The 135,427-nt window shown below is 38.0% G+C and overlaps 21 protein-coding genes, 6 long non-coding RNA genes and 1 other non-coding gene across 53 annotated transcripts; 15 read left to right on the plus strand and 13 right to left on the minus strand.

The window, feature by feature from the left end:
* Nucleotides 1-14,464: 14,464 nt before the first annotated feature.
* Nucleotides 14,465-14,877, minus strand: LOC124193714. Its single transcript, XR_006874410.1, has 3 exons — nt 14,810-14,877; nt 14,600-14,728; nt 14,465-14,540 (listed from the first exon to the last, which is right to left on the minus strand). It is a non-coding gene; the product is annotated as an uncharacterized LOC124193714 (long non-coding RNA).
* Nucleotides 14,878-16,120: 1,243 nt separating this feature from the next.
* On the plus strand, nt 16,121-17,950 carry LOC124193722 (ribokinase-like). The gene is made up of 6 exons (XM_046587689.1): nt 16,121-16,359; nt 16,416-16,548; nt 16,609-16,900; nt 16,967-17,058; nt 17,157-17,351; nt 17,444-17,950. The coding sequence occupies exons 1-6, from the start codon at nt 16,301-16,303 to the stop codon at nt 17,618-17,620; spliced, it is 948 nt and encodes a 315-aa protein (XP_046443645.1). The 5' UTR covers nt 16,121-16,300; the 3' UTR covers nt 17,621-17,950.
* Nucleotides 17,951-20,167: 2,217 nt separating this feature from the next.
* Nucleotides 20,168-21,367, plus strand: LOC124193605. The gene is made up of 4 exons (XM_046587510.1): nt 20,168-20,406; nt 20,521-20,655; nt 20,740-20,986; nt 21,067-21,367. Exons 1-4 carry the CDS (start codon nt 20,212-20,214, stop codon nt 21,162-21,164), a joined length of 675 nt encoding a protein of 224 aa, XP_046443466.1. The 5' UTR covers nt 20,168-20,211; the 3' UTR covers nt 21,165-21,367.
* LOC124193606 lies at nt 21,285-23,176 on the minus strand. Its single transcript, XM_046587511.1, has 4 exons — nt 22,243-23,176; nt 22,040-22,174; nt 21,666-21,915; nt 21,285-21,547 (listed from the first exon to the last, which is right to left on the minus strand). The coding sequence occupies exons 1-4, from the start codon at nt 22,411-22,413 to the stop codon at nt 21,453-21,455; spliced, it is 651 nt and encodes a 216-aa protein (XP_046443467.1). The 5' UTR covers nt 22,414-23,176; the 3' UTR covers nt 21,285-21,452.
* A 121-nt stretch (nt 23,177-23,297) lies between these two features.
* On the minus strand, nt 23,298-25,944 carry LOC124193608 (PR domain zinc finger protein 4-like). Of its 6 annotated transcripts, XM_046587513.1 has the most exons (10): nt 25,802-25,944; nt 25,406-25,512; nt 24,773-24,952; nt 24,663-24,704; nt 24,482-24,562; nt 24,313-24,402; nt 24,187-24,243; nt 24,044-24,127; nt 23,854-23,964; nt 23,298-23,786 (listed from the first exon to the last, which is right to left on the minus strand). In XM_046587513.1, exons 3-10 carry the CDS (start codon nt 24,782-24,784, stop codon nt 23,640-23,642), a joined length of 624 nt encoding a protein of 207 aa, XP_046443469.1. In that variant the 5' UTR covers nt 24,785-24,952; nt 25,406-25,512; nt 25,802-25,944; the 3' UTR covers nt 23,298-23,639. The 6 variants fall into 6 exon arrangements, with proteins under 6 accessions (XP_046443469.1, XP_046443470.1, XP_046443468.1 ...); XM_046587514.1 differs by lacking the exon at nt 25,406-25,512; XM_046587512.1 differs by having other exon boundaries at nt 24,773-25,512; nt 25,802-25,939.
* Nucleotides 25,945-26,098: 154 nt separating this feature from the next.
* On the plus strand, nt 26,099-26,182 carry Trnay-gua. The gene is given in 2 exon segments: nt 26,099-26,135; nt 26,147-26,182. It is a non-coding gene; the product is annotated as a tRNA-Tyr (tRNA).
* A 1,858-nt stretch (nt 26,183-28,040) lies between these two features.
* Nucleotides 28,041-33,207, plus strand: LOC124193401 (xanthine dehydrogenase/oxidase-like). Its single transcript, XM_046587188.1, has 10 exons — nt 28,041-28,236; nt 28,321-28,378; nt 28,450-28,546; nt 28,618-28,889; nt 29,054-31,959; nt 32,027-32,154; nt 32,233-32,408; nt 32,477-32,673; nt 32,742-32,909; nt 33,007-33,207. The coding sequence occupies exons 1-10, from the start codon at nt 28,189-28,191 to the stop codon at nt 33,055-33,057; spliced, it is 4,101 nt and encodes a 1,366-aa protein (XP_046443144.1). The 5' UTR covers nt 28,041-28,188; the 3' UTR covers nt 33,058-33,207.
* Nucleotides 33,208-34,055: 848 nt separating this feature from the next.
* Nucleotides 34,056-35,816, plus strand: LOC124193960. The gene is made up of 5 exons (XM_046587932.1): nt 34,056-34,229; nt 34,296-34,377; nt 34,484-34,545; nt 34,650-35,136; nt 35,207-35,816. The coding sequence occupies exons 1-5, from the start codon at nt 34,227-34,229 to the stop codon at nt 35,470-35,472; spliced, it is 900 nt and encodes a 299-aa protein (XP_046443888.1). The 5' UTR covers nt 34,056-34,226; the 3' UTR covers nt 35,473-35,816.
* A 3,094-nt stretch (nt 35,817-38,910) lies between these two features.
* LOC124193961 lies at nt 38,911-40,658 on the plus strand. Its single transcript, XM_046587933.1, has 5 exons — nt 38,911-39,081; nt 39,144-39,225; nt 39,346-39,377; nt 39,482-39,974; nt 40,049-40,658. Exons 1-5 carry the CDS (start codon nt 39,079-39,081, stop codon nt 40,312-40,314), a joined length of 876 nt encoding a protein of 291 aa, XP_046443889.1. The 5' UTR covers nt 38,911-39,078; the 3' UTR covers nt 40,315-40,658.
* A 180-nt stretch (nt 40,659-40,838) lies between these two features.
* Nucleotides 40,839-45,041, plus strand: LOC124193964 (WD repeat and HMG-box DNA-binding protein 1-like). Its single transcript, XM_046587950.1, has 12 exons — nt 40,839-41,081; nt 41,171-41,282; nt 41,351-41,502; nt 41,567-41,684; nt 41,746-41,991; nt 42,059-42,455; nt 42,525-43,121; nt 43,186-43,724; nt 43,801-44,048; nt 44,124-44,164; nt 44,228-44,733; nt 44,796-45,041. The coding sequence occupies exons 1-12, from the start codon at nt 41,017-41,019 to the stop codon at nt 44,901-44,903; spliced, it is 3,129 nt and encodes a 1,042-aa protein (XP_046443906.1). The 5' UTR covers nt 40,839-41,016; the 3' UTR covers nt 44,904-45,041.
* On the minus strand, nt 44,944-47,477 carry LOC124193968 (lysosomal cobalamin transporter ABCD4-like). The gene is made up of 9 exons (XM_046587955.1): nt 47,324-47,477; nt 46,997-47,264; nt 46,812-46,928; nt 46,625-46,750; nt 46,229-46,564; nt 46,055-46,147; nt 45,653-45,989; nt 45,438-45,577; nt 44,944-45,376 (listed from the first exon to the last, which is right to left on the minus strand). The coding sequence occupies exons 1-9, from the start codon at nt 47,475-47,477 to the stop codon at nt 45,097-45,099; spliced, it is 1,851 nt and encodes a 616-aa protein (XP_046443911.1). The 3' UTR covers nt 44,944-45,096.
* A 789-nt stretch (nt 47,478-48,266) lies between these two features.
* LOC124193965 (synaptotagmin-16-like) lies at nt 48,267-53,596 on the plus strand. Of its 3 annotated transcripts, none has more exons than XM_046587952.1 (7): nt 48,267-48,402; nt 48,951-49,224; nt 49,320-49,598; nt 50,741-51,230; nt 51,382-51,510; nt 51,594-52,091; nt 52,185-53,596. In XM_046587952.1, the coding sequence occupies exons 2-7, from the start codon at nt 48,959-48,961 to the stop codon at nt 52,728-52,730; spliced, it is 2,208 nt and encodes a 735-aa protein (XP_046443908.1). In that variant the 5' UTR covers nt 48,267-48,402; nt 48,951-48,958; the 3' UTR covers nt 52,731-53,596. The 3 variants fall into 3 exon arrangements, with proteins under 3 accessions (XP_046443908.1, XP_046443907.1, XP_046443909.1); XM_046587951.1 differs by lacking the exon at nt 48,267-48,402 and adding an exon at nt 48,462-48,840; XM_046587953.1 differs by lacking the exons at nt 48,267-48,402; nt 51,382-51,510 and adding an exon at nt 48,465-48,840 and having other exon boundaries at nt 50,741-51,092.
* Nucleotides 53,597-53,620: 24 nt separating this feature from the next.
* Nucleotides 53,621-54,836, plus strand: LOC124193971 (copper chaperone for superoxide dismutase-like). Its single transcript, XM_046587959.1, has 4 exons — nt 53,621-53,766; nt 53,826-54,284; nt 54,342-54,523; nt 54,602-54,836. The coding sequence occupies exons 1-4, from the start codon at nt 53,653-53,655 to the stop codon at nt 54,753-54,755; spliced, it is 909 nt and encodes a 302-aa protein (XP_046443915.1). The 5' UTR covers nt 53,621-53,652; the 3' UTR covers nt 54,756-54,836.
* LOC124193966 (WD repeat-containing and planar cell polarity effector protein fritz-like) lies at nt 54,305-57,366 on the minus strand. The gene is made up of 8 exons (XM_046587954.1): nt 57,226-57,366; nt 57,004-57,145; nt 56,757-56,940; nt 56,488-56,687; nt 56,211-56,414; nt 55,944-56,147; nt 54,849-55,878; nt 54,305-54,777 (listed from the first exon to the last, which is right to left on the minus strand). Exons 1-8 carry the CDS (start codon nt 57,306-57,308, stop codon nt 54,728-54,730), a joined length of 2,097 nt encoding a protein of 698 aa, XP_046443910.1. The 5' UTR covers nt 57,309-57,366; the 3' UTR covers nt 54,305-54,727.
* Nucleotides 57,367-57,383: 17 nt separating this feature from the next.
* Nucleotides 57,384-64,163, plus strand: LOC124193962 (ribosome-binding protein 1-like). Of its 15 annotated transcripts, none has more exons than XM_046587935.1 (10): nt 57,384-57,521; nt 58,565-58,659; nt 58,725-59,009; nt 59,071-59,691; nt 59,773-61,728; nt 61,792-61,935; nt 62,028-62,177; nt 62,580-62,657; nt 62,834-62,893; nt 63,332-64,163. In XM_046587935.1, the coding sequence occupies exons 2-10, from the start codon at nt 58,573-58,575 to the stop codon at nt 63,353-63,355; spliced, it is 3,405 nt and encodes a 1,134-aa protein (XP_046443891.1). In that variant the 5' UTR covers nt 57,384-57,521; nt 58,565-58,572; the 3' UTR covers nt 63,356-64,163. The 15 variants fall into 15 exon arrangements, with proteins under 15 accessions (XP_046443891.1, XP_046443895.1, XP_046443900.1 ...); XM_046587934.1 differs by lacking the exon at nt 57,384-57,521 and adding an exon at nt 57,917-58,040; XM_046587936.1 differs by lacking the exon at nt 57,384-57,521 and adding an exon at nt 58,034-58,257.
* Nucleotides 64,164-64,386: 223 nt separating this feature from the next.
* On the plus strand, nt 64,387-67,050 carry LOC124193969. The gene is made up of 5 exons (XM_046587956.1): nt 64,387-64,882; nt 64,974-65,255; nt 65,381-66,094; nt 66,158-66,264; nt 66,336-67,050. The coding sequence occupies exons 3-5, from the start codon at nt 65,381-65,383 to the stop codon at nt 66,925-66,927; spliced, it is 1,413 nt and encodes a 470-aa protein (XP_046443912.1). The 5' UTR covers nt 64,387-64,882; nt 64,974-65,255; the 3' UTR covers nt 66,928-67,050.
* Nucleotides 67,051-67,216: 166 nt separating this feature from the next.
* LOC124193970 (KICSTOR complex protein kaptin-like) lies at nt 67,217-69,039 on the plus strand. Its single transcript, XM_046587957.1, has 6 exons — nt 67,217-67,550; nt 67,620-67,699; nt 67,760-67,909; nt 67,980-68,338; nt 68,414-68,705; nt 68,770-69,039. Exons 1-6 carry the CDS (start codon nt 67,322-67,324, stop codon nt 68,836-68,838), a joined length of 1,179 nt encoding a protein of 392 aa, XP_046443913.1. The 5' UTR covers nt 67,217-67,321; the 3' UTR covers nt 68,839-69,039.
* On the minus strand, nt 68,814-69,283 carry LOC124193972. The gene is made up of 2 exons (XR_006874550.1): nt 69,188-69,283; nt 68,814-69,102 (listed from the first exon to the last, which is right to left on the minus strand). It is a non-coding gene; the product is annotated as an uncharacterized LOC124193972 (long non-coding RNA).
* Nucleotides 69,284-70,951: 1,668 nt separating this feature from the next.
* Nucleotides 70,952-72,595, plus strand: LOC124193335. The gene is made up of 2 exons (XR_006874186.1): nt 70,952-71,729; nt 71,799-72,595. It is a non-coding gene; the product is annotated as an uncharacterized LOC124193335 (long non-coding RNA).
* A 17,235-nt stretch (nt 72,596-89,830) lies between these two features.
* Nucleotides 89,831-90,759, minus strand: LOC124193670. Its single transcript, XR_006874390.1, has 3 exons — nt 90,723-90,759; nt 90,547-90,613; nt 89,831-90,229 (listed from the first exon to the last, which is right to left on the minus strand). It is a non-coding gene; the product is annotated as an uncharacterized LOC124193670 (long non-coding RNA).
* Nucleotides 90,760-91,746: 987 nt separating this feature from the next.
* On the plus strand, nt 91,747-98,233 carry LOC124193572 (cysteine--tRNA ligase, cytoplasmic-like). 2 transcript variants are annotated; one of them, XR_006874312.1, is made up of 9 exons: nt 91,747-91,871; nt 92,692-92,924; nt 94,194-94,282; nt 94,360-94,843; nt 94,915-95,142; nt 95,213-95,403; nt 95,469-96,431; nt 96,543-97,224; nt 97,281-98,233. XR_006874312.1 is itself a non-coding variant. In XM_046587466.1 (8 exons), exons 2-7 carry the CDS (start codon nt 92,756-92,758, stop codon nt 96,381-96,383), a joined length of 2,076 nt encoding a protein of 691 aa, XP_046443422.1. In that variant the 5' UTR covers nt 91,747-91,871; nt 92,692-92,755; the 3' UTR covers nt 96,384-96,431; nt 96,543-97,296. The 2 variants fall into 2 exon arrangements, 1 of the variants encoding a protein (XP_046443422.1); XM_046587466.1 differs by having other exon boundaries at nt 96,543-97,296.
* Nucleotides 93,187-94,189, minus strand: LOC124193574. The gene is made up of 2 exons (XM_046587468.1): nt 93,455-94,189; nt 93,187-93,385 (listed from the first exon to the last, which is right to left on the minus strand). The coding sequence occupies exons 1-2, from the start codon at nt 93,764-93,766 to the stop codon at nt 93,314-93,316; spliced, it is 384 nt and encodes a 127-aa protein (XP_046443424.1). The 5' UTR covers nt 93,767-94,189; the 3' UTR covers nt 93,187-93,313.
* LOC124193573 (trypsin-1-like) lies at nt 97,240-99,255 on the minus strand. The gene is made up of 8 exons (XM_046587467.1): nt 99,155-99,255; nt 98,971-99,072; nt 98,623-98,866; nt 98,346-98,493; nt 98,163-98,288; nt 97,917-98,070; nt 97,707-97,826; nt 97,240-97,494 (listed from the first exon to the last, which is right to left on the minus strand). Exons 2-8 carry the CDS (start codon nt 99,017-99,019, stop codon nt 97,340-97,342), a joined length of 996 nt encoding a protein of 331 aa, XP_046443423.1. The 5' UTR covers nt 99,020-99,072; nt 99,155-99,255; the 3' UTR covers nt 97,240-97,339.
* Nucleotides 99,256-100,114: 859 nt separating this feature from the next.
* On the plus strand, nt 100,115-105,698 carry LOC124193305 (TGF-beta receptor type-1-like). Of its 4 annotated transcripts, XM_046587062.1 has the most exons (10): nt 100,280-100,794; nt 100,865-100,985; nt 102,284-102,438; nt 102,647-102,694; nt 103,465-103,662; nt 103,734-103,882; nt 103,955-104,105; nt 104,179-104,346; nt 104,417-104,589; nt 104,670-105,698. In XM_046587062.1, the coding sequence occupies exons 1-10, from the start codon at nt 100,731-100,733 to the stop codon at nt 105,033-105,035; spliced, it is 1,593 nt and encodes a 530-aa protein (XP_046443018.1). In that variant the 5' UTR covers nt 100,280-100,730; the 3' UTR covers nt 105,036-105,698. The 4 variants fall into 4 exon arrangements, with proteins under 4 accessions (XP_046443021.1, XP_046443018.1, XP_046443020.1 ...); XM_046587065.1 differs by lacking the exon at nt 102,647-102,694 and having other exon boundaries at nt 100,115-100,794; XM_046587064.1 differs by lacking the exons at nt 102,284-102,438; nt 102,647-102,694 and adding an exon at nt 101,363-101,520 and having other exon boundaries at nt 100,286-100,794.
* A 120-nt stretch (nt 105,699-105,818) lies between these two features.
* Nucleotides 105,819-117,884, minus strand: LOC124193304 (sodium-dependent neutral amino acid transporter B(0)AT3-like). The gene is made up of 11 exons (XM_046587061.1): nt 117,121-117,884; nt 110,704-110,936; nt 110,397-110,621; nt 110,003-110,113; nt 109,312-109,553; nt 109,086-109,233; nt 108,278-108,479; nt 108,049-108,208; nt 107,368-107,530; nt 107,012-107,212; nt 105,819-106,950 (listed from the first exon to the last, which is right to left on the minus strand). Exons 1-11 carry the CDS (start codon nt 117,530-117,532, stop codon nt 106,837-106,839), a joined length of 2,211 nt encoding a protein of 736 aa, XP_046443017.1. The 5' UTR covers nt 117,533-117,884; the 3' UTR covers nt 105,819-106,836.
* A 1,004-nt stretch (nt 117,885-118,888) lies between these two features.
* Nucleotides 118,889-119,809, minus strand: LOC124193767. Its single transcript, XM_046587728.1, has 4 exons — nt 119,651-119,809; nt 119,437-119,574; nt 119,308-119,362; nt 118,889-119,199 (listed from the first exon to the last, which is right to left on the minus strand). Exons 1-4 carry the CDS (start codon nt 119,702-119,704, stop codon nt 119,090-119,092), a joined length of 357 nt encoding a protein of 118 aa, XP_046443684.1. The 5' UTR covers nt 119,705-119,809; the 3' UTR covers nt 118,889-119,089.
* A 2,072-nt stretch (nt 119,810-121,881) lies between these two features.
* LOC124193428 lies at nt 121,882-123,374 on the minus strand. The gene is made up of 4 exons (XR_006874257.1): nt 123,234-123,374; nt 123,080-123,156; nt 122,376-122,996; nt 121,882-122,306 (listed from the first exon to the last, which is right to left on the minus strand). It is a non-coding gene; the product is annotated as an uncharacterized LOC124193428 (long non-coding RNA).
* A 728-nt stretch (nt 123,375-124,102) lies between these two features.
* On the minus strand, nt 124,103-124,859 carry LOC124195093. Its single transcript, XR_006875131.1, has 2 exons — nt 124,619-124,859; nt 124,103-124,520 (listed from the first exon to the last, which is right to left on the minus strand). It is a non-coding gene; the product is annotated as an uncharacterized LOC124195093 (long non-coding RNA).
* Nucleotides 124,860-135,427: the final 10,568 nt, after the last annotated feature.

A 135,427-nucleotide genomic window follows, 5' to 3' on the forward strand; every position in this document is an offset into this window, starting at 1 on the left:
TAAGACATCCATGATGAAAAAGAAATAGAAATAAGAATTGATAGAAAATCTTCCAGGAACTGAAAATCACAACTTCAATTAATTTAAAATGACGATTCTGATTGTTTTAGAAATTTCAAGGGTTTCCCTGTAACAGGATATGTTAATCGATGTCCAATACACTATTTAAAGTCTTTAAAATCAATGAATCTTTTAAGACATCCATGATGGAAAAGAAATAGAAATAAGAGTTGATAGAAAATCTTCCAGGAACTGAAAACACAACTTCAATGAATTTGAAATGACGATATAAATTGTTTTACAAGTTTAAAAAAATTTCTTGTTAGATGATATGTTAATTCGATGTCCAATACACTATTTAAAGTCTTTAAAATCAATGAATCTATTAAGACATCCACGATGAAAAAGAATAGAAATAAGAGTTGATAGAAAATCTTTCAGGAACTGAAAATCACAACTTCAATTAATTTAAAATGACGATTCTGATTGTTTTACAAATTTCAAGGGTTTCCCTGTAATAGGATATGTTAATCGATGTCCAATACACTATTTAAAGTCTTTAAAATCAATGAATCTTTTAAGACATCCATGATGGAAAAGAAATAGAAATAAGAGTTGATAGAAAATCTTCCAGGAACTGAAAACACAACTTCAATGAATTTGAAATGACGATGTAATTTGTTTTACAAGTTTAAACAAATTTCTTGTTAGATGATATGTTAATTCGATGTCCAATACACTATTTAAAGTCTTTAAAATCAATAAATCTATTAAGACATCCATGATGGAAAAGAAATAGAAATAAGAGTTGATAGAAAATCTTCCAGGAACTGAAAACACAACTTCAATGAATTTGAAATGACGATGTAATTTGTTTTACAAGTTTAAACAAATTTCTTGTTAGATGATATGTAATTCGATGTCCAATACACTATTTAAAGTCTTTAAAATCAATGAATCTTTTAAGACATCCATGATGGAAAAGAAATAGAAATAAGAGTTGATAGAAAATCTTCCAGGAACTGAAAACACAACTTCAATGAATTTGAAATGACGATATAAATTGTTTTACAAGTTTAACAAATTTCTTGTTAGATGATATGTTAATTCGATGTCCAATACACTATTTAAAGTCTTTAAAATCAATAAATCTATTAAGACATCCATGATGGAAAAGAAATAGAAATAAGAGTTGATATCAAATCTTCCAGGAACTGAAAACACAACTTCAATGAATTTGAAATGACGATGTAATTTGTTTTACAAGTTTAAACAAATTTCTTGTTAGATGATATGTTAATTCGATGTCCAATACACTATTTAAAGTCTTTAAAATCAATGAATCTTTTAAGACATCCATGATGGAAAAGAAATAGAAATAAGAGTTGATAGAAAATCTTCCAGGAACTGAAAACACAACTTCAATGAATTTGAAATGACGATGTAATTTGTTTTACAAGTTTAAACAAATTTCTTGTTAGATGATATGTTAATTCGATGTCCAATACACTATTTAAAGTCTTTAAAATCAATGAATCTATTAAGACATCCATGATGAAAAAGAAATAGAAATAAGAGTTGATAGAAAATCTTCCAGGAACTGAAAATCACAACTTCAATTAATTTAAAATGACGATTCTGATTGTTTTACAAATTTCAAGGGTTTCCCTGTAATAGGATATGTTAATCGATGTCCAATACACTATTTAAAGTCTTTAAAATCAATGAATCTTTTAAGACATCCATGATGGAAAAGAAATAGAAATAAGAGTTGATAGAAAATCTTCCAGGAACTGAAAACACAACTTCAATGAATTTGAAATGACGATGTAATTTGTTTTACAAGTTTAAACAAATTTCTTGTTAGATGATATGTTAATTCGATGTCCAATACACTATTTAAAGTCTTTAAAATCAAAGAATCTTTTAAGACATCCATGATGGAAAAGAAATAGAAATAAGAGTTGATAGAAAATCTTCCAGGAACTGAAAACACAACTTCAATGAATTTGAAATGACGATGTAATTTGTTTTACAAGTTTAAACAAATTTCTTGTTAGATGATATGTTAATTCGATGTCCAATACACTATTTAAAGTCTTTAAAATCAATGAATCTATTAAGACATCCATGATGAAAAAGAAATAGAAATAAGAGTTGATAGAAAATCTTCCAGGAACTGAAAATCACAACTTCAATTAATTTAAAATGACGATTCTGATTGTTTTACAAATTTCAAGGGTTTCCCTGTAATAGGATATGTTAATCGATGTCCAATACACTATTTAAAGTCTTTAAAATCAATGAATCTTTTAAGACATCCATGATGGAAAAGAAATAGAAATAAGAGTTGATAGAAAATCTTCCAGGAACTGAAAACACAACTTCAATGAATTTGAAATGACAATGTAATTTGTTTTACAAGTTTAAACAAATTTCTTGTTAGATGATATGTTAATTCGATGTCCAATACACTATTTAAAGTCTTTAAAATCAATAAATCTATTAAGAATGAATATCCATGATGAAAAAGAAATAGAAATAAGAATTGATAGAAAATCTTCCAGGAACTGAAAATCACAACTTCAATTAATTTAAAATGACGATTCTGATTGTTTTAGAAATTTCAAGGGTTTCCCTGTAACAGGATATGTTAATCGATGTCCAATACACTATTTAAAGTCTTTAAAATCAATGAATCTTTTAAGACATCCATGATGGAAAAGAAATAGAAATAAGAGTTGATAGAAAATCTTCCAGGAACTGAAAACACAACTTCAATGAATTTGAAATGACGATATAAATTGTTTTACAAGTTTAAACAAATTTCTTGTTAGATGATATGTTAATTCGATGTCCAATACACTATTTAAAGTCTTTAAAATCAATAAATCTATTAAGACATCCATGATGGAAAAGAAATAGAAATAAGAGTTGATAGAAAATCTTCCAGGAACTGAAAACACAACTTCAATGAATTTGAAATGACAATGTAATTTGTTTTACAAGTTTAAACAAATTTCTTGTTAGATGATATGTTAATCGATGTCCAATACACTATTTAAAGTCTTTAAAATCAATGAATCTTTTAAGACATCCATGATGGAAAAGAAATAGAAATAAGAGTTGATAGAAAATCTTCCAGGAACTGAAAACACAACTTCAATGAATTTGAAATGACGATATAAATTGTTTTACAAGTTTAACAAATTTCTTGTTAGATGATATGTTAATTCGATGTCCAATACACTATTTAAAGTCTTTAAAATCAATAAATCTATTAAGACATCCATGATGGAAAAGAAATAGAAATAAGAGTTGATAGAAAATCTTCCAGGAACTGAAAACACAACTTCAATGAATTTGAAATGACAATGTAATTTGTTTTACAAGTTTAAACAAATTTCTTGTTAGATGATATGTTAATTCGATGTCCAATACACTATTTAAAGTCTTTAAAATCAATGAATCTATTAAGAATGAATATCCATGATGAAAAAGAAATAGAAATAAGAATTGATAGAAAATCTTCCAGGAACTGAAAATCACAACTTCAATTAATTTAAAATGACGATTCTGATTGTTTTAGAAATTTCAAGGGTTTCCCTGTAACAGGATATGTTAATCGATGTCCAATACACTATTTAAAGTCTTTAAAATCAATGAATCTTTTAAGACATCCATGATGGAAAAGAAATAGAAATAAGAGTTGATAGAAAATCTTCCAGGAACTGAAAACACAACTTCAATGAATTTGAAATGACAATGTAATTTGTTTTACAAGTTTAAACAAATTTCTTGTTAGATGATATGTTAATTCGATGTCCAATACACTATTTAAAGTCTTTAAAATCAATGAATCTATTAAGAATGAATATCCATGATGAAAAAGAAATAGAAATAAGAATTGATAGAAAATCTTCCAGGAACTGAAAATCACAACTTCAATTAATTTAAAATGACGATTCTGATTGTTTTAGAAATTTCAAGGGTTTCCCTGTAACAGGATATGTTAATCGATGTCCAATACACTATTTAAAGTCTTTAAAATCAATGAATCTTTTAAGACATCCATGATGGAAAAGAAATAGAAATAAGAGTTGATAGAAAATCTTCCAGGAACTGAAAACACAACTTCAATGAATTTGAAATGACAATGTAATTTGTTTTACAAGTTTAAACAAATTTCTTGTTAGATGATATGTTAATTCGATGTCCAATACACTATTTAAAGTCTTTAAAATCAATGAATCTATTAAGAATGAATATCCATGATGAAAAAGAAATAGAAATAAGAATTGATAGAAAATCTTCCAGGAACTGAAAATCACAACTTCAATTAATTTAAAATGACGATTCTGATTGTTTTAGAAATTTCAAGGGTTTCCCTGTAACAGGATATGTTAATCGATGTCCAATACACTATTTAAAGTCTTTAAAATCAATGAATCTTTTAAGACATCCATGATGGAAAAGAAATAGAAATAAGAGTTGATAGAAAATCTTCCAGGAACTGAAAACACAACTTCAATGAATTTGAAATGACGATATAAATTGTTTTACAAGTTTAAACAAATTTCTTGTTAGATGATATGTTAATTCGATGTCCAATACACTATTTAAAGTCTTTAAAATCAATAAATCTATTAAGACATCCATGATGGAAAAGAAATAGAAATAAGAGTTGATAGAAAATCTTCCAGGAACTGAAAACACAACTTCAATGAATTTGAAATGACAATGTAATTTGTTTTACAAGTTTAAACAAATTTCTTGTTAGATGATATGTTAATCGATGTCCAATACACTATTTAAAGTCTTTAAAATCAATGAATCTTTTAAGACATCCATGATGGAAAAGAAATAGAAATAAGAGTTGATAGAAAATCTTCCAGGAACTGAAAACACAACTTCAATGAATTTGAAATGACGATATAAATTGTTTTACAAGTTTAACAAATTTCTTGTTAGATGATATGTTAATTCGATGTCCAATACACTATTTAAAGTCTTTAAAATCAATAAATCTATTAAGACATCCATGATGGAAAAGAAATAGAAATAAGAGTTGATAGAAAATCTTCCAGGAACTGAAAACACAACTTCAATGAATTTGAAATGACAATGTAATTTGTTTTACAAGTTTAAACAAATTTCTTGTTAGATGATATGTTAATTCGATGTCCAATACACTATTTAAAGTCTTTAAAATCAATGAATCTATTAAGAATGAATATCCATGATGAAAAAGAAATAGAAATAAGAATTGATAGAAAATCTTCCAGGAACTGAAAATCACAACTTCAATTAATTTAAAATGACGATTCTGATTGTTTTAGAAATTTCAAGGGTTTCCCTGTAACAGGATATGTTAATCGATGTCCAATACACTATTTAAAGTCTTTAAAATCAATGAATCTTTTAAGACATCCATGATGGAAAAGAAATAGAAATAAGAGTTGATAGAAAATCTTCCAGGAACTGAAAACACAACTTCAATGAATTTGAAATGACAATGTAATTTGTTTTACAAGTTTAAACAAATTTCTTGTTAGATGATATGTTAATTCGATGTCCAATACACTATTTAAAGTCTTTAAAATCAATGAATCTATTAAGAATGAATATCCATGATGAAAAAGAAATAGAAATAAGAATTGATAGAAAATCTTCCAGGAACTGAAAATCACAACTTCAATTAATTTAAAATGACGATTCTGATTGTTTTAGAAATTTCAAGGGTTTCCCTGTAACAGGATATGTTAATCGATGTCCAATACACTATTTAAAGTCTTTAAAATCAATGAATCTTTTAAGACATCCATGATGGAAAAGAAATAGAAATAAGAGTTGATAGAAAATCTTCCAGGAACTGAAAACACAACTTCAATGAATTTGAAATGACGATATAAATTGTTTTACAAGTTTAAACAAATTTCTTGTTAGATGATATGTTAATTCGATGTCCAATACACTATTTAAAGTCTTTAAAATCAATAAATCTATTAAGACATCCATGATGGAAAAGAAATAGAAATAAGAGTTGATAGAAAATCTTCCAGGAACTGAAAACACAACTTCAATGAATTTGAAATGACAATGTAATTTGTTTTACAAGTTTAAACAAATTTCTTGTTAGATGATATGTTAATTCGATGTCCAATACACTATTTAAAGTCTTTAAAATCAATGAATCTTTTAAGACATCCATGATGGAAAAGAAATAGAAATAAGAGTTGATAGAAAATCTTCCAGGAACTGAAAACACAACTTCAATGAATTTGAAATGACGATATAAATTGTTTTACAAGTTTAAACAAATTTCTTGTTAGATGATATGTTAATTCGATGTCCAATACACTATTTAAAGTCTTTAAAATCAATGAATCTATTAAGACATCCACGATGAAAAAGAATAGAAATAAGAGTTGATAGAAAATATTTCAGGAACTGAAAATCACAACTTCAATTAATTTAAAATGACGATTCTGATTGTTTTACAAGTTTAAACAAATTTCTTGTTAGATGATATGTTAATTCGATGTCCAATACACTATTTAAAGTCTTTAAAATCAATGAATCTTTTAAGACATCCATGATGGAAAAGAAATAGAAATAAGAGTTGATAGAAAATCTTCCAGGAACTGAAAACACAACTTCAATGAATTTGAAATGACGATATAAATTGTTTTACAAGTTTAAACAAATTTCTTGTTAGATGATATGTTAATTCGATGTCCAATACACTATTTAAAGTCTTTAAAATCAATGAATCTTTTAAGACATCCATGATGGAAAAGAAATAGAAATAAGAGTTGATAGAAAATCTTCCAGGAACTGAAAACACAACTTCAATGAATTTGAAATGACGATATAAATTGTTTTACAAGTTTAAACAAATTTCTTGTTAGATGATATGTTAATTCGATGTCCAATACACTATTTAAAGTCTTTAAAATCAATAAATCTATTAAGACATCCATGATGGAAAAGAAATAGAAATAAGAGTTGATAGAAAATCTTCCAGGAACTGAAAACACAACTTCAATGAATTTGAAATGACAATGTAATTTGTTTTACAAGTTTAAACAAATTTCTTGTTAGATGATATGTTAATTCGATGTCCAATACACTATTTAAAGTCTTTAAAATCAATGAATCTTTTAAGACATCCATGATGGAAAAGAAATAGAAATAAGAGTTGATAGAAAATCTTCCAGGAACTGAAAACACAACTTCAATGAATTTGAAATGACGATATAAATTGTTTTACAAGTTTAAACAAATTTCTTGTTAGATGATATGTTAATTCGATGTCCAATACACTATTTAAAGTCTTTAAAATCAATGAATCTATTAAGAATGAATATCCATGATGAAAAAGAAATAGAAATAAGAATTGATAGAAAATCTTCCAGGAACTGAAAATCACAACTTCAATTAATTTAAAATGACGATTCTGATTGTTTTAGAAATTTCAAGGGTTTCCCTGTAACAGGATATGTTAATCGATGTCCAATACACTATTTAAAGTCTTTAAAATCAATGAATCTTTTAAGACATCCATGATGGAAAAGAAATAGAAATAAGAGTTGATAGAAAATCTTCCAGGAACTGAAAACACAACTTCAATGAATTTGAAATGACAATGTAATTTGTTTTACAAGTTTAAACAAATTTCTTGTTAGATGATATGTTAATTCGATGTCCAATACACTATTTAAAGTCTTTAAAATCAATGAATCTATTAAGAATGAATATCCATGATGAAAAAGAAATAGAAATAAGAATTGATAGAAAATCTTCCAGGAACTGAAAATCACAACTTCAATTAATTTAAAATGACGATTCTGATTGTTTTAGAAATTTCAAGGGTTTCCCTGTAACAGGATATGTTAATCGATGTCCAATACACTATTTAAAGTCTTTAAAATCAATGAATCTTTTAAGACATCCATGATGGAAAAGAAATAGAAATAAGAGTTGATAGAAAATCTTCCAGGAACTGAAAACACAACTTCAATGAATTTGAAATGACAATGTAATTTGTTTTACAAGTTTAAACAAATTTCTTGTTAGATGATATGTTAATTCGATGTCCAATACACTATTTAAAGTCTTTAAAATCAATGAATCTATTAAGAATGAATATCCATGATGAAAAAGAAATAGAAATAAGAATTGATAGAAAATCTTCCAGGAACTGAAAATCACAACTTCAATTAATTTAAAATGACGATTCTGATTGTTTTAGAAATTTCAAGGGTTTCCCTGTAACAGGATATGTTAATCGATGTCCAATACACTATTTAAAGTCTTTAAAATCAATGAATCTTTTAAGACATCCATGATGGAAAAGAAATAGAAATAAGAGTTGATAGAAAATCTTCCAGGAACTGAAAACACAACTTCAATGAATTTGAAATGACGATATAAATTGTTTTACAAGTTTAAACAAATTTCTTGTTAGATGATATGTTAATTCGATGTCCAATACACTATTTAAAGTCTTTAAAATCAATAAATCTATTAAGACATCCATGATGGAAAAGAAATAGAAATAAGAGTTGATAGAAAATCTTCCAGGAACTGAAAACACAACTTCAATGAATTTGAAATGACAATGTAATTTGTTTTACAAGTTTAAACAAATTTCTTGTTAGATGATATGTTAATTCGATGTCCAATACACTATTTAAAGTCTTTAAAATCAATGAATCTTTTAAGACATCCATGATGGAAAAGAAATAGAAATAAGAGTTGATAGAAAATCTTCCAGGAACTGAAAACACAACTTCAATGAATTTGAAATGACGATATAAATTGTTTTACAAGTTTAAACAAATTTCTTGTTAGATGATATGTTAATTCGATGTCCAATACACTATTTAAAGTCTTTAAAATCAATGAATCTATTAAGACATCCACGATGAAAAAGAATAGAAATAAGAGTTGATAGAAAATATTTCAGGAACTGAAAATCACAACTTCAATTAATTTAAAATGACGATTCTGATTGTTTTACAAATTTCAAGGGTTTCCCTGTAATAGGATATGTTAATCGATGTCCAATACACTATTTAAAGTCTTTAAAATCAATGAATCTTTTAAGACATCCATGATGGAAAAGAAATAGAAATAAGAGTTGATAGAAAATCTTCCAGGAACTGAAAACACAACTTCAATGAATTTGAAATGACGATATAAATTGTTTTACAAGTTTAAACAAATTTCTTGTTAGATGATATGTTAATTCGATGTCCAATACACTATTTAAAGTCTTTAAAATCAATAAATCTATTAAGACATCCATGATGGAAAAGAAATAGAAATAAGAGTTGATAGAAAATCTTCCAGGAACTGAAAACACAACTTCAATGAATTTGAAATGACAATGTAATTTGTTTTACAAGTTTAAACAAATTTCTTGTTAGATGATATGTTAATTCGATGTCCAATACACTATTTAAAGTCTTTAAAATCAATGAATCTTTTAAGACATCCATGATGGAAAAGAAATAGAAATAAGAGTTGATAGAAAATCTTCCAGGAACTGAAAACACAACTTCAATGAATTTGAAATGACAATGTAATTTGTTTTACAAGTTTAAACAAATTTCTTGTTAGATGATATGTTAATTCGATGTCCAATACACTATTTAAAGTCTTTAAAATCAATGAATCTTTTAAGACATCCATGATGGAAAAGAAATAGAAATAAGAGTTGATAGAAAATCTTCCAGGAACTGAAAACACAACTTCAATGAATTTGAAATGACGATATAAATTGTTTTACAAGTTTAACAAATTTCTTGTTAGATGATATGTTAATTCGATGTCCAATACACTATTTAAAGTCTTTAAAATCCATAAATCTATTAAGACATCCATGATGGAAAAGAAATAGAAATAAGAGTTGATAGAAAATCTTTCAGGAACTGAAAATCACAACTTCAATGAATTTAAAATGACGATTCTGATTGTTTTAGAAATTTCAAGGGTTTCCCTGTAACAGGATATGTTAATCGATGTCCAATACACTATTTAAAGTCTTTAAAATCAATGAATCTTTTAAGACATCCATGATGGAAAAGAAATAGAAATAAGAGTTGATAGAAAATCTTCCAGGAACTGAAAACACAACTTCAATGAATTTGAAATGACAATGTAATTTGTTTTACAAGTTTAAACAAATTTCTTGTTAGATGATATGTTAATTCGATGTCCAATACACTATTTAAAGTCTTTAAAATCAATGAATCTATTAAGACATCCACGATGAAAAAGAATAGAAATAAGAGTTGATAGAAAATCTTTCAGGAACTGAAAATCACAACTTCAATTAATTTAAAATGACGATTCTGATTGTTTTACAAATTTCAAGGGTTTCCCTGTAATAGGATATGTTAATCGATGTCCAATACACTATTTAAAGTCTTTAAAATCAATGAATCTTTTAAGACATCCATGATGGAAAAGAAATAGAAATAAGAGTTGATAGAAAATCTTCCAGGAACTGAAAACACAACTTCAATGAATTTGAAATGACGATGTAATTTGTTTTACAAGTTTAAACAAATTTCTTGTTAGATGATATGTTAATTCGATGTCCAATACACTATTTAAAGTCTTTAAAATCAATAAATCTATTAAGACATCCATGATGGAAAAGAAATAGAAATAAGAGTTGATAGAAAATCTTCCAGGAACTGAAAACACAACTTCAATGAATTTGAAATGACGATGTAATTTGTTTTACAAGTTTAAACAAATTTCTTGTTAGATGATATGTTAATTCGATGTCCAATACACTATTTAAAGTCTTTAAAATCAATAAATCTATTAAGACATCCATGATGGAAAAGAAATAGAAATAAGAGTTGATAGAAAATCTTCCAGGAACTGAAAACACAACTTCAATGAATTTGAAATGACGATGTAATTTGTTTTACAAGTTTAAACAAATTTCTTGTTAGATGATATGTAATTCGATGTCCAATACACTATTTAAAGTCTTTAAAATCAATGAATCTATTAAGACATCCATGATGAAAAAGAAATAGAAATAAGAATTGATAGAAAATCTTCCAGGAACTGAAAATCACAACTTCAATTAATTTAAAATGACGATTCTGATTGTTTTAGAAATTTCAAGGGTTTCCCTGTAACAGGATATGTTAATCGATGTCCAATACACTATTTAAAGTCTTTAAAATCAATGAATCTTTTAAGACATCCATGATGGAAAAGAAATAGAAATAAGAGTTGATAGAAAATCTTCCAGGAACTGAAAACACAACTTCAATGAATTTGAAATGACGATATAAATTGTTTTACAAGTTTAACAAATTTCTTGTTAGATGATATGTTAATTCGATGTCCAATACACTATTTAAAGTCTTTAAAATCCATAAATCTATTAAGACATCCATGATGGAAAAGAAATAGAAATAAGAGTTGATAGAAAATCTTTCAGGAACTGAAAATCACAACTTCAATGAATTTAAAATGACGATTCTGATTGTTTTACAAATTTCAAGGGTTTCCCTGTAATAGGATATGTTAATCGATGTCCAATACACTATTTCAAGTCTTTAAAATCAATGAATCTATTAAGACATCCACGATGGAAAAGAAATAGAAATAAGAGTTGATAGAAAATCTTCCAGGAACTGAAAACACAACTTCAATGAATTTGAAATGACGATGTAATTTGTTTTACAAGTTTAAACAAATTTCTTGTTAGATGATATGTTAATCGATGTCCAATACACTATTTAAAGTCTTTAAAATCAATGAATCTTTTAAGACATCCATGATGAAAAAGAAATAGAAATAAGAGTTGATAGAAAATCTTCCAGGAACTGAAAACACAACTTCAATGAATTTGAAATGACGATTCTGATTGTTTTACAAATTCAAAGGTTTTTCTTGTTACAGGATATGTTCAAGGGTGTCCAGTACACTATTTCAAGTCTTTAAAATCAATGAATCTATTAAGACATCCATGATGAAAAAGAAATAGAAATAAGAATTGATAGAAAATCTTCCAGGAACTGAAAATCACAACTTCAATTAATTTAAAATGACGATTCTGATTGTTTTAGAAATTTCAAGGGTTTCCCTGTAACAGGATATGTTAATCGATGTCCAATACACTATTTAAAGTCTTTAAAATCAATGAATCTTTTAAGACATCCATGATGGAAAAGAAATAGAAACAAGAGTTTATAGAAAATCTTCCAGGAACTGAAAACACAACTTCAATGAATTTGAAATGACGATGTAATTTGTTTTACAAGTTTAAACAAATTTCTTGTTAGATGATATGTTAATCGATGTCCAATACACTATTTAAAGTCTTTAAAATCAATGAATCTTTTAAGACATCCATGATGAAAAAGAAATAGAAATAAGAGTTGATAGAAAATCTTCCAGGAACTGAAAACACAACTTCAATGAATTTGAAATGACGATTCTGATTGTTTTACAAATTCAAAGGTTTTTCTTGTTACAGGATATGTTCAAGGGTGTCCAGTACACTATTTCAAGTCTTTAAAATCAATGAATCTTTTAAGAGATGCATGAAGGATAAGAAATAGAAATAAGGGTTGATAGAAAATCTTCCAGGAACTGAAAATCACCACTTCAATGAACAGGAAATGTTAATGGATATCCAATACACTATTTCAAGTCTTTAAAATCAATGAATCTATTAAGACATACATGAAGGAAAAGAAATAGAAATAAGGGTTGATAGAAAATCTTCCAGGAATTGAATATCACCACTTCAATAAATTTGAAATGACGATTCTGATTGTTTTACAAATTCAAAGAGTTTTCTTGTTACAGGATATGTTCATGGATGTCCAATACACTATTTCAAGTCTTTAAAATCAATAAATCTATTAAGACATGCATGAAGGAAAAGAAATAGAAATAAGGGTTGATAGAAAATCTTCCAGGAACTGAAAATCACCACTTCCATGAATTTGAAATGACGATTCTGATTTTTTTACAAATTCAAAAGGTTTCCTTGTTACAGGATATGTTAATTGATGTCCAATACATTATTATAAGTCTTAAAAATCAATGAATCTATTAAGACATACATGAAAGAAAAGAAATAGAAATAAGGGTTGATTGAAAATCTTCCAGGAACTGAAAATCACCACTTCAATGAATTTGAAATGACGATTCTGATTGTTTTAAAAATTCAAAGGGTTTCCTTGTTACAGGATATGTTAATGGATGTCCAATACACTATTTCAAGTCTTTAAAATCAATTAATCTATTAAGACATGCATGAAGGAAAAGAAATAGAAATAAGGGTTGCCTGTGCCTGTGCCTGAGCTTGAGCCTGAGCCTGAGCCTAAGCCTGTGCCTGAGCCTGATTCTGATCCTGAGCCAGATCCTGAGCCTGAGCCTGATCCTGATCCTGAGCCTGAGCCTGAACCTGAGCCTGAGCCTGAGCTTGAGCCTGAGCCTGAGCCTGAGCCTGAGCCTGAGCCTGAGCCTGAGCCTGAGCCTGAGCCTGAGCCTGAGCCTGAGCCTGAGCCTGAGCCTGAGCCTGAGCCTGAGCCTGAGCCTGAGCATTAGGCTTATCTTGAGCCTGAGCCTGAGCCTGAGCCTGAGCCTGATGTTGCTAAAATATTTGTTTCACTTGTTAGAACCATTTCTTTATTACAGGATATGTAAATCGATGTCCAATACACCATTTTGAGTCTTTTGAATAAATTTATTCATAAAACAATTCACGAAGAAATAGTTTTAGAAAAATGTTCATAGAAAATCTTCTAGGAACTTCGAAAAAACACTTTTATGAGATTGAAGTTGCTATAATATTTATTTCACTTGTTAAAACCATTTCTTAAACACAGGATGTGTAAATTGATGTCTAATACACCATTTCAAGTCTATTGAATCAATAAATTCATAGAGCAATTGATAAAGAAAAAAGTTTTAAGAAAAATGCAAAACTTAGCTAAGCATACCTGGCCTAAGCTCAGCCTGAGCCTGAGCCTGAGCCTGAGCCTGAGCCTGAGCCTGAGCTTGATGTTGCTAAAATATTTGTTTCACTTGTTAGAACTTGTGACAAGAATTTTGGCACTCAAAATTTATTTTCTTTTCTTCCTTTATAAACATTAAATTATTTATGAACATATTTGAAATAAATCCTTATTAAAGAGTTATTTCATCAAATATTTTTCACTTCCTACTTCACTCGAGCACTGGCATTGACATAGGTAGAGGGGAGCCTAAGCCAAGTGTTCAAGGCTAAGACGTTGAAGGGGTGGGGGGAGACGCGTTCAAGGCTGAGCCGCTGAAGGGGGGATCGAGTTAGGAGGGAAAATTGGCGAAGAAAACACGGAAATTTGTAAATTTTTTTTATTAACGGCATTTGTGAAGCGAAAATGATATTTGTAACAAATGCACTTTATAGTTAAGACCAAGGGGAATATGTCTACGAAATAATATGGGGAAAGCTTGATTAGAGACATGCTGCCCATCACTGTCATCCAACTGTACAGATTCACCATCTAAATTACAATAAAATATCCTTAGTCAATTATCGATAGAAATTCTGTAGATGGCTTACTTCCTCATCAATGGCAATTTGTACACAGCAAAAGTGAGTCGTACAAACTCTGTCCTGTGTTAACAATGGGGAAAGCTTGATTAGAGACATGCTGCCCATCACTGTCATCCAACTGTACAGATTCACCATCTAAATTACAATAAACTATCATTAGTCAACTATATTTAACAATAATTCGTTAAGTTTCTAAAAAAAATAGTTTAAACACACGAGACAAAGTCGGTTCAGTGCTTTTATGCTGCAGGACTTGACACATTTTCTCTAGATCATTTCTCTTACGTATCTCTTTCTTCAACATGGTTTAGCAAGACAATGTCATAAGACCTATTAATTGAACAATTGATTAATTCAACAAACGCACTTTTTGTAGACTTGCAAAAATGTATTACTACCATAACGTAGATTAACCGCCATTCGAACACGAACAACTCGGAACTTTGTTTCTGGAAGAACGCTCACTAATTCAGCGTTGCCGTTGATTTACTTTTTGTGTTTTGTAATGTTAACCATGTATTTTTGGGGCTTACAACTACCAAAATTTTGGGGTTTTGGTGAGAACAGCGGACTTCGTGCCAATAACCACGAAAATTTAGGCTACATACGAAAATTTCGGGGGCGTTCCGTTTTTTTCGTGGTTGGCAACCCCGAAAATTTAGTAACCGTTTTAACAGTGTGTCCGGCCCGCCTTGAGATTTGGTGGCCTCTTCTCTTGGCAAACGCCAATGTCTCCCAATGTCCCAATGGTGAATGGTACCATGGGACGGGTGCCCCGCGTTTTCTCATTTTGTATTCGTCTTCTCAACCATTCAATTGAACGATTGAATTAGTTATTGCGACTAAAAATAATCACCTTACATTTCTTTCTTCTGTTATCGATACAAACTATGAAGTAAAACGGTGCAGTGGGGAACCGCCCCAAATGCTCATGTTGCATTCGTCGCAACATTTCAATTCGGTTAGTATGATTAAAAATAAAAAAAATTATCAATACTTCATGTGTAACCCACAGCCAAAGCTAAATTCCTAAATTTTCAAAGACTGTGTCATCACACAATGTGTCAACCCCCAATTTAAATTAAACGCGCCGCTAGATGTCAGTAAGCGAAGGACTTATGTTGTACAGGCTAGTTTTCACGATCCGCTGAACGGATTGTGATTATTTTAGTATCAACTAGTCCGTCTCATAAAGCCTAACTTCACCTACCCACCACAGACAAGATTCAAGAAAGAATTTGCACGAAACCCGCAAAAAGACCAAAAACCCGCCCTAATAACACCCCCCAGGACCCTCTTGGAAGCCAAGAGGGAATAAAGGAGTACTTCTTATTCCTACTTCATGCCTTTCCTATCCCTAACACAGGCGCATCTGCTTCAGCACGCAGTGTTGCCAGATAAAACGGCTCAATAAAAAAGACCCTGAAGAGCCCTATAGAAACATTTATTATTAACCTTGAACAGAGCTATAGGGCTCTTCGGGATCTGTTTTATTTAGCCGATTTATCTGGCAACGCAGCATGGTTCGAGACTTTTTTGAGGGAAGAACGGGGAGAAGAGGGAGAATGGGACGAATGGGGGAGAAGAGGAAACGTGGGTCCCCTTTTTTTTTCGTACGCCCTCCTCCCTCCCACTCGTCCCATTAAAGGTCCCAGGTAAAGTGAAGCTGAAAAGTGCGACAAACTAATTTTAGACCTTTCAAAAGAAATGGAAAAACATTCAACCCAGGTTGTTGTTGTGGGCTCCTTCATGTCTGATGTTGTCACGTAACTTGAATTTTGTAAGTTGTGCTTGTTGAATTTGAATCCATTTTTTTTTACAGGTATGTAAACCGTTTGCCAAATGGAGGAGAAACAATTATTGGAAGCCAACTAGTTTTGTGCTGTGGTGGTAAAGGAGCAAATCAGTGTGTCACTGCTGCTCGTTTAGGTGCTAAAACATCTATGGTTGGAAAGGTATTGTGGACTGTTCCCAATGAAAAAAAGACATGGCTGATTATATTTTTATTTGAACAGTTAGGAAAAGATTCTTTTGGAGAAGAGCACTTGAAAACCATGACAACTGAGAGGGTAGACACAACTCACATAACTTTCACAGATGAAGCATTGACAGGTGTAGGTCAGCTGACTGTTTTACCCGATGGAAAAAATAGAGTGATCACCGTAAGCGGAGCTAATGCATACCTGACCGTCGACGATATTATATCCGCAAAGACGATGATTTCTACTGCCCAAGTGATGTTGTGTGAAAATCAAATTGAAAAGGAGACAGCGCTAGCTGCTCTTCAGATGGCGAATGATTTGGGAGGTATATTACTCTACATGTTTGCAAGGTGTATCGTTCAACATTAAAACGGTTGTGTTTTATTTGTAGTTCTAACAATACTGAATGCTGCACCTGCCTGTTCTGATTTGGATGCAAAGTTTTTTAAGCTCAGTGACATATTTTGTGTCAATGAAACTGAGGTAAAAGGAATGTTGAAGTTGATTATAATTTTCTCGCTTTTGAAATCGCGGCGACTTGTTTTTCTTGCTGTATGCTAAATGTAATTTTGATCCGACAGGCTGAAGTAACGAGTGGACTTCCAGTTCGATCTTTAGACGAAGCTGCTGCTTCAGCAAGGTGTTTGTTGGAGAAAGGTTGTAAGAATCACGTACTGATTACACTGGGAGATCAAGGCGCTGTTTTGCTGTCTAGACAAGATGCGAATAAACCTGTTCATATAAAGACGCCTAACGTGTCTGCGATTGACACCACTGTAATTACTATATTTTTAGTTGAATGCTATTTAATTAATAAGTCATAAAAAGTTTGATACAAATTATAGTTCATCTAACTTGTCTTGTGTAGGGAGCTGGAGACTGTTTTCTAGGAGCATTGGCGTTTTTCCTTGCAACGCGCCCGGAACTTTCTCTCGTTAAAGCAATAGAATATGCCTGTGTTGTATCTTCAGTGAGCGTACAACGTAATGGGACTCAACCTAGCTTCCCCAAATGGAATGAATTGTCTGAATTATTTCCTCTTTAATTATGGCGGGCATGGCATCTTTTTCAAAAATTATTTTGTGTTAATAAAAATGAAATAATTAATTAAGGAAAACGTTATTTGTTTTGTAGTTAACCCAGTAAACAATTATATACATCTAAAAATGTAACCGTAAATACAAAAATAAAAATATAAAAATGTTCCGGTTGCGATTTAAATTGTTTAAGTGTATTTCTTTGCATGGCTTAAATTGTACACATGGTTACCTTTTTTTATTTTAAGAAGAATCTTTAATCTTTTAATCTCAATTATAATGTTATTATAAATTCTTGTGAAATGTGTGAATGAATGGAATAAATGAATAAAGTTGAAGTTCCTTGTAGAAACATTTATTATTAAACTTGAATAACAATGAAAATATCCAAAAAATAAAAAAAACATATAGCAAACTTTGATCTTTTATTTGTGTTAATAAAGTGTAAAAGTAGCATTATGAGAGCGAAAAAAATTATCCTCCCCGACGGGGAATTGAACCCCGGTCTCCCGCGTGACAGGCGGGGATACTGACCACTATACTATCGAGGACTTGGCGAGTCCGAAAAGTTACTTCAAAACATTTTTCAAAATAAGGAAACTCTCCTTTGAATGGGCAGGAAAGAAAAATTTCGGGTGCCAGGACAACGAAGAGAAACCAACCGCTAGCACTCAGAACTCGACAGAATAATAAGAAACGATAAATATGGTATATGTCTAATGGAAGAAGATCTAAATCTTAAAAAACTCAAAAAGTAATCCTCCCCGACGGGGAATTGAACCCCGGTCTCCCGCGTGACAGGCGGGGATACTCACCACTATACTATCGAGGACTTGTCAAGTCCTAAATGTTACTTGAAAACATTTCTTCAACCTTTGACAGGGCAGGAAAGAAAAATATCGGGTGCCAGGACGACGAAGAGAAACCAACCACTAGCAATGAGAACTCGATAGAATAATAAGAGACGATTAACAGTGTATATGTCTATTAATAGCGGAATGCATATTGTATAAAAGTTCAAAAAAATATCCTCCCCGACGGGGAATTGAACCCCGGTCTCCCGCGTGACAGGCGGGGATACTCACCACTATACTATCGAGGATATTTATCTCAAAGAAAAATAAACAAAACATTTTTGAGTACAGTAGGAAGTTGAGATTATTAAAAATTCCAAGTCGTTTTAAATCGCTTCAAACAAAACAAATGATTTTTGTATTTTCCAATATTTTTCTATCGATCACATTTTTACTACATAAATGATTCTGCTAAAAAGAGCCAGTTGTCCGGTTACAGCCGGTTCCAAACCCTTATACTGCCTGGTTACAGCTAGGTCTTACAGTATCTAAAAAGCGTACTTGTGAAAGACGAATGCAAGGGCATAGTTGTATTATTACAAGCTGCAAGTCGTTCGCGCCACATTTCAGGAAAAATGTAAAGGTAATAGTAACGCCGGTTGTTGCCTTGTTGGATCGGATGGTGAGATGGGAGGAGGGGAATATGGAATACTAGTAAATTCCTTTGTTTCTCCCCGAAAAAAAAAACAGCGATGAAAATTGAGGCAATTTTCACTCATTTATGAAATCTCACTTTCTTATCAAACCATCAACGCGTGCTATCGGTTAATTAACTTATGTCTAGAGCACACCGAGGAGCACACGCGGTTAAATTTGCCGTTGATACTAAAAACCAGTTATGTTATTTCTTTATCTGATTAACCACCATAGCCTCATGCCACATAATCGTCGTTTCCATCACTTCGCGTCTGATGCAAACTTATAAGATCTTAGGTGTTATGATCTCGTATGAGGAAATGACGTGTGATCTGCTTTTATTGTCTAGATTTTACTTGGATTTTACGATATTTTATAGCTATGAACTTTAGGGCGCTTTAGGGCAACATGCGGTGATCAACAAGTGATCAATCAGCCAGAAAATGGCTGTTTATTGTTAATAAGCTGGTTATTACTTACTACTGACTCTTTTTGTTAAACTTTTTAATACTAGAAAATGTAGTCAGCATTAGCCACAATTATTGTGTTGTTTGCTATAATTTGATAAACATGGATTAAAAATATGTATTGCATGCGTCGATTGCATGTGAGACAAGGTTTTGTAAAATCCAGTAAAAAGTCAAGAATTTTCCACCGACACAGACTAAATACGAGAAAATCTAGTAAGTATTAATCTTCATGGAATATAATACCAGTTATCGAGATAAAGCACGGCGGATATTATTTACGGGATTATTTAATGTTTTTTAAATATATTTCAATAGAATTTAATTGTGTACCTGTACCCGTATAACGTCATTTGTGGAAAAAGTAATCCTATTTTTTCACCTTTAACATATATTTTCTAAATGCTTTAATCAACTAAGTAACACCACCGAAATTTGTTACAGCCATGCCGATGAACCCTATGCCGCAATGACATTCAATTAATGCGGCCATTAAAATTGAGATAAGCGGACACATATTGCACAAGATGTCTTATATGATTGCTCATTGCTGGGCCTACCTATATAAAGTGCCACTCTTTAAATCAACGAATATATTGTAGATGAAAAATTTTCTCGTGAAAATCAAGTTACAGCTTGAAAATGGAACAGAAAGCTTTAGTATTTCGAGTATTTCCATCAGTTTTGGTCGTTTTGCTGGTGGTAGTGATTGCTCCAACACTCGTAGTCGGTCATGGGATGATGCTGAGTCCACCGCAACGATCATCGATGTTTAGGCTTGGCTTTAAAGTACCTCCTAACTACAACGACAACGGTCTAAATTGCGGAGGATTCGGGGTAATCAATTATTTAACTGGTTTAATTGTTTCCATTTTTTAAAATGTTTTTAAAATTAGTATAATCGACCGAATGTGGATTTTAAGGTTTTTACCTTCATATGTTTTAATATAGGTTCAATATAATGACATTAATAAAGGGCGATGCGGGGAATGCGGAGACGAATGGAGTTTACCCCGTCCAAGACCCAACGACGAAGGAGGTCAATACGGCACAGGAATTAAAGGGAAAACTTATTACCAAGGATCAGTAAACGAAATTTCCGTTATTATTTCTATCGATTTCTATTTCCATTTAATTTTGAACATGATTTGAATGATTTGCTGTGTGCAGATTATTGACATTACAGTTAACATATCGTCGAATCACAAGGGATATTTCGAGTTTCGATTATGCCCAAAGAGTTCGGCCAGCGAATTAGTTACGCAAGAGTGTCTAAACGCCAACTTGCTGAAAATGACCGATGACACGACAAGGTTTTACCTTCCATCTCAAGAGTCGAAACCTTACTTTCCCAGAGTTAAACTGCCTGCTGGGTTGATTTGCGAAAATTGTGTGCTACAATGGCTGTATAATACAGGTACCATACAGGTTAATTCGTACAATATAACTATTGAAATAATAAAATTTTCATGTTTGCAACAAACAATTGTTCACCAGGAAATTCGTGGGGCGTATGCGCAAATGGGACTGGTGCACTTGGATGTGGCAATCAGGAGACGTTTGTCAACTGCGCTGATATAAGCATATTACCCTAGAGAAAATGTCTTCTCAATTCAGACTGGATATCAGGGAGCATCATATTACATCATGGAATTTCAGATTTTCCTTGACGACGCTTACAGACTGTATCACCAAGAAACAATACTAAACATAGCACCCCTTAAAATTCATGTATTTTTATCATGCATGTGTACCCTAATTCATGAATATATTACACGAGATATAGACCGCAAATTTCCAAAATAATTTTTGTAACGCTACAATTGCGTAATTTTAATCCAAGAATTTAATTAAATGGAAAATAAAATTCTCGAATTGAGGTTTTATCGAATTGCAATATCTGCGCAGTTGACGTAAGTTTCTTGGTCACCGCACCCGTAATCTGTTGTACCATCTCCGCAATCTCCAACTCTCCCACCTTTATGATGTCACAGAATAATAATTTTAAAAAAAGAATCCGTGAAATTATAATTCACTTGACAAGGAGAAAAAACAGCACCAAAATTTCTCAAATGGATATTATGTAAAATAGTCACCTCCTCTGTAGTACCACTGAAGGACACAATTTTCGCAGGAAATAGCAGCCGGTAGTTGGACTTGCACTATGAACAGAACTTCGACAATATTCTGATCGACAGTAAATCTGGTCGTTCCGTCAATGAGTGTTAGCAAGTTTTGATCTAAACAATCTTGAGTGACCAATTCCTCAGCCGAGCTCTTGGGACACAAGCGGAATTCAAAATACCCAAGGTGGCTGATGTTCAAGTTAATCGTGACGTCAATGACCTAAAAGATAAGGCGAAGAAGAACAGTATAATAAGGATTAGACGAACTAGAAAATGCGGACAAATGTCTTCATCTAATTTAAAAATTCAAATAACGGGAGAGAGTTAAAAATGATATCTCTTACACTTCCTTGTTCGTACACTCGACCAATCGTCCCGGTACCGTAGAGCCCACCTTCGTCATTTTGACGAGGGCGAGGATCGCTCCAAATGTCGCCACATTCACCACAGCGCCCTTGATTAACATCATCGTATTGAATCTGTGAATTAAAGTTATAAATAATACATTAATTAATTGCTATTGTGGTGCAGAATTTCTGATATTTACCCCAACGTATCCACAGCTGAGGAAGTTGTCCATTGTATTGACGGGCGTTTCATAACCAAATCTCCACATGGACGATCGCTGCGGCGGGTCGAACATCATACCATGACCAACTACATCATTTGTTGAAAACGAAAGGACCAGCAGCAAGACTGAGAAAATAATAACTCGCATGTTGATGCTTGTTGTCCAGAGCAGTAGTTAGAGTAAACTATAAGCTAGGGTATTGATCGAGCAGAGGTGTTAACATAACCAATTTCTTATCAATCACAAATTTATATAACATTATTATTTATTTATTTTTCATTTTTGCTTTTATCTCTACTTAAAATGGGACTGGAAATGGGATACATATGGCGTAACGGCATTCATACAGATTTGGAGAAAATGTTACGTAAACACATTTTATTTAAAAATTATGTAAAACAGTATTACTACGGTACTAATAATTTAAATCAAATTGATAAAGATAGAAATAGAATATTGAAGGAGACGTAGGGGATTCACTGCCATTATATATCAAATAATAATGGTTGAATACATAATCATTTAATTTCAAAAACAAAAACAAAAAAACACACGGATCACAGAAGAGTTTGAACCAGATTAGATCAATTTTGACCTTTGTGTGGTGTCAGTGTTCACCCAGATACCATACTGTCCATGCAAAGTCATTGTTTAAATAGTTATCGACATATGTAGTAAACAAACTGAAAATAGTAGTACTTAAGCTTTACCGTATTCCCCTTCCCAATAACGTTTCGCGCAAACCGAGTTTAATGTAACATCCTATGATACAAAAAATTGAGCAGAGATTTTCACTATATGAGAACTTCCTGTTTACAATATCCCGCTCTTCCTGATTTCTTCTGACATTTTTCGCTGTGCTGTATAGTCCCATCCGCCACAAGCGTTAAGTAGAGGAATTGTTTTTAGAAATTTGTTTAAAAAAAAACTGCGCAAACTCTGAAATTAAAAAAGAAACGATGACTACAATTCGCCGAACCTTTCATATATGTGAATCTCTGAAATCAAATAAAATTAAAAAACCTAAATAATAATTTTTAAAAAATCAATGTTCAAACTTCCAACACAAATTACGGTTACAATAAGACGTACGTAGCTGGATAGACATAATAAAATTGTGTTCTTCACAAACATGTCGCATCACGCATGACATACTTTACAAAAAGACTTGTACCCTAGTTACTATCAGTATCAATTGGAGGATAGAATGGATAAAACCGTCAACGGGTATTGTTATAGCGTTTAAAGCATAGTCAAAAATACTTGAACCAAAGAAATTAATAAAAGCAATATATGTTTCAATTACTGAAGATTCGTTCTTTCTAAGCTAAGCTTGATTGTAAAAAGTACGGCTTCTTGCCTTCTTCCAAGGGTTAACAAACACACTTGGACATGGCGTCAGTCAACTCTCGTGACAAAATAACCCTCGGCCACAGGTTAACATTTTTCATAGAATCTGGTACTCCAACTTTGAGCTGAAAATCCTTTCCATTAAACTCGACTGGCGTCACAATGGGCTTCTACGTAAATAAAATAAGCGGGATGTTAAAAATGCTACAGCAACGAGCAGTCTGCTCTTTCCCTTACCTTTGATGAGTTCTGACGATCAAACATTTCCTTTACTGTTATGGAATTGTTGTTTGTCTTCGGGTGGGCGGTTTTCAAATGCTCCCAAATGTAATAAGGGTCTTTAAATTCCTGTATTCAAATTCATTTTTCAATTTTTTAATAAGGCATGCTATATGGAATTGTAAAACAAACAAAAAAATGTTAGTACTTTTAAACAGAGATGGCAGGTGTAGCGCCGTTTGTCGGAGTGTCTAAGCACATGGGTCGTCATTAGCGATGGAGACTTGAATTTCTACACAAACCAATATTTTATTAATATGGAATCATTTTCTCACCCGATAATAACCTTACTTTCGGGCAATATTTGCACCTCGACTGCAATTTTTTTGAACCAGAATCCACAGTCACCTAAATTTCAAGAAAGTTTGCAAACCAATTAATTCTAGTGTAAATGAATAAGTTTGTAAAATAACTTGCGTCACTGTTATCCAGCGATTCATCTGAATTTAAGGTCGTTTTTGAGTGAACTAGTTGGTGAGCCTGAAAGCTTTCCCAGTTAGAGAAAACCTATAATAAATACTTTATTTTCACACCACTCAAAGTTGTACTTGCTGGAAAAAAACATTAATTAAATTTTGTTACTAACCTTTTCGCAACACTGACATTGCCATTCTTTAATTCTAAAATGCATGTCGATATGAGATTTCTTATTCCCTTTGCTCACGAACTGAGTTCAGCAAACATAAGCAACAAAGCATAAACAATTACCATCACAGTATAAATTTATAACAGTTAATCACTATAGATAAGAAATGTATCATCTGTACCTCAGAACAGATTGGGCATTTCTGACTTCTTTGTAGATACACCTGAAGAAAAATTCTTTAGTCTTAATTCTTTAAAGAAACAGAATGATTGTTTACAATAAGAATATTACCTTATTTGCCATTGATAAGCTAATACAACTCTGCTGGAAGGAAGGGCCGAAGAAGGGGTTGAACTTTAGGATCAAAACGTTAATGAAGTTTTTGAGCAAGTTTCAGTTTCTATTCAGATCTTCAGTAAGTGAACCATATCTAGGTTTTTCTATCTTGTTAGCAAACTTTATCCTGCAAGACTACAACACAGCAGCGAGGAAAATTACTTGGTAGCATAATGACATAAACCATTCAAATTTTATATTCAGAAACTTCAGTCAACAGAATTTTCTACTTGTTTCTTTGTTGACATAGAGTAATTTTCGAAACAGTAGCACACGAGAAAATGTTATCTTTAAAAATATGAAAAGCGATGAAAGAAAGGAGAGAAAACAGACACAGACACGTTCAAAAAGTCAACTACAATACTGCACCAAAATCCGCAGTGGTTCTACTACGAAAAATTCTTTACCTGCAATCGCTAGCGCCACCAGTGGCAGAGTCATGAAACTCATGGCCAAGAAAGAAGAAACGCAAAATTCGTTATCCGATCGATATTCCCTCTCTTATTTCAGTAATTTTACCTCTCTTATTTCAGTTTTTTTTTTACCTTGAACAAGTTATAAATATTTGTTTTCATGAACTTTACTTACTACTGCGAAGTGCGAACTCCCTTACAAAATTAATTCCGTCATCTACATTTTTAAGTGAAGAATCAAGAACTTCAGTTTAGAGCCGGCGCCCGGCGGGCTGAAAAAGGCTGTAAAGAAAATGTGTATATATTTATTTTTCAAATTGTAATTTAAAGCTTAACAGAGAATGTTTAAATTTAAAATATACGCCTACCAAATTTCGTTTGTATTAATTCAATATAGAAAAAATTTAAAAATCTAGCGTGTGGCGAAAATTTGATTAAGATTTAAGACCTTAACATCGCACTTTTGGAAAACCCAATTCTTTCAAAATAATTGATTCTCGTTCAAAAGGTAGGAAAATGAAAGGAAAACCATGAAAAATTAGAAAGAGGAATCATATAAAAATTTCTTTACCCCAGTATTACACGCTTGTACAAAAAGCCAAAAACGTCCTACACTATCACCGTTGATAGAGCCATTAGACAATAGCACAGAGCCACTAGGCCTCAACAGCGGTGTATAAAGAGACAAAACTTTCACAGTACACACGACACATGACACACTGTCGATAGCTCGAATGGTAGAGCGGACTAAAAAGCGGCATTTACTATTACCGTTGGTAGAGCCAGGCGAGCCCTGAGCATGCCCTGAGAGAGTACCAAGGCACCAAAAAGCGGAGTATAAATATATTAAATTGTCGCATTATTATCACCGTCGATAGCTCAGATGGTAGAGCGGAGGACTGTAGCGGCAATCGAAATCCTTAGGTCACTGGTTCAATTCCGGTTCGACGGAATCCTTTTTTCTTCCTCGCACTTTTGTCAGACTTTTGTAGTGTATTCGCATTGTGAAGAAAAATATTTAGTGTAGCCAAGATAATTTTTTAGCCTCAAATAAATTGCAAGAATGGATTTTTTTTCCCCATAACTTTGTTTATAAATGATAAGAATGAAGAATCACTGTTAGAAAATTATTAAGCTATGTCTATATCTTACATCGTATCGCTAAATATGGCTGTTTTTTTTACTAACCAAACAATCATAATCCGTTCACGGAATCCGGAGGAACGAGACCGATGGTGTTGCCGTAGCGGCCGAAAATCAATGATATTTATTTCGTCTTTTTAAATTATTATTTTGAGTACAGAGATATTATTTATTTTAATATGTCAGTGAGATGTTCCTTTTCGTGCACATAAATTAAGATAAATTTTATTGTTGAACCGTTTTTTTTTAATGTTTATAATCATTAGAAATTTGAAAATAAGTTTACGCGCCAGAACTCCGAAGTCCGAACGGCTGCTGCTGGATCGCTGAAGTCGTAGAAGACGAAATCGCGCGATTTCGTTAGCAACGAGCCAACGACACGATGGGAAATTCGAAAAGTTTGTTTTGTTCTTTCCTTCTGTCATGCTTCTGTAGATGTGGAGTAGAATTGATGGGCGATTTTTAGCATTATTCCATGGACTGAAAGAAGCTATCTCGATTTCATATTATTAAAGAGAAATTGGAATCCTGCTCTCGTCTCCATCAGCTTGAAAAAATGAACTAGCCAAGGAAACGCCGACATCACAAACATGATATGCAAGTCTTGATGAACGAGTGTAATTCTATATGTTTATTCTGGAAAATTAATTAGCCTAAATTTCCTAAAATTTAGGTACCCTAAACATACAGAATGGAGGATAATGGAGGGAAACGTGAATTCTAATAGTTTGATGATGTTTCTTTCACCAGCTTTTACATGGCCACTGTACTCTGTCTCTTTGAGAATAATTTTTACGTGACACAACATGAATGTTTTTGACCACCTTTACTTACTCTGAAAGCTACCGTAGGTATAAAACCAATTCACTAACAGTATAGTCAATTTTGTTTATGTGTGCATCTTTGTTTTTCAGATTAACTTGAACTTGCAAGTTCAGCATTCAAAAGAGTTTCCGTATTCCAGCCTTTGGAAAGCAAACAATTTCTCATGATGAGTTTCAACAAAAAAAAAGCCAATGGAGCATTGCCCTGTGTGCATCAACAATTCACACATTGTGTGGCCTTCAGTACGACTGGAAATATTTTCTCCTACAAGGTATAGGTGAGTGACATAATCTTATATCAAATAACTGTAACTGTGTAATTGTTAACATATCATATTTACTGATATTTACACGTGTTTATCGTCCATTGGAAATAATAGTGGCTACGGGAAACCGCCCGTTTCAAATTTCAAAGCCTTCCGAAGAAAGTGCGAGATATAAAAATGATAAAAATAGTGACCTAATCATTAATAATGCTTCATTTGTTGCATTGTCTAAATTCTTCGTGAAATGCGAGTCCAGTATGGTAAATTTTACTCGTATTCTTTATAATTTTTGTTTTCTTTGTAATAACGTGCCAAAATTGATAACCAAATCTCAGGTTTTGTATTCCACCGGCTCTGTGGCTGATAAAAATCAACCGCTTACGTTCGAATGGTGTGTGTATCGGATTAACTTTCGATATCGCTTTTGTTTTCAATAACTTGGCGCTTTAAAAAAAAAGAAAATAAAAAAGAAACTAGTTTTGTATTAGCCCCCGAGGCATCCCGCCCATCTCTTTCTCTTGCGCTCTTATCGAAATTCCCATCAAAAACCGAAAACGCTGACGGGCATGCTCATGGCTGTGCATTTATCGAAAGCAGACTTAAGAATAGCAGACACTGTAGTAGACTACAGTGTAACATTTGGTTTCGTGCTATTCATATGCTTGGACGTCCCAACAATTCCTTCAGTTTTCTATCAAAACTTTACAAAGTGAACGACGGAGAAAATGGATGAATCCGTGTCGAGTTTAGTGTTTTACGTGAACGGTGCCAAGGTAAATAACAACAACATTGCAGTTTAATTTCATAACTCTTGACCAAATCAACAGCCACGTAATGTGATGTCTATTACGTAAAAGGTGGTGGAGGAATCGGCGCAACCTGAATGGACACTTCTCTTTTATCTTCGCACTAAATGTAATTATTATTTTTAAAAGAATTAACTTTGTTATTCTCATTCGATATTATACCTTGACTTTTCTATTTAGTGCGACTGACTGGTACGAAACTGGGTTGTGGAGAAGGAGGATGCGGAGCCTGTACCGTTATGATTTCTCGTTACGACCGAACGGCCCAAACTATCCTGTAGGATTCCAACAATTCCAAAGAAATTTCATCCGCCATTAATTGACATTTTATTTTAAATTATTTACCAGTCACTACGCCGTCAACGCTTGCCTGACCCCAATATGCGCAGTGCACGGTCTGGCCGTCACCACGGTGGAAGGTATCGGCCAGCCAGGTGATGTCGAAGGCCAACGACAACAACACAAGAGGCGACTCCACGCCGTCCAGGAGCGTCTGGCCAAAGCCCACGGCTCTCAATGCGGATTCTGCACCCCGGGCTTCGTCATGTCCATGTACACCTTGCTGAGGAGCAACAAGAAAGAGTTGCCATCAATGGCCCAAGTGGAGGAAGGCTTTCAAGGTGAAATAAATTCATTCCGCCATCAAACAACATTTTTATGGATGTTTGGAAATAGCCCCAGGGTTGTCCATTTATTATAAAAGAATGCTACTCCTGCTGGTCATTGCAAACAGGAATACCTTGAACATTCTTTTTAATTTATGCGTTTAACTTGTTATGTCCAGGTAACCTTTGTCGCTGCACTGGATACCGACCCATATTGGAAGGATGTCGAACGCTAACTCGCGACGGTTGTTGCGGCGGCCAGGCCAACGGCAATGGCTGCTGCATGGACGGCCAGAACGGCCAGTCTCAGAGGAACGGCGACGACGATTTGAACGGAAACCGGGACACGATCCAGCGATCCATTTGCACGACTCTGACCAACGAGTCGGATTTCCAAGAGTCTTACCTGGACAGTCAGGAGCCCATCTTCCCGCCGTTGCTGCAGCTTAGCGAAGAGCTGGACCAGCAATATCTCATCGTCAGGGGAGAGCGGGTCACCTGGTACAGGCCGACCCGACTGGACCAGCTCCTCCAGCTCAAATCCCAATTCCCGCACGCCAAAATTGTGGTCGGCAACACGGAAGTCGCCCTGGAAATGAAGTTCAAACATTGCGACTATCCAGTCCTCATCAGCCCGGCAATGATCGCCGAAACGCTGGCCATCGAACGGACGGAAGAGGGGCTGATCCTGGGCGGCGCCGTGACTTTGTCGATGTTCAAGGAAGAGCTGGAACGACAAGTCCAGCAGGGACCCAAAGAGTCGACCCGATTCTTTTCGGCCTTGAATCAAATGCTGCACTGGTTCGCCGGAAAACAAATCCGAAACGTGGCGGCCATCGCCGGAAACATCATGACGGGCAGTCCCATCTCGGATTTGAATCCGCTTTTCATGGCGGCCGGATGCGTCCTGACGTTGCAGAGTCACTCGAAAGGCATCCGCTCGGTTACGATGGACAACCATTTCTTCACTGGATATCGACGCAACATTGTCCAGCCGGAAGAGATCCTGTTGAACATTTCCATCCCGCGCACCAAAGCGGATGAATACGTGAATGGATACAAACAGTCACGTCGCAGGGAGGACGACATTGCCATCGTCAATGGTGCCTTCCGGGTCCTCTTCCATCCCGGATCCAGCAAGATCCAGGAAATGTCCATGGCCTTCGGCGGCATGGCGCCCACGACAGTCATGGCCGTTGGGACGATGGATAAGCTGGTCGGCCGTTGCTGGGACGACGATTCTTTAGTGGAGGATGTTTGCCGCTGGATGCTGGAAGACCTGCCGCTTCCGCCTTCCGTTCCGGGCGGAATGAGTTCATATCGCCAGTCACTTTGTCTCAGTTTCTTCTTCAAATTTCACCTCCAAGTCCTGAGGGATTTGGTCGCCCGTCGGATCGTGACCAGCTCCATTCCGGACAACCTGTCGGGGGCTGAATTGGATATCGAGCGCGGGAAATTCAAATCCGCCCAGCTGTTTGAACTCGTATCGAAAGATCAGCTGGATTTGGATCCAGTCGGCCGGCCGTTGGCTCACGTGGCCGGCGAGAAACACGTGACGGGCGAGGCCATTTACTGCGACGACTTACCACCCGTGGCCGGTGAACTCCACATGGCTCTCGTCTTGAGCAATCAAGCCCACGCCGAAATCGTCTCCATCGATCCATCGGCAGCTCTGGAGCTGGAAGGCGTCCGAGGCTTCTTCTCGGCCAAAGATATCGCATCCGGCCGGAACGTTTTCGGACCCATCATCCACGACGAGGAAGTCTTCGCTTCGATACGGGTCACCTGCTGCGGCCAGGTGATCGCCTGCGTGGTGGCCGACAATCTGGTGCTGGCACAGCGGGCCAGTCGGCTCGTCCGAGTGACTTACAGTCCGTCTGATGGTCCAGCCATCTTCACCATTCAAGACGCCATCAAGAACAATTCCTTCTACCATGGCCACAGCCGTGAAATCATCCAGGGAGACGTCGAGGCCGGATTCCGGAATGCCCAGCACGTCCTGGAAGGAACTTTCGAGATGGGCGGTCAGGAGCATTTCTACTTGGAGACGCAATCGGTTTTGGTCGTGCCAAAAGGTGAGGACGGAGAGATGGACATCACCAGTTCCACTCAGAATCCATCGGAGGTCCAGCAAGTCGTCGCCGAAGTCTTGGGCCTGCCGGCCAATCGGGTCGTCTGCCGGGTCAAGCGAATGGGCGGCGGGTTCGGCGGTAAAGAGACTCGATCGGCCGTGCTGGCTGCTCCGGCCGCCGTGGCCTCCTACCGGCTTCAACGGCCCGTCCGTTGCATGCTGGACCGTGACGAGGACATGATGAGCACAGGAATCCGCCATCCGTTTCTGGCCAAATACAAAGTCGGATTCGATTCGACCGGCCGGCTGACGGCCCTCGACGTCCAACTCTTTTCCAATGGCGGCAACACCATGGACCTTTCCCGCGGCATCATGGAGAGGGCCGTCTTCCACATCGACAACGCCTACCGCATTGAGAATCTCCGCTGTCACGGTATCGTCTGCCGGACCAACTTGCCGTCCAACACGGCCTTCCGCGGTTTCGGCGGCCCTCAAGGCATGGCCGTCGTCGAAAACGTCATGGTAGACGTGGCCTCTTACCTGGGCCTGGATCCCACGGCCGTCCGATCGCTCAACCTGTACCGAGAGGGCGACAGCACCCACTACAACCAACGGCTGGACTACTGCACGCTGGATCGCTGCTGGAACGAGTGCCAAGCTCTGGCTGGCCTGAAAGACCGCCGGAAGGAAATTGAAAGTTTCAATCGACTCCACCGATTCAAGAAGCGCGGACTGGCCATCATTCCCACCAAGTTCGGCATCGCTTTCACGGCCCTGTTTCTCAACCAAGCCGGAGCTCTGGTGCACGTCTACAAAGACGGATCGGTGTTGTTGACCCACGGAGGGACTGAAATGGGCCAGGGATTGCACACGAAAATGCTCCAAGTGGCCAGCCGAGCGCTCAACATTCCCGTCGATCTGATTTTCATCTCGGAGACGTCGACGGACAAAGTGCCCAACACGTCGCCCACGGCAGCCAGCGCCGGATCTGACCTCAACGGCATGGCTGTTCTTGTACGTTGTGATGAGATTATTATTGGCCGTTATAATGATATTTCATTCATTCCTTTTTTATTCGTAGAATGCTTGTCAAATTCTGGTGGATCGACTAGCGCCCATCCGCAAAGCCCATCCGGACGGAAGTTGGCAAGAGTGGGTCATGCAAGCTTATTTCCAGCGCATCAGTCTCTCAACAACTGGCTTCTACAAGTAAAGACATTTTTAGTTGTTTTTTTTTTTTAATTTTTAAATTGATAGTTAACTATTCATTTGATTTGAATTGTCAAGGACTCCTGGCATTGGCTACGATTTCGCCACCAACAGCGGGTCTCCTTTCCGGTATTTTAGTTTCGGCGCAGCTTGTTCTGTCGTTGAAGTCGATTGTCTGACGGGCAACCACAGGGTATTGAGGACGGATATAGTCATGGATCTTGGTGAAAGTTTGAATCCGGCCATCGATATCGGTATGAATAAATGATTTAATTCGATTTAATTCGACGTCATAAAAGTAAATATGATTGACTACGTCCAGGCCAAGTCGAGGGAGGATTCGTTCAAGGACTGGGTTTGTTCACTCTAGAAGAACCGCTCTTCTCGCCGGCCAACGGCCAAGTCATCACGCGTGGGCCGTCTAATTACAAAATTCCTTCCGCTGATGACATTCCGGAAGAGTTTAACGTCTCTCTTCTTCGAGGCTGTCCCAATCCGCATGCTGTTTACTCTTCTAAAGTATAAGATTCAATTTCTTTGATTCATTTACGATGGATTATATACATCATAATCTTTGGTTTTGACAGGCCGTTGGAGAGCCACCTTTATTCTTAGCATCCAGCGTGTTTTTCGCTATCAAAGACGCCATCCATTCGGCCAGAACTGAATCCGGATTAACCGGAAACTTCACAATCAATTCGCCCGCCACGGCCGAACGCATTCGAATGGCCTGCGAAGACCACCTGATTCAGAAGGTTTTTATAAAAATTAACAATTTCTTTTTGGATTCTGTTTTGTTTGGCTATGGCAGATTTGCTTAATTTCTAAATTTTTTGTTTTACAATTTTATAGGTTTCAAAGCCTGAACCGGGTACATTTTTGCCGTGGGCAGCATCGGTCTAGTTTGCTTTTTATAGATAAAAAAGCTATAGAATATTCGTTGCATGTTTGATCGGAAAATTTTGTTCGTGCAACTATCACAATTTTTTTAAAACTACATAGGCCTACTCGTTGAAAATTTATGAAATTAATATACGGAAATAACTTGGAAAATGTTTATTGAACTTTATTGATTCAGTACTACTTTTAAACGATAGCACTTCCATTAATAAGGGGTTGACTTCGTAAATTCAATAAAGATTAATTCCGTATTCATTCGTGTAGCTGAATTATTCAGCTTCAAAATACGAAAAAAAAAAAACGAAAATAATTTGGTCGTGCAGGTGACACGAACACGCCCAACTGTGTTAGACGTCGGTTCCCGATGGAAGGGGTTGGCACTCCGGCACAACCGTTCAGCTATCTACTAAATGAGCTACGGGACCTTATGTTAATGATGGTTTTTTAAAAGTATTTTTATTATCTGATAACTCTTTTCTTTACAAAAGAGGAAAACGCTCTAGCTGATTGATTTTGAAATTGAACAGCCGATTCAATTTCAATTAAAAATATCATGCGATGCCTCCTATGTATGTGAAATGAACTAATGACCCCTACTTTACAAGACTAGTGCTTTTCTTGCACTGAGCTTAGGAAGCTACATTTACTTCAATCTTAGAAAATAATTAAATAAATAAGGCCCAAAGTTCTCTGAATTTAAATACTTCTTCTTCAACACCCCAAAATCATTAAGTTCTTATTCCACAGTATCACATATATTGTTAGCAGGGTATTCAGTTGAAGTCGTCATCAAGTATTACTGACGGTGACGGGTCGCCTTGCGGGTCGCATTATAATACCAACTTGATCCAATTCCGTGACATTTCAGGTTTTATCTGGAAATTCGATTATACTGTAGTCTGTAAAAAAAATATTTTTGTAGCTAAATTGAGACAAGAAACTCCATTTCTTTGCTGTGGCGTCTTATACGAACGTGATGTAATTCGATAAATGGAACTATTAGAAACCACGAAGTTTCTTTAGGATACTCGTTGGTTGTTCATTGGCTGAAACTGAATAGCGAAAAAGTTTCTGTTGGATTCTAACAATAATTAAAGTCATAACTATTTTCAACTTACAACCTCTCGGCTGGATTTTTCTTCTCTCTCTACATTTTACAATTTACATTCGCAATGGTAACATTATATTTAAATATAAATCAAAATTTTTGTTTTAATTCATTTCAAATTCATTGCCAACAGACAAAGATTTATTTCGGTTTGATTGCTTCTTTTCTTATGGCGGGAGTGATTGGTCAGGTAGATAATACTGATCCTTTAACAGGTGCACTTTTCTTTACATTTCATAAAAAAACAATAATTTATTTTTTATTTACAAATTCGCCCAGTCTTTTAATAATTTAAGTTAAACAACAATTTGTCCGTTACAGATACATCACTTCAAGTTGCTGCTTTAACAACTGGTGAACAACTAACTTACACTTTAGACAATGTGAGTATCTTTTATGATTTTTTAGCTTAAATTAAAGATAAAATAATTTTGATTGTAAATTACATGTGTTGCAATAATGACGAACGCTCAACAATGAACAACAGAATCCCCAATATAAGAATAGTATCGACAAACTAGAAAACCTTAAGAAACAGATGGGAAACTTGAATAACACCTTGAACTCTGAATTTGAAATAATTACTGAGAAGCTACCTAATATTGAAAAAGATTTTGATAATCATATGAAAATTAAAACGGGTTCGGATATAAAACTAGCTGAATTAAAAGCAATGCTAACAACTTTTAATGCAAGACAAGTAATTATTGAACATAGAATGAACAATTCAATGGCAATTCAAGATAAATTGGAATCAAACAAAAACCTCCTTCCTGAGGGCACTCATAACAAATCTGTTGGTCAAGCAGCAGATTCGAGAGTTGCATTTTTGGTGCAACGTACTACTGGCTTCAATTCACAGGGTTCCATTATCACTTACCAAAAAAATGCGCTAAACTTGGGCAAGGCTTTTGATATGCCCACGGGATTATTTCACGCTCCAGTGGCGGGTGTCTACCACTTTTACTTCGCAGGTATTAATATTGTTTATTGATATTTTTTTGATAAAATCTATTTTAATTTTCCCATTTCGTTGCAATTCAGCACTGAAAATGAAAAAAGAAATCTCCGGAACCAGTTCCCTTACGGTTCAGTTGAAGAGAGTTGACACGGAAACTGTGTTGGCAGAAAGCCATGTCAATTCTAATGATTGGTACGGTTGGTTTCCAGTACACATGCAAGCAACCGTTTATTTGGAAAAACACAACGTTATTGGAGTAAAGTTAGCGGAAGGTTCAATTTATCAAAGCAGTGATGAGACTCACCCTCTTACCAGTTTTGGAGGATTCCTTGTTAGTCGAGGCAATTAATTGCTTGACTTAGATAATAATAAATAGATAATAGGTAAGTGATAAATGTAATTGGTAAGCAATAAATGTCAATATTTTATTGACATTTAATTATTACTTTCCTTTTACATTTATTACTTTACCTATTAAATTTATTACTTTTATCTTTTAACTACTACATTTATCTTTTTTAACTACTATATTATCACTTTAAACTACTACATTTTTCTTTTTTAACTACTACATTTATCCTTTTTAACTACTTCTTTTATCACTTTTTTACATTTATTGCTAGACTAGAAAGTTGAAACCCATTTTGTATTGGTTGATCAATGAAATAAATCTGATTATACAGCAAAAAAAAATTTTCTGGTCCTCGTGTTATTATATTAATAAACCAATTGAATTGCGTTGAACTGATACTGACTTCTGTCGAATCAACCATCTATCGATCTATTCGATCATTCAATCTGACGCTATTCAAATTTCCCTCCTTTTTTTGGATGATTTGTGTTGAGTAGGGCAATGCTGTTTGTCTGATTGGCGGGAATACAGACATCGGCTGCTGCCAAAGAAAAAATGCCTTGCGGACGAGCATGTCGATTTTGCCGTCGCCGTCGTCGTCCATGATCGCGTTCATATATTAGGCACACCTTGGAAAGAAAAGAGCGAAAAACAGAAATGTTTATGCTGACAACTTCTGATTTACTTAATTGGATTTTTAACGGCCTGCAAATCGAAGTTGATCACATGTTATTGGCAGCTCAACTGAAGTTTTGTCTGTAATGGACAAAAAATTAAACAGACAATACAATGTCAGTTGTGCTGCCAACTTCTAGTGTACCTATTAAAGGTTCAGCATTTTCTATAGAATTTGTTGCTTCTTTTCTCTTGTAGCAAGGGTTTGGAGAGGTAAAAAGTAGTATTTTTCAGAACATTTTTACCTCTCCAAACCCATTACTTGCGACAAGAGGAAATTCTCTTGTCGCAAGTTTTTGGCCTGGACAAGCAACAAATCCAAAATAAAACCGGAATAAAACTTTGCTTGGCAATAAATTTGAAATGAATTAAAACTAAAATTTTGATTTTTAAATATAATTATAAGGCGAAGATTCCTAGATTGTAAGAGAATCCTTAATTGTACAGGCGATTAAAAAAGTATTTCGACGGTGTCAGTGAATTCAAAATAAGTTGTAGAAAACCTACCCGAAATATAGAAACAAAATGCTGATCGACATATGCTGGCGGCGACGACGGCCGCCAGGTGGATCGCAGCTGATAAAAAGAGCGTGCGACTGAGATAGACTTGAACCCCAGGATCGCACAGGATGTTGAAAATAAAATAATGAACAATAACAATTATTACCGGATAAAGCAAGTCTATTTTACTAGTGTTCTCTTGTACATGACAAATGATTATTATTCTAGTGTTAGTTAAAATAAAGCGCCGAATTGTTGTTGCTAATATATTAGGCCAATGTATGTCTACGATTTGTCATCGTTAATATTTCCAATAAAAGGGATAATTATTCTTGTCTTCATTGTCTTGTGTGACACAGACTAAGTGAACTTGAAAATCACGGGGGGCGGTGAAGTCGATTGTTTCTTTGGTATCGTCCATCCAATTGGTGACGACGCACTGGGTCTTGTTCCTATAAAAATAGTCGACGGCCGAGTGGGTGACGAATTGATTGTCGGCGTACCACACGACGCAGGTCCGCACATCACACGGTGTCAGATCGGCTGCTGGCATATAATTTCCATAGACCCTTGAGCAAATAATAAATAATGTACCTAGGTACAAGATAATTGAATATACAGACCTTATTAGTATCCAAAGGTATGGGTCAAGCCGACCCCCTAGCGGCGCGTTGCAGTGTGAAGGGGTGCCGTCAACAGCCGCTTTTTATTTGGCTCGCCCGATGTGGTTGCAAGCTAGGAGTGCATAACAAATATGATTTCGATTGGTCGAAGTGAATGCACTCCGCATCGTCCGCATACTGACCCCTGCTGGGACTCCTGAGCCTATTGGGCTTTAAGAATAGATTTAAAAAATAAATAAAAATAAATAAATTTGAAAACCAAAGGTTGACATGAAAATTCCTATAATTGGAAAACCAAATTTTAAACCCTTTTTAACAGTGTTTTGTAAAACCCAAAAAGAACAAACAGCATTTTATTAGCAGTGGGATTCTTACCTTTCAAGACCGAAGCCATCAGAATACTTTTAACTAATAATAATGCGAGTTGTAGCCCAATTCGATTCGATTCATGTACATATTGCGTCATTGCAATTGCACAGGTGTGGGGTACTGGAGTCAAAAGATCAGGTACATAGTATAGTTCTTTATTATAACGTGTTGCTCTTTTATTGGCTTAAAAAATTTATAAACCGTTTCTATTGGGAAAACAATAATAGCATGGGCTATGTGCGGCTATGTGGGGGGTAGGGTTGTGGCCCGGGTCATGGAAACCAGGGCCACAGCCCGGGCTGAAGAAAAAAAAATCAACCCAACTCGACCCACCGAGGCATATTTTGTACGGGCCGGGCGATATAGTTGCGTTGCAAATTTGCAAGCGTGCGATGATATCATGGTTTCCACAGAATATCCATGCCATGCGATCCTTTTCAGAAATTGCAACTCCTCAAATAACAGCAATCACCTTCCTAAATATAATCTTCGTTTCTTTTTCAGATCACGTCGTAATAACAAACAGAATTTGGCACCTCTTCTAAATATGGCTATATTGCGCGTTAAAAAAATTAAAAATTAAAGTCTTATAAAAAAAATTTGCTTTGCGCGTTCTATTTATACGTCTCGAATTTCTGGCAGAAATCTTTATGCGTAATATTTTTTTTAAAGAATTTATTGGTCGAATAATCAACCAAGTCATAGTTGACAGCAGGCATTTAATAGCTTTTTAACTAATTATTAATTTTTCTCAATTTAATGAAAACAAGATTTTCGTTATTGTCAACCTAGGAGTGGGATAAATTATATTGCGAAAAAAAAATGAAATTGAAGCGCTTCAAAAATGACCATCTATCCTCTTTTTATTCCGTTTATAAATTAAATATAAAGAAAAAAAGAATATAAAAGAAATTCCTTAATTGTAAAGGCGATTGAAAAAGTATTTCGACGGTGGCGGTCAATTAAAAGTCAGTTGAAGAAATCCCCCCCCCCCTACCCCAGAAACCTAAAGTTCTTATTCCACGGTATCACATATTCAGTTGAAGTCGTCATCAAGTATTACTGACGGTGACGGGTCGCCTTGCGGGTCGCATTATAATACCAACTTGATCCAATTCCGTGACATTTCAGGTTTTATCTGGAAATTCGATTATACTGTAGTCTGTAAAAAAAATATTTTTGTAGCTAAATTGAGACAAGAAACTCCATTTCTTTGCTGTGGCGTCTTATACGAACGTGATGTAATTCGATAAATGGAACTATTAGAAACCACGAAGTTTCTTTAGGATACTCGTTGGTTGTTCATTGGCTGAAACTGAATAGCGAAAAAGTTTCTGTTGGATTCTAACAATAATTAAAGTCATAACTATTTTCAACTTACAACCTCTCGGCTGGATTTTTCTTCTCTCTCTACATTTTACATTTTACATTCGCAATGGTAACATTATATTTAAAAATCAAAATTTTTGTTTTAATTCATTTCAAATTCATTGCCAACAGACAAAGATTTATTTCGGATTGATTGCTTCTTTTGTTATGGCGGGAATGTTTGGTCAGGTAGATAATACTGATCCTTTAACAGGTGCTCTTTTCTTTACATTTCATATAAAACAATAATTTATTCTTCATTTACAAATTTGCCCAGTCTTTTATTAATTTAAGTTAAACAATTATTTTTCCGTTACATATGCATCACTTTCAGTTGCTGCGTTACAAACTTCTGATCTAAACGATGTGAGTATCTTTTATGGTTTTTTAGCTGAAATCAAAGATAACATAATTTTGATTGTAAATTACATGTGTTGCAATAATGATGAACGCTCAACAATGAACAACAGAATACCAAGTTTAAGGCATGCAACGTCCAACTAAAAAACCTTGAGGAACAGATGGGAAACTTGAATATCAGCTTGAAATCTGAAATTGCAATAATTAATAAGAAGCTACCTAATATTCAAGATTTGATTAGTAATCATACAGCAATTAAAACGAGTTTGAAAGCAAAACTACTAGAATTAGAAACAGCGATAAAAAAAAAACAACAAAGACAGGAAAAAATTGAACAAGGACTGAACAATTCAATGGCAATTCAAAAAAAATTGGAAACAAACGAAAAACTCCTTCCTGAGGGCACTCACAACCAATCTGTTGGTCAAGCAGCAGTCCATCATCCGAGAATTGCATTTTTGGCGCAACGTACTACTGGCTTCAATTCAAAGGGTTCCATTATCACTTACCAAAAAAATGCGCTAAACTTGGGCGAGGCTTTTGATATAGCCACGGGCTTATTTAACGTTCCAGTAGCGGGTGTCTACCACTTTTACTTCGCAGGTACCTATTAATATTGTTCATTGATATTTTTTGATAAAATCTATTTTAATTTTCCCATTAACGTTGCAATTCAGCACTCAAAATGAAAAGAGAAGTTTCCGGAACCAGTTCCCTTACGGTTCAGTTGAAGAGAGTTGACAAGGAAACTATGTTGGCAGAAAGCCATGTCAATTCTAATGATTGGTACGGTTGGTTTCCAGTACAGTTGCAAGTAACCGTTTATTTGGAAAAACACGCCGTTATTGGAGTAAAGTTAGCGGAAGGTTCAATTTATCAAAGCAGTGATGCGACTCACCCTCTTACCAGTTTTGGAGGATTCCTTGTTAGTCGAGGCAATTAATTGCTTGACTTAGATAATAATAAATAGATAATAGGTAAGTGATAAATGTAATAGGTGAGCAATAAATGTCAATATTTTATTGACATTTAATTATTACTTACCTATAACATGTATTACTATACCTATTAAATTTATTACTTTTATCTTTTAACTACTACATTTATCTTTTTTAACTACTATATTATCATTTTTAACTACTACATTTTTCTTTTTTAACTACTACATTTATCATTTTTAACTACTTCTTTTATCACTTTTTTACATTTATTGCTAGACTAGAAAGTTGAAACCCATTTTGTATTGGTTGATCAATGAAATAAATCTGATTATACAGCAAAAAAAAATTTTCTGGTCCTCGTGTTATTATATTAATAAACCAATTGAATTGCGTTGAACTGATACTGACTTCTGTCGAATCAACCATCTATCGATCTATTCGATCATTCAATCTGACGCTATTCAAATTTCCCTCCTTTTTTTGGATGATTTGTGTTGAGTAGGGCAATGCTGTTAGTCTGATTGGCGGGAATACAGACATCGGCTGCTGCCAAAGAAAAAAAGACGGTTTGCTGAGAGTTTTCAGTTTTGTGCTGGATGAATGTGTCAAAAGTGTTTCTGTTTTGAATCAAACAAAGTATCTCTACCTTCTTTGGAGTGAAATTATTTTTACGTTTGACTTCCGTCAAAGCTAAACTTCCCATAATGAAGCGGATGAAGTTTGCACACGTCGAAGGTCACACTGATCTAACTTATTCAGAAGATGGAGCGTAATTATTTTAATTTTCTTAGTTGACTATTTTTTTGGCCCATTAAATTTCAGTTAAACTTATCGCCTTATTCGTTTTTTTTTTGTTAGAAACATTATAACATGTGGTGCTGATGGAGATTATCGTGTTTGGAAAGGCTACGAGGATGATGATCCTGAATGTATTCGTGTTGGTGATGAAGCCACTGCCATCGCATTTAAAGTATTTCTAAAAGTTTTTTTTCAAAATTTAATGTGAAGAAATCTTCCGCTAATGATTGTCATTTGCAGAACAAAAAAGTATTTGTAGGAACCGACATGCATGTTCTGCAAATTTTTTCACATCCAGAAAACCAGACTGATGGTATTGTTACACGGTTCACTTCTACAATCACCCACATATCTGTTAATAAAGATGGATCAAAAGTTGCAGCTGGTTCAGGGTTTGCTGATTAGATTTAATTATAAACTTGAATATTTGATGTAACAACCAGTTTGATTTTACAGCGATATGACAATCAAGGTGAAAGATATTTATTCGAGCAGCAAGGCCAAAGAAATTGTTCTCACTGGGCACACTGCACCCATTCTCAGTGTCAGCCTGGATCCTAAATCAGAGTTCTTGGTAAGTTTGCATCTCAAAATTCCTCATTATCTGGCTCAAACTGTTTTTGTTTGTTTTGCAGGCTTCGAGTAGCTGTGATGGAACTGTCCGTGTCTGGTGTCTGACTACCAGCAAAGAACTTCAGTCTTGGCGATGGGGTCCTGCGAGTAACGATTTTGGAAATTCGCCATCTCTCTGCCGCATTAATTTTGAGCCTACGACTGGTCGCTACTTGGCCGTCCCATTTTTCCAGTCATCGACGGTCAAGATTCTGGAAAGAAGTTCTTGGAAAGAAGTTGCCGAACTCGTTGACGATCGTCTTAAAGACGTGAGTATTTCGAAGCAAATTTTTTCAAATCTTTTGTACAGTATGTAAAGTTTATTTCTTGTTGTAGATTTCCATTTGTTGCTGGTCTACTTGTGGCAAGTTTCTAGCTACCGCTTCCAAGGCTGGTGATATCCTCGTTTGGGATATGCAGACTAAAACTGTTGTCAACTCGTTTCAACACGAGAAAAAGACGCAAATCTGCAATATGGCATGGAACCCATCCATGACCACTCAAAAGGAGATTGCATTTTGCGACTGCAAGGGTTACCTTGGCTTGTTGGAAAATGTTACGGCTCAAGCGGAGGGCAAGGCGAAGCCAAGTGCAAAAGTGGCCAACTCATTGACGGATATTGGAGATGACGACGCAGAAATATCCATCAGCCAGATAAAGAAAGATACTGGATTCACCACCAACGCAGAAGACGGCCAAGATGTTTTCACAGGAGTTCAGTCGTATTCTATGGGTAGCTCATCATTTGTCTTATTATTATTTTTAATAGTATCTTTAAAATATGCAAATATTTTGTTCTCAGATTTTGATATCTTGGACGACGGAGCCTCTAAGATTAACAGCAGACCTTCAAGTCCTTTGGCTGGCCATTCCAGGCGCCCTTATCAATCCTCCAGTAAAAAACGAGAGCCATTTCAACCAGGGTCATCACCAGTCCATCTGCATCACCGGTATATGGTCTGGAACAATGTCGGAATCGTGAAATGTTTCGGAGAGGAAGGTGACCAAAGTGCCAGCAGCATCGAAGTCGAGTTCCACGACTCGTCCATCCACCATGGACTGCACATACCCAACACACTGGGCCACACTATGGCCTCACTTTCCAGCCAGGCTCTGCTGTTGGCCTGTCCGGCACAGGAAGATAGCCCCAGTCGGATTGTCTGTGTCAACTTTGCTGCCTGGGATGGACACAAAGAGTGGGCGACCACCTTGCCACTCGGGGAAGGTGCTCTAGCCTTGGCCGCCGGCGATGCCTGGGTGGCAGTGGCCACCTCCAGGAATTTGCTTCGACTCTTTTCAAATTCTGGGCTCCAGCGTGCCATGATTTCTCTCCCTGGACCTATACTCTGCCTGGCCGGCCACGGCTCCAAACTCTTTATGGCTTATCATTCTTCACTGGGTTAGTGCCATTGTGGCTTGATTTTAAAAAGATAATTAATTTAATCCACAATTGAATCTCACAGGAATGTTTAGCGAACAATCTATCGGCTATGCACTGGTGGGCATCGACAGGAAATCTCCGATTGGTTACGAATGGCTGGCCAATCCGCAAACTCTTCCCCTCGGCCCGGAGTGTGACTTATCGTGGGCCGGATTCAGTGACGAAGGAACGCTGGCCACGATGGACAGCAGCGGTCTCCTGCAAGTGCAACTTCGATCCGGCATGTGGATGCCTCTGCTGGACACGAGGCAGAACGTCAAGGGTAAATCCGACCACTACTTTCTGATCGGATTGAGCGAGCTGGAGAAATGCGTCCGTTGCGTGCTGTGCAAGGGCGCCCGCTACCCTCCCACCTTGCCACGCCCCAACATGTCCTTGCTGGACGTCAGACTGCCGCTGTGTGACGGCGCCAATGAGAAAACTCAGCTGGAAGAAGCCCTGATTCAGTCGACGCTGCAAATCCAGCTGACTGGCACCTTGGACCAGACGGGATTTGACGTGGATGACCCCAGGGATAAGGCCGACCGCTTGTCCAAGGAATCGTTGATGAAGATGTTCGCCGTCAGTCACCCGCCCATGTTCGTGTTGTTGTTGTTCAAGCCAATGCTGATGATCTATTCTTCTACCTTTTTTGCAGCTGGCCTGTCAGGCCGAGAGGGAGGTCCGAGCGGTGGAAGTGGCCGAATGGATGCCCAGCGAGCAATTGCTCCAGCTGGCCGTCAAGTACGCAACGCGAGCTAGGAAACGCCAGCTGGCCAACCGACTGACGGAGATGGCCGAGCAACTAGTCAGGGATCGTGAAGCCGAAGAAACTTTGTATATGGAACCGACACGAAGTTCATATCTCTCATCAAATGCTTCTAATAATACGATAGACGATGACAGGTATTTAATTAAAAACAAAATCTATTACTTGATGGGATTCGTTGGTAATTTTTTCTAATACTGGTTTTTTATCAGGGATATGTTTATTTCTACTCCACCTGTTCTCGAGATCGAAGGTAAACGAAATGAAATGACTTAAATCATTGATCATTTGATTTAATTGGTTCTTTTTCCTTTAGACAATCCGATCCTACAAGCCAGGCAGAGGAAAACTTCTGCTTTTGGAGCCCCAGCGGCGGTCGCTGTTATAGAAGCTGGCAAATCCATCCGGCCGTTGAGTCAGAGCAGGAAAAATCCTTTCGCCAAAAAGACCTCGGACGATTCGTCTTCAGCAACGCCTTCCCCTCGTGGTCTGGCCGCTTTTGATCAGCCCAAAGTCACCCAAACGAAACCGACAACAACTGGGCCGTCGAAGGAAAACGTCAAAGCCAAAGCGACGAAACAGCCGACGCTCTTCGGCATGAAGAAGGCCGCGAAAGACAGTAGTCCAGCACCCGCCCAAGAAATGTCTTCAGAATCCCAAGATCCTCTGCCCAGCCCTGCTCAGCCTCCCAAAACGGGCTTTCTGCTTTGGTTTGATCAAAACAGATCTCAGTTTATGTCAGACAATCCAGAATGTAACGAGGCCGAACTGGTTCGGCTAGGAGCCCAGAAATTTAAATCTCTTTCAGAAGAAGAACGCCAGGTGGGTTATTCATCAAAGTTTACTTATTTAATGACTATAATATGGGTTTTTTCCGCATACAGAAATACAACCGGAAACGGAAGTCGTCGGGAGATGCCGAACAGTCGGAAGAAACTGTCAAAAAGACGAGACCAACCCTTGCCGAAAGACTTTCTACTTTCGAAGCCTAAACTACAATTTCTTATTTTTTTAGAAATCATTTCTTTAGTATAAAGCCTTTTTTTTTTTTAATGATGGGCCGTCTATATTATTTCCCAACGTCAAGTTACAAGTGTGTTTGAAAAATAAAAACTAATCTTATAAAATAGTCTAATCTGCCATGGAGCTGGTCCGCTGTGTTGCATTTGTCGGGTCGGAAGATTTTCAACTGGAACGATCGTCGTTGTGGTTTGAAATCGATTCCAGTGTCCAGCTGCCGTCTCCTTTGAGGTGGAGGACCTTTTTGTGGAAGGCACGAAGTGAGGCGCGATGGCCGACGCTGACTAGAGTGATGCCCTTGTCGACGGCTGCACTGTACAGCAATTGTTCCATTTCCATGTCCAGGGCGGATGTGGCTTCGTCTAGGAACGCCATGGCCGGCCGGTGGTACAGCAAACGAATAAAGGACAACCGCTGCATTTCACCAGGTGAAAGAACATCGTACCTAAGTCATAAAAACATTATATAAAACCAATTTTTCAATTTAATAAATTACTTTTTCATACCAATTCCATTCAACCGGACGATCCAGGCCACCAATGCGGCTCATCAAGCCATCCAATTTCATTTTCTGCAAGTAGTTGAGCAATTCTTCCGTTTCGTCGTTGGTAATCAGCTCTAAATCGACGCTTAACGGGAACGTAATCTAATCCAAAACGAACGTAAACTGTATACTGGAAACGGACCCACAAAGTAATATAGGTAGGTTAATTATATATACCTGTTCCCGTAGCGTGCCGTCCGTCAGATATGGTTTCTGCGGTAGAAAGAGAACACCGCACGGCCCGGGGGTGTAGTGGGCCGTCAAGTTTCCTCGGCTAAGTCTCCAGAGGCCGCGCAGTAGTCGCAGTAAACTTGTTTTACCTGCCGAGCTGCTGCCGGTAATGAGCAGGCTCTCGCCCGGTTTCAAGTGCAGGCAAAGATCCTTGACCAGCTCGTCGGTTCTTCCGGGAGCTTTGAACGCCACGCCCTCCATGATGTATCCGTCGTCCTCCGTGTTCACCTCGTCAAACATTCCAGTCGTATTTTTCGTGCTAATACTGACTACTTTCAGATCACTTTAACAAATGAATAAAAATATTACATTATCGTTATTGATTTAAAGATAACAAAAATGTAGTACTTGTTTCCTAATGTTTCCGAACAATTCCGGTCGTGTAGTTGCTGCAAACGTTCGATAAGTTCGGAGACTCGGTGAGTCACGCCTGCGAGTTGACTAAATTATTGACGAGAGCGCAAAATCCATATTATAGACGCTAATTATTTAGAGCCAGTCGCTATTGTACAATTGACTTACGTCACGCTGGAAGACAAATCAACTAAAGTGCTGAAGGTGGATATGAGGTAGATGCAAACAAAGGCGTTTTGACTGATAAGGGCACTGAGTTCAGCGGGGGAAATGTCGTCATAGCGGCCGGAGAAAATGGGGACGGCCAACGCCAAATAACTGATGATGCTGCCCAGGTAATCAAACATGTTGACAGCCAAATTGAGGAAGAACTGACGGCCGTACAGGCTGTGCTGAGTTTTGAGCAGGACGTCTAATTTGTTGTTGGTTTTCGATTCTTCCAGCCTGGCGCCAGTCAGGAAAGCCAATGATTCTGCATTACTCCTAATTTGCATATGTTTGTACCTGAATTTAAAATAATAATATTAAAACTATTTGATCAGTGTGAATTTGAAATATCCTCACCTAAAGTCACCCTCTCGACGTTCGTTTTTCACCACCCAAGCCACAATGGGTGACATGAGCAATTTGTTTACCACAGTTCCAACAATGAAAAATAAGAAACACGATGTAGGGCCAACCCATCCTGTCCTGTTGAATCAGCTAGAATTAGAAACATTCAACTCAAAATATGTTAAGTTAATATGAATACCCAACATAGGCTTTGTAGCTGTAGTAGGATATTGTAAATGGAGAAACTACAACTTTTATGGCAACACTGCTGAACACAAGGCACAAAATGTTGATGTCTGCAGTTATCCTCTGATCACTTGAGAAATTAAAAAATTAAAATATATAGTATAAAAATCAAGGAAATGGAATGAAAAATCAGCTTACGGGTTGTCTACAAATTTATCAAGAACATTGAGCTGGTAGTAGTTGATCCCAGTAAAGTACAGACGATGAACAGCTCTGGTGAGGAGCTGCCTCCAGGTCAAATTGAGGATCTGTGAAATGTATGTTTTGACAGCCTTGTTGACTGCAACAGCCAGAATGATTCCCACACTTTTGAGAGTTTGATTTATGAACCCGGGGAGATCCTTTTCACCCAGGACCTGGTAGAATCCGCTGGGTATCAAGCCAACTCCATAAATGATGAACTCGTCTACAAAATCCAGACATGAAGGAATTCGAAAAAGCAAATCAACAACCAAACTGTATTACCCAAAAGAGCCACCAACAGGAGCAGTGCAAATAGACCCAGTGGCAGAGAGAAGATGCCGGGGAAAAGAAGATGCTGGAGCCTCCAGAAACGACGGAAAAAGCTGACGTTGAATCCGTGATCCCTGGCATCATCTTCCTCCTCTTTAGTCGTCATGTCGATCGACTGACGTCCGCTTCGACTGCTGCCAGCCGGTGATCGATTTCAAGGTCCAATATCCTGTCTCTCAATATCTGGACAGTGTTATCGCGTCATTGTGATATAATGCCTAAAGGAATTTGACTATTGGGTTCAAATCTGGAATACCATGTACATGTGTGGTGGCCCCTCCAGTAATAATAATATTGCTTGTTTACATGTCTGCTATCTTACATTTGCAGCGATGCCTTTCATCATCTAATTCAACTCAATTTCTTTAAAATGTTTCATATTTCCAGGCTGCCACTAGAAATAACTGCGAAAAAAAACTGACATCTCTCTCCATAATGCAGCCATCACATTTGATTAGGAGCGAAAAAGTGTTGAAAATGGCGCCGTTTGACAGGAGCGAAAAAGGAGCAACAGCTCGAAAGCCGAATAAAAAGAAGAAAAGAAAAATGTGCGCCGAAAAGAAATGCCGGGTCGAGCAGAAAGGATTCCCCGGTGGATTCCCCCCTCCGGTTATCGATTGAACTGTGAGAAAGAGATGTTGATATCTATTTGACGACGAGTTGGTTTGACTGCAAGGCGTATTGTTACGGCGACGGCGTAAAGACGTTCGAAGCGGAGGGCGCATGAGCCGAATGGCCCCGATCCTTCGACCCTCCTGCGAGCGATTGTTTGGCGGAGGGGATTTGAGAGTTTGCCAGGGCCGTCGACGGGGGCCGGACTCGTCTGTCTCTCTCCTATTTCCCGCTCGATATGAAGCCACACATTTCCCGCTCTGTCCTCTGATTGTCGAACAAAACCAAAGTGTGACACACGTTGACCAAAAAGGATAATTTAGTCCCCCCTACCAAACGACGAGCAGCAGCAGACAAGACGTCCAAACAGTGAAAATGTCCGTCAGTTGTCGGTGTCCGTCGTCCAACAGCTGAAGAAGGTAAGAACCACATACATACATCATCATCTCTTGTCTAACAACTGAAAGAAAACCCTCCCAACAGCTTTTGGTTTGCTGCTGCAGCCGCCATTCTTGTCTAGAGTTTTCAGAGACCTGGCATGTCGTCCTATCTAGAATTGTGTGTGTACATTGGTAGTGGTTGAAACAACTTTTTTTTTTCGTCGCTCAGTCAATATTTATTAATGAGCGCACAGCTGTGTTGCGCACCTGCCAGCTCTCCCCCTCTCTCTCGATATTTTCACGAGACAAAATTTCCCATTTCGCCATTAAGGCCTTGTTGACGCCGGAGCACATGCACTACTACACTAGAGATAGATGTTAGAGACTTTGTTGTTAGTAGAAAACGGCCATTTCTCTTTTCAATCATGTACACGACGACCGCTAATAACGACACTATCCCGACAACCCAAAATCCTGGTCAGTTTGATTTCATTTTCATTTTAATTTTGGCGGTTCATTTTTTGGTTTTGTTCACGATGAATTTTTTAATTGAGAATAAGAAATGATCGGTTGGCATTATTGAAAAGGTTCTTGGATGGAGGAGACGGAACCGTGGTGGCCCGGTTTGTTGGTGGCCGTCGTGAGCAGTTTGATCCTGCTGTTGTTTCTCGTCACCTTATTGGTGCATCACCTGCCTCCGCTACAGAAATGGCTCCTGCCCGTCCTCACTCGCATCGCCCCACCTACCAACAACAAAACGGCCCAAACCGCCAATCCCACCCAGCAGCAGACGGACGGATATGACCAGGTCGACGCCGGATCGTCCTCACATGAACAGCCTCATCATCCGCTCTATCCCAGGTGAGTCGTCCAGTTAGAAAAAGGCCGTTGGGTACGTCTACAATAAATGTGTGACCCATGTGGCTTATATTGTTAACTCGGGGGTGGGGATCCAGGAGCCGGCCATCCCGTCCCAGTTCACTGCCATGCTTGCCGGAAGAGAAATTGGCCTATTATCCGTCACCGACGTCGGTGGTGGCCGTGGCGGCGGCGGCGGCTGCCCAGGCAGCCCAGGCGGCCGCCATGCCCCACCGGCCACATTCGTTTTATCCGCCGGACGAGGAGGATGAACCGGAGGACGACGACGACGATTGCACCACTCCGCAACAACAGCCGCCGTATCCGCCGCAGCAGCGAGGCCGCGTCCATCACAAGCTCAATCTGGCCCTGCACAGGTATACCAACAACAACAACCTGGAACAACTTGTTAGTCATTTTTTCCAGTTGCGGTTGGGTGTAGTAGAGATAGTAAATCCCACGGCGTCCTATCTAATCTCTCCTTCCGCAGGATCGATGTCGTTTTCATCGATCACCATGTAACCAACAGCTGCGATAATGTGGCCCAGGGAGCGAGAGGCTGTGTGTGAATGAACCTCCTATGTAGTAGCTCCTTCCCAGGAAGGAAAGGGAGGGAGGGAGGTAACCTTCATAGTGCGTCATGGACTGCAGATGAGATTTATCGATTGGCTTTTCTTATACCTACGATATTCCAGGCCACTGCGATCCCGATTGTTTTTTTTTTCTTTCCTTCATATGTTGTTGTTGTTGTTGTTAGTCAGCCGGATTGGATATAATCATAACAAGACAAGAACAAAAAAGATGTATAAGATCTGATCTACTACCCCCTACACCCCCATTGATCGTCCAGGGACATCACGGACGATTTGTCGGGCGTCCATCCTTTTATTCCCCCCCCCCCCCCCATCCACCTTATTTGTTTTTTTCTTCCACCCCAGGGAGGATGGGAAAAAGATTTTCTGAAAATTGCATCCGGCCGACTATTTTTTGGCGCATTCAAATCTGCCATGGCGAATTTTGTTTCTTCGCCCAGGGAGGGTGGGGGTCACGCAGAGTTGATATAACCGTTCGATATTATTATGATTATTATATGGACGGTCGCATTGGTTGGCTGAGAATCTAAGCGCCCAGCACACCCATCATGCCGTGTGTGTGTGTACAGAGTACACACACAAACACACACACAACTCACAATGGATCGAGAGAGAGAGAGAGAGTACAAGGAGAAAGTACACCGTTAGAACCTTGAAACTATTGATTTCTCCCTGCCAACAGACACAGCAGACCCCCCCACCAACCACCAAAACTCTCCGACACAAATGTGCATGTAATAAAATAGCGACTCTATGCAAACTTCCCCCCTTCCATCGCTGGATATATAGTCTAATAGCCGGCGGCTAATTGCGTCCAGCTCAAAACAATTCCGGCGGATCGTGTTATGAATTAATCCAACATCAATTTTTTGGTGGGGTTTATTTATGTGTGATGGTCTATTCACCTCATCCGTCTTAAAAAAAAGTGATGGATCGGAGGCGAGTAATTCATCATCATCGGCCAGCGCCATCAACGATCATCCGGACCATCCTCCTCCGTCTTCTCACCACCACCACCAGCACCACCAGCATCAGCACCATCACTCAAAGGAGAGCGAGCAGAGGCGCCAGCAGCATCGATCATCGGCCGAGGCCGTTTTGAGGCAGCGGGCCGCCAATCGCTCCCAAGATTTGGCTCATCATCAGCAGCAGCAGCAGCAGCAGAGGCTGCTCCTCGATCACGAGGATATCCAGCGGCTCGACGAGTGGACGGCCCATCACCAGCCGTCGGCAGCCAATAGTCTGCGCCAATCCAGCCTGGCCGAAACCGACTGCGACGTAAGTAACCAACTGCAGCAACGCTGTCCAGTAGCAATTGAATCGCATGACCCCGACGTCAATAGTCCAATCCGACCCGTCGGTCCCGATGTGCCCAGCCTTCACCCGACGACGGACGACGTCGTCCTAGATATGCCGGTAAGTCCAGTTGACTGCACAGGGGAGAGATAATGATGGCGATGCATGTTGTTCAAGTTGTTACATTTATGGATTGACTGTAGACATGACAATCTGTCGTTTGCATGGCTTGTTGTTTGATTCTGTCTTGTATATTGTCGGCCATATATAGTCCGCTCGCTGCACGTTGAATAAGCCCAGTAGTAGAACTCTAAGCCGCAGTCTGGCCGTCCTGACGGCAACCGGCATGGACCGCATTCGCTCGATGATCCACCTGGACACGGGAAGTAGAACAAGATCCGTATGTCAAATTAACTTTCTATGAATTGAATTGAATCAACTGTTTTAATTGATTTGACATAAGATTTTGGTTGGTTATTCCAGGAGAGCATGATTGACATGACGGACATGTCCAGCACTTTTGGCGAATCGGAATCGGTGACTGGATCGGTGATCCTGCCGGGTCCCAACCGGATTGCCAACAAGGCCGTCATCGAGATGGGCTTCTCCTACAATTCCGTGTCGGGCAAGCTCGTCGTCCGGCTGGTGGAGCTGCGCCAGCTCACCTCCGCCAGCCGCAACACCTCCGTCCAGTTGCGATTGCTCCTGCTGCCGGACCGGAAGCAGCGCTGCAAGAGCAAATTGCGCTACACCAACGAAGATGGCAGCACCGTCAGTTTGATGGAAACGTTCGTCTTCAGCCGGATCGAGCCCGGCGAATTGAGCAGCACCGGCATCCGTCTGCGGCTCTACTGCTCGGAACGACTCCGGCGTGAGAGGCTCCTAGGGGAAGCTTTCGTCGGTCTCGCCTCCATGACCCTGGATCACCAACGAGAGCAGTCACTTCTCGTCGCCCTGGAGACCAAATCCGGACCGTTCAAAGTGAGTTTAGACACAACTGCCCATCCATCCGTCCGTCCGTCCACAAGTCACGGACGAAAGAATTGGTCAAATTTCTGTTTAATTCGATTTTAGAAGTCGCTGGCCGCCCTGGGGCGGAGCACAAGCAGCAGTAGCAGCCGGGGCGACATTAGTCCGACCTCAATCGGTCCGTCGGAGCAGTGGCCACCGGAAATGATTCCGCCGAGAAACGGCATCCCGGAATTGCTTCTGGGATTGGCCTACAATGGGACGACCGGCCGTTTGTCGGTGGAAATCCTGCGGGCGGCCTCGCTAAGGAGTTGGACGTCCAATCGGTCGCCGGACGCCTGTGTCAAAGTCCTCCTCCTGACCCAAACCGGACAGGAGCTCGGCCGGGCCAAAACGGCTCCCAAGAGAAACTCGGACGGCGGACCCACCTGGATGGAGACGTTCGCCTTCCAGGTGACGCTCTTCCAGCTGGCCGAAGTGACGCTGCTCATCTCAGTTGTCAATAAGCGAAGTCTCAAGCGCCGGGAACTGCTCGGCTGGATCTCGTTGGGTTTCGACAGTTCGGTCGATCAGCAAACGGAACATTGGCAGGAAATGAGGGAAGCAACCGGAGAACAAATCTGCCACTGGCACGCTCTTCTACCACCTTAACCACGATTCAATCTTCTAGATAGCCTGCGGGGGGAAATAGAAAAAAAAAGTTAAATCAATTATGATATATAATATATACAGTCTAAATTATGATGTGTATAAATTTCAAACCTCTTCTTTCTCTCCATTGTGATTCAAAAATTTCATTTTTTCAAAACTTACACAACAACAAAAGTTAAAAAAGTAAAAAAAGAAAAAAAAAATTAACCAAATCTCTATTTGATCGGTGGTGGTTTTTCAAATTCTCTCTCAAATGATAAAAATGTTCTTTTTACGAATTTATTTCATATAAGAAAAAACAACAAAAAACGTCACGTTTCAATACGTCCAGTCAAAGTTTTTTTATCCTCGTCTCGCCATTTATAAATTCTTCATCTTTGATCAACCCAAATGTCTTTGTTTGTTTCCCGTTTGTTCCTCTTCATCGACATCCAGTCTCATATGTGCACTTTTTGATATCTCTTCGTTCAATTTATACTTATCACGCGGTCTCACACATGTGAAAACTCCACAAAAACCATTCGTCTATAGCCTTACATTGAAAAACAGAAGAAAGAAATATCTGCCGAGCATTCCTCTTAATTTGTTGTCCAACTCTGTCGCCGGTTTTTTTACAAACGATGATGCAAAACCATATTGAAAAATCAGTTGCGGAAGACAAGCGTTTTTATTATCATCATATTTGGCATCAAGAAAAGTGGGCTGGGGGACGGTTCGCCAATCCGTTTTCGAAATAACACTCACTTTTTTCGTATATATATATTTAATCGATCATATTACTATAATAATATTCTGTAGCACGAATATTGCTCCACTTTTTTTATCGATCGAAAACAATACAAAAAAACAAAACATTCCAAATTAAATAATCTGTCAACGTCTCGGCTGTCATTATTATTGGACAACAGACGACAAACAGTCGATGAGATTACAAACGTTTTTATTCGGTCGTTGCTTAGCGAACAAAGTGGAGTTGAACGATTATTCAATTTCATTCCATTACAAGTCCATTACAAGCGACATGACGATCACCAAGGTAACACGCAACTTATCTAAATTTAAACCAATTTCATCAGAATTGTTGTCATTGTGCAGATCGAGTTCGCCGTTCCCATGGTTTGCCAGTCGTGTGTTGACACTGTCAGCAAAGTTTTAAGTGGAGCAGAGGGGGTCAAGCATTTTGAAGTTGACTTGAGCCAGGAACGTGTGGTGGTTGAGAGCAGCTTACCTATTCATCAGTTGCACTCCCTGTTGGAAACGTCTGGCAAGCGTGTCATTGTAACAGGAGTTGGTTCAAAGAAGCTAGCCTCTGCTGTTGCCGTCTTTGGCTACCCTGTTGGCTTCTCAAAGGGGCATGTTCAGGGTGTGGTGAGATTCACAGAAGTGGAGGAAGATTGCATCATTGATGGAACCGTTGACGGGCTGAAACCAGGACTTCACGGTTTCCACATCTATTCCAGCGGTGACCTTAGCCAAGGCTGTGACAGCATTGGGGATCACTACAACCCTTACAATGCACCACACGGTGGACCAGATGACAACATCAAAAACAGAGTAATCAAGTATAAAGCATATTAACATCAGTATAATTTATTCAACTGTAATTAGTAGCACTTGGGAGATTTGGGCAACATTACGTCAGACGAAAGCGGAAGAGCCGCGTTTAGAATCATCGACAAATACATCAAAGTACACGATATAATCGGACGCTCACTGGCTGTGACGGCCCAAGCAGATGATCTTGGCCGAGGATCCAACGCCGAGTCGAAAGTGGACGGAAACGCCGGCGAAAGGTAAAATAAACTATCATTGCCTAGAGGTAGCACAGCAACAATGAACAAAGCACGATTGGAATTTACATCTCACAACAGAATCGGATGCGGAATAATCGCCCGCTCGGCCGGCATCCTGGAGAACACCAAGAGAATCTGCTTGTGTACAGGCCGTACGTTATGGGATGAAAATGGCTTAACGGCACAGGCATCTACTGGCTCCGCTCAAACTACTCCGAAACTTATGACATGAACTTGATCTTCGTTATTATCGTCTATGAAATAATGTTGCAAAATTTGTTAAATAAGGAATTAATACGAGTCACGTTCTATATGTTGTACACACCCAAATTAAGGTTCGATAATTGAACTGATTGATCGTTGTTGGCTGAATGGCTTTCGTCGCAGGTGGAACACGATTCCGACGTGTCGCTACTGCTGCTCGAAGTGTAGGATGAGGATCGAGATGATCTGGAAGACGACGAACTGGTGGAAGTGAATCCGTCCCGGACGCAATCCAAAATGGTTGTCGCTTGGGAAACCAGAGCCTCGTCGCCGGCTTTACGGGCGTGGATAACTAACTCGACCAGCAAATCAGGATCCTGAACCCTAAGAGCGTAGACGGCGGCCAACTGGAGGCGGCCGCGACGGAACATGGCCCGGCAACATCTCCTGGCCGTGTCGAAAACGGGTTCGGCAAGGGCGTCGTCTCCTCTCACGGCGGTTAGCAAGTTGGTGATGACTCGTTCCAGGAGGTTGTCTGCCGCAGGATTGGGTTGATGCAACAGACCATTGACTACTTTAACCAGACAGCTCAGCAGAACGTCCTCCTCGTAAAAGCTCCTCACGTTGGTCCACTTGAGTGACAAAAGGTGCTGGGCGGCCGCTTCCAATTGCTGCCATACAAGATATTCACTGCAGATGGAGAGCGAGTCCAGGGAACAGCTACCGGGCCAGCAGCTGGTCAGGAATTGGAGACACACGATAGGACCTCGTTCGAAGCAGACCAGTAAATATTGAGCCGCCGTTCTACTCGTGTGGCTGCGACACTGGGCCGCATCTCGAACGCCGGGAGAACGCGATTTCTTGCGAATGCTCCGCATAGACTTGAGTCTGATTTGCGGTACCGCGGTATTATGCACAGCAGAGTCTCGAAGATTGCTGAGGTGATGGGGCAAAGCGGCCCATTTCAAGGCGAGAACCGAAGGTTGGTGGCGAAGATATTGCTGCAAATGCAAAACGGGCGACCCGTCTGTTCCGCGCTGAAGTCGGAGCAAAAGCGGATTCAGTGCTCGGTCCCAACACTGCAGCTGTCCTCGCTCCCCGCATACCGTGAAAAAGGCACTTTCCCCATGCCAGGACAAGTGAAATGGTATCTGTGTTGAAACACACACGACATGATTAGTCGATACTTGATGGAATTGGAGGTGAAAATACTCACAAACGAAGACTTGATTGTGGTTATGGTATCTTTGGTTACATCCCACGTGATGATGGAGGCATCGACGCAGCCTAGCAACATGATTTGTTCGTCTGGACTGTGGGCGTGACACCTGGGAAGAGCGGGAATCCTCAAAAGTCTCCGTTGAATTGGCTTGAAAGGCTGTTGCACATTGAAGACGGTATAATGAACACTCAACCGGCCCTGTAGACAGCAGCGAAATTTTTAATATAATTTTACTTGTTGCTTTAAACTAAATCAAAATACCTTAGCTGAAGAGAGTAGCTCCACCACTCTCAGTTGGGCACTGTCTTTGTTGAATTCCACCGAGAACGGGTTGTGCTCGGTATAGTGGCAAGCAATTAATTCGGACGTGGTGGAATAGATGAGTATATTGGCTCGATCTTCAGCCCGGACAACAGGTGCCCAGGCGAACAATTCTCCGCCTTCTCTCTCCCACCAGACGCAGATCTAATTAGCAAAAACAATTAAGATTGATTTCTGTGTGTGTGTGTGTCCCTGATGAATTCACAATTAGACTTACACTACTGTGGTTGGGAGCAAACGTGATTTTTCTCTCTTGACGCCGAGTTCCCGGACCAGGAAGCTGGACGCTATTGACCGTCACGTTGCATTGATTCAAGAGGGACGGGCAAACAGTATTAAAAACGGGCTGGTTGGCAGAGATGATGGTCAGATGGGGAATTCCATGAGCAATTACAAGCAATTCTGGTGAACTACATACTGTGGCAACATAATTTCTTTTAATTATTTGGAGTTCATTGAACAATAATACTTTTTTTATTCACTTACCAGCAACAATATCAGCTAAAAGTTTTCCTTCTAAACTCTTGTCAATAACAATTTCAATAACATCAGTCTGGTGGAGATCCACTGTGAGATGGACAATAAATCCATTGCTAAACACAATCAGCCCCAGTCCAAAGTCCAGCACAGTCCATCCCACATGAGCAATTACATGGTGTGCTAGCAGATCCTAGATTGAGGAAAAGTTAAATGTCAGTAGTTGATATGAGGTAAAAAATGATTTCAGTCAAACCTCAAATTCTATTAGACTATCCCTCAGACGTGCAGGGCGCTTGTTACTGGGTGTTGACACTTTATCACGGCTTTGGCAAAGATTCCTCTTGAGCTGGCCGTAGGGCCCTGACAACAGATCTCCATCTTTATTCGGCTGGTATCTTTAGACAAGAAACATGAGAGCTCATAATCACTCTAGTTATTTATGGGATCATAAACATTCCCGAGCTTGATAACGTACTTGAAGGCTCCAAGGTCGCAGTCCGGGATGATAACATCGTCCCTTAACGTCCAGAAGTGAGCCGACAGCTGCTGAGTGGCCATGTCACCACTATCATCTCGCTCCTTGCAGTTGATTCAATAATAACAAGTTCACAGAAGAACAGCCTATTCAAACTTGAGTTAAAAACCGAAAATTCCAAAAGAAGTTTTAGTAGGACTGGACAAGAATCAATCACACAACAATAGCTATCTTACTCAGCCGTAAATAGTAGCCTTCCCTTGCACTCACTGTAGCAGTAGCTAAACAAGAAAAAGGTATACACATTTTTTGGAAACGTGGTTTGGTTGATAGCGCTATGGCGGCCGGATTTGTTACCATAATTAAATCCACAATCGTTAACCGGGAGCTTAAGCTTACCCAATTTTCCCTTGCGATCCAGATTTTTTAGTAGTTTAATCTAATTATTTATTACATTTACAGTTGATGCTTGTTTGATAACAATCATAACATGACTCATGTTACATGAGTGAAGTAACAACGTCTCTAACCGATAGGTAGAAATGACCTATATTTGTGAACAAAGAAACTATTATTAAATATTTTTCATTTTCTAAAAACCGTTCTAGTTGTATTATTTATAACCATGTAGCTATTATTAACTATTAGGATAATTTGGGATTACGATATTTACTGAAAAATCCAAGGATAGATGGCGTTAGCCAAGTGACGGGACCAGTTGAGTATTTTCGGCCCGTCGTCTGCTTGATTCGGTTTACGTTGCATGGTTGTCTAGTTTCCCGGTGAATGTCGCCAATTATCGTCCTCTTTCTTCGGTAAGGTTTTCTGTGGTCCGGTTTTTCTCTTTTAGACCTCTTGCTCACGCAGTCAAACCGGCATATTGAGTAAACTCTCGAATGGCTCCCACCATAGACGTGGCATTGATGAACTGTTGAATTCATCTTTTATCCTCGCTACCCAATTTATCTTTACTCGTTTGATTTTCCCTTTTTGAGTTAACTTTGCCTACACGTTACGGATTTCAATCACCGAGTAAGTTGATCATGGAGGAAGCGTGATTTCATGGCCATAGGGTCGGTTCAATGCGGAAGCAAATCAAGTTCGATGTCTTGACGTCTGTTCTCACGATATTCGAGCCTTTGTGTCCTTTTATTTTATAATGGCGTGGTCGTGTTGTTATCAGTCGGTTTTGAGAGTGCTGTAGGGAGTGGTGGGCCACATTTACTGGTGACAGTTCTTAGTCAGCCATTTTATTTTCATGTTCAACAACTGTTGCTACATAATTTTTGTTCCAACTTTTGCTACCGTCATTTCATTCATGTTCTTTTTACTTTGTTAGACATAAAAATGGATCTTGCCTCAGTGCTGATTGGACTCACCATCTGTGCCGTCACAGCCGTTGTACTCTACTTCATTTCAGTGAAGAGTTTCCAGGTATACTTGTTATATAATCTTGACATTTTTATGATGTGTTAAACTTTCTTTTTATTACTGTGCAGGAGAAGTCGTTTGAAGAAGTGCTGGCCGAGCAACAGCAGTTTGAGGATAGCTTGCTGAAAGGTGAAAAGTCCAACAAAGATAAAGAGAAAAAACCCAAGAAGCATGCTGTCAAAAAGAATAAAGAAAAGGAGAAAGGAAAGAACCATGGAAATGCTCCTTCTGCTGCCCAATCCGTTCCCTTTGAAGAAAAACTGCATGTGGAATTTGAACCTGACGCTGAAGTCATCCCTGAGGAGCCCATTGCAGTGAATGTGGAAAAGAAAAAGAGTGACAAAAAAGAGAAAGTAACCTTGATCTCAAGTATGTCCTTGAAGTGATATTAAAATAATTCCGGTTTATTTACAGGTTAAGCCAATTTTGCGGAATCGTGATCAGGTTACAACCGAAACATTTGATCCAGATGTAGATTCTATAAATCATTTTATGGAACATCCACCCAAAGACGACGTGGAACTCAAAGTAAAAGATAAAGAAAAGACGAACAAAAAAGCCAAAGTTGCCATTGAAGAAAAGGTTGTTGCATCCGAAGCGCCGATTGTCGAAGCCGCCCCTGTTAAAGAAGTGGCATTTAACGTCGCACGCGGTAATAACAATCCGAGCAGTGCCTCGGCTCCAGTCGCCCCGCAGTCGCAACAACAACCCGGAACACCCAAGAAGCAACGCAAGAGGAATGCCAAAACTGATTCGCTCGATACGGCTGATGGTGGCGAAGAACTTCTTTTGCAGTTGGGAGGAACCGAAAAACTTCTGTCTGCCCTCCGTCAATTGCCGCTGACATCCTCTGAATTGCAAACTATGATCGAAGTACTTCTCAACCGACAGCAAGAGGCTTCAGGCACCGTTGAATCGGAATGGATGGAGCGTGGCGGCCGCCTGGATCCGATCGGAGCACTTAGGAAGCAGCTAGCCGACAAAGAGAAAGCGTTACAAGAGGAATTGGAAGAGAAGCAAGCGTATCAGAACAAGGTAAAATTGAATTGTACTATTGCCGTGTTCAATTATTAAAAAAAAAAAAAACCGTGGGTAAATTTTCGTTTTGATTTTCAGTTGCGTACACTGGGAACCGAAATGACCACCGAGCGGACACGGGCTGCAGCGGCACGGAAGCAACTCGAAGAATCTTTGGCTAGGCAAACGGCAGAGATGCAGATGTTATCCGTTCGACTCCAACAAACAACTGAGCAACACGTGGCGGAGGTTAATGCTCTACGAGTTGCGGTCCAACAAGCCCAGAAGGCGTCTCAAACGTCGGAAGAACACCTCCGTCAGCTGCAGCGTTTGCAGGACGAAAAGAACCAATTTGACGCTAGATTCGCCACTGCCCAGCAAATGCAACAAGAAATGGGTGCTCGCGTTCAACAGCTGGAGGATTTCTTGATGCACAAGGAACAGCAATTGATGGAACAAGCCAATCAAATGGCAATCATTGCCGGCAAGTTGCAAGAATCGGAACAAGCACGAAATGGACAAAGTCACGAAGTGCAGCGCGAGGTTGCTCAGTTGCGAGAAGCGCTTCAAGCTGCTGAAGCCCAGTCATTGCACACGGCTCATGACGCCCGTGTCCGTCTGGAAGAGATGGAACGGACAAAGGAGCTATTGGAAAATCGCATTACTAAAGTCGATCGCGACCTAGCGATGGAACGAAGCCTGGCCGCCCAAAATGAAGAACGCATCCGACAGGAAGTATCTCGCCTTTGTTTGGAAAATCAGGCTCTTAATCTCCAGTTGACCAACGCGACCCAGAATCGACAGGAAGATGACTCTAAATGGGCGGCTGTCCAGGAACAGATGCAAGTTGAACGTAATCAAATGGCTGCGAAAGAGTCTGAAGTACAGAAAGAGCTGGAAAATTTGCGTAGTGAAATCAACTCTCTCAATCAACAATTGTCAAACACATCCCAAAGCCGACAGAATGATGATGTCAAATTGGCAGCTATTCAGGAGCAGATGCAAGTTGAACGTAACCAAATGGCCGCCAAAGAAGCAGAAGCACAGAAAGATCTGGAACACCTAAAGAGTGAAATTAATTCTCTTAATCTACAGTTATCCAGCTCATCCCAAAACCGACAAGATGATGATGTTAAATTGGCAGCTATTCAGGAGCAGATGCAGGTTGAACGTAACCAAATGGCCACCAAAGAGGCAGAAACGCAGAAAGAATTGGAACAGTTGAAGAGTGAAATACATTCTCTCAATCAGCAATTGTCAAATTCATCCCAAAACCGACAAGACGATGATGTTAAATTGGCAGCTATTCAGGAGCAGATGCAAGTGGAACGTAACCAATTGGCCGCCAAAGAGTCCGAAGCACAGAAAGAATTGGAACAGTTGAGGAGTGAAACTCAGTCCCTCACTCAGCAGCTGAATGAAACAAAACAGAACGAGCAGGATCGCCAGAATAAACTTGATGTAGAGCTGAAGAGTAAGGACGAAGAATTGGAAACCCAAAAGCGGAAAAACAATGAACTTCGTGACAAAAATTACAAAGCCATGGATGCCCTTGCTGCTGCTGAAAAGGCTCTTGTTGAATTGAAAAAATCCAGCAGCAGTGCGAAGAATGTCCCCAGTCCAGTTGAAATTAATCAGGCCATTGGTGCCGGCCTGCAACGAGTCTTTCCCGAGTTGTCCTTTGACGCATCCGCATCACCAGCCGCGTTTACAGAATCTCTCTCCAGTCAAATGACACGATCGCTTGAACGACTCCAGAGTGAGGAACAGTCGAAAGCTCAGGCTCAAGTACTCCATTACAAGACGGTCCTCTCACAGACGGAAGAGTTACTCAACCGACTCCAGAGTCGCGTAGAAGCTGAAGAGACGTCTTGGAAAGTGAAGCTGACTCAAATCGAATCTGATTTGCTGACCGTGAAACAAGAGAAAGAGTTTTGGATGGATCAATGCCAGAAGCAGGAAGCCCATCAACAACAACAAACATCTGAAGTGGATGTCCAACCACTCAATGCCCAAATTGAATCTCTTCAAAAAGAAAAAGATCATCTATTACAAGTTTGTTGAATTTAACTGTTGGTTTATAAATAAGTGCTAAATATTATTTGATTGATGAAATAGGAGATTGAAAAAGAACGCCAAGCAGCAGCAGAACTGGCATCTCAGTCTGGAAGTCATCGAGACCAATTGCAAGCTGTAGAATCACAGCTGGCCGAAGAGAGAAAATCAGTTCAGCAGTTGCGGGACCAGCTGGACCAAGCCAAGGTAACATAGAGTTAGTGTGTTTCTTCTTCTTTCTCGAGTGTTGATTTCTCTCAAACAAAACAAAAAAAAAACTACTTGGCCGGGGAGCGCAGGCTCAGTTGTCGGCCACAAAGGTAGGTTCCATCGGCTTCATGGTGGGCTGGGCAAAGAGCTCAGCGGCTACAGTGGCCGCAGCCACGGCTAGGAAAAACAGCCTTAACTCAGAGAATGTTTCTTCAGAGGCCAACCCGCCATCGCCACAGGTTAGCCACACAAACTCACTGCCCCGTTTGCCTCCTTTCTGTCGTTTTTCTCTTGTTCTTCTTTGCAGTGGCTTTTTTTCTTTTTCCACACTTTCGACTAACAACCTCCTTTTCATTCCTCAATTTGTTTTCTCTTTCCGTTATTTTTCCGTCAGACTCCTCGTCCATCCCTTTGCGTGGCACCTGGGTACTGGGAGGTCTAGATCAACCTTATCTAGTACACCAGACGGGCTTTGTATTTGAATCAAAGGTGTTGCGTCTTTCCCTAACGTTGTGCCGCGCGGCATTAACCTCGTTATATTTTTCTCTATAAAAATTAGACGCACAATGTCTTTCACACTTGACACCCGGAAATATTGGTGGACTACATTTTATTTTTATTTTTGTTTATTTTCATAACAGAAGGATGAAGCAGCGACCAAATCTGCAGCAGCGACCACCAATGGTAACGGAACCAAGGCTGAATCACCAGTGGAAGAGGTAAAGACTCTATAATTTTTTTTTTCACACATTTCATTGGGTGTATTGTTGAATGTGCATTGGACTTGTCTCATTCACGACTAACTCATGTGCCGTGCTTTTTTTATTCTCTCAATCACCTTCTTGTCCTGTGGGGATTGTCTATAAAATTAACATAAATAATGACACAAAAAAAGCCGATTACAACAGTGAAGATGGGCAGCAACGGTCAGAAAAGCAAAAATCGGAAGAAAAAGGTACCGTGTAGCTTTAACGAAAAGGCTGAAAAAGTATCAGACTTGTAGTATTAGCTGTAGATAGACATTTTCTTTCTTACTATCGTGCTTCATGATTTCTCCGTTTCTTTTCTCTGGTTTCTTCTTGTAATTTTGTATTTTCTCCTTCGTTGGTATTATGCCCCCCATAACATTCAATTAAAACAAGCACTCTACTACTACTTCTTCTTCCACCAATCTACTTGATCACAAAGTTGGCGACTTTAATTTGGCTGATCCCGCTAAAAAACACTCCGTAGGTAAATTAGTTGTAGTAGTGTGCATATTGGGATTTCGGTTTGGTTTTGCTTCAATCATTTCCCCTGTATTTATTGTGTTTTTGTTTTGTTTTGTTTTTTAAATTCCTATCGTGTTGACCAGTTTAATAATTGAATTTGCATTTTTAAAATTTATTCGCAGGCTGCTTCTCATTTCGAAAGCTGAAACCACGAGCTTAGTGTGAAATAACGCGTCCCTGGGAAACGGACCCTGGATGGAGGAGAGCACCAGATCGAGCTTGATTATTCATTTCTTGGTTTTATTTTCTTGTCTCCCTCCCTTCTACGTTAAAAAAAAAACCTATCCCCCATTCCTCTTGAGTGAAGAAGTCTGTATTTTCAAAGAGAACAAGTAATCCTGCTTCCACTAACACTTTTTTCTTGGATTCGTCGGACTCCTCGTGTTACTTTTTCCCCCCCCCCCTTTTCAGTCGTCATCCACCAACATATTTTCGAAATCGCCCGTTTCTCAACAGGTGGTTTTGTAAACAGTAAATGAATTCCTTCGGGTCAGAACTCTTCATCTAAATCGTTAGTCAATGAAAACAAATTGAAAAACTAACACCCTCTTCTCCACCGTTTAGAGCGATGACATTTATTCGCCCCCTTTATTTCCCTGTGTACTGTGGGGCCTAATGAGATGATTGTCTCTTTCTGTTGAGTTAATTGAACAAAACAAGAATACCAATCCCAGAGTCAAATACTGTTTGTGTCTGGCTGTAATTTCCAATGACCGGTTTTCGTTGATCCCGTTTCACACACCCCCTCTGTACTCGCCAGCCTAGCTCTCTTTTCTTCTTTATTCTCTTGTTTTGGGTTTTGATATTTCGTTGATGTTTAAGAAGTTTTTTTCCACCACCCTCTGCTCCCTGGCCTCCCCCTATTATATCGCATCCTCCTATGATGCCCAAAGCCATGTATACAACAACTCTGTTACATCGGACTGAAATACATCAGCATTCCTAACCTCTAAATTAGGTCCCTGGTTATTAGTCGAAGACACTCACCGCAAACCTTTTTGTAGAATTTAATGGATCGCGAAGTAAGTAAGATGTAAATATTTTATTTCATAATTACGCATAATTATAACCTACATGGCTACTGTTTGCATTTATTTAGGAATAACTATTTTTAACGGTCTACACTGTCGAGGAAATATCGTGAATGGGAATCCTATCAAATTTCGACTAACTGTTCGACCAACTACGTCCGAATAACAGGATTCCCAGTTTTGGCCTGAGACTAGTTTCCTCTTAGTCTCTTGCATTTGGATATGATTCAACATTTCCTTGTTTTTAGTCATAACATTTTTTTATCGAATACTGCCACTGCGCATAAATCACTAGCACATGCATCTATGGCATCTATAGTTTACTAGACATCTTGGGGTTATGTTTATTTTTTCTTTCTCATATCTTATCGTGAATCTTGTAAACCTCAAAAAGCGTATAGTCTAAATAAGCTTTACTTTAAGATTTTGTTAGGTGAAATTTGACGACTCTTACTTGAGCATTGACAAAATTTAAAGTTAAGTTTAATAGTTATTTTTTACTCCCTAAGACAAGAGGTCAGACAATCCAAACCTAGGTAGTTGAACTTAAAATCTCAAACAGTTGTTAACCAAAAATATGAGGAACCCAAATCTTTTTATCTGTCCACGGGAACAAGGAAACCTCTCAGTCTACGCATCACGGTACCTATTTGTCTTTTTTCTACCTGACAAACTCATGACCTTTCTCAATCTACAAGTTGTTGACCTCTTTTCACCTGTCTTATTTTTAAAGGCCTCAACACAAAACCTGCGAGTCGCCATCGGGTCATCTCAGGTCATTGCCTTGACCAACCAGAAGAAAGAGAAGAAAGCAAACGAGGAAGTAAAAAAAGGTGGATCTCAATTGTTTTTATCTGAGATATTTTCCAGCTCCCATCCGCAGTTGGAGTTGAGCCGCGGATCAACGACGTCCGCATTTATTTCGCACCCAACTCAACTTCATCATCGGTCAAGATTCGGACATAATTATTTTCAATATTGTTGACGCTCTCATTGCCATATCGACAGCCTTAAGGTAATCCCTACTTTTGTTTAATTGAAATTTACTTTCCTTTAGATTGTGCATATTTGAGTAGAAAATAATTATATTGCGAATGTGTGTGAGTAAATGTTTAGCTACATGTATTTTAAAATTGACAGATGAAGCCGAAATCCATCTTAGCGACGTCATGGATGCTTGCGTTCCACCTGTGTGCCTTCCAAACATTCGTCTCCGTAGCCCTTAGTGAAGATACCGATGTGAAGCGATATACCTACGGCGCGGGAATTCCCAAACAGGAGGCAGCGATTAATGAAACGGACGTGAATGCAGTTGAAAATCCGGACCCAAACTCTTCTACAGATCCAAATTCTGCTACAGATCCCGGAACAGACTCGGTTATTACCAATCCAGACCCAAATTCGGTTAACAATCCAGAGACAACTTCGGGTACAAATCCTGAGACGAATAACTCTCCGCCAATAGACATCGGCAACAACATCTTGACGGGTATCTCCATCACATCTGCTGTCCTAACAATCCTGGAAGGAATTGACCGACGAATCTTGCCTCAGCCGACGACAGCGTTGGACATTTTAGACAGCGTGAGACGTTTGGAAGATCTCATTCGTCCCAGCGACGAAGGCCAATACAAGAAGGCAGAAGATACTATTTCAAGAGCTCTATACGACATGGGTGTCATGATGGCCGGAGTTGGGCGGCAAGGCACCATCGAGTCCTCAGCGTTCCAGGAACTGTTGTGGCTGGAACGGGCGCGTCTCATTGATGGCAACATTATTTTACTCATGGAAGGCTTACTTGGCCAACCGGTGGCCGGAGCTGATATAATGGAAAATATTCAAAACGACTTGAAGGTAAATAGAATTTTTCTTTCTGAAGCATAGGAATTTATACTTGACAATCATTTTTATTTTCAGTGTGACGCCATGGATGTTTCGGAAAAGGTGAGCAGATATAACGATCTCATCGAAAGTGGATCGATTGCCTTTAACCATTTCGCTAAGCTAGGACAAATGTCGGAACTGTAAGATAATTCCCTTAAAATAATGAATACAGAGTAGGCATGTTTATTAATTCTAAATTTGATTTGATCAGGGAAACGGGTCGGAGAAGAGCTGCCTTCAGGCAACGGAATCTGAGGGTTCAGGCTCGTAACGTAAAGGTGGTAGAAGAATGTTTCCAGCGGCAATTAAATAAAGTCCCAAGCGAATCCTCAACGTCCGAAGAAGTTGCCCTAAATGTTGGCCAAGCCATGTCTGAACTTTATCCATTGCCGACACGGTGGATCGTCGCTGCGTACGCGGACGATGACGGAATGTCTCGTGGCGCTGTCAAACCGATGAAATCTAAACTTTCTGCCGATTTCAACGTCGTCATCAACGGCTTTCGAGTGGCATTGTTCCCGTTCCTGGATGGGAAAATGCCTAAAATGATTGACGGTCGCCGTGTGGATCGGTTCTGCAACCTACCCGTCCAAGGCGCTGGACAAATGCCAATTTGTGACGTCGGCAGCACCGACGGAGAATATGTCTTCGATGAAATAAGACGACTCGGCATCGTTCCTGATCCTTTTGATTTGATTGTTGTCCCTTCCGGTGGCCAACTGAGCGTCACGACTGTTCCGTACGGTAGTTTACCGCCATTTTTCGCTAAACAGTATCCCGATTTCGACATTGTGGTGTTTTAATTTAAACATTTGATTGAATCCTGAAATGTGTTGTTTAGCTAACTTATTTTTTTGAATTGTAATCAACCTTCTGTCTTGTGATGTATTTTACCTATAAATTGCCAATACAAATCTTGTATTTGATAAAACTAACAAATTAAATTAACTAGCACTAACTAGCACTAACTAGCAGTTCAATGAAAACTAAAGAAATACTTTGTAAAAAAAATTTGAATTTCCTACTAGCGGTGGCGATTGAAAGCTCGTAACTACTACCGTCGTCTGACCCGTGGTGAGAAAAGACTTCCAACTTTCAATTTATGTTTATCAACAAGTCATCAGACAGCTGATTCTTTTTCCCTGTTTTTCTCTTTTCAGTCATTCATTAATTCATTTCTTGCACTCAAAGCTTGAAATGGACGATTCTATTACACCCAACAAGTTTCATGACTGTCACATATTTAGTCTGTCGTCACAGGGCAGTATTTATACGTTGTGTCGACTACCCAATCCAAATCCTTACGGTCGTATTCGATTACTAGCAGCATCTTTACGTAGACCAGTCTTCTTGCTAGAATTCAATCACGGCTACAAGGAGTCTTTAGTTCCCTATTCCAGAGAGCTCAGTTTTACATACCTTCCAGGTAAAGGCTTATTTGTAGCTTTCCGTCAATGTGTGGTTTTTTCTAGCTTCAATTTTTTTTTGTTCACAGGAAATGCCGAAATTGTGTCTATCACATCATTTTCCAAGCCTGGATCAAGCAACACTGTTATTGGAGTTGCCTACATCAAAGTATTTTCTTTAACACTACAAGAAGTAATATAAATAATGAAACTTGTGCTTTGAATGCAGGTTGGCAATACAGAAACTGGCCAATGTCTCAACATTTTCACTGTAAAGGAAAGTGGATCAGATTTGAATGCTGATGGTCTTGCCTTTTCCTGTTCATTTGAGATCAACTTTATTCCATATCACCTCACTCATTGCCTTTGTTCCAACGAAGTATTATTTCAATCAGAAACAGAATAAGCCTTCATATTTTTAAGATATTTTTATTATAATGATTTTGTAGGTTACCATTGTACTCAGCGGTAGCGATAACCGAGTTCATCTTTTTACCGAAGATTCCAACACTCACATTGCTCAAGAAAAAATTGCTAGTGATGAATTTCCAGAATTCGGAAATGAATTTCCTAGTGTTGTTCTTTGGATCGAGTTTCACATCTTGAAAGAAAAATCTCTCCGTTTGACTGCTGTGGGATGTGAATGTGGAGGTTTTTTCTTGTACGTCGTCGATACCGAATCTAATTCCATAAAATCTTATGCCAATGTGAATCACGGAACGTCCGTCACGTCATCTAAATTTTTCGATTCTTCCGACTCGATTCATCTGTTGGTAACCAGCTCGCTTTTACCAGCCACGGTTTATCGGTAATATTCAGCGGTCCTTGTTGATAGTAAATTACTTATAAGTTAATTTTATCATTTTTTAAATTGGGTTAATAGGAATGTTTTGGAGAACCAGCTGAACGATTCGGTGATATTAGTCGGCAGCGATAAACATGATGTCCTCACATGCAGCATAGTCTGCGACATTCACATGGACCAGCAGCCCACCATTCTGCTAGGTACCTACGGTCAAGAGCTCCTGGCCTATCGGCCCGAAAATCTCGAATGGTCTTTGGCTTGGCAAAGGAGTTTCAGTCATCCAATACTGGCTCTCGACTACTGTGATGTAACGGGCGACGGAGTCCGTGAACTCGTCGCTTTAACCACTAGGGGGGTCCAGATTCTTCAGGTAACTTATCGCAAATACGTTTCACAATAATGTTAAAGGTTAAAATAATTTTCTTACTTTTCAGCACGATCTGGAGGAAGTTGTAGCCCTCTTTTTGAAACGCCATTGTTTATCAAATCTGCAAAAAGAGTAGTAAAATAAATTCTTACTTTATTCTTTTCGAGCCTTACGCTCCATTTCGCATTTCCTCGTTTGTAAATGTAACTTTGACTATTTACATTTGGTGTTTTATGCTGCCATCCACTTAAGACTTAACCTTATATGTAAAATAGAAAACACATCATCCTCATTGTAAATAAATTGTAGCCAAATTGTCAGCTACCTGTATTAGCAAGGTAGGCTGTTTGTGACTGTTGTGTTACATGATGAATCTCCAAAGTAGAGCCAGAAGATACATCTATTACGGCCGCACCAACATCGAACGGAACTTATTCGGAATAAGTTATTCCCATTACATGTCCAAGACGTTCAAGTTAACTTACCTCGTATCTAGCTGCTTGGTCTAAGATAAACGGAAACATTTCAAATTTCACGAGGGTCATAGATCTATGGTCAAATTTGTTGTCAGTTAAGGGCATTTCATTGAGAAACGGTATAATTATGGCAAAACAACTGCAAATTTCGGCACTAGATGGCGGTCCATATTGTTTTTTTCGTGACGAAACAAATGCATGACAAACTGTAGGCAGCACCCTGGTGGTGATAATGGACGCCAGTCCAATGCTAGCGACCCCCGCGCCACCGCGCGGCTGCGTCCATAGCAACACCTATTATTAAAAAAAAAAAAAAAAAAAAAAAACTGTAGGCAGCGTACTCGTACGCAGCAAGGTACAGTACCCGAAAAGGGAATGTTAAGGGTATAGACAAGTTCGGGATGCTGAGTTGCACAACCGCTAAATTAGGATCGTGCGCCAACGGGTCCTTTTAACGTTGTGGGGATAGTAGAAAGCGGGTTTTTTATTATTTAAGCATAGAATTACTTATCTAATCTTAGAAATGTTCAGGATTATCGTTGTTTAGAACATTCTGCTTTTTATAGAGTAATTTGAAATGTATAATTCAGCTTAGTTTACCCATTAAAATTAAAGAAAGTCCAAGCCTGGGATGCTGTTTAGTCTTTTCTTGTGTTTTTTGACAGATCTGCTGACAAGTGACAAGCCATGGACTACTTAAGCTAGAGGACGGGACACTTCGTCAATTCCTATGTCGGCTACCATTTTTTTTTTGTTACAGTAATCAATAGAGCTTTAGAAATGAGCTATAGTTTATTAAATTATCCCTATGCGGCAAATATTTAATTTCGATGATATTCTAATTAGAAATTGACGGAGGTGCTCGTTAGTTGTCGCCGCCTAGCGGTGATTGTTGGTTTACCACTCTATGATTCTCTGGTTTTGTTTTGGTTTGGTTTGATTAGGTGCGTCTGCTATCTGTGATTCTCTGGTGATTCTCTGGATTCTGTTTGTTTCTAAAAACCATAGTTTAGAATTCTTAGCGCTAGGTGGAGACAACCAACGAGCACCTCTCCCGTTCCCCTCAAAATTTAAGCGCAAATATCTTTTTTTTTAATATCTTCACAAGAAAGGTGCTTTGGAGACTTAGAATAGCTTTTTAAATCTCTATCGATTGACCCTTCTTTAAAAAAATTGATTAAAAATCCACCCGACAAGCTATAACACGGCGGGATAGGACGAGTGTCCCGTCCTCTAGCTTAAGTAGTCCATGGACAAGCTCAAACACACAAGAAAAGACTAAACAGCATCCCAGGCTTGGACTTTCTTTAATTTTAATGGGTAAACTAAGCTTAATTATACATTTCAAATTACTCTATAAAAAGCAGAATGTTCTAAACAACGATAATCCTGAACATTTCTAAGATTAGATAAGTAATTCTATGCTTAAATAATAAAAAACCCGCTTTCTACTATCCCCACAACGTTAAAAGGACCCGTTGGCGCACGATCCTAATTTAGCGGTTGTGCAACTCAGCATCCCGAACTTGTCTAGACTATATTGGTATAGTAGTTTTATAAAGGCAGAATAGTTATAGAATAATATTAATATTCTGTTATTAAGGTATTAATAATTAATTATTTAATAAAATAAATATAATTATTTAACATGCAATCCACCACTCAAGGCTCAAGCGCACCAAATCCATGGACCCGGAGGACCCCCCTTTTTTTCCCTTCCCGCTATGGGACCTAAAAATCTGTAATTTAAAAAAAAATAGTCAGCTGATCAAATCTGGTCTTTCGGATCGAATCCAAATTTGTACCAGTTATAGGTGTGATTGTGAAGAACACACAGTTAAAGAATGATACTTGTTCTGCAATCCGTTCAAGAGTTATGAATTTTTTAATTTCGTTTTGTTCCTATGCCTTTAGTACGCGCGCACCATCCCTCCTCACCATCCCTCCCTCCCTCCGCCGGGAAAGGGAGAGCGTGCATCAAAGGCACAGGGAATAAAAACGAAATTTAAAAATTCATAACTCTTAAACAAATTGCGGAACAAGTTTTATTCTTCGGCCAGATGTTGTTCATACTACCACCTATAACTGGTACAAATTTGGGTTCGATCCGAAAAACCAGATTTGATCAGCTGACTATTTAAAAAACAAATCTTTGAAGAGATTGCTCCATAAAGACAAAATCTGTTTTCCGTTACAAATACTGAAATACATCATTAGAAAGAGAAAACAAATCTCTTTTTTATCGTTGTGTAATGACTCGCCCCATCTCCCATATGTTCTTTCTAAGTCTAAGCAACCGTGAGGTTGCTTGACTCTTCTTCACGCTTCCCCAAATAGGAAAGCTGGTGAATGTCCCCCAACACCTCGTTGGTGTTGGCCGTGACGAACCAGTGGACCGAACATCCCTCCTTTGTTATTCTCTAGTGGACCATAACTATTGTTTGTATTGCATATGTTTCCCTGAGTTTCTCTTTGTCTTCCCCAGTATAAAAGCCCGACGCCTGCCTAATCCCGGCAGATCGTCACAGGCAGCTGTATCTGCAACACCAAGGTAAATACAAAAGTTACAAGTCTCTAAGTGTCCTTATTGTGTATCATCACAAATTTGTGAACGTGCCAGGGACGACAAGACCGTTTCACCTCTTTGCTTTCTCCATCTCCACCTGGGTATGTCCCCTCAACATTTTTTCAAAATATGTATGCCACCTCCCATTCGCCTACGTAACGAGGAGGAGTATCGCCGCCATCGCCGCGAACTAATTGGGCAGTACAACCGCGATGTCATGGACTTGTACTATAAGTATGAGTTCCATGCCCAGGAGCTTAAGAGAGCAAGACGCCACTACAATAATAATAAAACTATTCAATCATTTCAAAATGTAAGCAATTAGTATGTTAACTGTACCTGTACTCTACTTACCTGTACCCGTACCGTAACGATAAAAGGAGATGGTTTTCTTATACTTTATGTTTACCCCTACAAAAATATACAACCACTTAGATTAGCAGCATTTAAAAAACTGATTTGAAAAATGTGCTTACTTCTATATCCTTCCCCTCCCCCCAACTACAGAAATTCACCGGGAAGGGGAGTGTAATGACTCGCCCCATCTCCCATATATTCTTTCTAAGTCTAAGCAACCGTGAGGTCGCTTGACTCTTCTTCACGCTTCCCCAAATAGGAAAGCTGTTGAATGTCCCCCAACACCTCGTTGGTGTTGGCCTGACGAACCAGTGGACCGAACATCCCTCCTTTGTTATTCTCTAGTGGACCATAACTATTGTTTGTATTGCATATGTTTCCCTGAGTTTCTCTTTGTCTTCCCCAGTAAAAAAGCCCGATGCCTGCCTGATCCCGGCAGATCGTCACCGGCAGCTGTATCCGCAACACCAAGGGAAATACAAAAGTTACAAGTCTCTAAGTGTCCTTATTGTGTATCATCACAGTTGTTATGTCATAATTTTAAAATTAATTTAAATGACATGCGTAGTAATTTAAATGAAAAAACGCGCATACCATTTGTGAAAAAGCGCAAAACTTTAACATTTAATTGAAGGCTTCCCATTAACGATAAAAAAATCCTTTGATACAATGTTTCTTCGTGTTATGAAGAACACGCGATAAAAAAATTAAGCAAATCTAATTTTTTTGCGACAAACAAATTCGAAACTCGGCAGAATGGCCCTCATAAAAGTGTTTTTTCCCTAGATACTGGAAGATTTTCCATGAACCATTTTTCTTAAACTATTTCTTCATTAATTGATTGATGAATTTATTGATTCAATAGACTTGAAATGGTGTATTGGAAATCGATTTACACATCATGTAATAAAGAAATGGTTTTAACAAGTGAAATAATCATTTTAGCAACTTCACACTCATAAAAGTTCTTTCCCAGTTCCTTGAAAATTTTCTATGAACCATTTTTCTAAAACTAGTTCTCCATGAATTGCTTTATGAATTTATTGATTCAATAGACATGAAATGTGGACATCGATTTACTCATCCTGTAATAAAGAAATGGTTTTAACAAGTGAAATAAATATTATATAGCAACTTCAAACTCATAAAAGTGTTTTTTCCCAGTTCCTGGAAGATTTTCTATGAACCATTTTTCTAAAACTATTTCTTTATGATTTGCTTTATGAATTTATTGATTCAATAAACTTGAAATGGTGGACATCAATTTACACATCCTGTAATAAAGAAATGGTAAGAAACAAGTGAAATAATCATTTTAGAAACTTAAACTCATAAGAGTGTTTTTCCCAGATCCTAGAAGATTTTCTATTCTATTTTTTTTTCTTTTTTTTTACACTGCATAGCACTCACTGCACTGATAGTTGGAAGGTTACGCAAAAAAAGCGAATTCACTGCCTAGGATTCGGCAACCAGCTAGGTAACAAATCCGCAAATTAAATTTTTAAAACAGTAACGGAAACAAATGAAAACCCCACTACGCAATGTATCAAATTTTGACAGAATTAAGTACAAAATTTGGTGACGATTGGTCATTCAGTGAAGAAACGTATAATGGAAAATACATAATGGACATTATCACTACTAGCTACTACCTAGCTGCTGTGCTGTGATGTGCATTTTTCTAAAACTTTTTGTTCATGAATTGCTCTATAGAACTCAAATATCTTGAATAATTTTTAAAAATTCAAGTGCTGTGATGTGCATTTTTCGAAAATTTTTTGTTCATGAATTTCTCTATAAATTTAGTGATTCAATAGACTTGAAATGGTGTATTGGACATTGATTTACACATCCTATAATAAAAAAATAGTTTAAACAAGTGAAATAAATATTATAGCAACTTCAAGTATTGAGCTGTGCTCTTCTGTGCTCTCCTTTGTTCTCCTGTGCTCTCCTGTGCTCTCCTGTGCTCTCCTGTGCTCTCCTGTGCTCTCCTGTGCCTGATTCTTTCTTACAGGATATGTTTAAAGATGTCAAATACACGTTTTTTAAAGTACATAGAAAAAATGAATTCATAATACAAATAATGAAGAAATAGTTTTAGAAAAAAGGGTTCATGGAAACTCTCCCAGGAACTGTGAAACACTACTTCAAGCACAGCAAAGCACAGCACAGCACAGCACAGCCCAGCACTTGAAGTTGCTATAATATTTATTTCACTTGTTAAAACCATGTTTTTAATTACAGGATTTGTTAATCAATGTCCAATACACCTTTTAAAGTCTATTGAATCAATAAATGTTTAGAGCAGTTCATGAAAAAAAAAGTTTAAGAAAAATGCACAGGAGAGCACAGGCGAGCAAAAGAGAGCACAGAAGAGCACAGGAGAGCACATGAGAGTACAGGAGAGCACAGGAGAGCAAAGAACAGCACAGCACTTGAAGTTGCTATAATATTTATATCACTTGTTAAAACCATTTTTTAAATTACAGGATGTTTGAATCAATGTCCAATACACTCCTTCAAGTCTATTAAATCAATAAATTCATAGAGAAATTAATGATCAAAAAGTTTAAGAAAAATGCACAGGAGAGCACAGGAGAGCAAAGGAGACCACAGGAGACCACAGGAGAGCACAGAAGACAACAGGAGCGCACAGGAGAGCACAGGAGAGCACAGTAGTGCACAGTAGAGCACAGGAGAGCTTAGCAGAGCACTTGAGAGCACAGCAGATCACAGGAGAGCAAAAGAGAGCACAGGCACACCACAGGCTAAGAACTCAACACCAAAATGAAAACTAAGTCTCAAAAGGTTCAGGGGAATGTCTTCTATTACCTAGGTTCCAAATATTCAAACATCAAAATAAATTTTTAAAGTTATGTGCATTTGAAGTTTTGTTTTGCCATAATTTTTGTGATTTCAAGACTTTACGGTCACACCACAGGCTAAGTACTCAACACCAAAATAAAAACTAATTTTTAAAATGTTCAGGGGAATGTCCTCTACTACCTTGGTCCCAAACATTCAAACAACAAAATAAATTTCAAAAATTATTAACATTTGAATTTTTTTTTTGCCATAATTTTTGTGAATTCAAGACTTCACGGTCACACCACAGGCTTAGTACTCAACACCAAAATAAAAACTAAGTCTCAAAAGGATCAGGGGAATGGCCTCTATTACCTAGGTCCCAAATATTCAAACACCAAAATAAATTAAAAAAATTATGTATTGTGTGGAATATGCTACTCTACAATAAAACCACAAGATAACTTATAAGTTATATCTTGCATTGGCGTTGAAGAAAAATAAAAAATACTGCTTTGGCGAGCTGGGAAACACAACTTCAATGAATTTGAATTTGATATATTTATTGTTTCGCTTATTCAAAGCGATTTATTCTTACAGGATATATAAATAAATGTCCAATACACCATTTAAAGTTAATTGAATCAATTAATTCATAAAAACATCCATGATGTTGATGAAATAGAAAAAAGGAGAAATTCTTCCAGGCAGCACAGCACAGCACAGAACAGCACAACACAGCATGCTGGATACCTTTTCTACCATTTATAAAAGTAATTATCATTCTGAATAAGTGTGGGATATCCTTTTCTACAATATAACCTTACGGTCACACCACAGGCTTAATACCCAACACCAAAATGAAAACTAAGTCTCAAAACATTGAGGGGACTGTCATCTATTACCTAGGTTTCAAATATTCAAACACCAAAATAAATTTCAAAAGTTATGAGCATTTGAAGTTTTTTCTGCAACAATTTTTGTGATTTCAAGACTTTACGGTCACACCACAGGCTTAAAACTCAACACCAAAATAAAAACAAAGTCTCAAAAGATTGAGGAGACTGTCCTCTATTACCTTGGTTTCAAATATTCAAACACCAAAATAAATTTCAAAAGTTATGAGCATTTGAAGTTTTTTCTGCCATCATTTTTGTGATTTCAAGACTTTACGGTCACACCACAGGCTTAATACTCAACACCAAAATCAAAACTAAGTCTCAAAAGATTAACAAAACTGTCCTCTATTACCTAGGTTTCAAATATTCAAACACCAAAATAAATTTCAAAGGTTATGAGCATTTGAAGTTTTTTCTGCCATCATTTTTGTGATTTCAAGACTTTACGGTCACACCACAGGCTTAATACTCAACACCAAAATGAAAACTAAGTCTCAAAACATTGAGGGGACTGTTCTCTATTACCTAGGTTAAAATATTCAAACACCAAAATAAATTTCAAAAGTTATGAGCATTTGAAGTTTTTTCTGCCATCATTTTTGTGATTTCAAGACTTTACGGTCACACCATAGGCTTAATACTCAACACCAAAATAAAAACTAAGTCTCAAAACATTGAGGGGACTGTCCTCTATTACCTAGGTTTCAAATATTCAAACACCAAAATAAATTTCAAAAGTTATGAGCATTTGAAGTTTTTTCTGCAACAATTTTTGTGATTTCAAGAATTTACGGTCACACCACAGGCTTAAAACTCAACACCAAAATAAAAACAAAGTCTCAAAAGATTGAGGAGACTGTCCTCTATTACCTTGGTTTCAAATATTCAAACACCAAAATAAATTTCAAAAGTTATGAGCATTTGAAGTTTTTTCTGCCATCATTTTTGTGATTTCAAGACTTTACGGTCACACCACAGGCTTAATACTCAACACCAAAATCAAAACTAAGTCTCAAAAGATTAACAAAACTGTTCTCTATTACCTAGGTTTCAAATATTCAAACACCAAAATAAATTTCAAAGGTTATGAGCATTTGAAGTTTTTTCTGCCATCATTTTTGTGATTTCAAGACTTTACGGTCACACCACAGGCTTAATACTCAACACCAAAATGAAAACTAAGTCTCAAAACATTGAGGGGACTGTTCTCTATTACCTAGGTTAAAATATTCAAACACCAAAATAAATTTCAAAAGTTATGAGCATTTGAAGTTTTTTCTGCCATCATTTTTGTGATTTCAAGACTTTACGGTCACACCACAGGCTTAATACTCAACACCAAAATCAAAACTAAGTCTCAAAAGATTAACAAAACTGTTCTCTATTACCTAGGTTTCAAATATTCAAACACCAAAATAAATTTCAAAGGTTATGAGCATTTGAAGTTTTTTCTGCCATCATTTTTGTGATTTCAAGACTTTACGGTCACACCACAGGCTTAATACTCAACACCAAAATGAAAACTAAGTCTCAAAACATTGAGGGGACTGTTCTCTATTACCTAGGTTAAAATATTCAAACACCAAAATAAATTTCAAAAGTTATGAGCATTTGAAGTTTTTTCTGCCATCATTTTTGTGATTTCAAGACTTTACGGTCACACCATAGGCTTAATACTCAACACCAAAATAAAAACTAAGTCTCAAAACATTGAGGGGACTGTCCTCTATTACCTAGGTTTCAAATATTCAAACACCAAAATAAATTTCAAAAGTTATGAGCATTTGAAGTTTTTTCTGCAACAATTTTTGTGATTTCAAGACTTTACGGTCACACCACAGGCTTAAAACTCAACACCAAAATAAAAACAAAGTCTCAAAAGATTGAGGAGACTGTCCTCTATTACCTTGGTTTCAAATATTCAAACACCAAAATAAATTTCAAAAGTTATGAGCATTTGAAGTTTTTTCTGCCATCATTTTTGTGATTTCAAGACTTTACGGTCACACCACAGGCTTAATACTCAACACCAAAATCAAAACTAAGTCTCAAAAGATTAACAAAACTGTCCTCTATTACCTAGGTTTCAAATATTCAAACACCAAAATAAATTTCAAAGGTTATGAGCATTTGAAGTTTTTTCTGCCATCATTTTTGTGATTTCAAGACTTTACGGTCACACCACAGGCTTAATACTCAACACCAAAATTAAAACTAAGTCTCAAAAGATTAACGGAACTGTCCTCTATTACCTAGGTTTCCAATATTCAAACACCAAAATAAATTTCAAAAGTTATGAGCATTTGAAGTTTTTCTGCCATCATTTTTGTGATTTCAAGACTTTACGGTCACACCACAGGCTTAAAACTCAACACCAAAATGAAAACTAAGTCTCAAAAGATTAAAGGGACTGTAAGTATTCTATATAATTATAAAAAATAATACGGATAAAGTATTCTATACTGATTCAACACGAAAAATACTAAAACATGTGATAGGAAAGGTCTCTACCACGATTTGGAAATATTTCAGGCTAGATGTTTGGGACGTTTTTTTTTTGGTATTTCTTCAACTCCAATAAAACCTGTCACATGAAATGAGTTTCTTCTTATAATTATTGTAAAATAGAGTATTCTATACTGATTCAACATGAAAAATACTAAAACATGTGATAGGAAAGGTCTCCACCACGATTTGGAAATATTTCAGGCTAGATGTTTGGGACGTTTTTTTGGTATTTCTTCAACACCAATAAAACCTGTCACATGTTCTGAGTTTCTTCTTATAATTATTGTAAAACAGAGTATTCTATACTGATTCAACACGAAAAATACTTAAACATGTGATAGGAAAGGTCTCCACCACGATTTGGAAATATTTCAGGCTAGATGTTTGGGACGTTTTTTTTGGTATTTCTTCAACACCAATGCAACCTGTCACATGTTCTGAGTTTCTTCTTATAATTATTGTAAAATAGAGTATTCTATACTGAATCAACACGAAAAATACTAAAACATGTGATAGGAAAGGTCTCCACCACGATTTGGAAATATTTCAGGCTAGATGTTTGGGACGTTTTTTGGTATTTCTTCAACACCAATGCAACCTGTCACGTGTACTAAGTTTCTTCTCATAATTTTTGTAAAATAGAGTATTCTATACTGATTCAACACGAAAAATACTAAAACATGTGATAGGAAAGGTCTCTACCACGATTTGGAAATATTTCAGGCTAGATGTTTGGGACGTTTCTTTTGGTATTTCTTCAACACCAATAAAACCTGTCACATGTTCTGAGTTTCTTCTTATAATTATTGTAAAATAGAGTATTCTATACTGATTCAACATGAAAAATACTAAAACATGTGATAGGAAAGGTCTCCACCACGATTTGGAAATATTTCAGGCTAGATGTTTGGGACGTTTTTTTGGTATTTCTTCAACACCAATGCAACCTGTCACATGTTCTGAGTTTCTTCTTATAATTATTGTAAAATAGAGTATTCTATACTGATTCAACACGAAAAATACTAAAACATGTGATGGGAAAGGTCTCCACCACGATTTGGAAATATTTCAGGCTAGATGTTTGGGACGTTTTTTTGGTATTTCTTCAACACCAATAAAACCTGTCACATGTTCTGAGTTTCTTCTTATAATTATTGTAAAATAGAGTATTCTATACTGATTCAACATGAAAAATACTAAAACATGTGATAGGAAAGGTCTCCACCACGATTTGGAAATATTTCAGGCTAGATGTTTGGGACGTTTTTTTGGTATTTCTTCAACACCAATGCAACCTGTCACATGTTCTGAGTTTCTTCTTATAATTATTGTAAAATAGAGTATTCTATACTGATTCAACACGAAAAATACTAAAACATGTGATGGGAAAGGTCTCCACCACGATTTGGAAATATTTCAGGCTAGATGTTTGGGACGTTTTTTTGGTATTTCTTTAACACCAATGCAACCTGTCACATGAACTGAGTTTCTTCTTAAAATTATTGTAAAATAAAGTATTCTATACTGATTCAACACGAAAAATACTAAAACATGTGATAGGAAAGGTCTCTACCACGATTTGGAAATATTTCAGGCTAGATGTTTGGGACGTTTTTTTTGGTATTTCTTCAACACCAATAAAACCTGTCACATGTTCTGAGTTTCTTCTTATAATTATTGTAAAATAGAGTATTCTATACTGATTCAACATGAAAAATACTAAAACATGTGATAGGAAAGGTCTCCACCACGATTTGGAAATATTTCAGGCTAGATGTTTTGGACGTTTTTTTGGTATTTCTTCAACACCAATGCAACCTTACACGTGTACTAAGTTTCTTCTCATAATTTTTGTAAAATAGAGTATTCTATACTGATTCAACACGAAAAATACTAAAACATGTGATAGGAAAGGTCTCTACCACGATTTGGAAATATTTCAGGCTAGATGTTTGGGACGTTTCTTTTGGTATTTCTTCAACACCAATAAAACCTGTCACATGTTCTGAGTTTCTTCATATAATTATTGTAAAATAGAGTATTCTATACTGATTCAACATGAAAAATACTAAAACATGTGATAGGAAAGGTCTCCACCACGATTTGGAAATATTTCAGGCTAGATTTTTGGGACGTTTTTTTGGTATTTCTTCAACACCAATGCAACCTGTCACATGTTCTGAGGTTCTTCTTATAATTATTGTAAAATTGAGTATTCTATACTGATTCAACACGAAAAATACTAAAACATGTGATGGGAAAGGTCTCCACCACGATTTGGAAATATTTCAGGCTAGATGTTTGGGACGTTTTTTTGGTATTTCTTCAACACCAATAAAACCTGTCACATGTTCTGAGTTTCTTCTTATAATTATTGTAAAATAGAGTATTCTATACTGATTCAACATGAAAAATACTAAAACATGTGATAGGAAAGGTCTCCACCACGATTTGGAAATATTTCAGGCTAGTTGTTTGGGACGTTTTTTTGGTATTTCTTCAACACCAATGCAACCTGTCACATGTTCTGAGTTTCTTCTTAAAATTATTGTAAAATAGAGTATTCTATACTGATTCAACACGAAAAATACTAAAACATGTGATGGGAAAGGTCTCCACCACGATTTGGAAATATTTCAGGCTAGATGTTTGGGACGTTTTTTTGGTATTTCTTCAACACCAATAAAACCTGTCACATGTTCTGAGTTTCTTCTTATAATTATTGTAAAATAGAGTATTCTATACCGATTCAACATGAAAAATACTAAAACATGTGATAGGAAAGGTCTCCACCACGATTTGGAAATATTTCAGGCTAGATGTTTGGGACGTTTTTTTGGTATTTCTTCAACACCAATGCAACCTGTCACATGTTCTGAGTTTCTTCTTATAATTATTGTAAAATAGAGTATTCTATACTGATTCAACACGAAAAATACTAAAACATGTGATGGGAAAGGTCTCCACCACGATTTGGAAATATTTCAGGCTAGATGTTTGGGACGTTTTTTTGGTATTTCTTCAACACCAATGCAACCTGTCACATGAAATGAGTTTCTTCTTATAATTTTTTTAAAATAGAGTATTCTATACTGATTCAACACGAAAAACACTAAAACATGTGATAGGAAAGGTCTCCACCACGATTTGGAAATATTTCAGGCTAGATGTTTTGGACGTTTTTTTGGTATTTCTTTAACACCAATGCAACCTGTCACATGAACTGAATTTCTTCTTAAAATTATTGTAAAATAAAGTATTCTATACTGATTCAACACGAAAAATACTAAAACATGTGATAGGAAAGGTCTCTACCACGATTTGGAAATATTTAAGGCTAGATGTTTGGGACGTTTTTTTTGGTATTTCTTCAACACCAATGCAACCTGTCACATGTTCTGAGTTTCTTCTTATAATTATTGTAAAATAGAGTATTCTATACTGATTCAACATGAAAAATACTAAAACATTTGATAGGAAAGGTCTCCACCACGATTTGGAAATATTTCAGGCTAGATGTTTGGGACGTTTTTTTGGTATTTCTTCAACACCAATGCAACCTGTCACATGTTCTGAGTTTCTTCTTATAATTATTGTAAAATAGAGTATTCTATACTGATTCAACACGAAAAATACTAAAACATGTGATGGGAAAGGTCTCCACCACGATTTGGAAATATTTCAGGCTAGATGTTTGGGACGTTTTTTTTTGGTATTTCTTCAACACCAATGCAACCTGTCACATGAAATGAGTTTCTTCTTATAATTTTTTTTTAAATAGAGTATTCTATACTGATTCAACACGAAAAACACTAAAACATGTGATAGGAAAGGTCTCCACCACGATTTGGAAATATTTCAGGCTAGATTTTTTGGACGTTTTTTTGGTATTTCTTCAACACCAATGCAACCTGTCACGTGTACTAAGTTTCTTCTCATAATTTTTGTAAAATATAGTATTCTATACTGATTCAACACGAAAAATACTAAAACATGTGATAGGAAAGGTCTCTACCACGATTTGGAAATATTTCAGGCTAGATTTTTGGGACGTTTCTTTTGGTATTTCTTCAACACCAATAAAACCTGTCACATGTTCTGAGTTTCTTCTTATAATTATTGTAAAATAGAGTATTCTATACTGATTCAACATGAAAAATACTAAAACATGTGATAGGAAAGGTCTCCACCACGATTTGGAAATATTTCAGGCTAGATGTTTGGGACGTTTTTTTGGTATTTCTTCAACACCAATGCAACCTGTCACATGTTCTGAGTTTCTTCTTATAATTATTGTAAAATAGAGTATTCTATACTTATTCAACACGAAAAATACTAAAACATGTGATGGGAAAGGTCTCCACCACGATTTGGAAATATTTCAGGCTAGATGTTTGGGACGTTTTTTTGGTATTTCTTCAACACCAATGCAACCTGTCACATGTTCTGAGTTTCTTCTTATAATTATTGTAAAATAGAGTATTCTATACTGATTCAACACGAAAAATACTAAAACATGTGATGGGAAAGGTCTCCACCACGAATTGGAAATATTTCAGGCTAGATGTTTGGGACGTTTTTTTGGTATTTCTTCAACACCAATGCAACCTGTCACATGAAAGGAGTTTCTTCTTATAATTTTTTTAAAATAGAGTATTCTATACTGATTCAACACGAAAAACACTAAAACATGTGATAGGAAAGGTCTCCACCACGATTTGGAAATATTTCAGACTAGATGTTTTGGACGTTTTTTTGGTATTTCTTTAACACCAATGCAACCTGTCACATGAACTGAATTTCTTCTTAAAATTATTGTAAAATAAAGTATTCTATACTGATTCAACACGAAAAATACTAAAACATGTGATAGGAAAGGTCTCTACCACGATTTGGAAATATTTAAGGCTAGATGTTTGGGACGTTTTTTTTGGTATTTCTTCAACACCAATGCAACCTGTCACATGTTCTGAGTTTCTTCTTATAATTATTGTAAAATAGAGTATTCTATACTGATTCAACATGAAAAATACTAAAACATTTGATAGGAAAGGTCTCCACCACGATTTGGAAATATTTCAGGCTAGATGTTTGGGACGTTTTTTTGGTATTTCTTCAACACCAATGCAACCTGTCACATGTTCTGAGTTTCTTCTTATAATTATTGTAAAATAGAGTATTCTATACTGATTCAACATGAAAAATACTAAAACATGTGATAGGAAAGGTCTCCACCACGATTTGGAAATATTTCAGGCTAGATGTTTTGGACGTTTTTTTGGTATTTCTTCAACACCAATGCAACCTGACACGTGTACTAAGTTTCTTCTCATAATTTTTGTAAAATAGAGTATTCTATACTGATTCAACACGAAAAATACTAAAACATGTGATAGGAAAGGTCTCTACCACGATTTGGAAATATTTCAGGCTAGATGTTTGGGACGTTTCTTTTGGTATTTCTTCAACACCAATAAAACCTGTCACATGTTCTGAGTTTCTTCATATAATTATTGTAAAATAGAGTATTCTATACTGATTCAACATGAAAAATACTAAAACATGTGATAGGAAAGGTCTCCACCACGATTTGGAAATATTTCAGGCTAGATGTTTGGGACGTTTCTTTTGGTATTTCTTCAACACCAATAAAACCTGTCACATGTTCTGAGTTTCTTCATATAATTATTGTAAAATAGAGTATTCTATACTGATTCAACATGAAAAATACTAAAACATGTGATAGGAAAGGTCTCCACCACGATTTGGAAATATTTCAGGCTAGATTTTTGGGACGTTTTTTGGTATTTCTTCAACACTAATGCAACCTGTCACATGTTCTGAGTTTCTTCTTATAATTATTGTAAAATAGAGTATTCTATACTGATTCAACACGAAAAATACTAAAACATGTGATAGGAAAGGTCTCTACCACGATTTGGAAATATTTCAGGCTAGATGTTTGGGACGTTTTTTTTTTGGTATTTCTTCAACACCAATAAAACCTGTCACATGTTCTGAGTTTCTTCTTATAATTATTGTAAAATAGAGTATTCTATACTGATTCAACATGAAAAATACTAAAACATGTGATAGGAAAGGTCTCCACCACGATTTGGAAATATTTCAGGCTAGATGTTTGGGACGTTTTTTTGGTATTTCTTTAACACCAATGCAACCTGTCACATGAACTGAGTTTCTTCTTAAAATTATTGTAAAATAAAGTATTCTATACTGATTCAACACGAAAAATACTAAAACATGTGATAGGAAAGGTCTCTACCACGATTTGGAAATATTTCAGGCTAGATGTTTGGGACGTTTTTTTTTTGGTATTTCTTCAACACCAATAAAACCTGTCACATGTTCTGAGTTTCTTCTTATAATTATTGTAAAATAGAGTATTCTATACTGATTCAACATGAAAAATACTAAAACATGTGATAGGAAAGGTCTCCACCACGATTTGGAAATATTTCAGGCTAGATGTTTGGGACGTTTTTTTGGTATTTCTTCAACACCAATGCAACCTGTCACATGTTCTGAGTTTCTTCTTATAATTATTGTAAAATAGAGTATTCTATACTGATTCAACACGAAAAATACTAAAACATGTGATGGGAAAGGTCTCTACCACGATTTGGAAATATTTCAGGCTAGATGTTTGGGACGTTTTTTTTGGTATTTCTTCAACACCAATGCAACCTGTCACATGAAATGAGTTTCTTCTTATAATTTTTTTTTTAATAGAGTATTCTATACTGATTCAACACGAAAAACACTAAAACATGTGATAGGAAAGGTCTCCACCACGATTTGGAAATATTTCAGGCTAGATTTTTTGGACGTTTTTTTGGTATTTCTTCAACACCAATGCAACCTGTCACGTGTACTAAGTTTCTTCTCATAATTTTTGTAAAATATAGTATTCTATACTGATTCAACACGAAAAATACTAAAACATGTGATAGGAAAGGTCTCCACCACGATTTGGAAATATTTCAGGCTAGATTTTTGGGACGTTTTTTTGGTATTTCTTCAACACTAATGCAACCTGTCACATGTTCTGAGTTTCTTCTTATAATTATTGTAAAATAGAGTATTCTATACTGATTCAACACGAAAAATACTAAAACATGTGATGGGAAAGGTCTCCACCACGATTTGGAAATATTTCAGGCTAGATGTTTTGGACGTTTTTTTGGTATTTCTTCAACACCAATAAAACCTGTCACATGTTCTGAGTTTCTTCTTATAATTATTGTAAAATAGAGTATTCTATACTGATTCAACATGAAAAATACTAAAACATGTGATAGGAAAGGTCTCCACCACGATTTGGAAATATTTCAGGCTAGATGTTTGGGACGTTTTTTTTTGGTATTTCTTCAACACCAATAAAACCTGTCACATGAAATGAGTTTCTTCTTATAATTTTTTTAAAATAGAGTATTCTATACTGATTCAACACGAAAAACACTAAAACATGTGATAGGAAAGGTCTCCACCACGATTTGGAAATATTTCAGGCTAGATGTTTGGGACGTTTTTTTGGTATTTCTTTAACACCAATGCAACCTGTCACATGAACTGAGTTTCTTCTTAAAATTATTGTAAAATAAAGTATTCTATACTGATTCAACACGAAAAATACTAAAACATGTGATAGGAAAGGTCTCTACCACCATTTGGAAATATTTCAGGCTAGATGTTTGGGACGTTTTTTTTTTGGTATTTCTTCAACACCAATAAAACCTGTCACATGTTCTGAGTTTCTTCTTATAATTATTGTAAAATAGAGTATTCTATACTGATTCAACATGAAAAATACTAAAACATGTGATAGGAAAGGTCTCCACCACGATTTGGAAATATTTCAGGCTAGATGTTTGGGACGTTTTTTTGGTATTTCTTCAACACCAATGCAACCTGTCACATGTTCTGAGTTTCTTCTTATAATTATTGTAAAATAGAGTATTCTATACTGATTCAACACGAAAAATACTAAAACATGTGATGGGAAAGGTCTCCACCACGATTTGGAAATATTTCAGGCTAGATGTTTGGGACGTTTTTTTGGTATTTCTTCAACACCAATGCAACCTGTCACATGAAATGAGTTTTTTCTTATAATTTTTTAAAAATAGAGTATTCATACTGATTCAACACGAAAAACACTAAAACATGTGATAGGAAAGGTCTCCACCACGATTTGGAAATATTTCAGGCTAGATGTTTGGGACGTTTTTTTGGTATTTCTTCAACACCAATGCAACCTGTCACGTGTACTAAGTTTCTTCTCATAATTTTTGTAAAATAGAGTATTCTATACTGATTCAACACGAAAAATACTAAAACATGTGATAGGAAAGGTCTCTACCACGATTTGGAAATATTTCAGGCTAGATGTTTGGGACGTTTTTTTTGGTATTTCTTCAACACCAATAAAACCTGTCACATGTTCTGAGTTTCTTCTTATAATTATTGTAAAATAGAGTATTCTATACTGATTCAACATGAAAAATACTAAAACATGTGATAGGAAAGGTCTCCACCACGATTTGGAAATATTTCAAGCTAGATGTTTGGGACGTTTTTTTGGTATTTCTTCAACACCAATGCAACCTGTCACATGTTCTGAGTTTCTTCTTATAATTATTGTAAACTAGAGTATCCTATACTGATTCAACACGAAAAATACTAAAACATGTGATGGGAAAGGTCTCCACCACGATTTGGAAATATTTCAGGCTAGATGTTTGGGACGTTTTTTTGGTATTTCTTCAACACCAATGCAACCTGTCACATGAAATGAGTTTCTTCTTATAATTTTTTTAAAATAGAGTATTCTATACTGATTCAACACGAAAAACACTAAAACATGTGATAGGAAAGGTCTCCACCACGATTTGGAAATATTTCAGGCTAGATGTTTCGGACGTTTTATTGGTATTTCTTCAACACCAATGCAACCTGTCACATGTTCTGAGTTTCTTCTTATAATTATTGTAAAATAGAGTATTCTATACTGATTCAACACGAAAAATACTAAAACATGTGATGGGAAAGGTCTCCACCACGATTTGGAAATATTTCAGGCTAGATGTTTTGGACGTTTTTTTGGTATTTCTTCAACACCAATGCAACCTGTCACGTGTACTAAGTTTCTTCTCATAATTTTTGTAAAATAGAGTATTCTATACTGATTCAACACGAAAAATACTAAAACATGTGATAGGAAAGGTCTCCACCACGATTTGGAAATATTTCAGGCTAGATGTTTTGGACGTTTTTTTGGTATTTCTTCAACACCAATGCAACCTGTCACGTGTACTAAGTTTCTTCTCATAATATTTGTAAAATAGAGTATTCTATACTGATTCAACACGAAAAATACTAAAACATGTGATGGGAAAGGTCTCCACCACGATTTGGAAATATTTCAGGCTAGATGTTTGGGACGTTTTTTTGGTATTTCTTCAACACCAATGCAACCTGTCACATGAAATGAGTTTCTTCTTATAATTTTTTTAAAATAGAGTATTCTATACTGATTCAACACGAAAAATACTAAAACATGTGATAGGAAAGGTCTCTACCACGATTTGGAAATATTTCAGGCTAGATGTTTTGGACGTTTTTTTGGTATTTCTTCAACACCAATGCAACCTGTCACGTGTACTAAGTTTCTTCTCATAATTTTTGTAAAATAGAGTATTCTATACTGATTCAACACGAAAAATACTAAAACATGTGATAGGAATGGTCTCTACCACGATTTGGAAATATTTCAGGCTAGATGTTTGGGACGTTTTTTTTTGGTATTTCTTCAACACCAATGCAACCTGTCACATGAACTGAGTTTTTCTTAAAATTATTGTAAAATAAAGTATTCTATACTGATTCAACACGAAAAATACTAAAACATGTGATAGGAAAGGTCTCCACCACGATTTGGAAATATTTCAGGCTAGATGTTTGGGACGTTTTTTTTGGTATTTCTTCAACACCAATGCAACCTGTCACATGAAATGAGTTTCTTCTTATAATTTTTTTAAAATAGAGTATTCTATACTGATTCAACACGAAAAATACTAAAACATGTGATAGGAAAGGTCTCCACCACGATTTGGAAATATTTCAGGCTAGATGTTTTGGACGTTTTTTTGGTATTTCTTCAACACCAATGCAACCTGTCACGTGTACTAAGTTTCTTCTCATAATTTTTGTAAAATAGAGTATTCTATACTGATTAAACACGAAAAATACTAAAACATGTGATAGGAAAGGTCTCCACCACGATTTTGAAATATTTCAGGCTAGATATTTGGGACGTTTTTTTGGTATTTCTTTAACACCAATGCAACCTGTCACATGAACTGAGTTTCTTCTTAAAATTATTGTAAAATAAAGTATTCTATACTGATTCAACACGAAAAATACTAAAACATGTGATAGGAAAGGTCTCTACCACGATTTGGAAATATTTCAGGCTAGATGTTTGGGACGTTTTTTTTTGGTATTTCTTCAACACCAATAAAACCTGTCACATGTTCTGAGTTTCTTCTTATAATTATTGTAAAATAGAGTATTCTATACTGATTCAACATGAAAAATACTAAAACATGTGATAGGAAAGGTCTCCACCACGATTTGGAAATATTTCAGGCTAGATGTTTCGGACGTTTTATTGGTATTTCTTCAACACCAATGCAACCTGTCACATGTTCTGAGTTTCTTCTTATAATTATTGTAAAATAGAGTATTCTATACTGATTCAACACGAAAAATACTAAAACATGTGATGGGAAAGGTCTCCACCACGATTTGGAAATATTTCAGGCTAGATGTTTGGGACGTTTTTTTTGTATTTCTTCAACACCAATGCAACCTGTCACGTGTACTAAGTTTCTTCTCATAATTTTTGTAAAATAGAGTATTCTATACTGATTCAACACGAAAAATACTAAAACATGTGATAGGAAAGGTCTCCACCACGATTTGGAAATATTTCAGGCTAGATGTTTTGGACGTTTTTTTTGGTATTTCTTCAACACCAATGCAACCTGTCACGTGTACTAAGTTTCTTCTTATAATTATTGTAAAATAGAGTATTCTATACTGATTCAACTTGAAAAATACTAAAACATGTGATAGGAAAGGTCTCCACCACGATTTGGAAATATTTCAGGCTAGATGTTTGGGACGTTTTTTTGGTATTTCTTCAACACCAATGCAACCTGTCACATGTACTGAGTTTCTTCTTATAATTTTTGTAAAATAGAGTATTGAAACGATGTTGTGGTTTTATTGTAGAATAAGGTATTTTACACAGATTCAGAGTGATAATCACCGTTATAAAAGATAGGAAAGGTCTCTCTCCCCGTTCTCGCGCTACAAAAGTGCAAAGCCATGCTGCGTTGCCAGATAAAACGGTAAAAGAAAACAGATCCCGAAGAGCCCTTTAGGACGTTCTCCGTTCTCGGATGATTGTTTTTAGGTTCTAGTCATTTTCTTCCCCCACCCCCATTTCCAGGAGCGACCGCCAACGGCCTGGGTGGCGTACCGGTACCGGCCTTCTCCTATGCTGAACGACGCCAACCTGGGCATGGACCTCCACTTGGACATTAGCGGCCTGTGGTTTAAGATTCACATGATCGGACGGGTTCTCTCTGGGGTAGCCCCCAGGAGCTTCGTTGACTGCTTCTACCACCGGCGGAAGATACTCCAGACTGGGTTGTGCTTCTTTGACCGGTTCGTCTCTTACCATTGGTTTCAGGTTGATGTCGTCCAGCGGGGGCTGCGGAATGTCCCATTGGATATGTCCCGTCTTCTTGGTGGTGGCCGTACGCTTCTGGAGCGTCGTACGAGGTGTCGTAAATGAAGGTGAAGGATCGGACGTCGGGTCCTCTTCTATATACAACAACAATCGAAACAAAATAGCGTGTGTATAATTCAAATTGTAAAATTCAAATTAATGTGTAATTAAAAACCTAAAGTCAACAGGGACGTCAATTCAGCGCTTAGCTTTCGAAAGAAAATTGGTTTAAGAACATCGACAAAATAAAAAGGTGATCAGCAACGAAATCCATCGAGAAATAAAAATCAATTAAGGGAACATCATCTTTTCAAGTCGTTGAAAATTACGCGCATCAGTTTAACTTTTCCGACGAGTCACGATTAAGCAGTTTAGAAACTCAGAAACAAAATTTTTATGCAGATGACGTTACCTCTAACAGCAATGCTGGGGAAAGAATTTGAATACCCAGATCCAGCAATAAGAAAGAAGAAAACAGCCTAAAAGAATTAACAGGAAATTTAATACAAGAGCTAGAAGGAGCAAAAACAACGATTGCAAAAATATTATCAACACATTGATATGCATGGTTAGAAGTGTTGAGCGGACCTCAGCAAAATGTCAATATTCAGGTAAAGCGCTAATTGACTAATGCGTGCAGTCGCTGAGGTATACCCTCCTTTATATACCTGTGTAACAGCCAATTATTGCTGCTGCAATAATGAGATTTCTTTCGTTACATTAGAAATACACCATTGATGACCCCATTTCACGCGTTGTTTGCTTACTTGTATAGTAAATTAACAGTATCCTTATTCTTCACAGACTATTTGTCACATAGAGGCTAGACTAAAACTTTGGTCGATCTGCACTAGGCGGCGATATTAGGTTGTGTTTTATCACCGCCATATGTGAAATATTGCACCAATTGTGTTTGCGTGACACAGATTCACCTATACATGGTTCGAATTAATAATAGGAGGTCTGCTCTTTAGGTCGTCTACTTGTTATGAGACATACGTTACCAGTTCGGAAAACAAACGAAAAAACAAACAAAAAACAAAGCAGATGTTATCATGTCAGATGATGTGCTGCTTTGCATGACCCAGGCTTACCCAGCGTTTATACTGTAATACGTTCAAAACGTTTCAAAATTAAGTGTAGGATATATATAGTTCATTCCAGCAAAGATAATTTTCATTTTTATTGCTGGAATATTAAAATTAAATATAGGCCCTACTCTTTGAGCGGAAGGGACCCAAAAAACGATACAACAAAATAAAACATTCAAACTTTTTTAATTTCTCGATAAAAAATTTTCAAGAAATAATAATAGCCCGAGATATTATTATCTCAGATTTAAAAAAAAATTATTGCTGATTGAATGAATGGTGTTTCGTTGTTTGTTTTTGTTTTTCCTAGAAGCGCAAAATAATCTATCCTGGTGACGCAGCTTATGATAAAGGTGAGATTGAGATATACCTTATTTGCGCAATTTTTCACCACATCAAACGGCGGAGGCTCTTATTAGATGTAAGAAAATTCGAAAAAAATGCTGATGTAAAAAAATTGTCACATTACGTTATCGCTCTGTTATCGGCTCGCACATCGTCGGGTATAAATGATATCTAATTTTACGTTTTTGGAAGAACAACCCGAACACAACTTTGAAAGTACGCACAGCACCGGTTTCGTATTCATTGGTCACCTTCAATCCACCACTATCACCGCCAACATAAATATTGTTTTAAATTTTCAGTAAGTCAATTCCAATTTTTTTTTTTTTTACTAATTAAACTTAAGTCAACTATATAAAATTTTTAAAAAATTGTGTGGCAATTGCAAAAATATATTAGTTTAGAGTATTTAGATTTAAGTAAGACATTTGTACTGTTGCGTGCATCAGTCATTTCAAAATACTTATTATTATTAGGGGATTATTTATGGGGCAAATGGCGAGAAGTTTCAAACGAAAAACAATTTGATTTAGGAGACACTGAGAAATTGATTGTATCTTGTCTTTATTAACTCGGTTCACCTAGCTGTTATTTTCAAACTGACGCAATTATTGTAAACTGTTGCTCAATCAATGGCCTCGGATTTGCGGTTGTGCTATAATAGAGGTTGAGAAACCTTCTTTGTTGATTTTTTTTAAATTTCTTACCCCATAACACACATCCCTCTCCCCGGCTCCCCCCCCCCCCTTGATTGAAAAGAAAATGCCGCTATAAAAATAAATTGTGTGCTACATTTTGTTATCACTGATATCGGCGTAGTCTGATAAACCTTATCTCATTTTGCGTATTGCATTCTTGGAAAAACAAGCCGAACTTTACAATTGATTGCTCTCTCGTTGACCAATTTTTGTTAATTTTCATTAAGTTACTTCCAATTATAAAATAAAATGTTTTACTATACTCTGTTTCCGTGCCAATTGCTAAAATATTTAAATGTATCATAAGTTATAGTTTTGAGTGTTGGTAGTCAGTATAGTAGCAGAAAGTAATACGTTTTAATTATTGCATCAGACAATTCTTAATAACTGATTAATGGTAGATTTCTATCCTATCCTATACAGGGAGAGAAGTTTCAAAGGGGAAATAATTTAATTCAGCGAAGACGCTGAGAAATAATTTGCAATCATGTCAGAAGCCACCTCGTTAAACAACAGCGGCACGAAGCTGATGATTTACAACAGTCTGACTCGCAAGAAGGAGGTGTTCACTCCGCAGAATGGCAACAACATCACCTGGTACTCTTGCGGACCCACAGTCTACGATGCCTCCCACATGGGCCACGCCCGCTCCTACATGCACAGCAGCGGTAGAATACTTACCTTAACATACTTTAGTGGGCCAGGATTACTTACAAGACGAAACTACTTACGAGCTTAACATACTTAAATAGTTTTTTCATACTTAGATTTTGTAAGTAACGAGTAAGCATGTAAGTATGTGCCTCCAACATACTTACTTGAATAAAAGAAAAGATTTCCGTAGGAATCGAACACGGGTCTCACGCATCACAGTCAGATGCTTTTCCGCTGTGCCATTCTAGATTTGATTTTACCAATTAAATAACCGTTACTAATCAACGGGGGGGTTTAGGACTTAGAGATTTTTATGTCCAAACATCATATTCAATTTTCTCTCCTAAAGCGGCGAGCATGTGCCCTTATTCATTTTTTTCACAAAAATGATTTACAGGAAAGCTGCTTTAAACTCGGTACTACCAGTTCCTTCAGTAGATATAAATAGGGCAGCAAGTTTTTCCTACAATTAATGAAAAAAAAGGAGTTATATTCCTTAAACAAGTAGTTTACATGTATTCTAGAGTTCTACCTGAACGATGGCCATATTTCTTGAATAATGCTCATGGATGGACTGAGAAACAAAGAGCAGGGCCTCGTAGGTCAGGAAATATCTTTGTCGCAACATAAGTAGCAAGCCAGCCTCCCATTCAAATTCACTAAACGCAGCACCATGAGTGAAAAGGAGGGATTCAATGTCACGATGAGCAGCAGGAACCAAATTTTGCTGGCCAAAATGTTTGGGGTTGTTGTTCGTGATCAAAATCATGCCTATCTTCAGCTGATGATTGTTCAAGACCAGCCCTGACGCCATCAGTTGTGTTACTACTAGCAATAACAACATCTTCAATGGACGTGGGATCACTAGCCTCGTCGACTAACAAGTTGAATCCAGTAGTCGATATATATAGGCTAAGCTCAATCAAATTTCAAAAGTGAGCAAAAGTACAAGTACAAAGTACAAGTATGTTATTAGCTGTTTAAGTATGTATACGACGAAAATAAGTATGAAAAATAGGTATAAGTATGTTCGTCCAATATACTTACAAATTTACAATACTTACAAATAGTTGAACATACTTACAACTCCCTAAACTACTTGATATTTAAAAAAGATAGTGCTTGCAAGTATGAAAATGAGTTGTAAGTACGTTAAAAAATATTTCAAGTAGGAAATTTTCCAAATTAAGTATGAAAAAAGCCCTACTTGACAAATTCAGTACTTTTAACCTACTAACATACTGGAAATTAAGTATGTTACCGCTGCTGTGTGTCCTTCGACATCCTGCGGAGGGTCCTGAGAGACTACTTTGGCTACGACATTACTTACGTCATGAACATCACCGACATCGACGACAAGGTAAGGCATCAATTACAATTACAACAACCAAACATTTGAAAAACTATAATTTAATTGATGTAATTGATTTAACTAAGATCATCAAAAGAGCCAGGCAGAATTATTTGTACGAAAAGTACGCAGCCGAGTCGAGTGAGCTGGAAACTCTCCGAAAAGATGTCGAGGAATCTGTCGGCCGTCTAGCCAAACAAATGGCGGTGACCACCGATCCCGATAAGAAAGTCATGCAGGAGACGATGCTGGCCAAAGTCACCGCCGCCATTAACAAATCGGCCGAAATAACCATCAAAGCTGCGGATGGTCTATGCCACGATGCCAAGAGCTTTTTGTTGGCGGAAGCCAAAGACGTTTTGAGCGACTGGCTCGACTCCAAGCACGGCATGGACGTTTCGGACAACGCCATTTTCGCTTCACTCCCGCGATACTGGGAGGAGGAATTCTACAAAGACATGGCCGCTCTCAACGTCCTACCCGCCGACGTGATTACTCGCGTCAGCGAATACGTCCCGGAGATTGTCGATTACATCGCCAAAATTATGGAACGTGGATTTGCATATTCGGGTGAGAGATTTTCTTACTTTTTCTTCTATTACGTCTTGTGAAATAATTTCTTTGGTTTTATTATTTTGAAGCCAATGGCTCTGTGTACTTTGATGTCTCCAAATTCGATTCGCAAAAGAATCACAAGTACGCCAAATTGGTGCCGGAGGCTTACGGCGACTCCAAAGCCCTGCAGGAAGGCGAAGGCGATCTGAGCGTCTCCGAAGATCGTCTGAGCGAGAAGAAATCGCCCAACGATTTCGCCCTGTGGAAAAATTCCAAGAGCGGCGAGCCTTCGTGGGATTCTCCATGGGGAAAAGGTAATCACAAATTCATGAACTTTTGAATGGATTGCGTTATGAGTTATGTAATATTTGGTTTTTCATTCAGGACGTCCTGGTTGGCATATTGAATGCAGCGTGATGGCCAGTGCAATTTTGGGGTCGTCAATGGATTTTCACACGGGCGGCGTCGACCTCAAGTTCCCCCATCACGACAACGAACTTGCCCAGTCTGAAGCCTATTACGATAACGACGAATGGGTTCGCTATTTCCTTCACACCGGTCATCTGACCATCCAGGTAAATACTAAATACTAAATGCAAACTTAACAAGTCACTCCTCCCAACTCTAATGAATTGGGCAGGGTTGCAAAATGTCCAAATCGCTCAAGAACTTCATCACGATCCAAGATGCGCTGAGTCGCAACAGCAGCCGCGAATTGCGTATCTTCTTCCTGCTGCACCAGTGGAAGGAAACGCTCGACTACAGCGACAGCGCCATGGAAGAAGCCTCGAGCTACGAGAAAATGCTCAGGGAATTCTTCCTCAACGCCAAGGATCTCTTGAGGAGCGGCCCGACTGCTGCCGCCATCACCGCCCATCAGCAGCAACATTTCCAAAAATGGAGCGACGCCGAGCGGGAACTCAACCAGCGGTTCGTCCAAGCCAAAAATCGAGTGCGCCAAGCTCTCTGCGATAATATCGACACTAAAACTTCCTTGGAGGCCATCAAGAGCCTGATTTCAGACTGCAACAAATATCTGGCGCGGATGAAACGATCGGCCAACCGGGTGCTGATCAAGTCCGTCGCCGAATACGTCACACGATTGTTCCAGATCTTTGGCGTGATCGAAGGCAAGCAAACCCTCGGATTTCCCAGCACTGAATCGTCTGCTGGCGGACCAGGTAATAATGACATTAGCGCCGAAGAAATCGTCATGCCCGTCCTGGAAGCGCTGGCGGAATTCCGGGAAGAAGTGAGGAAAGAAGCTCGACAGTTAGGGGCGAAGCCAGTTCTGGAACTTTGCGATCGATTTCGAGATGATGTCTTGCCCAGCTTGGGCGTACGACTGGAAGATCGTGAGGGTCAACCACCTGCTTTGAAGCTCGTCCCGCGTGATGAACTCCTCAAGGAGATGAAACTTCTCAAGGAGAAACTCCTTACGGAGAAAGAAGAGAGAAAGGATGCCAGACAAGCTGAGCTAAATCGTAAAAAGATACAGTTAGAAGAATTGCGAGAAGCAAGGGATGCCAGACGAGCTGCGTTAAATCATCAATAGACTTTATTTTATTAGAAGAATTGCGAAAAGAAAGACGAAATGAAATCGGTACGCACATCCCAAGAAATAAAGATAGTAATTAATTGTATAACAATTCATTTTGCCACCCAATTGTTATTACGGGAGTATCGTTAACGTCCATTCTTCTTTGATCTACAGGTCAAACGGATAAGTAGTCTGCTTTCAACGAAAGAGATGCCAATTCTGGAGCTTAACAAGTTGGAGAAAGAATTAATGAGTTAATTTCTAGTACACGAGTAAGATTTTAGATGTATTCGATTCAACCAATTACAAATACAATCATTCATATGGCAACCATCAGAGTATGTAAGTGCGGTTTGATTCGACAGGTTATCGTTATTTTCAATCGATCCACGATTTCACTCTGACTTCAAAGTAGCGCGAAGCAAACGTGCTGCCAATCAGACCAACCTTTTTCCGTTTCTAATTCAATTCATCGCTATCCTTGTCGACTCTTGCGCAAGTCTGTGCTGTGCAAGAATATCAAATTCGGAAAAGAAATACATTTTTTAAAAAAGACCGCGCATTTGTTTAAAAAAAAGAAAGGAAAAAAATTCAAAAGATTTCATTCTTGAACGCTAGGTGGCTTCGAGGATGATGACATTAATAGATATGTGTGAATAAGATTTTTTTTTTTTTATCGAAGTATCAAAGTCTAACGAGCCGGTAGCGATTCCTCCTTCCTAAACGTTGCTGCTTATCGCTCTATGTCAATTTTACTTTCCGACTTGTTGGTTTGCCGAAAAAAACTTTTGAAAACTTTCAAGGATGTTGGCAAGTTTAGGATCTTAATACTTTTGGTGTAATAACAACCAGCAATGTACCGAATCAAATATAGGTTGTTAGAAATGTATTTAAATATTTGTATTACAATAGAACGCGGAGCAATTTCTCGACTGTGTTTAACGCTGTTATTCTTTGAACGACATTAATTTTTAAAATGTCGACACAGTTCGAACTTGTTTGAAATCGGGTGTTGGCATTGATCGAGTTGAGAGATGGCGGAGATGTGGCCAATTAAAGTAGTTGGAATAAACCCTTTGGTTGGCTGCAATCCAGTCTAAGAAGTAAGACACCTGAGTGTAGATACCTGAAAGAACAATACTAGCGATTTAGTACATTTTTATCCCACAAAAATTCACGGTTGTTTAAAAATAATTCATTTAAAAAAAATGTCGGAATGGAATGATGTGGCTAATGTGGCGATCAAGATTCCTGCATCCGCATGTAACCAGTTAACTTGACTGTCATTTGAGATAACAACGAAGGGCATTATGCCATTCCGCATTGTATCGTACGTACCAGGATAAGAAGCTAAAGCGCATCCTTCGCCCCAGGAGACAATTCCGTAAAGGACGGCCGTCTCACCACTGCCTGTGAACAGCGGGCCGCCAGAGTCTCCCTGACAAGAATCAAGGCCGCCTGTGGGTATACAAAAATAGAAACAATTTCATTTTATTTTTATTTTTTCACTCAACAGCGCATCCCACCAAATTCTATTTTGTGAATTACCCTTTTTCATGTCACCAGCACACATCATCGACGGAAGAACGATTCGATTTTCGGAATCACCACCGTAAGCCTTGTCGCAAACTTGGTCGGAAACCACCGTGATGTTGACACTTCGGAGAAGGTCAGAGAGCCTGTCATTTGACCAGGATGCAGACTATATCCGATTTTAAAAAAAAAATGAAATAAAAATATTTCAATGTTATCAGTGATTTGCAATTCCAAGATAGAGATCAAAGTTTATATTACATTCGTGAATCCCCATCCGGATACGTTGACGTGAGTTCCAGCCGGCGGATCGTACTGAGAGGTAGGCTCCGGTAAGTTAATTGGTTTGGCAGAAGGCACACTGAGATCCAAAGGAGCTTGGTTCATCTGAATATAATGAAATCAAATTTATACAGAAAAAAAAATGATAATGAATTTACATACGAAAATAAGGGCGATGTCGTTTTTGAAATGATCGGTATCGTATTCTTCGTGCACGATAAATGAAACGGGAAATGCATCCTGTTCATGTCCGCTGTTGATGGAGAGACTGTGCTCTCCGGCGACTACGCGCAAAGAGGTGTCATCAATCCTAATAAATTATAATAATAACATCATACATAATTAATGATAATTAATGCATCAAAAAATCTCGATCATTTTTATCAATTCCAAAGCACTTAAAAAGGAGAAAAAAAAGATAATTTTCCAGCCTATATACCCGGAGACGCAATGGGCGGCAGTGATGACGACGTTAGCATCAAGAATAACTCCTCCGCAGTAATGAGCCCAGCGAGATCCGGCGTCACTCCGGCGCTGTATAGAAACCTGGAATGGAAGCGAATTGGGCACGACTATTGTCCCTCCTACGATTTTCTCCTGTGGAATCCTTTGATAGCTTCCTCTATTATTCATAATGAGCGAGGCGCTCCTGTGAGGTGATGACGTCACGGATTCGGAAATCACTTGGCAATAATGAATGAGAAAAGCAATCCAAGAATATGTTATCGAGAAGCCAATCAATATTTACAAAAAAAAAAGTAAAAATTTATTTGTTTTAAAGTTTTACCGGTAGAACAGCAGACAACGAAGGTAGCAAGCAGCACAACGAACTTCATTTCGGCCGGAATCGTTAACTTTTACTAACGAGAAGAGTCAACCGAAGAAAGCCCTTAATGAAATGGTTCGGAAAGGAAGGTTAAACTAATTTTAAGAAATTTGCGTAGAAATTGAAATCAAAACTAAATTTTCACTTTTTTAGTTTGCCGTGCAAATACAGGAAGAACGTAGAGGCCAATAGTTCAACTTAGACTGATGAATTTGCCGCAAGCAAAGTGGAGTTCTTTTGAGTTTTATTTCGCAGAAAAGGTCATTATCATTTTTGGTTTTTCCGAGAATCCGCTGCTCTGGCGGATGGGGGTGAAGAGGTCAAAGTTTACCACAGGTCAATGGAATTATAAAAAATTTATTTAAAAAAATTTAATTAGATCAGAATTACTGAAGTCGAATATTATATCTATACAAATAGGAGAGCAGCAAACAAGGTTTCACACATAATCTTTAATCAGATTATAATGTGTCGCATGAATCCGTGTAGTTACCAGTTACATTTGTCACACCATAAACGAGACCAGAAACGAAAGCTTATCTCCTTGTATTGGTACTATTTCAAAGTTCAACCGATATCTCTGCCGTTGTTATAAAATAAAAACAACAGCTTTGAGTTTATTTGTTATGTTTTTAACTGGTCCAACTGCCATTCGTTAAAATTATAAATACATTTTGGTCAAAATAACCTTTTTTTTTGTAACCGAAGAAAATTATCTCATCTAAATTTGACTGATGTTGACTGTTGATTATCGATTATGACTCATATTATTTTACTTCAAGTTTGAGTAATAAATAAAAAGGGCTGAAGCACTTTACATTTAAAAGAACACATTCGTAATGATTGCTTCTTCTTGATTTATTATTTGTCAGTTGCTATGCCGACGAAATTGTCCACTATAGATGGTTCGAAGGAAATCTGGGTCTCCATCATCTGGAAATTTACTCGACTCCAACGGAAGTGTGTGGATTGTGGACTCTCACCCTAATAACGTGGTGACGAAGCGGAGGGCTAAACTCCACTCTAAAAGTGTAAGCCCAAATCATATCGAATTGTTGAACAAATTTCGACGAGCCTCCAGCGAGAACTCGACCATCATTATTCCAACTGTCGTGGTTGGATACAGTCACAATCGTACAAAGCGCTCGTTAAAATAAGAAAAGAAACAGTAACCATTTTTTCGACATGAAAAATTGTTCAATTGAACGGTAGATGGTAGCAGAGGGAGCCGCCCAAGTAAATGCCCGTGGAAAAAAGGAAAAAAAGAAGAAGAGAAGCCAAAGCCAGAGCCCAACGTTGACCGATTTAGTGCCCATGGTTAAGCGCAAACAAAAAAAGAATTGTCAGCCAAATACTAGATTCAGTGTGCGTTCTGCGTTGTTTGTTATCGACTGCTTTTTTAACTTTTAACTTCTCACATTACGTATTGTTTGCTGGTGGACATTGTTGCTACGCCGAAACGGGAGCAAAATTTGGTCACTTGAAATTGCAATTTCTTCCCAGTGCGGATTTACGTTATTTCTTTCCTCTTTGGTGTTGTACATTGTACATATATTCGATGGTTTCATTCCAGACAGCCATGTCTGGAATGGCTAGACTGGGCGGAGCGTAACCGTTTTTTTTCTCTCTCTCTACGCATCCCGAATTGAAATTTTCATCTTCTTTCTTCACCGGGGGTCTTTTATAATATCCACCGTACAACAACCTTTGCCGAATCGAAAATGATGGGTGGAAAACTTTATTTTGTATTGATTGTTGCTCTGGGCTGCTGGGACCTTGCTTTAGGTAATTAATTCATTAAAGATAAGTGTCTTGTGGCTTGCGTCTAAACTATTTCTATCCTTTGAATGTACAGCCCTCAAATGCCATTGTGATATATGCACCGCAGAGACAAATCACACATGTGAAACAGATGGTTTTTGCTTTACTTCAACGTCTCTAAATAGAAAGACTGGAGCCCTGATTCATGCCTACAGGTACACATCTTCATTCTCACCTTAGTCTAAAGGCGTGAAAGTTTAATTACCATGTTGTCAGTTGGGTTAAAATCATTACTTTGGTAAGTCATCATCATTCGCTTGTTTGACTTGTTGGGATCCTCTATGTTGTCCACTAGACTGCAGCACAGCACACCATCAACATAGATGGCTGTCACTCTCGCTCAGTATTATTATTATTATCCCTTGAGGAAAACGAAACCATTTCATTCAACTGCTTTCATTTACTGTTAGTCGCTGTTCTTCCATTTGCCATCATAGCCGCTGTTCCTCTTCCCTCTCATTTTCTAGTCCTTCATTGTCTTTTTGGGTTTTTTATCCACTTCTTTGTCTTTGAAAACACCTTTGATGAGAAGTTGCCTTTCTCAATGGCAATCGTTGCCCCCGGAGAACCCCATTTTATGCCAGCCATCCGGTTCCAGCCCTCCCGACCGATTTCAAATGGTCGTCCAATGCTGCCAACACCGTGACTTTTGCAACGTAGAAAACGTGCCCACTCTGGCCTCCCATTTAGGTGAGTATTCTCCGTCTCCAGAAGATGAAAAAAAAGGAACCAAAAACCAAAAACTCTCCCCGACATTTTGCTAACTTTAGTCCCGTCTCCAACCTTCTTCTTCTTTCCCCCCCACCAGACGTGGCTTGTGCTTGCCAAAAATTGCACGAGGTTTGCGAAACAATCACGCCCCCCTGAACGATTCTAGTAATTTGATGATGATGTAGGATGAGTATATAATCTTTTTAAAAAACAAATAGCGAACAGGTTCCACAAAAACCTAACTCTCTGCTTGGCACACAATTTAATTCAATTGTTTTTTTAAATTTTAGAATAGTTGAAAAGAAAAGACAGGTAATAATAGATGGTGAGCATGTGTGTGTGCTGTGCTGCTTTCTTTATACGGGACTCATCACGATTTGATGGTCGGCGTGTTGGTTCAGCTAAATCGGACGTTTGGGCCCGACAAGTCAAACTGTACCATTTGATTTTATTTTCTATCTTCAATGTTGGTATTTTCAAATCGGCGATACAGTCACAAACACAATTTATATAGCAACATTGGATTTTTTTTTTCTTTAAAAAAAAATCGACTGGTTTAAGACTTGTCGTGTTTTTATCCCATGTGTTTACGTGTCGGGGGATTCTAAGTGTGTACGTCCGAAATCGGCCGGGATTCCGCTGATGTTTATTTTTGTTTTTCTCAATTTCTCACCCACCATTTTGTGATTCGTTGTGTTTACTTTGGGGGCAAATTGGCGCATTGGCTATTGATATAAAATAGATGCTTGGACCGAGTGCTGCTGTATCCTCCCGAGAACCCCATCATGTGTCACTACGCCCGCCCTCTCAACGACACATTTGTCGTCGGATGCTGCAAGGACTACGACTTGTGCAACCGCGATTTGAAACCCATCCTGCACGTCCGCAACACCACAGGTAATAACGAAACCGAAATCGGATGGAAATTGCCTCTTCGTAGCTCTCTGCCCCCTTCTTACTTTAGAGGAATTTGATTTCAGACAAGTTACCAAACAAAACAAAAAAAATGGCTTCTCTCTTTTCATGGCTTTTTTTGATTGGGTTTCTATTGTTTCGGCCGTTGGTTTATTGTTGTTTTGTATGTTTGTGTCTTTTGGGTTATTAGTGCCTTATCTCAGGATTGTCAAATCTTCGTTGGGATTGAGTAATATTGGTTAGTATTCCGGCTTTTTGTTTTGATCTCTCATTTGGTTGTGTATTTATAATTGTGGAAAAAAGGTGAAGGTGAAGTATGAGTCATTTATATCAGTATACTTATTCTTCTAATCAACATTCCTCGACTAATTCTAACATTATAATTTTTTTGTTTTCATTAACATGTTAACAAGCCTGCTCATTTTTATAACTTTAGTTTTATTTTGTTTTTTATTTAAAGCTAACCAAAAAAAGAATTAACCGCACGTATTATGTTTATTTGCTTGTTTTTCTTTACATTTCTTCCGCCTTTCTTTCTACTTTTGTTCTCTCTCTGACCAATCCACCAACCCCACCACCACCTACCGTTCTACTCCTCATTTACCTGTTCCCACAATTGGCGGCCCAGCTGTCTGAACTCGGTCGACTCCAGCGTCTGGTGTGGCGTCGGTAGCGACGACGGAGATGAGGTGATCAAGTACATTGACGAAGACGGCAATCCATTCGTTGTGGCATGTTGCCGCGGGGATTACTGCCGGAATGCCCAGCAACACTTAACCAATCACACTTTGCTCTCCGTCGCAGGTCTTTTCCTCCGCTCTTTTCCAACCAAAAAAGTCTTATCCTACATATAATTACCCCAGTCTCTCCCCCTGCTCTTAACAATTCTCTCTCTTTTAATTTTATTATTTTTCGAAATTTCGATCTCATTCCGGTCGATTTTCGGTTGTAATTCATTTTTTTTTTTTTAATTTGATTTGGTTTGTTCGTCTTTACCTTTTGAAACAGATCCGGAGGCCGTCGATTTGACTTGGTTCGGCTTTGGCAAGTGGGAGCTGGCGCTGCTCATTGGCATTCCCATCGCCGTCGGCATCTTATTCGTCATGATCCTGTTCAGCGTGAGGCATCAGCGGCGACGGCGGATGATCAACCGCCGCATGGTCGACATGGAGCATAATATGGATTCGGCCGACATACCCATTTTAGGTTGGATTCGAGTTGGCTGGGCCTTTGTCCGTCGCGATGGCAACAGCAGCATAATATCTTTTGTTTCTCAGGACACAACGGCGTAGGAGCCGCCTGCCTCAGAGACATAATTGACATGACAACCAGCGGCTCGGGTTCCGGCTTACCTTTGCTCGTCCAGCGCAGTATTGCCCGTCAAATTCAACTGATGGACATAATCGGCAAAGGCAGATTCGGAGAGGTATTTTCAAACCAAAATTATTGTTCCGGTGGGAATACAATCAATTATTATTATTATTGATGACGCAATTAGGTGTGGCGTGGAAGGTGGCGCGGTGAGAATGTGGCCGTCAAGATTTTCTCGTCCAGGGAGGAGCGCTCTTGGTTCCGCGAAGCTGAAATCTACCAAACGGTCATGCTCCGGCACGATAACATTCTTGGTTTCATTGCCGCCGATAACAAAGGTATATAATAATTCTATTTAAAACTACCAATGAAATGAATTAAATTAACATTTTTTTTTTTTTAAATGGCCAGATAACGGAACTTGGACTCAATTGTGGCTCGTCACCGACTACCACGAAAACGGATCGCTCTTTGATTTCCTCAACCGGACGACGGTGGACAGCACGACGATGGTGAGGATGGCCCTTTCCATCGCCACTGGACTCTCTCACCTTCACATGGAAATTCTGGGCACTCAAGGTCTGAATTTTATTTGTTAGGATCGATGGATAGATCGTTGATTTGATCGGTCTTGTTTGATCGTGTATAGGTAAACCGGCCATCGCTCATCGCGATCTCAAATCCAAAAACGTTTTGGTCAAGGCCAATCGCACCTGCGCCATTGGCGATTTGGGTCTGGCCGTCCGCTACGATGCCACCGTCGACACTGTCGACATTGCCCTCAACCACAGGGTGGGCACCAAACGTTACATGGCCCCCGAGGTTCGTTTTTTTATAGTTCTCACCAAATTTATGTTTTTAAATTTGCCGCCAATTTTTAAATTGATTTTGCGCTTTTCCAGGTTCTCGAAGAAACAATCAACGCCAACCACTTTGACTCGTTCAAACGTGCCGATGTCTACGCTCTGGGTCTCGTCTTTTGGGAGATTGCCCGTCGCTGCAACATGGGCGGCATCATCGACGAGTACCAGTTGCCGTTCTACGACGTCGTCCCCTCTGACCCGTCCATCGAAGAAATGCGCAAGGTCGTCTGCGTCGACCGCCAGAGGCCGTCGATCCCCAACCGGTGGCAATCGTACGAAACCCTTCGGGCCATGTCGCAGCTAATGAAGGAGTGCTGGTACGCCAACGCAGCTGCCCGTCTAACAGCTCTCCGCATCAAAAAGACGCTGGCCAATTTGGATGCCCCGGAAGATGTCAAGAATTAATAAAAATAACAACACTGCCCCCCCTCCCCCTTCTCCTTCCCGTTGACCTTATGTCAGAAAAAATTAAAAACAGATAAATGAACAGTTCAAATACGTTTGTCAGCTACTTATATACATTTAGTACGTCTCGCTTTGTTTCAAAACAATTTAAGTGTGTGTACGTGTGTGTGTTGAAAAATGTGAATGCGTTGGGAGTGCATGAGAGTGTCTCGTAACCCCTGCCATCAACCCACTTTTTTTGTTTTTCTCTCTTTGATTGTTGATTGTGTGGATGGTGATGATGATCTGTCTCCTGATTACTAGCTGTAGTAATTCTGTTTTAAAAAATCAATTCATTAATTATTATTATTATTATTCAGTCTTTAAATTTTTTTTTTCTTCCTTCTCCTACCCCCTGCCCTATTATCTCTATGTGACCGAGACACACATTTATATGATACCCAAACTCACTCATCGGTACGATTCCGAAACAATTATCGCGTGTTGGAATTTTGTTTAATTGCTTTCAATTTCATCCAATCCAAATTTCGTTTCAGAAGAGTATATATAGATATATTCATCATTTATGTTCTTTTTTTTAATGTCCTCCAGCTCCTAATTTTGTTTTTCGGTTTTTTCAACATGAAACAGTTATTGATGACACATATACAGAGTCAAAAATTCTTTTCTTTTCCAATAATTTTCTTTTTTTCTTAATCTTGTTTTTTTTATTTTTAATCCGACGATACTTGATACGACAAACGATTGAATTTCTTATTTTGATCGGATTAACTGTTAGTCGATTTGGTTTTCCACTGAAATTTTAATAGGTTAAAAAATTTAACTTTTGTTCTTTTCTTTAGGTCTGCCTAAAAGAAAAAGTATTTCAGGAGTCAACACTATTAGAATGTAGATAGATGTATATATGTATAGTTATGTGCTTGAATATATACCGTATATGAATATATATACGTATACACTTTAAAGACATGAAGCTATAAACATGTAAAACTATTGCATCTTCTTCAATATTAATAATAATCTTCCAACATCAACATAAAAATTAGCAACAAATTAGAGAGAAAAAGAAATTCATCATCTTCTTTATATATAGTATATGTATATGACTTTGTCGAACGGAATAGTATACGATTGGTTTGGGGGAGAGGGGAATTATTTCATATAATATAAATGTGTTTTAATTTCGTTTTTTTTTTGTCTTTTTGTCTTCTCCATTAATTTAATGGGAACTTGTAGAGTCTTCGCGCTGTGGGCGCACGGCGCCGCTTCTCCGCCAAAGTCTTCTTTTTGGTTTAAATCCTCAGCTGCTCAGCAGTTTCGTCACTCTCTTGAAAAGCCATCAAGTTGATTTATCAGGAGCCCAAATTGTCTTCTTCTTCTAGAATCGACTGTCGTCTTCAAACAGACGACCGGCCGCCCAAGTTCAATAATAAAAATCTTTTTTTTTTTTAAATCATCTACCTAATTTAACCCAATCACTTTTCTATATAATCTACAAAAACATGGGATCGATGCTACATGATAATTGATCAAATCGGCGGAAGGAAAAATGAATTATTAACACGAATATTAATTGTTGAATATTTTGTTCTTTGTCTTGAAGTGAGCCGACGATAAATAAAACCAAACGAACGAACCGAAATTCTCAATCTATATAGCGCGGAGATCATCTATAAACTCTTGTAAAACGCGTACCAGCACAAACCAAAAAAAGTTTCGAAAAAGTAGAAAATGTATAACGCGGCACCTGGCGAGTTGATGACGCAATGTCATCATTGTTTGGGAGGGGGTTATTAGATTTTTAGTGTTCGTCGCGGTGGCTGATGCTGAACGACCGATTGCTGGACGCCGTCATTTCTAAACGGCCGACAGCCTCTTCTTCATCTTCCTCTTCGATGGCCGTGTCGATGTACTCCTAATATTCCAAAATTAATTTAGAAAATTGATAATCTTTGAAATTTCATTTTAAAACTGACGTCGACGTCGGTCATCATCTGCTTGGTGGAAATGGTCGTCTCGTTGCGCCGGATGACACCTTTGTTGATGTCCGTGTCGAGCCGGAGGAATTGGAAGCGACGCAACAGGAACACGGCCGGAATGGGCAGGACCGACAGGGTGGCCAGCAAACCGCCAACGATCAACACCCACTGCGGGTAGGGTGTCAGAAAGCTCTTGCCCTGGAAACCAGCCAAAAAAAAAGTGAATTAATAAATGATAAACCAGGAAATATGATGGATGGCGGTCAATGGGTTCTTTTCATGGGCGTCGGTATAATAAGGCAAACGAGTCACGCGCCGGCCCATCACCCAGCAGTCCCAGCACCAGCACCCACCTCTTGGGCATTCCAGGCATAATAGGCGGGTTTGTCGAACGAGCGGTAAATGATGGACGCCACCAAGAGGACGCTGATCAATACGGGGCCGACAAAACGCCATGTGATCTGCCAGTAGGGCCCTGGCATGTGACCCGTCATCTGCAGGATGTCTTGCGAGAATCTGCCGAATAATTGACAATTTTTTTTAATAAATTTAGAACTTATGAAACGATCGCTCGGATAATTAAACAGAAAAGAATAAAATATGATTTCATATGTCAAGACGGCCCATATAGTATATAAATGCTCTTTTAAAAAAGGAATTAAATAAGGAAAATTACGCAATCTGCTATCTTGTAAATTCAAGAGCAGATCGATACGATATTACTATACGCCGTTTCCAGGGCGGTTTCACGCTCAGCTTATTGTTCACCTTATCGTCGCCGGGAGATGCCAACTGATTCGATTGGAACAGCGGCAACAATCTGAACCTTATAGTTCGTTACATCAAAGATGCTATCATCATCTGGCAACATCTTCCATCGGTAAAATAAATAAAAAAGGAGGAATAATGATATGGCGACACGGTTATCTAGCCATTTAAACGGACCCGTCAATAACTCTTATATTATACTGTGCTCCTAAGTAGATTTCTAGGTCATGCCCAAAGTGCCTAGGGAGATTATCTCTAAGACGTACTTTCGGTGTCCATAAATGTACATGACGGCGATGGACTCTAGGAGGGCGATAAAGATCAATCCGGTAGTTCCGGCGAACGAGTCGAAGATCTTGACCCAGTACTCGCCCGATCCGGTCACGAACAGCAGGCCGATCAGGTAACTGACGATGCACACGGCGGCTATTATACAGATAATAAGTCAAAAACCAAAATCGATATAATAATTGATATGGGGATAAAAGTCTATACCGGAGACGACTTCCTTGCGGGCTCCGCGGACGATCTGAATGTCAAAGACGGTGCTGATGACGCCTTCGAGCGTGCCGATCTGGGAGCCGACGCCCAGGGCCAGCAACATCAGAAAGAAGAGAATGGCCCAGAACGGGGCCGCCGGTAGCTCGACGATGGCCTGCGTGAAGACGATGAACACCAGACCCGTCCCTTCCACCGACTAGATATAATAATATTTTCCAACAATCGAAAAGAGCCGATTAGACAAACACAGCACACACACATACAGTTCATATCATTCGTCCGTATGGTCTATTTGTCTGGTACGGTCGGGTTATTATATTCTACATTGATAGTCCTTACACAGATGATCAAACGAGACGAGTATTATAAAGAATAAAAAGCTGACTCTGCTGCTGCTTGCATTCTCTGAATAAATCGATCCTACTGTACTATACATATCCTTTGTCTGTTCAATAGTCATCTAAGCTCTCTCTGCCTTGATGCCTCACATATCCATTCTGCTCATCCACATTCATCTCTTTCATATATTTTTCACGGCAAATGTAAATAGGTACACCACAAAAGGCGCTAGATGACGAATGGATAATGGCTGGTCATTCTAGGCAATCGTATATATAATAGCCTATATACTTTCTGGATATTAACTCAAAGAAGTATTATACCATTGAAAAAATAGACACTTGAAAACAAATCAAGCGAGTCTGAGTGAGCCCAGGGCAACCACCGTGACTTTTCACTATTCAGAGATGAACCTTTCGCATTTGATCTTTTTAACTACTTTCTTAATATTATGCAATTTCACCTCGTTCATGATTTCTTCCAGGTTGCAACCTCGGAGTCCCAGGTCTTTGGACTCGTCGCGGTACTGCAGGAAATTGGCGTAGGCCTCGTCTGTCAAACTGCCGTTGACGAGTAGACCGGGAAATCGCTGGCCAATCAGATCTTTATCGCTGTTATATAATGATGTAACAATAAGTTATTTAAATAATTTTGAAAATGGAATAATGAAGAGATATAATATAACTGACTGGTTGACGCAGAGGTCGTAAGAGCGGACGGCCTTGAAGCCGAGAATGGCGAAGATGACGACGCTGGCGTAGACGGCCGTGGCCGCGTTGCAGACGGACAGGATGAGAGTGTCTTTGACGCAATTGTTGCGCGGCGGGTTGTAGCTGCCGAAGGCGATGAGCGAGCCGAACCCGATGTTGAACGAATAAAAGACCTGGGTGGCAGCGTCCAGCCAGACGGTCGGGTCCAATAATTTGTGCATCTGCAAATCAAATCAAATATTGAATTTTAAAAAGTAATAAAAACACGTTCAATCATTCAAATAGGATTACTACATATTCCAGTTATTTTACGACAGTCTAACACGAATATTTCATAATTTGCTTCGGTAAACACTAGACAATTGAATTGTTTGATAATCAACACAGGAAAATGAAGTCAACAAAATTTGAATTTGTCGCTCTTTCATAACTCTTACGCCGGCATGGCAACATGAGCACCCCGGCAATTTTCCAGGTATTTCAGATCACGCAATCACGAATGTCGTAACAACAGCTGTCGTCTCCCAAAACACATAAAAAAATAAATCATCGATTTTCTTGACTATATAGCTCTAAAAAACAATAATTTCTGTTTGGCAAATCCTGAAGATGGAAGAATAAGGAGCTATTTACTATACAGAAAATACACATATGAACGTTTTCTATATACTTGTGGTTGTAGCATGTGGGCTAATCCAGCGCCAGCTCCCTTGAGGGTGATGCCTCTGATGAAAAAGATGGTGAGAACGGCGTAGGGGAAGAGCGCCGTGAAATAGACAACCTACACACAAAACAGAATAGAATCATAATAGCACATAGATCAGCCATCAGCACTGAATAACCGCCCATGTAACAAGTATAAACCATTTCACGTATGGACACACAGATGTTACAAAGAATCAAAATTTACAATAGAACATCGTTGGCTTATAAACTAGACACAAAAACGGGACTTTTATAACTCACGCCAGCCATTGTGGGATGAACACAAAAACGACCAATGGGATCGAAATGAATTTTTAGGCGGTAAAATTCAAATTGAGAAATTTTTTTTTAAATGATACCTTTCCGGAAGATTGGATGCCTCGCATCGTGATGAAGTAAACAATAATCCAGGAGAGTAGAAGACACAGGGCCATCCACCACTTGATGCCTTCCGGCTGGTCGACGCTCGGCGAAATGTCCAGGGCCGTCCGGTACCAGAAGTAAGCCGTTTCGGTGGCGGCCGTGCATTCCTTGACGGCCGTCCCGTTCGAATCGATCGGACACGTCGACCAAGGTAGAGGAGACTATCATAAATCAAAATTGAATCAAAATCAATATCAAACATAGATAGAAATTGATTTATATTCGATTAAGTTATAGTTAGACCTGGAAGGAGTTGAACAGGTAGTAGAAACACCAGGTGATGATGACGTTGTAGTAGAGGCCGACGAGAAAGGCGACCAGCGTCGAAGCGATGCCCAGACCGCCCAGCCACGGGTGGATGAGATTCCAGGCCCCGAGCGAGCCCTGACGTAACTTCTGCCCCAGCGCCAACTCCACCAGGAAGAGCGGGATGCCCTCCAGCAGTAGCATGACGAAGAACGGAATCAAAAACGCTCCTACATGCACAGACGTAACAGGATTATATAGGTAGGTCAACGAAATCACATGCCAAACAACAAACAGCAGCAGCAGCAGCAGCAAATAGAAATGTAACATGAATAAGGACAAAAAGAGAAGTGGATTATACACACAGCAGCACCAGCACTCAATATTCACGAATGCGTTTTTCCTTTTGAACGCCTCCAAACGTGCCAATCGGATCACGTGTCCTCCCCCCATATAGTCTTACCAGGGATAAAGACTTATAGACTATATAGACTTGGTTCATCGTCACACGCAAACTATAACTCCAGCACTTTGAAAAAGTATCTGATGTGGAAGGGGTTTATTTTTGCTACTATATTCAAAACAAAATGCAACTATACATAGTATAGGAGCCTAAATACTTTTGACACAAGGTTTATAGATACACATGGACGCAGTACGGAAACCTGTCCCGGTCTTCTTCATTACACGCGCTGTCACATTCGATCGATATATTGGTATTATCTATATAATATCTGTTTTTTTGTTTGAAATCTTGTATATAATAGCGACTCTATCCGGTCCTTTTGCAAGAATTAAGAGTGGAAAAGCATCTGCTGCACACCAATAATAATGGCGCGTGTATACATAAAAAAAAGGAAATTTCTCTAGAAGCTTTTTCGTCTTTGTTGTCGATTGATTACATTACGTCGATGAAGATCTCGAATCAAGTCGGCCTTCTTTATATCTATACACATGTTGTCTATGTATAGCTCACCGATGAGAGTGTATTTAGCTATATAGCGCTCACGTCGTCGTCTCATCTTCCAGGACGGAAACGGAAGCGCAGATGAGCGCGAGCGCGATGACGCTCGTGATTCGCAGAAACCTGTATAGATGTTGGCTCTCAGCTCTCTCTCTGTTTGATTCACTTATTCATCTGTGAACATTGTAGTAAATATATATGACTTTGGCTGTATTACATATATAATACACGACCTGACTTCTTTGTTTAAAAAAGAACCAGCCGTAAAATAGAAATGGGATGTTATATACTACTAAAATTAAAATCTATAAGGCTTCTTTTCCTACATAGCTATTACGCAACACAGTTATTTGGGTCGTATCCGTTTTGGCTTTGGGAAAGAGCGTTGATTGCCTTTTTTGTTTGGGCTATTTTATTCCCATCGATTCTTTTCGCGATGAATACAAGAAGTGAACTCGATGTTACATTGGAGATTGATGCGACTGTCGCCATAGTGATCAACTCTATAGGACGACATTTTTCGCGTGAACCCCTTGGCATTTTCGAGTGATATAGCATACATTTAATACCCATCGAACGTATTTGGAGGACCCATTACTATTGCTGCTGGCGCGTCTCTATCGCGCTATATCGATTTCGCCGTCGGATCGAATTTTCAACTCTCTCTCTCGTCTCTCTGGCTCTTTTTTCTCTGTCTCTTTCATCTACGTCATGCGCGCCTGATTTCACGCTCTCATATTTGCCCTTCCCCCAGTCCCAGTCTTTACTGCCGTGTATTGGGTCTATCTATCCAATTTTTGTTTTCTATATTATGTGATGTGCTTCTTTTTTTTATTTTTATCCAATCGATAAATCGCAATTACAATTTTTTTTCGTTTTTTTTGGGGGTTGCGATGCATAAAAAAATGTCCCACTCTGCTGATTTGTATTTACAGTTTGGCTGATTGCGTAAATTATTCCGTATTTATACAAATCATTATTTTGATTTTGTTTGTTCGCTGCGGGGTTTGGGCGCCCGCCTGTTGACTTGCATTACATAGTCAAAAGGGAAAATACATAGTACTCAAAATAGATTCGGGTGAATAAGAAAAAATAGAAAAACTATATTCGATCGAAGGAACTTGTAGCTATTATATAAGGCGCCGATTGTATTTTTTTTCATCATCAACCAACCGCGCCCAGTCTTTTTTTTTTGCATCTCCTATATCCTCGCTCTCGACAGACATAATATAGAAAAAAGGCTAAAAGTTTCGAGTGGGCGATTATATAACTTTGGCTCTCCTATTCTTTTTTTTTCGGTGGAAAACTCTCTCTCCGCGTTGTTATAGATATAACTAATGATTTGATCCCCTCATTTTCCACTCTTTCAAACACACACGGTGTGTTATATACTATACTGCCGCTGCTGCTGCTGCCTTTGTGCTACGCCGCTGATTGCAGTGTGTGTGTCAAAAACGGAAGTCCGCGCGCTGACGGCGTGCCACGCGTGGACATTTGCGCGGAAGGATGAAACGAAAATTATTGAAGCGAAAGATAGCAGCGCAGACGACAGCACAGGATGGACATGTTGTCGCCCCAGAGTGCAATTGTACATGTATACGGAACTATATTAATATACATCCGACTTCCCGAAAACGAAACGAACATTTCTATAGCTCTTCTGATGCCATTAAAAATGAACAACATCAATATCGCAAAGTTATACTATGTCGTCATGTTTTCCCCAAGGTTTTCCCTCTGTTTCGCTTATGCATCTGTTTTGTATGGTATATTTGATGGCTTTTCATCTGCGTCGGTGAGCTTTTAGATCCGGTACATTTATTTAGAAAGAAAACTATTCCGATATCGTCTATGGGCAATATTTTTAAAAAAATACATTTACGGAAAGCATCCTTGTTCTGGATACATCACATTATAAAATATGTCATATAGTCTATAATAAGAAAATGAATGGATAGATGCTGCGCATCTATGCGTGACCCGTTTTCTACCCACTTCATTTCAACTCTCCATACGTGATGGTATCTAATACGAAATAATGCTGTATCACGCTTTCCCAGCAGAATAGCTCAGCATTCGTCAGCACCGGACAGATCGATTGCATCACTGATTTCAAAGTTTATGGGAAGTCGGAGGAAGAAGAGGCGAACTTTCTCGCTCATTCTCGGAAGTGAATTTTTCTATTTACTTTCAAAAATAGAATACAACATTTTAAACTTTGGAATCCAATAACATAAAATGTTGGGTATATACTCGTACTTCGGAATCGGAAACGATAGAATCAAAATTATCGATAATGTAGTCAGTATAAAAATGACTATTATTATTTGATCGACACGTTCACTAAATAATTTGCCTTTACTCTGGCCTATTAGAATTTGATTATTAAATTTCGTGCGGAGCGCGCTCCGACGTCTACTATATAGTCAATCATTTGCTCATTTTCCTGTGTTCATTTTGAAGGGTGAGCCGTATAATATATAGAGAGGAGTAGGAGGGAGAAAAATGAAATGAGAAAAACAAAATAGAGAGTAGAAAATTCATTTAAGAGATTGGTTGGCTATATAGCTCTATGAGATTGAAGAAGTGATGAACTAGACAAGACCTGCGCACGGGAAGGAAGTGGGCGCGCCAGATTCGATCGATAATCAACCTTCTCGTTTTCTATCTGTAGCCTACTAGTACCCTATAGTAAGTATATATAGTACTTGAGCGTTTCCTTTTGGCCGCGCGCTGTGATGATGCTAGCTACTTTTCTATATAGATAATAGCCATTAAGGTCTTCCCGAGGGCCGGCGGTTATTCCCTCATTATTGAAAATAAGAAAACAAAATTGTTATAAAACATTTCCCCGCAAAAGTATTAGCCTATATAACTTTTCCCATCGTTACACAGATTTTTCGGTCGTTTCTCTTATACAATTTCGTCTGCGTTGTTTAGCAGAAGAAGACATAGCAAGACCAGACGTTGTACTACTTATATATCCTTTGTTTGTTTCCCTTTTGAATATAAAGCGCGCATCAGACAATTGCGGCGCGGAAGCAGTAAAAGATGAGTATATTATATTAGGCTATATTATACTGTATATAATAATCGTGTGAGTAATAGGTCGTTGTTCTGCACGTGTTGTTGCGGGAATCGGGAACACGAGGCTCTAATAGATATATATACGCGACGACGAGAGCGTGGGATCACGCCGCAAATCTCCCGGTCGCAATCAAAATCACGGAACGAGTCTTGTACACACTTATACTACGTGTCCTTCACGCCCTTCTGGTTCTCATTGAAAACGCTCATATGATATATACAAGGGACCACAAGTTCTCCGAATCTGTTTGATGAGTTCATGCCCCTTTCTTTACGCTTCTCCAACATCCATCAAAACGATCAAAACACACACAGCAAAGAGGAAACGCAATTGATATACTATATATATCTACTACTACTGTGTGTCTATATAATACCGGGATGTATCGCAATATTGATCTGATAAATGAATTGAGATGCTCTCGTATTTTGTTTCCTTTTCCATTTTGTATCAACTTTATGTTCTCTCTAAACAAGAAAGAAATATAATAAGTTAATCATTTCTTTTTGTAACTTTTGGGCATAGTTTCTCCTTATTTGTCTTCTCTCTCTTTTTCGTAGACAGAGACAAAACTTTAAGGGTTATAACTTGGAGGACTCGACGAGACTTTCAATTGCACGACTGTCTGTACATGCGCGCCAAGAAATGTCGTCACACCGACTTTCTCCGGGAATCTAACGAGAGCTCGTATGGTATGTGCTACGGCGCTCACCTACTCATACATCCAACAGACAGCAGCCTGTTGTTATTCAATACTAGGAATCTAGGATGTAATACCTATACTGAAAAAACCTATTTACTATTTACTTGTCAAGAATTATAGAAAAACCCAATTACGTGTTGAACGTTTTGATAAGAGTAAAAAATCAGAAAGGAAAAACATTTGCGGATGGGAACAATTCCAGCGCATAAAAGCGCAAAGAAAGAAGCTCACTCAATGCTGCTCTGTTATATTCTTTCTACTGGTTTTGGCAACCAGTATATATATAATAGCGAACCTTTTTCTACATAACTCATGCATCGGGCATTCAACATGTCTGCCGTGTATATGCGCGCCCCAGGATTAATATTATATGCAAACAGAGAAGAATGTAGAGCTAGCAGCTATAGAGCAATAACAAGGCGAAGCCCAGCAGGAACAGCACTGTGAAAACAACACAGCAGACGCGCGCTCACTCGCCGACCAAATTCTATAGCCTATATACCAGCAGGAGCTTTTTTGCTAGAGCGCCTTATGTGGCTGGATGGATTGGACTGGGATCCCCACTTTTTTTTTGCTGGGCCGGAAATGTTATTGTGACGCGTATACCAGCAGTGGCATATAAATAAGAGAGAATCCGTCTAAGAAACAATCGAGATGTTTTGTTCTCTTCTCTCCTATGTATTTTTTTGGTCGGCTATTAGAAGTTACACAGCACACTTATAGGTTACAGGATCTCGCACTTATAACTGAATTGCCACAGTCTATGTATATAGGCTTATATCTATTTGCTATACGTGACGCGATATATCGAATTACATTGCGACCTTTTTTCCCCTCTTCTTTCCCGCCTAAGTGAATTTGATTTTGACAGCTATTTTGGGTGTCACGCACAACAGCCGAGTCTCAATATGGCGACTAGGTCAGTGAAGACGATACACCTCATTATGGTACATAAACAACATCCATCTATAATTAAGATTTTGAATAATGCGCGCTCTTAATCATTTCCGTCCACCATAGCCCCACGGATGATTAGCCAGCGCGAATCTGACAAGTTGAAGTTTAAAAGAGGTTAAATTGCTGTAGGAAAGGAGATTCTGCGAATGTTCCTTTCCGCGCCGAGAGCTAATACGTTATGAAAGGTCATCAATAAAAGCTAATAGTTGGGAGAGTTCATTGTGAACGATGTTGCCGGATCTCTCAATGGCTCTCCACGTAGATATACACACACTGAATGATTGAACGGCGAGATGTTTTCGCCATCGATCCGAATATTTTTCAGACCAAAAGCAAACTCTCCTATATCGATATAGTGTACACATAGGCAGCACGGGAATATATATAAGGCGAAAGGCTCTCTTTGTCGAAGCGCTCGTTGACGTTCAATCAATAAACTTATAGATCTATCTCCGAAAAAGCAGCAGCACAGCAGCAAGCGAGAGCTGATGAAATACATCGGCGCGCTGCTTTTTGATTACTCTGAATAGTTTTGATGTCCTTTTGTTTGTTATTTCGCTCTTGATGCGCCCACCCTGACAATTGCCAGCGCAGCATCAGCGCTGGATACTTTCCCGGCGTATAGACAAGAAGAATATTTATTACGCGGCTTGCTGTTGCGGTTTGGAAGAAAAAAAATAAGGATGCTGTAATACTACGTACCGCCTCCGTTTTGCTGGACCAGATAAGGGAAACGCCAAACGTTGCCCAATCCCACCGAGTATCCAATAGCGCTCAACATGAACTGCAATTTATTATCCCATTTTTGGCGCTCGGGTAGCGACTCGGGCACGTGAAGAACGGCATCGTTGACCACGCTGCTCTTATTGTGCCCCGCTGATGTGGCAGCACCCGACGGCAGTAGCGAAGGTCCTCCTGATGTCGCCGCTCCTTCGGATGAAACTCCTCCTGATGCTGGCCCCCTATTATGAGGTGGTCGAAAGTTCTGCCGATGACTGCCGTCAGCTCCCGTGTCGCTCCCGTTGAGGAACATCATCTCCTGCCCGCTGTCGTCGTCATCCGCTCCGCCAGCAGAACTCCGCGGAGGTGTCCGGCTCTTGACCGTGGTTGACATGACTCTCTCGTCGACGAGACCCAATCAATAATAATAAAGAGCGAAGCTGATTGGCAAGACACCAAATTATAAATCGGAGAAAAAAGAGCGAAATTCCACTGGAAAATGACGTCGACAAATTCAATACAATTTGATATATCCGCGCGAAGCGATAGAAATTAAAATAAATGGAAGAACTAATATAATAGACTCCACTCTTATTGTTAATAGATATAACTTTGCTGGTATAAAGGTAACGCGCGCTATACAAGGTCCGTAGTTGGCCACCGACTGAAACTACACCCGTGTATCGCAATCGTGAATGACGTCGAAGACAACGGCGCGGGGACCAAACACACACGCAGTAGAGAGAAGAGACCAGCAGGAGGAGGACGAACATATATATAAGAAGAGGACGGCTGCGTGCGGGTAGTGGATAGGATATGCGCGACGCCTACGCGCAGTTATTGACTTTCTGCGATTGTGTTTGTGTGCTGCCGCTGCTGCTGCTGTGTATATAGTGCGTGGTGGTTGCGTGCTGCTGCTGGTGCTGGCCCTGTGTGATATGCCATCGTCACCACCGTCGCTTCTTATTTCCCAGACTCATCTATATGGTATATACAGCACATATATAGACTTGTATAAATACTATCTGGATTAAACGTAGTTGGTCTCTCTATATATTTCGTCTTATCGTCATATTGGAGACCCCGAGCTCTTGTATTTATTTTTTTTTTGTGTGTGTGACTGTTTTCTTTTGAAACGCGTCGTCAACAGGAGCTGCAATTGAATGCTACTTTTATGTGTGAGGACGCGTCTATATAACCGTGTCAACACCAGTTTCATCATGGCGTGTAATAATGTTGTGTATTATACATGTATAGCTGCTGGACGCATCAATATAAAAAGGCATTTGGCAGCCTATCCTTAACTTGAAAAAAGCAATTGATGCTCAAAGGAAACTGCTGCTGGTGAATTTAAATCATAACTCCCAGTTGGGATGATTTTATACGTGTATTTGTGTAATTCCGGAATTTGTAATTTAATACCCCGTTGGCCTGTGCGGCTTTCGTACAACAAGTTGTCAATTGAAAGCTGCTGATATACCTAATTATGCTGCTCGTTGATTGCGCCATCAAATTCCTTCCTCAATCAATTTGCGTTACATAATTTTGCCACTCTGTTCATCAAACGGATTTATTTTCAATAATAGATCCTCATTAAAAATTCATGTCTTTTTAAAAAGAAACAAATCTTTCCATTTTCACAATTTCAGATGAGGTAATCATGTTATTGAATCCTTCATCTCATATCGAGAACGCGCGAGGACATGTCCGATAAAAAAAATAACAAAATAAAAGACAAAAATTATTATGATGCTTTTTAAACCAAAATTATATATTCATACCATATTCCCATATACGTCGTATACATTTCCCATAAAATGCACGTGTAGTTCAATATATTTTAACTATACCGATACACCGCATTTCTCACAAACGTTTTAGCGAGCATACACGACATTCGATAAGCGGACGTATTATATAATAGCATAGTATAATAGTATATAGTCAACTTTTAACCAGCAGCGGTGGTGGTAGTAGCGACGGTGGTGGTGGTGGTGGCCGCAATCAAAGCCTGGGCCAACTGAGCTAGAAGAAGAGCCAACAAGAACAAGCAGCGTTCGGCTATACATGGAGTGGAGTTAACACAAAATGGAAAATGCAACATTATAAATAACGTGATGTAATATTTTAAATGTATATATTGGGCTATAAGATAAACTCAATTGTTACCAGGGCCAGCATCAGAGTCGGTTCCAAAACTAGAACTGAGTGACTCCATGTTGTCCTAAAATACAGATTAAAAAAAGTCAGTCTAAATCTTTAATCAGCTATATATAGCTTAAATAAATAACAACTTACGGCGATCAACTGTTCAACAAATTGGGGATCGCCGAGAAGGTTGGCCAGCTCTAGTTTCACGCTTTCGGGCAAATCAGACTCTTGCACAGCCTTATGGGCGTCATTGATCAGGCTTTCAGTGTCTATCGGACCCTTCGGCTGAAATTAAATTGTTTCAATTCAAACACATTTATTTTGACTGAATTAAACTGTATTTAATATATATAGTTCTTACCAGAACAAATGCTGTTGCGCAAGCAACGATGGCCAAAAGGACGCAAATCTTCATGTTTTTAGATCGGGTAACTGAATAAGGTACAATGATGCCATTTTCAGTCCGATGATATCGGTTTATATAGTCCACCAAGCTTCAGGGCGACTGTGCTGGGTTCACTCGCGTTCACTCGGTTGTTCTCCTACAGGAACTCATCGCCCAGTCGCTGACTCGCGCTGACTCTAATGCAGCTGTCGTTTTTCGAGATATTCGTGCGGTTCCAACGTGTGCTAATCGGTCCGTCGAATTCAACAAACACTTTGGCTCTCCTGACGTCAATCAAACAGACTGTCGGTTAGTTTTTCAAACAAGAATATTAGTAATATGTAAACAAATAACGGTTGGAAAGTGATATTTACCAAAAAATTGTAGCGATACTACATAACTATTTGGATAGAACTCGAAAAGGTGGTTTTGTGGTTTTGAATAATCGGTGCGAACTGCGAAGGGAACCGACGTTCATTTTATTTGCGTTCTTTTCTATAAGCATGCATGTGGCACGAAACAGGTTTTGCTGTAACGTCTTTGTTCAGTGATTTAATATTAGTGATGATAATATTATGATGTTATGAAATGTATATAATACCGAGTATTATATACATATTATATAGGGGAGACCGGGGCTATGTGGGACACGGGGCTAAAATGTACAGGGCAATTTTTATATGTGCAATTTGTCTTAAAATTACGAAATACATACAGCGTATGTTAAATGATGTTTTATTTATAATATAAAGTTTTATTCCTGAATTTCCGATTTTTTGTCGAGTTGTATCACTGTATGGGAAAAACAAAAAATGGGAATCGGAAAAAAAAATTTCCGACGTTTTGTTTTTCATTTTCGTAATATTTTTTTTAATATTTTTATAAAACCCAGATAGCTGTTTGATAGGGTTTTTTTCCTAGTTTAAGATAATATTGATATTTTATAAAAAATGTGTTCCTAAGTATGTTATATTTTAGTTTATTTGATGTTGTTTGGGTTCGGGTTAAACGGGACATGGAAAACGGAGTAAAACAGGTATTGCCAGATCAACGTTATTTCCAGAAAAACGCCCCCTGGCAACAACAACAAAGGAAAAGTGATCAAAAAAACTTTTTTGATAGTATCTCCACTTCTACATTAACAAATAAATAAAAAGACAGCACTTCTGAAAGGGAAATAAATTTCCTTTTCAGCAGTGCATTATTTAATAAATATAATTAAGCCGTTGCAGAGAAAATTGATGTTCCATTTTTCCCCCGGCTCTGTTCCGTTTAACCCTAATTTTTTTTGTTTTTTGGCATTTTTTCATGTTGGCATTTCATCATATAACTATTAAATGATTCAACCAAAAAAATTAAAAAAATTGCCAAATGTTAATAAATGCCAGGGAATCACCCCTATACTTTTATTTTTTTCATAATTCTTATTTTTATTTAAATGGCAGCGAAAAGAAAAAAAAATGTCTCACATAGGCCCAGTCTCCCCTACTAGCCTTTTTTTGCAGTTGAACGGCTAGGGCTAGGGAAACCAGGGAAACGCGACTTTTTTTAAAATAGACCTGCGTTAGCTTTAAATCAGGCCTGATTTTCAATTTTTTTCATTTATATTATGAGCAAAAAAAGGCCAGAGTGGCCTAATTTGCATAAGGTCCTCTCGGCTTTCCAAACGACTTTTAGAACGGGTCAAAAGTACTTCGGAAAATGAAAAAAAAATCTGAAAAAAAATCAGATGTGTTCTCACTACCTCTACCAATGTACATACCAAATTTGAAAGAATTTGGTTAAAAACTGTAGTAGGGGAGACCGGGGCTATGTGGGACATTTTTTTTCTTTACGCTGCCATTTAAATAAAAATAAGAATTATGAAAAAATAAAAGTATAGGGGTGATTCCCTGGCATTTATTTACATTTGGTAATTTTTTAAATTTTTTTCGTTGATTCATTTAATAGTTTGATGCATGCCAATATATGGTTAAAAAAGATGTCGAACAGCCCTATAGTTAGCGCTGTCCAAATACACCCCTAAAACTGCTGTCCAATCTGACCCAACCCTACACTTTTGGTATTTTGCTTGTATCTATTAATGTACTTGACATTAAAATTACATTTTTACGGTTAACATAAAGGAATGAATACTATAGTTATATCCATAATTTGTTTATTAAAGTTTAACGTTTTTATGTTTTTTTATAGCTGTTGAAATGGAACAAAATTACATCAAACGCCCCTATTATTTTTATTTTGCGATAACATCCAAAATAATCAAGCGATATCAATAAAAAGTTTATCCGTGATGTAAAACACTAAATTCTACATAAAAAATAAAAATAAATAAATTTTATCTTCTGAACTGAGGGAATTAGGTATTACATTTGTCCAATATGACCCGTGTCTATCATGACCCCGTTCTCCCCTACTCTACATTTATTTCACAATTTGTAAACGAATTTTACATATTTTTAATTGCCTTGTACATTATAGGCCGTGTCCCACATAGCCCCGGTCTCCCGTACTGAGAGGACTGAAAAACAGCGTTTTTGCATTAAGTTCTCTTGGGCTTCCAAAGACTTTCGGTAGTAACTGTATGCAAACAATATTTTTTTGTTTTCGTTTATTCCGTCCGTTTTCGTGCCTGATACAAATACAGATAAACAATTAAGGATATCATACTGAACAATAGAGATAGAATTTTCTTTACAACCTGAGACTTAACATTCCACTACATAGCCTCTTTATCTGCTGCACTTTTCAAGTTCACAAAGTCTGTGAAATTAACTGCTACAGCAGTTGTGACATTGTCTAAAGATGTTCCAGTCTTTTATTCGAACAACTTTGTAGCATGCAGTTATACACGCAAGTATTTTTATTCGCTTTGATAACACTTCACATGCCATTTTTGGTTAATCAGCAATCCATTTCATTTTTTATTTGATGTTCAATCAACACGGATTTAAGGTTGCGGTCAAAAATGAAACCATAATAAGCTGATGCAAATTAAAACATGGATTATTCTTACTATTGTTTGTTGTTGTTGTTGCTGTTCATCCCTTATGGTGCTGGCAGAGGTATAACCAAAGCACAAACCGTCATGCAGACTCCTAAAGCTTTGTTACACGATACAAGAGCTGCAGGTATGGCGGCACCCCATGTCGGCACTCCGAAGGTAAATCCTGCTGCCGCGTAACAGGCGACGGCCAAAGCGTTACAACCGGTTTGGCATATTCCGTAAGAAATGATTCCGCCTTCCGTCAACAACGGCAGAGCTGTTGTCATAAGTAAACCGACTACAAGGAAATTTCTCGACAGATGCTGCATCATCTATCTTGTGGGGTAAATTGATTCAATCAGTATAAAATTAATATTACATGCAAATAAATAAGGTAATAGATATATGACAGATTATACCTTAAGAAATGAATGGTGATGAGAAAACTGTTCCAGCAGTGTGAACGATAGTTGAATCTCGTTTGGGAAGCTCAGCACTGTTATAGTTACATAATTAAATTTAGAGGCCGGAATATAGGATTCACAAACAAATCTGAACAGAACTCAAATTTACCTGTAAGTTAAAAATGTATAATGCCCTTGATTGCTGGAGGTATTCTATATTTTCTAGCAACATCAGGATCCACTAGCAAGTCTGTAGTGAAATGCCATCTAATTCGCTAGAGCCTACAATAAAATCTACCGTGGGCTGCTTCTGAATGCGCAAGTCGTATATTGTGCAACATGTTTATTGGTATCATCATGCAGCGCTTTCTTCGAAAGATAACAACGTTCATGTTGACTGGACTTTATTATTTTTTTATCAGCAGCATGACTGATAAATCTATTAATTATACAGTAGTCTACAGCACACTATTAAATTATAGCTACGGCATGACTCATAAACTATGATTCATAGTCTCAATATTATTTATTTCACATAATTGATATTGATTGAAAGCAAAATTATATACATCATGAAAGCAAAATATAGCTGAACCCAAATTTTATGTACAATTGCTGGTCAATAGTATGACCTACGCAATGCAAAACAAAACTGAAATGATTATAGGATTTTCATATATATCTAAAGTAGAGGTATACGCAGTGCAAGTGGAAAATCAGAGATAACGCGCAAGGTTGTATAGTCCACGACTTATCTTAGTACAAAAAAACCCTGCCACTCTTCGATTAATCAGAGAAGGACAAATATTCAAATATTTTACTGGTTCACAAATACATACTGGTCGTGAAAATTCCACATCTGTAGGTAATTGAAATAATTTGCTTGCCAGTTATAAGTCTACCGTTTTTTTTTCTTTCACTCAAATTATTACTTAACTCATTTTCTAATAATAGCCTACGACTTCATCATCAGAAAATAATTCTGTGTTTTTATTGTGCTGTCGTATTGGTTTCAAGACTAGGCCTATGATAAATGCATTTTCTTTGCGAACGTGTATTATATAACTTTTAACTGGTACTATAATCTTGGCAAATCTTTCATGGTCTATTATGCGTAATAGGTGTCAATGCAGTACATGGGAACAAACTGAAAATTTTTAGTGGCTGGAATCCGGCCCAATAAAAGTTACATAATCACAAGGTCGGTGCAAAGCCAGCAGCAACGCATCCTGCCATGCAAACTCCTAGAGCCGCGTTGCAGCCCAATATAACGGCAGGAACTCCGACACCGGCGGTAACAGTTCCGAATGTAGCCCCGCCTGCGGTGTAACAGGCCACTACAGCAGCGTTGCATCCGGTTTGGCAAATTCCGTATGCCAGTGGGCCCGCGACAGCCATCAACGGAAGAAGGGCCACCAGAATGTAACATAATGCGACTGTTGACTTCATTTTTCACCTAAAGATTGTTCAAGATTACAATATATTACATTTCAATACTTTTGGCGTTAAAATAAATTGCTTAAAGAGGGACGTTGACTTAATTCTAATTTTTACCTTTAGTAGTTTGAATGCGATGTAGATCAATGCTGGCTTTGTGAATTCCTCAGACAGATCAGCTAGTGACTACGATTCTCGACAGTTGTCCTTTTTTTATAGTCGTAGGTTGTTATCAGCATGACTAAGAGTCTCTATAAGATAGCAACCGAATTCCGAAGAAATTAAACCGAATCAGACATTATACAGTGAACTGTAGAATTGTTTTTACATTCCCCAAATTAATCCAAGTGTCGAAACTAAAAACGTAAAAAAACAAAAATGCAGACACGTTAATCTTTTAAAAGAGGTCGTGGTTGATGCATCAGGCTCGCAGCAACAGGTATATATGAGCGCAAAAAAAACGGACCGATTGTTGTTTAGTTAATACCACTTTATCAGTTATATTTTTATACTATGTGACCCATACTTGTCGGGAATTTACGCATTTCAGGTTAGTTCATGTATTTTTTCAAAACAATTAATATGCGGTCCTGCCTCCTATTAGTTTTGAATTATCTTCCACTGTTGCCTCTTTTTATAGAATGTGCTGCTGCTGCGTTTATAGTTTTTTCGGGTTGACATCAAATGTAGAATTGGGAAATATGCCTTATTTGGAATAATTCAACCATATATTTCACTTTTCTTTCTGTATATATCTGAGAGGCAAGGCGCGTGCAGCAAAGGCGCCGTCTAAAGAGCAACAGGGAAAGATAGGCACCTGTTACCGCCTGTTACTTACTGCGCAGCATATAAGAAACGCATCGGAAATTATATGACAATGAAATAATTTGTTTTTTCGAATACTACTATGTTCATTTCATATGTTCAGGTTCATAATATTAACTTGTTATTCAATTTTAAACTATGTCCGTCATGTCATGTTTATAAAGTTTTTTTTGCAAAATATCAAATAAATTAGGAAAATAAACTATACTTGCCCCACATGAAAGGAGCTGTTGTGATTATGCACATGCTATTCAACTAAACTGTGATATGAAAGCCTTCAAAGCGGAATGCCTTATCTAGCTTTTGTATATATTCAATAATGTAGAGTCGATTGGATAGCGACAGCTACAAAATTGTGCATCGTGTATGGATTGAGCGGCAATTATTTTTATATCGTGCGCAATAATTTTGCTCTCCCCCCCCCTTTTTCACCCTTTTTCGTGCTGCCTATACCCCCTCTTTTGCCCTTAGGGCCTAAAGGCGAAAGACAAAAAGGGGTGAAAAGGGGGGGAGGGAAAGAGCAAAATTCATCACATTTTAAGAACCGCCCACCAAAAATGGCGTGGGGTCCGTTTTAAAGTGGGAGCTAATCGAAGCTAATCTCAACTTTGAAGTGAGATTACGGGGGGAAATTATTATTTTAAAAATAAAAAAATGCCATGAGAATCAGCGTGAAAAACTGATTCAAATGATATTTTTTTCAAAGGAATCCCACATTCATGCAAGGACCCTGTTAAATGTAAAATTTTTGCGCTTTTTCACAAATTTTTTGTGCGTTTTTTCATTTCAATTACTGCACATCATTTAACAACGAGTCCACCACTCAACCAAACCGGATTTGGGGGTTTAAAATTTTTGGGAAACGGTGACTAAGGTATTGCAGCCAGTCCCCGAATAAACCAATCTAATTGGAATTTTTCGGAGAACCGAATGGTGAATTCCGCAATTTTCAAGCTAGCATAGTTTTTAAGTAATTTAAGAAAAACTGAGGTTTATAAGAAATTCTAGAGTTTTTTCGGGTTTTTAACATCAGTTTTTGGGCAAACCGGACCGTTAAAAAAAAACAATTTTTTTGGAAAGAAAGATGTTGCCCCCCTCTACATCAGACATCTTTCCCCGTTTTGTTCTCTGAGGTTTATTATCAGAGATATAAACAATGAAAAATTCAGAAAATTTCACGCCATTTTCTGAAGATTTTTAAAAATAACCCACTTCATTTTGCCACGCCATCTAGCGACCAATTTTGAAAAAGCAATCTCTTTGCCGTTTGTTGGAAAAATCTGATTGGGAAAAAATAGTTGGGAGGAGAAATTTCCCTTTCCTTTTAAAAATTGGCCGCTAGATGGCGTGGCACTACAAACCATTTTTTCTAAAACTATTCCTCCATGATTTGTATTAGAAATTCATTTATTCAAGGGATTAAAAATGGTGTACTGAACTTTGATTTACTAATCCTGTAAGAAAGAAACGTTTTGTATTTGTTAAACAATCAATGTAGCAACTTAAAACTCATTGAAGTGCTGTTTAACAGTTGCTGGAAGAGTTTCTATGAACCGTTTTTTCAAAAACTATCCCTTCATGATTTTTATTATGAATTGATTTATTCAATGGACTTCAAATAGTGTATTGGACATTGATTAACACATCCTGTAAGAAAGAAACATTTCTTATTTGTGAACCATTCAATGTAGCAACTTAAAACTCATTGAAGTGGTGATTAATAGTTCCTGGAAGAGTTTCTATCAACCACTTTTTCTAAAACTATTCCTTCGTAATTTTTAGTTTGAATTCATTGATTCAATGGACTTTAAATAGTGTATTGGACATCGATTAACGCATCCTGTAAGAAAGAAACGTTTTGTATTTGTGAAACAATCAATATAGCAACTTCAAACTCACTGATTGTGTTTCACAGTTTCTCTCAAAAAATATAGTAATTTCAAATTCATGCAAGTGGGGTTTTCCAGCTTTTGGGAGAGTTTCTTTTAGCCCTTGCTCCCATTTCTTTTCCTCCATGAATTTCTTAATAAATTCATGAATCTATGGACTTGAAATGGTGTATTAGACATCGATTAACACATCCTGTAAGAAATAAATAATTATAAAAAGTAAAACTATCATAACCGCAACTTTAAAATCATTGAATTGGTGTTTCCTAGCTCCTGAGTCCTGATGGAAGATTTCTATAAACCGTTGTTGCTATTTCTTTTTCTTCGTTAATTTCTTAATAAATCCGTTGATTCAATAGATATGAAACGATGTATTTGACATCTATTAACATATCCTGTAAGAAAGAAACTCTTTGAACAAGAAATATTATCATTATCGCAACTTTAAAATCATTGAAGTGGTATTTCCCTGCTCCTAAGAAGAGTTTCTATCAACATTTGTTTCTATTTCTCTTCGTTCGTGAATTTCCTAATAACTTCATTTATTGAATAGATTTGAAACGATGTATTGGACATCGATTAATATATCTTGTAAGAAATAAACTCTTTGAACAAGCAAAACTATCATTATCGCAACTTCAAAATAATTGAATTGGTGTTTCCCAGCTCTTGGAATAGTTTCTATCAACCCTTGTTTCTATTTCTTTTCCTTCAGGAATTTCTTAATAGATTCAGTAATTCAAAAGACTTGAGATGGTGTATTGAATATCTATTAACATATCTTGTAAGAAAGAAACCCTTTAAACTTGTAAAATAGGACAGCCCCCCAGCTAGCATGTCTTTATTGGTAAAATATTTTTTTCCGACAATATTCTTCAATCGATAACCCACATATTGGTATAATATTATATTATTACTTTGTTGCTACAAGGTGGCTGTTAAATTTTTTTGTTATTTTCCCAATAAATGACTATTATCAAATATGAATAAATTAATATTATTATTTTTTTATTTTCCCAATAACGAATCATTGAATAAGGAATACATCATTTTCTATGGAAAAGCTATAGTCTTTTACATTTACCACACGTAAAAAATCCTAAATGATCGGTTAGCTGCTGCCTTTTTTGCCGAGAGTGGGTTTGAACCATCATCTTTTGAGTCATCAATCCAATGCTATAACCACTACACCAGCAACGGAGATGATGATTAAGTCCCGATGTGACCAGATGGATAGTGCATACTTACACATTATCATGGTTATAGCCCAGCGTGAGCAAAATCGATTTAATTACATCAGTGTAGGAATTTATGATTATTGAGACTATTTGTTTCATAAGTCATTTGTTTGCTGAAAGTGGGTTTGAACCAACCTCCATAGAATTACCTATATAGATATATATTAATAGCAGTTTTAACATTTAATCTCCTTAACGTTTAAGATAAATTATATCACGTTAGCGTGAAGGTAAGGTTTTAATTTCGAAGTACGTAAGTTAGTTGTTCGAGACTTGTGCAAGATTTGGTTTTTAAGACAATTGGATTGTTCATTTAGGCAATTGTATGCAAAACTAACGAATTGAATACGATATAAAACATTTAGGATTTTGAACGCATGTTAAATGTAAAAGACTATAGCTTTTTCATAAAAAAAGGATTTATTACTTTTTTAATGGTCCGTTATTGGGAAAATAACAAAAAGTAATATTGATTTATTCATCTTTCATAATAGTCATTCATTGCGAAAACAACAAAACAATTTAACAGCCACCTTGACGCAGCAAAGTAATAATCTAATATTATACCAATATGTGGGTTATCGACCGAAGAATATTCTCGGAAAACAATATTTTACCATTACGGGACTAGACTTATCCCTTTTTTGGCCGTCGGGACATCCTTGGCGAGATCCTCTGGATCTGTCTGTTGCCTGTCGGGACAAACCCCTATAGGGAATCACCTATTAACCCTTGTTTACGTGGCTTCTAGAAGTTGAAAACTTTTATTGCTTCAAGTCGAAAAACATTTGTAATATCGCTGTTGGTGTAGTGGTTATAGCATTGGATTGGTAACTTAAGGTGTGATGGTTCAAACCCATTCAAGACCAAAACAAGAACTTGCCTAATAACAAGTTGAAGATGAATAAATATTCCACGCTGGACTATATAACCATAAACACAACAACCAGATTCAAATTTCCGTCAAAATTTTAAAAGTAGTAAACTGTTATTTCACCAATAAAAGTAAAATAAGTAAAACAAGTTGAAAAAATATTGTGAGCCAACAAATTTGGGTGCAAAAATATATTGGAAAAATATTTAAAAAAATTATATTACCAACATCTCAATTGTAGGAATATAATATTTTAGCAATATTTGGGAAATATACTCTGCTAGCTGGGCCCCTAAACCTTTGAGACTTAGTTTTAATTTTGGTGTTGAGTACTAAGCCTTTGGTGTGACCGGAAAGTCTTGGAATCGCAAAAATGATGACAGAATGATGACAGAAAAGACTTCAAATGCTCATAACCTTTGAAATTTATTTTAGTGTTAGAATATTTGTCACTTAGTAATAGAAGACATCATCCTGAACCTTTTGAGACTTGGTTTTTATTTTGGTATTGAGTACTAAGCCTGTGGTGTGACCGTAAATTATTGAAATCACAAAAATGATGGAAGAAAAAACTTCAAATGCTCATAACTTCTGAAATTTATTTATGTGTTTGAATATTTGGGACCTCATTAATAGAGGTTATTCACCTGAAACTTTTGAGACTAAGTTTTAATTTTGGTGTTGAGTGCTAAGAATGTGGTGTGGCCGTAAAGTATTGAAATCTCAAAAATGATTGCAGAAAAATTTTCAAACGCTCATAACTTTCGAAATTTATTTTGGTGTTTGAATATTTGGCACCTAGGTAATAGAGGACATTATCTTCAACCTTTTGAGACTTAGTTTTAATTTTGGTGTTGAGTGCTAAGAATGTGGTGTGACCGTAAAGTATTGAAATCTCAAAAATGATTGCAGAAAAATTTTCAAACGCTCATAACTTTCGAAATTTATTTTGGTGTTTGAATATTTGGCACCTAGGTAATAGAGGACATTATCCTCAACCTTTTGAGACTTAGTTTTAATTTTGGTGTTGAGTGCTAAGAATGTGGTGTGACCGTAAAGTATTGAAATCTCAAAAATGATTGCAGAAAAATTTTCAAACGCTCATAACTTTCGAAATTTATTTTGGTGTTTGAATATTTGACACCTAGGTAATAGAGGACATTATCCTCAACCTTTTGAGACTTAGTTTTTATTTTGGTGTTGAGTACTAAGCCTTTGGTGTGACCGGAAATTCTTGAAATCCCAAAAATGATGGCAGAAATTTTTTTAAATGTTCATAACTTTTGAAATTTTTTTGTTTGAATATTTGGGACCTAGGTAATAGAAGACAGCCCTTTGAACGTTCTGGGACTTATAGTTTTAATTTTGGAGTTGAGTACTAAGCCAGTGTTGTGACCGGAAAATCTTGAAATCACAAAAATGATAGAAGAAAACATTTCAAATGCTGATAACCTTTGAAATTTATTTTTGCGTTTAAATATTTGGAACCTAATAATTAAAGGACATTCTCCTGAACCTTTTGAGACTAAGTTTTCATTTTGATGTTGAGAACTAAGCCTTTTGTGTGACCGGAAAGTCTTGAAATCACAAAAATGATGGCAGAAAAGACTTCCAATGCTCATAACTTTTGAAATATATTTTGTGTTTGAATATTTGGGACCTAGTAATAAAAGACTATCCCTTGAACCTTTTAGGACTTAGTTTTCATTTTGGTGTTGAGTAATAAGGCTGTGGTGTGACCAGAAAATCTTGAAATCACATTATTTGTTGACATTTTCGTGTTACGATTTTAATATTTTCCGAGTGTGCCAAGGTCTAAATCCGTGTTACCCCAACAAAAATTCAACGTTAAAACCTTAAGGGGAGTGTTAAAAATACGTAGAGTAGCAAATATTCAACTACCCAATAGCTTTTCAAAAGTATTTCATGTTTGAATATCTACTTTCATAATTTTTTTTTAAATTTTCGTGTTACGATTTCAATATTTTCCGAGTGTGCCACGGTCGAAATCAGCGTTACGAAAACGAAAATTAAACTTTAAAATCTTCAAGGGAGTGTCCATAATACGTAGAGTGGCAAATATTCAATTGCCCAATAGGATTTCAAAAGTATTTCATGTTTGAAAAATCTACTTTCATCATTTGTGGTTGATATTTTCGTGTTACGATTTCAACATTTTCCGAGTGTGCCAAGGTCTGAATCCGGGTTACCCAAACCAAAATTCAACCTTTAAACCTTCAGGGGAGTGCCCATAAAACGTAGAGTAGCAAATATTCAATTACCCAATAGGATTTCAAAAGTATTTCATGTTTGAAAATCTACTTTCATCATTTGTGGTTGATATTTTCGTGTTACGATTTCAACATTTTCCGAGTGTGCCAAGGTCTAAATCCGGGTTACCCAAACCAAAATTCAACCTTTAAACTTTCAGGGGAGTGCCCATATTACGTAGAGTGGCAAATATTCAATTACCCAATAGGATTTCAAAAGTACTTTATGTTGGAAAATCTACTTTGATAATTTTTTTTTACATTTACTTGTTACGATTTCAATATTTTTCGAGTGTGCCACGGTCTAAATCCGCGTTGCCCAAACAAAATTCAACGTTAAAACCTTCTGGGGAGTGTCCATAATACGTAGAGTGGCAAATATTCTATTACCCAATAGGATTTCAAAAGAATTTTATGTTTGAATATCTACTTTCATCATTTTTTGTTGACATTTTCTTTTTACGATTTCGATATTTTCCGAGTCTGCCACGGTCGAAAACCTCGTTACCCAAACGAAAATTCAACTTTAAAACCTTTAGGGAGTGTCCATAAAACGTAGAGTGGCAAATATTCAATTACCACATAGGATTTCAAAAGTAATTAATGTTTGAAAATCTACTTTCATCATTTTTTTTTTAATTTTTGTGTTACGATTTCAATATTTTCCTAGTGTGCCACGGTCTAAAACCTCGTTATCCAAACAAAAATTCAACGTTAAAACCTTCAGGGGAGTGCCCATAATACGTAGAGTGGCAAATATTCTATTACCCAATAGGATTTCAAAAGAATTTTATGTTTGAATATCTACTTTCATCATTTTTTGTTGACATTTCCGTGTTATGACTTTTATATTTTCCGAGTATTCCACGGTCGAAATCAGCGTTACCCAAACAAAAATTCAACCTTTAAACCTTCAGGGGAGTGCCCATAAAACGTAGAGTAGCAAATATTCAATTACCAGATAGGATTTCAAAAGTATTTCATGTTTGAAAATCTACTTTCATCATTTTTTGTTGACCCTTTCTTTTTACGATTTCAATATTTTCCGAGTCTGCCATGGTCGAAATCCTTGTTACTCAAACGACAATTCAAGGTTAAAACCTTCATGGGAGTGTCAATAATTTTTATAGTGAAATATTCAATTACCCAAAAGGAATTTTAAAAAATTTCATGTTTGAAAATCTACTTTTATTTTATTTTTTGACATTTTCGTGTTACGATTTCAATATTTTTCGAGTGAGCCACGGTCGAAATCCGCGTTACCCAAACGAAAATTAAACTTTAAAACCTTCAAGGGAGTGTCCATATTACGTAGAGTGGCAAATATTCTATTACCCAATAGGATTTCAAAAGAATTTTATGTTTGAATATCTACTTTCATCATTTTTTGTTGACATTTTCTTTTTACGATTTCGATATTTTCCGAGGCTGCCACGGTCGAAAACCTCGTTACCCAAACGAAAATTCAACTTTAAAACCTTCAGGGAGTGTCCATAAAACGTAGAGTGGCAAATATTCAATCATCACATAGGATTTCAAAAGTAATTAATGTTTGAAAATCTACTTTCATCATTTTTTTTAAATTTTCGTGTTACGATTTCAATATTTTCCTAGTGTGCCACGGTCGAAATCCTCGTTACCCAAAAAAAAAATTCAACGTTCAAACCTTCTGGGGAGTGCTTATAATACGTAGAGTGGCAAATATTTAATTACCCAAGAGGATTTCAGAAGAATTTTATGTTTGAAAATCTACTTTCTTCATTTTTTGTTGACATTTCCGTGTTACGATTTTTATATTTTCCGGGTGTGCCACGGTCAAAATCAGCGTTACCCAAACGAAAATTAAACTTTAAAATCTTCAAGGGAGTGTCCATAATACGTAGAGTGGCAAATATTCAATTACCCAATAGGATTTCAAAATATTTCATGTTTGAAAATCTACTTTCATCATTTTTTGTTGACATTTTCGTGTTACGATTTCAATATTTTTCGAGTGAGCCACGGTCGAAATCCGCGTTACCCAAACGAAAATTGAACTTTAAAACCATCAAGGGAGTGTCCATAATACGTAGAGTGGCAAATATTCAATTACCCAATAGGATTTCAAAAGTAATTCATGTTTGAAAATCTACTTTCATCATTTTTTGTTGACATTTTCGTGTTCCGATTTCAATATTTTCCGAGTGAGCCACGGTCAAAATCCGCGTAACCTAAAGAAAATTCAACGTTAAAACCGTAAGGGGAGTATCCATAATACTTAGAGTGGCAAATATTCAATTACCCAAAACAATATATACAGTTATCCGTGAAAGTTTCTTGAATAGGCAAATGGCTCTCTATGTTTTAAGTTTAATTTGGCGGAAGGGATACTACGGTGCCTACCGTACCCCCGGTATTTTACGCCCTTTTCTTTTTTTCTTTAGATTCTTCTCTTCCTTTGCTTACGAAAGAAAAAGAGAAAAAGGCGCAAAATTCTGGGGGGTACGGTAGGCACCACCAGTTAGTTGTTAGGAAACAAAATATAATTTTTTTCCCCTACAGTCATCGCCAAGGTTTGAACCATACGACCACAAGTTGAGATATTACTAGCTCAGTACGCTATTGACAGCTACTATTCCTTGTATATTTTCAAATGTATCAGACTGGAAATGAATCACTAGGGGTATGGACTTAGAAAAATTTTCAGTCTCACACTAACGGTTTCGACAATTCTAGCCTACTTTAATTACTCAGATATATTTGAATTAAAAAAAGGAACAGTAGCTCAGTCAGTAGCATACTGAGCTAGTCGTCGAACAATCACTCATGTCCATTTTCGGCATGGACATGGACGGAAGCATCTACAACTGGCAGCCGTTCAACCACCTGGGCGACACCTGCTCATGGCTAGAGGTGATCCAGCGCTTTTGCACCGCCCTGGCCGACAATACAACTATCAAATCGCTGTCGCTGGCCAAACAGGTGCTGCGAGAGCGGAAGCAGATGGAAGCGGTGACGGAGAGACTGGAGTCGCTGGTCAAAATTGGACACGGCAAGATGAAGGAGGTGGACAAGGCGAAGCAAATGATCGTCTTTGGCGACTCGCAGATCCAGTCGACGGACGAAGAGGAAGACGAGTGTTTCGTGAAGAAAATGAAGAAGAAGGTCGAGCTTCCGGCCGGAGAGTGGGTCTACAACTGCAACCGCTGCTACGTCACGTGCCACGACGCGTTCTTCAAGGAGGAACCGGTCGAGAACGGACATTTAAATCTGGAGGATCTTTACGCGTCACCGGCTACTGCTCCGTCTGCCCGGATCAGTGCAATTTGATTATGCCCTCGAACCAGCCCTACCGCTGGGTGTCGATTGAGAAGGTGACCAAGGTCTCGCCGAATCTCGGCAAAATCGAAAGGAACGAAGCCGAAATCAAGTGGAAGGACATCAAGTCCAAGGGTCGAGATCTCATCAAAGTGCTGGAGAAGGATCTGGTCGAAAACGGCAAGGTCATCCTGGAACATTTCACAGCCACCTGGCGGTGCATCCAGAGGCTCAACAGGATCGCTCTCCGCAGACCGCGGTAACTCGTTCCTGACTCGGTAAGTCTTTGACGTTCTCTACGACGCCGAACAGCTGATACAAGAATCCCTACTAACACGGCCCATCCTCTTTATGTAAGATGTAGATAAATATGGGATGGATAGATCCAGGTCGCAATTGTGGGGCGGTAGTATAGCGTAGGTATAAATTTATTCGGATCTAGGATGGGATCAAATAAAGAATATTCATCGTAGATCCACCAGCGTATATTCATTAACATACTGATTGTACATCAAAGTAATATACTCGGGGGT

This window comes from Daphnia pulex, chromosome 5 (assembly GCF_021134715.1).
Source record: "Daphnia pulex isolate KAP4 chromosome 5, ASM2113471v1".
Lineage (NCBI taxonomy): Eukaryota > Metazoa > Arthropoda > Branchiopoda > Diplostraca > Daphniidae > Daphnia > Daphnia pulex.

Bases quoted from the DNA above. Each gene is read 5' to 3' on its own strand.
- LOC124193722 (XM_046587689.1), top strand. From the start codon at position 16,301: ATGGAAAAACATTCAACCCAGGTTGTTGTTGTGGGCTCCTTCATGTCT. The intron at 16,549-16,608 runs GTATTGTGGACT...TTATTTGAACAG, and splicing joins AAACATCTATGGTTGGAAAG to TTAGGAAAAGATTCTTTTGG. The intron at 17,059-17,156 runs GTAAAAGGAATG...TTGATCCGACAG, and splicing joins TTTGTGTCAATGAAACTGAG to GCTGAAGTAACGAGTGGACT.
- LOC124193605 (XM_046587510.1), top strand. From the start codon at position 20,212: ATGGAACAGAAAGCTTTAGTATTTCGAGTATTTCCATCAGTTTTGGTC. The intron at 20,407-20,520 runs GTAATCAATTAT...GTTTTAATATAG, and splicing joins TAAATTGCGGAGGATTCGGG to GTTCAATATAATGACATTAA. The intron at 20,656-20,739 runs GTAAACGAAATT...TGCTGTGTGCAG, and splicing joins AAACTTATTACCAAGGATCA to ATTATTGACATTACAGTTAA.
- LOC124193606 (XM_046587511.1), bottom strand. From the start codon at position 22,413: ATGCGAGTTATTATTTTCTCAGTCTTGCTGCTGGTCCTTTCGTTTTCA. The intron at 22,175-22,242 runs GTAAATATCAGA...TTTAATTCACAG, and splicing joins TCAGCTGTGGATACGTTGGG to ATTCAATACGATGATGTTAA. The intron at 21,916-22,039 runs GTAAGAGATATC...CTTATCTTTTAG, and splicing joins GAGTGTACGAACAAGGAAGT to GTCATTGACGTCACGATTAA.
- LOC124193608 (XM_046587514.1), bottom strand. The intron at 24,244-24,312 runs GCAAGTTATTTT...CTTGAAATTTAG, and splicing joins AATCGCTGGATAACAGTGAC to GTGACTGTGGATTCTGGTTC. The intron at 24,128-24,186 runs GTAAGGTTATTA...TGGTTTGTGTAG, and splicing joins GGTGCAAATATTGCCCGAAA to AAATTCAAGTCTCCATCGCT.
- LOC124193401 (XM_046587188.1), top strand. From the start codon at position 28,189: ATGGATGAATCCGTGTCGAGTTTAGTGTTTTACGTGAACGGTGCCAAG. The intron at 28,237-28,320 runs GTAAATAACAAC...ATTACGTAAAAG, and splicing joins TTTACGTGAACGGTGCCAAG to GTGGTGGAGGAATCGGCGCA. The intron at 28,890-29,053 runs GTGAAATAAATT...TGTTATGTCCAG, and splicing joins AGTGGAGGAAGGCTTTCAAG to GTAACCTTTGTCGCTGCACT.
- LOC124193960 (XM_046587932.1), top strand. The intron at 34,378-34,483 runs GTGCACTTTTCT...TGTCCGTTACAG, and splicing joins TAATACTGATCCTTTAACAG to ATACATCACTTCAAGTTGCT. The intron at 34,546-34,649 runs GTGAGTATCTTT...AATGAACAACAG, and splicing joins TAACTTACACTTTAGACAAT to AATCCCCAATATAAGAATAG.
- LOC124193961 (XM_046587933.1), top strand. The intron at 39,378-39,481 runs GTGAGTATCTTT...AATGAACAACAG, and splicing joins AAACTTCTGATCTAAACGAT to AATACCAAGTTTAAGGCATG. The intron at 39,975-40,048 runs GTACCTATTAAT...GTTGCAATTCAG, and splicing joins CTACCACTTTTACTTCGCAG to CACTCAAAATGAAAAGAGAA.
- LOC124193964 (XM_046587950.1), top strand. From the start codon at position 41,017: ATGAAGCGGATGAAGTTTGCACACGTCGAAGGTCACACTGATCTAACT. The intron at 41,685-41,745 runs GTAAGTTTGCAT...TTTGTTTTGCAG, and splicing joins ATCCTAAATCAGAGTTCTTG to GCTTCGAGTAGCTGTGATGG. The intron at 44,734-44,795 runs GTGGGTTATTCA...TTCCGCATACAG, and splicing joins TTTCAGAAGAAGAACGCCAG to AAATACAACCGGAAACGGAA.
- LOC124193968 (XM_046587955.1), bottom strand. From the start codon at position 47,477: ATGACGACTAAAGAGGAGGAAGATGATGCCAGGGATCACGGATTCAAC. The intron at 46,929-46,996 runs GTAAGCTGATTT...TAATTTCTCAAG, and splicing joins GATAAATTTGTAGACAACCC to TGATCAGAGGATAACTGCAG. The intron at 46,565-46,624 runs GTGAGGATATTT...TTTTAAATTCAG, and splicing joins CGTCGAGAGGGTGACTTTAG to GTACAAACATATGCAAATTA.
- LOC124193965 (XM_046587951.1), top strand. From the start codon at position 48,789: ATGTACACGACGACCGCTAATAACGACACTATCCCGACAACCCAAAAT. The intron at 51,231-51,381 runs GTAAGTCCAGTT...GGCCATATATAG, and splicing joins ACGTCGTCCTAGATATGCCG to TCCGCTCGCTGCACGTTGAA. The intron at 51,511-51,593 runs GTATGTCAAATT...TGGTTATTCCAG, and splicing joins CGGGAAGTAGAACAAGATCC to GAGAGCATGATTGACATGAC.
- LOC124193971 (XM_046587959.1), top strand. From the start codon at position 53,653: ATGAGATTACAAACGTTTTTATTCGGTCGTTGCTTAGCGAACAAAGTG. The intron at 53,767-53,825 runs GTAACACGCAAC...GTCATTGTGCAG, and splicing joins GCGACATGACGATCACCAAG to ATCGAGTTCGCCGTTCCCAT. The intron at 54,285-54,341 runs GTAATCAAGTAT...TGTAATTAGTAG, and splicing joins ATGACAACATCAAAAACAGA to CACTTGGGAGATTTGGGCAA.
- LOC124193966 (XM_046587954.1), bottom strand. From the start codon at position 57,308: ATGGCCACTCAGCAGCTGTCGGCTCACTTCTGGACGTTAAGGGACGAT. The intron at 56,415-56,487 runs GTAAGTCTAATT...TTTGCTAATTAG, and splicing joins TTGCTCCCAACCACAGTAGT to ATCTGCGTCTGGTGGGAGAG. The intron at 55,879-55,943 runs GTGAGTATTTTC...GTTTCAACACAG, and splicing joins CCACAATCAAGTCTTCGTTT to ATACCATTTCACTTGTCCTG.
- LOC124193962 (XM_046587935.1), top strand. From the start codon at position 58,573: ATGGATCTTGCCTCAGTGCTGATTGGACTCACCATCTGTGCCGTCACA. The intron at 59,692-59,772 runs GTAAAATTGAAT...TTTGATTTTCAG, and splicing joins AGCAAGCGTATCAGAACAAG to TTGCGTACACTGGGAACCGA. The intron at 62,658-62,833 runs GTAAAGACTCTA...ACACAAAAAAAG, and splicing joins CTGAATCACCAGTGGAAGAG to CCGATTACAACAGTGAAGAT.
- LOC124193969 (XM_046587956.1), top strand. From the start codon at position 65,381: ATGAAGCCGAAATCCATCTTAGCGACGTCATGGATGCTTGCGTTCCAC. The intron at 66,095-66,157 runs GTAAATAGAATT...TTTTATTTTCAG, and splicing joins ATATTCAAAACGACTTGAAG to TGTGACGCCATGGATGTTTC. The intron at 66,265-66,335 runs GTAAGATAATTC...TGATTTGATCAG, and splicing joins CTAGGACAAATGTCGGAACT to GGAAACGGGTCGGAGAAGAG.
- LOC124193970 (XM_046587957.1), top strand. From the start codon at position 67,322: ATGGACGATTCTATTACACCCAACAAGTTTCATGACTGTCACATATTT. The intron at 67,910-67,979 runs GTATTATTTCAA...ATGATTTTGTAG, and splicing joins ATTGCCTTTGTTCCAACGAA to GTTACCATTGTACTCAGCGG. The intron at 68,339-68,413 runs GTAATATTCAGC...TTGGGTTAATAG, and splicing joins TTACCAGCCACGGTTTATCG to GAATGTTTTGGAGAACCAGC.
- LOC124193572 (XM_046587466.1), top strand. From the start codon at position 92,756: ATGTCAGAAGCCACCTCGTTAAACAACAGCGGCACGAAGCTGATGATT. The intron at 92,925-94,193 runs TGCACAGCAGCG...ACCGCTGCTGTG, and splicing joins GGGCCACGCCCGCTCCTACA to TGTCCTTCGACATCCTGCGG. The intron at 94,844-94,914 runs GTGAGAGATTTT...ATTATTTTGAAG, and splicing joins ACGTGGATTTGCATATTCGG to CCAATGGCTCTGTGTACTTT.
- LOC124193574 (XM_046587468.1), bottom strand. From the start codon at position 93,766: ATGTTGTTATTGCTAGTAGTAACACAACTGATGGCGTCAGGGCTGGTC. The intron at 93,386-93,454 runs GTAGAACTCTAG...CATTAATTGTAG, and splicing joins GAAATATGGCCATCGTTCAG to GAAAAACTTGCTGCCCTATT.
- LOC124193573 (XM_046587467.1), bottom strand. From the start codon at position 99,019: ATGAAGTTCGTTGTGCTGCTTGCTACCTTCGTTGTCTGCTGTTCTACC. The intron at 98,289-98,345 runs GTATGTAAATTC...CATTATATTCAG, and splicing joins ACGACATCGCCCTTATTTTC to ATGAACCAAGCTCCTTTGGA. The intron at 97,495-97,706 runs GTACGTACGATA...TTGTTCTTTCAG, and splicing joins CGCTTTAGCTTCTTATCCTG to GTATCTACACTCAGGTGTCT.
- LOC124193305 (XM_046587062.1), top strand. From the start codon at position 100,731: ATGATGGGTGGAAAACTTTATTTTGTATTGATTGTTGCTCTGGGCTGC. The intron at 103,883-103,954 runs GTATTTTCAAAC...TGACGCAATTAG, and splicing joins GCAAAGGCAGATTCGGAGAG to GTGTGGCGTGGAAGGTGGCG. The intron at 104,347-104,416 runs GTCTGAATTTTA...GATCGTGTATAG, and splicing joins GGAAATTCTGGGCACTCAAG to GTAAACCGGCCATCGCTCAT.
- LOC124193304 (XM_046587061.1), bottom strand. From the start codon at position 117,532: ATGTCAACCACGGTCAAGAGCCGGACACCTCCGCGGAGTTCTGCTGGC. The intron at 108,480-109,085 runs GTGAAATTGCAT...TATTATATCTAG, and splicing joins TGGAAGAAATCATGAACGAG to TCGGTGGAAGGGACGGGTCT. The intron at 107,213-107,367 runs GTGGGTGCTGGT...GCTGGTTTCCAG, and splicing joins ATGCCTGGAATGCCCAAGAG to GGCAAGAGCTTTCTGACACC.
- LOC124193767 (XM_046587728.1), bottom strand. From the start codon at position 119,704: ATGAAGATTTGCGTCCTTTTGGCCATCGTTGCTTGCGCAACAGCATTT. The intron at 119,363-119,436 runs GTAAGTTGTTAT...TCTGTATTTTAG, and splicing joins TTGTTGAACAGTTGATCGCC to GACAACATGGAGTCACTCAG. The intron at 119,200-119,307 runs GTAACAATTGAG...CTCCATGTATAG, and splicing joins CGACTCTGATGCTGGCCCTG to CCGAACGCTGCTTGTTCTTG.